General features: G+C 47.9%; 1 protein-coding gene and 2 long non-coding RNA genes across 6 annotated transcripts; 1 reads left to right on the forward strand and 2 right to left on the reverse strand.

Moving 5' to 3' along the window:
• Positions 1-6,001: 6,001 nt before the first annotated feature.
• On the reverse strand, positions 6,002-7,305 carry LOC122221428. The gene is made up of 3 exons (XR_006203214.1): positions 6,943-7,305; positions 6,386-6,524; positions 6,002-6,094 (listed from the first exon to the last, which is right to left on the reverse strand). It is a non-coding gene; the product is annotated as an uncharacterized LOC122221428 (long non-coding RNA).
• A 33,416-nt stretch (positions 7,306-40,721) lies between these two features.
• On the reverse strand, positions 40,722-111,102 carry DICER1 (dicer 1, ribonuclease III). Of its 4 annotated transcripts, XM_042944205.1 has the most exons (29): positions 110,791-111,100; positions 89,644-89,707; positions 88,627-88,727; positions 85,063-85,249; positions 84,277-84,439; positions 82,963-83,093; positions 81,848-81,982; positions 81,242-81,402; positions 78,596-78,764; positions 76,688-77,160; positions 69,294-69,426; positions 67,814-68,056; positions 67,081-67,235; positions 64,110-64,242; positions 63,054-63,129; positions 62,093-62,232; positions 59,938-60,117; positions 59,520-59,733; positions 59,164-59,317; positions 57,569-57,751; positions 57,175-57,280; positions 56,585-56,760; positions 54,846-55,629; positions 51,266-51,421; positions 47,306-48,194; positions 45,239-45,507; positions 42,697-42,859; positions 42,529-42,604; positions 40,722-42,160 (listed from the first exon to the last, which is right to left on the reverse strand). In XM_042944205.1, the coding sequence occupies exons 4-29, from the start codon at positions 85,207-85,209 to the stop codon at positions 41,995-41,997; spliced, it is 5,775 nt and encodes a 1,924-aa protein (XP_042800139.1). In that variant the 5' UTR covers positions 85,210-85,249; positions 88,627-88,727; positions 89,644-89,707; positions 110,791-111,100; the 3' UTR covers positions 40,722-41,994. The 4 variants fall into 4 exon arrangements, with proteins under 4 accessions (XP_042800139.1, XP_042800140.1, XP_042800142.1 ...); XM_042944206.1 differs by lacking the exon at positions 51,266-51,421; XM_042944208.1 differs by lacking the exons at positions 45,239-45,507; positions 47,306-48,194; positions 51,266-51,421 and having other exon boundaries at positions 110,791-111,102.
• A 2,237-nt stretch (positions 111,103-113,339) lies between these two features.
• LOC122223094 lies at positions 113,340-114,557 on the forward strand. Its single transcript, XR_006204037.1, has 3 exons — positions 113,340-113,858; positions 113,962-114,032; positions 114,268-114,557. It is a non-coding gene; the product is annotated as an uncharacterized LOC122223094 (long non-coding RNA).
• The last annotated feature ends 29,622 nt before the right edge of the window (positions 114,558-144,179 follow it).

The following is a 144,179-nucleotide window of genomic DNA, read 5'->3' on the forward strand; positions in this document are numbered from 1 at the left end:
TCGTCAAAGTTTCCTGACTTATGAGGTCATCATCGGAGCTATACCTTTGTCTACACCAGGGTTTTTCACCCACTGTTCTATGAACACTTGGAGCCAGAGAATTCTTTGTTGTGGGGGCCGGAGTGAGCTTGTAGGCCAGGTAGGAGCACCCCTGGCCTCTACCCCACTACAAGCCAGCAGCAATGCCCCCCACCAACCCCACGCACGCAGTGTAACCACCCCAAATGCCTCCGGACATCGCCTAATGCCCCCTGGCGGGGGTGGGGGGTAAGATCGCCCCCATGGAAAACCACTGCCCTGGACTCCCAACACTCAAATCAAGGAGGAGCAGGGAGTCCGGACCCTCACCTGACGGAGGGGGTCCTGGCACACCTTCTCCATCAGACTGTCTCCCACCTCTGAGCTCTGGAGCGTGGTCCTTCCCTCCAGGACTGCGCTCCTCATTCAAAAGTTCTCTTTGGATTGAGCCGCGGGATCTGTCGCTGTTTGGAACCACCCAGAACCCGGCTGGGCTTTCCCCTGTGGCATTTGAAAAGAACCATAATTTCCCTTCTCTCCTCCAGGTTCACACCCTCGGAGGCCAGCTACCTGCACATGGGAGGACAGAAAGGGCGGGGGGGGTGACCCCCATCAGGCTCTGAGAAGGGGTGCTCCCTTCCCGGTCCACAGCGGACCCCGTCCCTTCTCCCTCTCTCTGAGCACTCACCGTCACCTGGCCCCGGAGCAGACATGACACGCGTGTGATGGTCGGGCTTCCCTTCATTGTCGGCTCTGTTCACGGCTGTCTGCCCGGGGACTCGACAGGGTCACACCAGACGGATGCACAACGGCTGATGGAAGACAGCCCCGCTGATAACGGAGGACGCTGCCTGAGGCTTCAAGACCCCAGTGAGCCAGAGCTGGCGAGGGCTGGGCAAGGAGATCAAACGTGTAGAAACCTCGAAGCTCAGGGCTTGGGACACGAGGGCAGGAGAAACGAGTAAATGCTCGAGTTGGTGGCAGACCTATCGGAGGCGACACGAGCCACCCTACGTGGGCGTGGTAATCTATTTGTCAACTGCTATGCTAATAGAAATGAATATACTCATCAATATGTAAACACGACTTTGAGAAATATTTGATTTATCCCAACGTGCACGTGTGTATACAAACCACAGGGTATCACTTATCGTGGAAGCTGCTCGACCATCCATTCTAACAATTCCCCAGCAGGCGGTTGGCTTTTAGCACCTGCTGGGCTGGCCTTTGACGGGGCCGTTCCTAACTAAATGGCGTCCTTGTCTGAGCCGTGACTTGACAGGTGAACCCCCTGTCTTAGTCCGCTCGGGCTGCTAGAACGGGACGCCGCAGACCGGGGGCTCAAACAACAGATGTTAATTTCTCACAGTGCTGGAGGCTGGAAGTCCAAGATCAAGGTGCCAGCAGATGTGGTTCCCGGTGAAATCTCTTCCTGGCTTGTAAGTGGGCACTTTCTCACTGTGTGCTCACATGACCTCTCTGCATGTGAGTGGAGAGAGCCATACCCTCTCTCCCTCTTCTTATGAGGGCACTAATCCCATCCTGGGATCCCCCCCGATGACCTCATCTAAACCCGTGACCCCTCAGATGAAGGCCCCCTCTCCTAACACATCGTGTTGGGAGTTAGGGCTTCAACTTCTGGATTTGTTCTGGGGGAGACACGAACACTGAGTCCATGACACCCCCGAAAGGTCTCCAGCAGCCTGCCCGTCGAGAGTCCTTAGGACGCTGGTGCCCAGCCCTGTGTCGCCCCCAGCAGGCGGATGTGACCTGGCTACACAGCCAACCGGACACCTGACCCCGTCTGACCTCGCCACGTCCCCGACCTCGGCCCCAGCGCTGTCATAGAGATTCCGTGGAAAACTCCTTTGGGTTTTGACTCAGTTTCATGTGTCAGTTAAAACTTCCTTGGCCACCCTGCCTAAAACTCCCGGCTACCCATATGCCTCCTCTGCCCTGTTTTCTCCTGGCACTTGTCCCTAGCTGGCAGTCCACACGTCGTCGTCAGTCAGTAAGGAGCCAAGGCTGGGACTCCCCTCTGGGGAGGTTAACTGGGCTCCATAAGGTGGCCTATGGCCCCCGCGAGGAGACTGCTCACCGGGAACCCTCAGCTCCACTGTCACAAAAATATAGGATTAAAAAAAATTTTTTTTATTTATTTTAAGTTTGTTTATTTATTTTTGAGAGAGGGACAACAGAGAGTGAGCGGGGGAGGGGCAGAGAGAGAGGGAGACAGAGAATCCCAAGCAGGCTCCACGCTGCGAACACGGAGCCCGATGTGGGCCTCGAACCCACACGCCGTGAGATCGTGACCTGAGCCGAAACCAAGAGTCAGACGCTTAACCGTCTGGGCCGCCCGGGTGCCCCCAAAATATCACAGGATTTTTTCAAGGCAAGGGGTGGGGGCGGAGGAAAGGGACTTTCTTGAGTGCCCGGCGCCTTCCGTCCATTGTCTCATTTGTCCCCCACGAGGACCTGTGAGGCAGGCGCTCTCAGTCCCGTGTTCCAGACGGTTTCAATCCAGGTCATGGAATCTTTAAGCGCAGAGTGGGGACCGGCCCCAGGTCTGTCCTGCTCCAAAGCTCGTGTCCCCTCTCTGCACAGCCTCCGGTTCTAGGGAGCAACGAAGACACAGACACCAAGCCCCCCGGGGGGGTGAACTTGACCCTCCCCCGCGTCCAGCCCAGCGATCCCAACGGCCTGAACGTCGGAGCCTTCGGAGGGAGGCCGGCGGCGAGGACCCGACCGTCTGGAGCCGCGGCCCTTGTTCCACCGAAAGGAACCGAGGACGCATGCCCGGCCCGGCGTTCCTGCCCGTCAGAGCTGTCTGCTCCCATCAGGACAGGGCCTCTGACGTACAAAACCCAGGCCCTGCCTCGGGCTGGTCTCAGGTTTCCACGGCACAGTAAAGCGGCGTGTTTTTATTTCTCCATCTGTAAACATCTCTCCCTCTAACACGGTAACTGCTGTTTATACAGAGCTATAAAAACAGAGGTCAGAGCACAATAAGATTATAGTCTTACTTCAATACATCCAATCCATAATAAAATAAAATCTTACAAACGATCCAGAGGACCCGTTTAGGGGTTCTCGAAGAATTAATGTCCGTCGTATGTAAGGATTCTATTTGGGCATAATATTTTCCACAGCTGTCAGGGTCGATTTAAAAGGCAATATCCTTTCACTGCATTTGATTTAAACTCTGTTTATACCACGTGGGGGATTGTTAATTCTGCAACATCTGACTCAGGGGTGTTTGATTACGCCGAGGCCACCGCCAAGGGGACGACACGTGATGTCGTGGGAGCCCGGGGAGCAGGGAGAGAACCCAGCGGCGGGAAACGAGGTGCTCTGCTCCCCAGGCAGAGCCGGTGGGCTGGTGGCGGGAGCTTCGGTCTGAGATGGCTTGCCCGTGGCCACGCAGCGAGAACGCGCAGAGGTGGACTGTATCGGGCGACCTGGCCCCTGTCCGCCACCCCTGTTGCCCTACTCCGCTCCTTCCTGCTCTAGAACCCACCTCACCCCTCACAGCTCGTCGGCTTGAACCCCTGGCTGGGCTACGCCGGGTGCCCGGAAGTTTCCACGGGAGTTAATTTCCGATTGCCCAGTTCTACCGATGTCCGCTCCTGAGGAAGCGTATTTGGCCAAGGTTGTCCGTTGAAACAGAACAATAAAGAGATTCATTAGAAGGGATGGGCTCACGCAGTTATGGAGACGGGCAGGTCCAGGCTCTGTAGGGCGAGCGGGCTGGCAGGCCGGAGACCAGGGACGAGGCGATGTTTCCGTTCAAGTCCGTCGGCTGGTGGAATTTCCTCTCGCTCAGGGGAGGTCAGTCTTCTGTTCTCTCCAGGCCGTCTACTGCTTGGAAGAGGCCCATCCACTTAATGGAGGGTAATTTGCTTTACTCAAAGTCTACCAATGTAAATGTTCATCTCATGCCAAAGACGGTGGTCACAGAAACACCCAGAATAACGTTTGACCGCGTGGCTGGACATCGTAGCCCAGCCAGGCTGAGACGTAAATTAACCATCCACAGAAGTCAGGACGTCCACATACCATGCCGCTCCTTGGAGCCTCAGACAGCACAGCGGCTCGAGCCCAGGGGCTGCCGTCAGTTCCGCCTTTCGCCAGCTGGGGACCTTGGACGAGTCACTTCCTGTGTCTTGGGTCATGGCCTCTGCTGACCAGGGGAGTCAGAGTCCTGCCCCTTGCGGCTGGGGCGAGGGCCCAATGGGCCGGCGTCTGTACGAGCTCGGCAGCGCGGCCGGCCCGCGGGGAGGTCTGGGAAACGCTGTTCCGGGGCGGCGGCGACGGCACGGCCCCACTGGCCGGCCCCCACCTCCCCGCACCCCTGCCCTCTGCAGCTGTCACTCGCCTGCCCCCTCTTCGGAAGCAGTCCTATGCTCTCCACGCCTTTCCATCTGCTCTGACCACTGGCTTCTGACTCAGCCAGGCCCTCTGGACCCTCCTTAGCCTCCATCCCTGGAGCCCACAGGGCTGATCTCTGTCCCCTTCCCCCCCCCCCCCCCCACGTATGTGTGCACATAGACACAGGTGCACACTCACACGTGTCCAACACACGCACACACACCCCTCACGTATACACACATGCACACTCCAGGATTGGGCAGCTGTGCTGGTTTGGCAAAAGCAAGCGGTATATAAAATCCCCTTTGTCTCCGCGTTCAGACAGGGTTTACAGAGACGCCCGCCGTGTCCGGCACTGTGCCTCCCTCTGGCCGCACGGAGACAACAGCGAGAGCGTGTGCTGTGTTCTTCTGGCCGCCGTGACCTTACGTGCCCGCTGAGGGGCGGATGGACGCCTGACACGGAAACGCGGCTGACAGCCGAGCACTTTCCTTCATCCCACAGTTACTGGGCCCCCACCGGTGTGCCGGGGGCTCGACCAGACCGCTCCAGAAGCTTCCATCTGAGGCTGTCCTTGTCCCAGCCGTGACAGACCCCACGGACTGTCATCCCCTGCTCCCCCGGTCGCGGGGGGCTCCGGCCCCGCGCGAGGCTTGTGAGCCCTAGAATACTCGTCCACAGAGCCAGAGGCAGGGCAGCGGGACCCGAGCTCCACGCCATCCGTCACCAAGCACCCATGAGCGACAAATCCGTGCCAGGCCCAGTCCTCGAGGAGGAGGTCGGTAAACCCACACGGTGGATCTCACCCCGCCGGGGTCAGCGGCCGCCACGGCGCCGATGGCGAGAGTCACAAGAGCCCTCGTCCCTCCCACCGCCCCGGGGTGCCCCCGCCAGCCCGGGAGCGACGGCTGCCTCCGAGCGCGCCCAGCCCGGCCCTTTCCCTTCCTGCACCCGGCGCCTCACGCTTCCCCACCCGAGCACCAGGCCACGGGGTTGGCGGGTGTCTAGAGCTGCATTTGAGGAAAAAGATGCCCCTGTGAGTTCCTGGGAGCTGGGGCTGAGGCAGGGCGGGAGGCAGGCCTCGCTCGGCCGCAGGCGGCCTCCGTGGGCCTGGGGGGGAAGGAGGGAGGAATCACCTGAATCGTTTAGATTGGTTTTCACTCCCGTTTTTCCCACCGGCTGCGTATAGTTGAAAATGATGGTCCTGGGACTCCACGGTGTGTCCTCAGATCACGGCTCACAGGGATATGTTCTGTGACAGGGGCTGTGGCTCTGTGAGGGTCTGTGACACGTTCTGGCGTGTCTTTGTGTATCAGTGTGTGCGTCAAGGACTTCAGCTGTGCAGCCAAGCTGTGTGGGTGACATCTGTGTACAAGGTCCAGCCTCACGGAGGCGGGTAACAAGGACGGCCATGCAGGTCGGGAGGCCGGGGGGCCTGGAAGCAGGGGGGTTGGGAGGCCGGGGGGTGGGCTGGGAGGCTGGGGGCCTGGAAGCAGGGGGGTTGGGGGACCAGGGGGCCTCAGCCCAGCCTCGTGGCCCACGGTGTCGGGGCAGCCGTGTCACTCACCTGCTCTGTGCTGGCACAGGACCAGATTCCCAGCCTCTCTGGCTCTGATGGTCCTACGTGCGTGGAATGTTCTCGGCTTTCTCTAGATTGGCAACAAGCTGTAGTTGTGCGACTTTCCATAGATAACTTCACCCTAGAAAACTGCGGGAAACCAGAGCGATAAAGAAGGTTGAGGGAGAGCCCAGGGGGTGCTCCAGACCTGAACGAGGGCCTCGGAGGTGCACCGCAGTGGGGCAAAAACCCGGACTCTGAAGTCAGACAGACCCGGATCCCTGGCTCTGCCCCTTGCAGGCTGTGTGACCTTAGAGAAGTCACTCAACCTCTCTGGACTTCATCTCCTTCATCTGCAAAAAGGAACTGGCCACAACGGCAATGACAATCACACGGGCCACACGGGGAGACGCGAGGGTGAAAACATCACCGCGAACTTACTGGCAAACCGCCACGTGGTAGGTGCTTCCGGCACGTTTGTTGCTATGATTGCTGGAATGCGTACCCGAGGTGCACATCGGCGGCCCCTTCCCTGGTGGCCGCTGGTCGCAGGGCTGAGCAGCACACGGCAGCGCTTTGCCTGTGAAAACATTTTGGTGCAATTTTCCGACCCGCAAAAATATTTTTACAATGAAAACGCACGTCTGGTGTGGAGCTGCTCAGTCTCACTGGCTTATTTAGCTTTTCAGGAAAATAAACAAAAGCGAATTTGCGGACACTGGGGGATGGCCTCCAATCAAACAATCGTGCCCTCCCCCCCCACCCCACCGCCCTGCCCAGCAGACAGACCGGGTCAGCCAGTTTGTCACTTGTCTGGGAGGCCAATGAGCCCAGGGCCTTGCAGTCTCCAGGTGCAGCCGGGTCCCCTGGGCGCCTGCCCGGTCCTCGTCGCTCAGAGGAGGGGACAGCCCACAGCAGGAAGGGGACCCGCCCACGATCTCGCCGCAAGATGGTGTTTGCTCACTTGTCAGCTTGTTTAGATATCTGATATGACGTACCGAACACACAGCAATTCCTTAAGGAAGCCAGTCCGTCCCCGTTTTTTTCACAGGAGGAAGATGAGGTTTGCAGAGGTTGCTTGATGTGCCCAAGATCATCAGGCACCAGGGCTCAAGATTCCTGAACTCCCAGAACGTCTCCGGCCACGGTAGATGCACCTGCAGCCGGCTCACCCCGGGGGCCTCAGGAAGCCGCCCTGGCCGGTTCCTAGCCACCCGAGACGTGCGGCGAGGTCCGCTCGGGCTAGAGGCACCGGCAGACACCAGTGTCCTCACGTTTTCCCAAAGGCCACTCTCCCGTGCCCGCAGCGGTTGAAGGCTTCACGCAGGCACAGCGGGCCCCTGGCCTCCGGCAAGTGCACCCAGAGCTGCACCTGCAATCACTCGCTGGGACGAGTGTGGAGAAGGAGAGGCAGGGACACGTGGGCACAGATGTCGGGGGGGGGGGGGCCCAGCCTTATGTGGGGGGCAAGGAGGCCTCCCGGACGACGCACCATCGCCAGGGTGAGGTAGCCAATGAGCAGGAAAAAACACCCCCACAAGGGGAGGGGCGGGGAGGGGCACAAACCGGGCGTTGATGAGCCGGAGGTGGCAAGAGCAGCAGGTGGGGGCAGAGCCACACGAGATGGGGCAGGGCTGACTCAGGCCACGCCTCCGGGCCTCGGAAGGGATTCGGGGCCTTCTGTGGACACGGGGCCAGTGGCTCGAGGGCTCCGAGGGTTAAGCAGGAGCCTGACTTGATGGGAATTAAGCATATTTACCGTCATTCTGGCCACCAGGTGAAGAGCGGCTTAGAAAAGGCAGGTCTGGGGGCGCCTGGGTGGCTCAGTCGGTTAAGCGGCCGACTTCAGCTCGGGTCATGATCTCGCGGTCCGTGAGTTCGAGCCCCGCGTCGGGCTCTGTGCGGACAGCTCAGAGCCTGGAGCCTGTTTCAGATTCTGTGTCTCCCTCTCTCTCTGACCCTCCCCGTTCATGCTCTGTCTCTGTCTCAAAAATAAATAAACGTTAAAAAAAAAAAAATTTAAAAAAAAGGCAGGTCTGGGGGGCCGCCTGGATGGTTCAGTGGGTCAAGTGACCGACTTCGGCTCTGGTCATGATCTCACGGGTCATGAGTTCGAGCCCTGCGCTGACAACTCAGATCCTGGAGCCCGCTTCAGATTCTATGTCTCCCACTCTCTGTTCCTCCCCCCACCCCCCCCCAGAGTTGTCCGGGAAGAAGCAGAAGAGACCGGCCATGGGGACGGAGTGACACCAGGCCTCCTGCCTTCCTGGGCTTGGTGACCAGGCAAGGGCAGAGGGTCACGAGAGGGAAGGGTTCCACATCACCCCGGGTTTCTGCCTGGAGCACCTGGCTGGAAGCAGAGGAAGAAGACAAGTCTGGGGGCCCCTAAAGTCTGGAATGTCCTCTTTTGTTCTCGACACAAGACGGGCCCCCGCAGGTCTTAAGCGCTGTCCAGCTCCTGTGGAAAACCCAGCTGAGCCCAGAGGCACGGGAAAAACAAGTTCAGCCACATTCCCATCCACAGCCCAGCACCTGGCCTCTGTGATGCAACTTGCCCCAGGCACCTTGGTCAAATGCAGGTTCTCAGTACGCAGGTCTGGGGAGGGTCCCAGGGTCTGCAGTCTCACGGGCCGCTGCTGTTGGCCCCCATACAACCAAGTAGCAAGGGGTTACGGAGACCCTGCCTGGACTTCCAGTCGGAGACTCGATGGCCCCGCGCCTGGGGGAGGTCCTCTGGCTCGTCCCACCCTCAAAGGCAGGATATCTGCCCCTCTCTCTTGCCATCCTCGGCCCTCCCGAGGAATCCTGTGGTCGCTTACGTGCTCTTGGCCCACGGGTGGTATCTGCCACTTTCCTGCTCACCTGCTCCAGGACCCAGGAGCTTTGAGCACGGAGGCCGCCGATGCCTGCCTGGGCACCAGAAGGACACAGCCAGGCCCTGCTGCAGGGAAGCCCGGCTGGAGGGGCGCAAGGAGCGTCCGGGTGGGCACCGCCAAGCAGCACTTGTATATGTGGGTCTGGAGCCCAGAGCACCGTGGGTGGGAGTGGGCAGTGAATGGGTCCCGGCAGAGGACCTGGAGGAGGGGGGCTCGTTAGCTTCCTAGGGAGGCAGCTTCACACAACAGGAACGTATTCTGTCACAGTGCCGAGGGCCAGAAGTCCACAGTCAGGGAATCGGCGGGGCCGGGCTCTGATGGTTCCGGAAGGAACCCTTCCTTACCTCTTCCAGCTACCAGTGGCTCCCGGGATCATGGCAGTCCTTGGCTTGTGACGGCACGACCCCAACTCTGTCTCCATGGCCACAGGGGCTTCTCTCTGTGTGTGTCTGTGTCTTCATAGGGCCTTCTTTTTATATATATATATATATATATATATATATATATATATATATATTTTTTTTTTTTTTGGTATGTATATTTTAATTATTTTAATTATATATTTTATATATATTAAAATTTATTTTTATATATTATGTATATATTAATATATATTAATATATATTAATATATATTTATATATATATTTATATTTATATATATAGTATATATAGTGTCTCTATAGTATATATAGTATATAAATATATATTAATATATATTTATTTATATATATTATTTCTATATTTTTTTATTTTAATTATATATATATTTTAATTATTTAATCTTTATTTATTTTTGAAAGAGAGAGTGCGAGCAGGGGAGAAACAGAGAGGGAGACACAGAATCCAAAGCAGGCTCCAGGCTCTGAGCTGTCAGCACAGAGCCCGATGCGGGGCTCGAGCTCTCGAACCGCGAGATCATGACCTGAGCCGAAGTCAGACGCTTAACTGACTGAGCCACCCAGGCGGCCCTCTTCATAGGGCCTTCTCATGGGGACACCAGTCATTACAGATCAGGTCCCATCCTGATGACCACATGTTAACGTGATTACATCTGCAAAGACCCTATCTTCACATAAGGTCACGTTCCCAGGTATCGGGTTTAGGGCTTCAGCATCTTTTGAGGGGACACAATTCAGTACACAGCAGGGGGGCGGGGAGACCCGAGGGAGCCAGGAGCCTGCCAGTGCTGCCGGTGAGGCGTTCCCATCAGCCAGCACACCCCCCACCAGCCCCTAACAGAGGAGTGACTAGCTGTGTGCCCTCTGCGCGGCCCCTCAGGGCCGCCCGGCAGTGAGGTCCTTGCCTGTAAACTGTGCTCCATTGGCTGTAAACTGTTTGTAAGGTTTTAAATAAACACCCACAGTCCTTCTGAAGTCTGGTGGCTTTTACCACTCAGCCTGGGCTTTGGCAGTTGTCAGCAAAACTCCACGGCCCCGGACTCTGGAAACTAACCAATGGGCAGAGCCACCCACAGAGGCCAGCGAGGAGGCTGCCGCCGCCCTGCGGGGACCCAACAGCCCAGGAGGCCGGGGAGGGGTGGGCTCTTCTCCGGCTCAGACGCTGCCTGGAGGGTAGGAACTTGGCACACTATTTCCCCCGTCGGCCTCGGTTTCCCCGGTTGTACAGGGAGGTCCGGACTCAGCCTCAAGCAGGGACACTTCGGCGGAAGGTCTTTACCCGCCGAGGCCGGCTGGGCCCGGGGAACAGGCCCCTTCCTTTACCATAATGGAAGCCGGGGGGACCCCGGCTCCCCTGCGGGAGAGGCAGATGGCCCATTTACCCCCGTAGCTTCTGGCCCGTATCACTTCGCAGCCCGGGGCCACTAGCTGGTAGCCAGCGGGCAAAATCCAGCCCCCACATGGGGCTAACCGGGCAACCAGAGGGTGGATTTTAAACGTTTTTAAGTAGCGACCCATATTTTAAGGTGGGGAAATGTCCTGTAGAGATCTGGATCTGGAGCTTTCCTTGAAAAGCCCCACCGGGCAGCACGGAGCCAACGCTGCCTTCTGGAAGGAGGCCCGCAAGCGTTCACTCAGCAAGCTGGGAGGACGGCAAGGTAGCTGTGGCGCCCAGTAGAGTTAGCCGGTGGGAAAACGAGAGAGCGATTCAAGAGGCAGAGCGTTTCGAAAAGAGCGGTGAGGGAGGCATGCGGGACGGCCCAGGGGTTTGCTGGGCCTACGGGGCCCCTCGGCAGCGGCCCGGCCGGCCCAGACCTCCTGGATTCCAGTCAACCAGAGCTTTCCCCAGCGTCGAACTTCCGGACGGTTCCACCAAAGGGCACCCACACGACCGTGTGCCTAGAGGTGGGAGCGCGGGCTCCAGACGCTTCCGGAGCTGGAGTCCCCGCGCTGTGCTCGTGAGCCGTGAGGCCGGGGCGAGCCCAGTAACCCCCCTGCGGCTCAGCACCCTCACCTGGAAATGTGCCCCCTGCGAAGGAAACGGAACATTCAGGGAGGATGATGCGTGAAAAACGATGAACCTGCTAATTGGAATCTATTTCTGTCGTCGTTATGGTTGCTTCTCCTGCTGCTGCTGTGGTGGGGGTCTCGTGGCTTAGTTTCTCCCCCCCAGAGACAGACTCTGAGGCCAGGCGGGGGTGCAGGGGCAAGGGTTTGTTTGGGGGACAGGAAGGAGCCCAGGACACGGCGGCAGGGAGCGGGAAAATGAGACAAGGAAGGGAAGGTGGCCGGAAGAGGCTAGGTGGGCAAGCCTGTGACCGTGGTGGGCAACTGCCCCCCGGGTGCTGCTGGGGACTCTGGAGCTAGTGCAGCCCATACGCCTCAGAGCTTACGCACCTCAGGGTTTACACACCTCAGGGTTTACACACCTCACAGCTTATGCACCTCAGGGTTTACACACCTCAGGGTTTACACACCTCACAGCTTATGCACCTCAGGGTTTACACACCTCAGAGCTTACGCACCTCAGGGTTTACACACCTCAGGGTTTACACACCTCACAGCTTATGCACCTCAGGGTTTACACACCTCAGAGCTTACGCACCTCAGGGTTTACACACCTCAGGGTTTACACACCTCAGAGCTTACACACCTCGGTTTACACACCTCAGAGCTTACGCACCTCAGGGTTTACACGCCTCAGAGCTTACGCACCTCAGGGTTTACACACCTCAGGGTTTACACACCTCACAGCTTATGCACCTCAGGGTTTACACACCTCAGAGCTTACGCACCTCAGGGTTTACACACCTCAGGGTTTACACACCTCAGAGCTTACACACCTCAGGGTTTACACACCTCAGAGCTTACGCACCTCAGGGTTTACACACCTCAGAGCTTACGCACCTCAGGGTTTACACACCTCAGGGTTTTTACACCTCAGGGTTTACACACCTCACAGCTTACGCACCTCAGGGTTTACACACCTCAGAGCTTACACACCTCAGGGTTTACACACCTCAGAGCTTACGCACCTCAGAGCTTACGCACCTCAGGGTTTACACACCTCAGGGTTTACACACCTCAGGGTTTACACACCTCACAGCTTATGCACCTCAGAGCTTACACACCTCAGGGTCTACACACCTCAGAGCTTACGCACCTCAGGGTCTACACACCTCAGAGCTTACGCACCTCAGGGTCTACACACCTCAGAGCTTACGCACCTCAGGGTCTACACACCTCAGAGCTTACCCACCTCAGGGTCTACACACCTCAGAGCTTACGCACCTCAGGATCTACACACCTCACAGCTTACGCACCTCAGGGTTTACACACCTCAGAGCTTACGCACCTCAGGGTTTACACACCTCAGGGTTTTTACACCTCAGGGTTTACACACCTCACAGCTTACGCACCTCAGGGTTTACACACCTCAGAGCTTACACACCTCAGGGTTTACACACCTCAGAGCTTACGCACCTCAGGGTTTACACACCTCAGGGTTTACACACCTCAGGGTTTACACACCTCACAGCTTATGCCCCTCAGAGCTTACACACCTCAGAGCTTACACACCTCAGGGTTTACACACCTCAGAGCTTACGCACCTCAGGGTCTACACACCTCAGAGCTTACGCACCTCAGGGTCTACACACCTCAGAGCTTACGCACCTCAGGGTCTACACACCTCAGAGCTTACCCACCTCAGGGTCTACACACCTCAGAGCTTACGCACCTCAGGATTTACACACCTCAGAGCTTACGCACCTCAGGGTTTACACACCTCAGAGCTTACACACCTCACAGCTTATGCACCTCAGGGTTTACACACCTCAGAGCTTATACACCTCAGGGTTTACACACCTCAGAGCTTATGCACCTCAGAGCTTACACACCTCAGAGCTTACACACCTCAGGGATTACACACCTCACAGCTTATGCACCTCAGAGTTTACACACCTCAGAGCTTACACACCTCAGGGTTTACACACCTCAGAGCTTACGCACCTCAGGGTCTACACACCTCAGAGCTTACGCACCTCAGGGTTTTTACACCTCAGAGTTTACACACCTCAGAGCTTACACACCTCACAGCTTACGCACCTCTGGGTTTACACACCTCAGGGTTTACACTCCTCAGGGTTTACACACCTCAGAGCTTACACACCTCACGGCTTACGCACCTCTGGGTTTACACACCTCAGAGCTTACACCTCAGGGTTTACACACCTCAGAGCTTACGCACCTCAGGGTTTACACACCTCAGAGCTTACGCACCTCAGGGTTTACACACCTCAGAGCTTACGCACCTCAGGGTTTACACACCTCAGAGCTTACGCACCTCAGGGTTTACACACCTCAGAGCTTACACACCTCAGGGTTTACATACCTCAGAGCTTACCCACCTCAGGGTTTTTACACCTCAGGGTTTACACTCCTCAGGGTTTACACACCTCAGAGCTTACACACCTCACGGCTTACGCACCTCAGGGTTTACACACCTCAGAGCTTATACACCTCAGGGTTTACACACCTCAGAGCTTATACACCTTAGGGCTTACGTACCTCAGGGTTTACACACCTCAGAGCTTACACATCTCAGAGCTTACACACCTCAGGGTTTACACACCTCAGAGCTTACGCACCTCAGGGTTTACACACCTCAGAGCTTACGCACCTCAGGGTTTACATACCTCAGAGCTTACGCACCTCAGGGTTTACACACCTTAGAGCTTATGTACCTCAGGGTTTACACACCTCAGCTTACGCACCCCAGGGTTTACACACCTCAGGGTTTTTACACCTCAGAACTTACTCACCTCAGACCTTACACACCTCAGGGTTTACACACCGCAGAGCTTACGCACCTCAGGGTTTACACACCTCAGAGCTTACGCACCTCAGGGTTTACACACCTCACAGCTTATGCACCTCAGAGCTTAAACACCTCAGGGTTTACACACTTCAGAGCTTACACATCTCAGAGCTTACGCACCTCAGGGTTTACACACCTCAGAGCTTACACACATCAGGGATTACACACCTCAGAGCTTACAGCCCTCAGGGTTTACACACCTCAGAGCTTACACACCTCAGGGTTTACACACCTCACAGCTTATGCACCTCAGAAATTAAACACCTCAGGGTTTACACACTTCAGAGCTTACACATCTCAGAGCTTATGCACCTCAGGGTTTACACACCTCAGAGCTTACACACCTCAGGGTTTACACACCTCAGAGCTTACCCACCTCAGGGTTTTTACACCTCAGGGTTTACACTCCTCAGGGTTTACACACCTCAGAGCTTACACACCTCACGGCTTACGCACCTCAGGGTTTACACACCTCAGAGCTTATACACCTCAGGGTTTACACACCTCAGAGCTTATACACCTTAGGGCTTACGTACCTCAGGGTTTACACACCTCAGAGCTTACACATCTCAGAGCTTACACACCTCAGGGTTTACACACCTCAGAGCTTACGCACCTCAGGGTTTACACACCTCAGAGCTTACGCACCTCAGGGTTTACACACCTCAGAGCTTACGCACCTCAGGGTTTACACACCTTAGAGCTTATGTACCTCAGGGTTTACACACCTCAGCTTACGCACCCCAGGGTTTACACACCTCAGGGTTTTTACACCTCAGAACTTACTCACCTCAGACCTTACACACCTCAGGGTTTACACACCGCAGAGCTTACGCACCTCAGGGTTTACACACCTCAGAGCTTACGCACCTCAGGGTTTACACACCTCACAGCTTATGCACCTCAGAGCTTAAACACCTCAGGGTTTACACACTTCAGAGCTTACACATCTCAGAGCTTACGCACCTCAGGGTTTACACACCTCAGAGCTTACACACATCAGGGATTACACACCTCAGAGCTTACAGCCCTCAGGGTTTACACACCTCAGAGCTTACGCACCTCAGGGTTTACACACCTCACAGCTTATGCACCTCAGAAATTAAACACCTCAGGGTTTACACACTTCAGAGCTTACACATCTCAGAGCTTATGCACCTCAGGGTTTACACACCTCAGAGCTTACACACCTCAGGGTTACACACCTCAGAGCTTACGCACCACAGGGTTTACACACCTCAGAGCTTACGCACCTCAGGCTTTACACACCTCAGAGCTTACGCACCTCAGGGTTTACACACCTCAGAGCTTACGCACCTCAGGGTTTATACACCTCAGGATTTTTACACCTCAGAGCTTACTCACCTCAGAGCTTACACACCTTAGGGTTTACACACCTCAGAGCTTACATACCTCAAGGTTTACACACCTCAGAGCTTACACACCTCAGTGTTTACACACTTCAGAGCTTATACACCTCAGGGTTTACACACCTCAGGGCTTACACACCTCAGGGTTTACACACCTCAGAGCTTACACACCTCAGGGTTTACACACCTCAGAGCTTATACACCTCAGAGCTTATACACCTCAGGGTTTACACACCTCAGAGCTTACACACCTCAGGGTTTACACACCTCAGAGCTTATACACCTCAGAGCTTACACCTCAAGGTTTACACACCTCAGGGATTATACACCTCAGAGCTTACACACCTTAGGGTTTACACACCTCAGAGCTTACACACCTCAGGGTTTATACACCTCAGGCTTTATACACCTCAGAGCTTACACACCTCAGGGTTTATACACCTCAGAGCTTACGCACCTCAGGGTTTACACACCTCAGAGCTTACGCACCCCAGGTTTTACACACCTCAGGGTTTTTACACCTCAGAACTTATTTACCTCAGACCTTACACACCTCAGCGTTTACACACCGCAAAGCTCAGGCACCTCAGGGTTTACACACCTCAGAGCTTACGCACCTCAGGGTTTACACACCTCACAGCTTATGCACCTCAGAGCTTAAACACCTCAGGTTTTACACACTTCAGAGCTTACACATCTCAGAGCTTATGCACCTCAGGGTTTACATACCTCAGAGCTTACACACCTCAGGGTTTACACACCTCAGAGCTTACGCACCACAGGGTTTACACACCTCAGAGCTTACGCATCTCAGGCTTTACACACCTCAGAGCTTACACACCTCAGGGTTTACACACCTCAGAGCTTACGCACCTCAGGGTTTACACACCTCAGGATTTTTACACCTCAGAGCTTACTAACCTCAGAGCTTACACACCTCAGGGTTTACACACCTCAGAGCTTACATACCTCAAGGTTTACACACCTCAGGGTTTACACACCTCAGGGTTTACACACTTCAGAGCTTATACACCTCAGGGTTTACATACCTCAGGGCTTACACACCTCAGGGTTTACACACCTCAGAGCTTACACACCTCAGGGTGTACACACCTCAGAGCTTATATACCTCAGAGCTTATACACCTCAGGGTTTACACACCTCAGAGCTTACACACCTCAGGGTTTACACACCTCAGAGCTTATACACCTCAGAGCTTACACCTCAAGGTTTACACACCTCAGGGATTATACACCTCAGAGCTTACACACCTCAGGGTTTACACACCTCAGAGCTTACACACCTCAGGGTTTACACACCTCAGAGCTTATACACCTCAGAGCTTACACCTCAAGGTTTACACACCTCAGGGATTATACACCTCAGAGCTTACACACCTCAGGGTTTACACACCTCAGAGCTTACACACCTCAGGGTTTATACACCTCAGAGCTTACACACCTCAGAGCTTACACACCTCAGGGTTTACACACTTCAGAGCTTATACACCTCAGAGCTTACTCACCTCAGAGCTTACACACCTCAGGGTTTACACACCTTAGAGTTTACACACCTCAGTGTTTACACACCTCAGAGCTTACACACCTCAGGGTTTACACACCTCAGAGCTTACGCACCTCAGAGCTTACACACCTCAGGGTTTACACACCTCAGAGCTTACTCACCTCAGAGCTTACACACCTCAGGGTTTACACACTTCAGAGCTTACACACCTCAGGGTTTACACACCTCAGAGCTTACTCAACTCAGGGTTTACACACCTCAGAGCTTACTCACCTCAGAGCTTACTCACCTCAGAGCTTACACACCTCAGGGTTTACACACTTCATGTTTTTTACACCTCAGGGTTTATACACCTCAGGGTTTACACACCTCACAGTTCATGCACTTCAGGGTTTACACTCCTCAGAGCTTATGCAACTCAGGGTTTACACACCTCAGGGTTTTTACACCTCAGAGTTTACTCACCTCAGAGCTTACACACCTCAGGGTTTACACACCTCAGGGTTTTTACACCTCAGGGTTTATACACCTCAGAGCTTACGCACCTCAGGGTTTACACACCTCAGAGCTTATGCACCTCAGGGTTTACACACCTCAGGGTTTTTACACCTCAGAGCTTACTCACCTCAGAGCTTACACACCTCAGGGTTTACACACCTCAGGGTCTACACACCTCAGAGCCTACGCACCTCAGGGTTTACACACCTCAGAGCTTACACACCTCAGGGTTACACACCTCAGAGCTTACACACCTCAGGGTTTACACACCTCAGAGCTTATGCACCTCAGAGCTAAACACCTCAGGGTTTACACACCTCAGAGCTTATGCACCTCAGAGCTTACACACCTCAGGGTTTACACACCTCAGAGCTTACACACCTCAGGGTTTACACACCTCAGAGCTTACGCACCTCAGAGCTTACACACCTCAGGGTTTACACACCTCAGAGCTTACTCACCTCAGAGCTTACACATCTCAGGGTTGACACACCTCAGGGTTTTTACACCTCAGAGCTTACTCACCTCAGATCTTACACACCTCAGGGTTTACACACTTCAGAGCTTATACACCTCAGGGTTTACACACCTTAGGGTTTTTACACCTCAGAGCTTACTCACCTCAGAGCTTACACACCTCAGGGTTTACACACTTCAGAGCTTATACACCTCAGAGTTTACACACCTCAGAGCTTACACACCTCAGCACTTATACACCTCAAGGTTTACACACCTCAGGGATTATACACCTCAGAGCTTACACACCTCAGGGTTTACACACCTCAGAGCTTATGCACCTCAGGGTTTACACACCTCAGAGCTTACACACCTCAGAGCTTATGCACCTCAGGGTTTACACACCTCAGAGCTTACGCACCTCAGAGCTTACACACTTCAGGGTTTACACACCTCAGAGCTTACTCACCTCAGAGCTTACACACCTCAGGGTTTACACACCTCAGGGTTTTTACACCTCAGAGCTTACTCACCTCAGATCTTACACACCTCAGGGTTTACACACTTCAGAGCTTATCCACCGCAGGGTTTACACACCTCAGGGTTTTTACACCTCAGAGCTTACACACCTCAGGGTTTACACACTTCAGAGCTTATACACCTCAGAGCTTACACACCTCAGAGCTTAATCACCTCAAGGTTTACACACCTCAGGGATTATACACCTCAGAGCTTACACACCTCAGGGTTTACACACCTCAGAGCTTACTCACCTCAGAGCTTACACACCTCAGGGTTTACATACCTCAGGGTTTTTACACCTCAGAGCTTACACACCTCAGGGTTTACACACTTCAGGGTTTACACATCTCAGAGGTTACACACCTCGAGGTTTACACACCTCAGGGAATATACACCTCAGTGTTTACACACCTCAGGGTTTACACACTTCAGAGCTTACACACATCAGAGCTTACACACATCAGAGCTTACACACCTCAGTGTTTATACACCTCAGAGCTTACACACCTCAGAGCCCACACCTCAGAGAAAACCCACCTCAGAGCTTACACACCTCAGAGCCCACGCATTCTCAGAGCTTATACACCTCTGAGACTACACACCCCAGAGCTTTCACACCTCAGAGCTTACACACTTCAGAGCCCATGAATTCTCAAGCTCACACACCCCCGAGCTATCCATCCGCCCTACTTCCTACCCCTGTGAACTCGGGAGCTGCAGCCTTGATACACCAACACCACCTTTAGCCACTCATTGGCTGAGGGCTGCCACCAGGGGGTGTTCGTCTCCCAGCCCTCTGACCTGCACGGGGGAGGAGAAGTGAGCTTCCACAGCATTTGGGAGACAAGCAGTAAGACCTGAAGTTCTCTAGGTCAGGAGATGTGGGCAGGCCACCATCGTGTCTGCCAGAGCTCATGTTTCTCTCTTCCATGGATGCAAAATGTGCATTCGATTCCATGATATGCTCATGTTTGTTTTAATATAAATACATATTGGTGGGGTGCCCGGGTGGTGGCTCAGTCGGTTAAGCGTCCGACTTCGGCTCAGGTCATGATCTCGCCATTCGTGGGTTCGAGCCCCACGTCGGGCTCTGTGCTGACGGCTCGGAGCCTGCTTTGGATTCTGTGTCTCCCACTCTCTGCCCCTCCCCTGCTCGTGCTCTGTCTCTGTCCTTGTCTCTCTCTCAAAATAAACAAATATTAAAAAAAGATAGATAGATGGATAGACACTGGGCCTCAAGAATTGAGTAAAAGCGAAATTATAAGAAAGTGCCTCATACTTACCCTGCAATTCTTTGTACTCCCTAGCACACTGCTACACACACACACACACACATCCATGACCCTGTTTGTGAAACTGAACCCGCCTTACTTCCTTCAAACCTCACAACGATCTTGTGCATTAAGCACGTGTTATCTATTGCCCTTTCACAGATGGGGATATTAAGGCCTACGGTGCCGAGTGGCCTGTTTAGACCTAGGGTGGTAAGCAGGTGAAAAACACTGGAAGGCGGCCCTTCAGCAGCGAGACCCCAGGAGCTATGGAGGCTATGGAGGGGCTCCCCTATTACCCTATGCAGGGCAATAGTTGCTAGGACCAGAGGTCTCCCGGAAGTGAGGCGGTGGTAGAATCAGCCTGGCATCTCAGAAACGTCATTGCGGTGACCGCGCAGAGAAGGGGTCAGAAAAGGCTGGAGTGGGGGCCGGAGAGCAGTGGGGAGGCTGCCAAGATGTGTCCTGCCTGGCCTGAGAAGGACAACCCAAACCAGGAGCTCTAACAGAAGAAGACTTGGCAGGAAGAGGGCTCACCGGGAGGCAGATGGGGAGATGGCAAAGGCAGGGGACCAACGTGATTCCCACGTTTCTGATTTGGGCAACTGGGTGGAAGCTAAAGGAAGCCCTTTACTAAGATAGGAATCACCGGGGGAGCAGCGGCTTCGGAGAGGCTGGGAAGGGGATCGGTTCTCAAGGAGCTGATGTGAAGGGCCATCCAAGGGGAAGTCAGGGGATGGACAGATATACGAGACCAGAAGGGAGCATGACTGGTCTCGACTGAAGATGACGTTCCGGGGAGCCGTCCTCACAGCGGGTAATCAAGGCCATGGGCGTAGAAGAGCTCATGAGGAGAGGGAAGAAGGGAGAGCAGCACCGAGGGAAGAGCTCAAGGAACACCCACATCCAAGGTCAGGCAGAGAAAGAGCCAGTGCCGGAGACTAAGCTGTGGTCACAGAGGTCAAGGGAGAACCCGGAGAAAGGAAGACGTGGCGGCCAAGGGCAGAATGTTAGGATCCAGCAGCCTCTCTGGGGCTGGCACACAGCAGTTGCTCTAAGAAGGCTTTGTTGAGGGAAGGAGTGTATGAATGAATTGCATTTCCTTAGTGCTTTGTAGCTTGCAAACTTCGACCACGGCTACGGACCCATGTGACCCTTATAAGAGGTGAGCAAGACTGACCCCACGCTACAGGGCGAAAGCCTGAGCTTTCAAAAACTTCCGCAGTTGGTGGAGAACCTGTAGGTTCTTCACAGGGTAATTTCTCTTCCCTGGCTCCCCGCAGCTCTGTCTGGCCCTGAGGGCAACTAATTGGTGCCCTGGGGTTAAGCGCTTTCCCAGAGCCCCCGCCATGCCCCTCCCGCTGCCTCTCACACCCCTAAACACCAGGCGGGTTGCCTACACCAAGCAGGGATATTTGGTGTGTGAGAGTTGATTGGTTTTTGACAAAAACAGCTTGGCCTCTTTTTAGCACCTACTCATCCCCCAGGGGTTGGAAACCTGATATTTTAATGATTTGCTCCAGACCCTTTGCGGGCGGGGTGGAGATTTTGTGGGGCCAAAATCGGTGGAGGCAGGCCTGGTAGATGTAATTAGCAGGTGAGGCTCGCTGGCTGGGAAATCAGGTACGGTCAGCCCTCTGTGCTGGTCACTCACTTCCATTCCAGCCGGAGAGATTCTTGGTTCCCCAGAGGTGGAGGAGCGGGCTTCCCAGGCTAAGGATGAGAGAGACTTCGGGAGAGGTTGCTCTCTCGTCTCGTGGCCGCACAAACAATTTCCCTCCGCTCCTGTTTGTTTGGTCCCAATTGGTGCGTTTTCCTCCGGTCCCTTTTCTTTCTCTCCTAAAAGATTTTCCTACATCCTTCTGATCCTCTCTTTGGATTACAGAACCTCACAGGAGGAAGGAGGCTGACGTTCCACCTCTTCATGTTATAAATGGAGAAACTGAGATGCGGTGAAGATAAACGTCTTACCCAAAGTTACCCAGTGAGTTATTGCCATCATTATCATCTTCACCATTGTCATTGCAATCACCACCACCACCATCACCACTGCCATCATCACCACCATCACCATCATCACCATCACCATCATCATCACCATCATCTTCATCATCACCATCACCATTATCATCACCATCATCATCACCATCACCATCATCACCACTACCATCATCACCGCCACCATCACCATCATCACCATCATCATCACCATCACCACCACCATCATCACCATCATCTTCATCATCATCATCACCATCATCACCATCACCATCATCATCATCATCACCATCATCATCACCATCATCACCATCATCACCATCACCATCATCACCATCACCATCACCACCATCATCACCACCACCACCATCATCATCATCATCACCATCATCATCACCATCTTCATCATCATCACATCACCATCATCACCACCATCACCATCATTACCATCACCATCATCATCACCATCATCATCACCATCATCACCACCACCATCATCATCACCACCACCATCACCATCATCACCATCATCATCACCATCATCACCACCACCATCATCACCATCACCACCATCATCATCACCACCACCACCATCATCACCATCATCACCACCATCACCATCATCACCATCACTGTCATCATCACCACCATCACCATCATCATCATCACCATCATCACCATAATCTTCATCATCACCACCATCACCATTATCATCACCATCATCATCACCATCACCATCATCACCATCATCATCACCACCACCATCACCATCATCACCATCATCATCACCATCATCACCACCACCATCATCATCACCATCATCACCACCATCATCATCATCACCACCACCACCATCACCATCATCATCACTACCATTACCATCATCGCCACCATCATCATCACCGTCATCATCACTACAATCACCGGCATCATTATCATCACTATCACCACCACCACCACCACCGCCATCAACATAATCACCATCATTACCACTACCACCACGATGACCACAACCACCATCATTCCCATCATTTATTTGTTTGTCACCCCAAAAAGAATTCAAGGCACCTTAGCCACCACAAGATCATGAGTCTTCAGACTCCTTCCTGAGGGATACTCCTAACCCCCATCGTGTCCTCTGTCTCTTGCTAAGGTTTCCTACTTTCACACCATGTCTTCCTTCCCGTCATCCCTTCACCAGACTGGGAGCCGGCTCTTGTCACCTGTGATTTCTCACAGACACACTCCTGTTCAAAATCCTATCCGTCTCTATTGTCCCTGCTGCTTCGGGAAGGACTGAAACAGAAGGACCCTGGAGAAGAAACATCTACCACCCAGAAGATGTGAGGGTGGGGGAACAGATGAAGAAAGTAGCAGATGCTCTCAAGTGAAAGGGGTCCCGGGCTGACCGCTGCCTCGGCTCCACAGCCGGGGAGGTGAGAACACAGATGAGCCACATCTACTCTCTGCACCTCTCTGTCTCCTGGTTTAGAAAATGGTCTGAGGGAGGGAAGGATTCTGCTGGGAGATCCGAACGCCCCAGACGGCCGTCACACTGCTCGGTTCTAACAGCATGAGGCCCGGGGAGGAGGGCGGAAGGTCTGGTCTGGGCATTCCCTGCAGAAGGCAGAGGAGGCAGTCGACACAGCCCCCAGCCCCTAAAATCTGACCGGCTCCAGAGGCTGGGCTGCATCTCCGCACCCCACCAGGGGATTAGGGTTTTAGCTGCCAAATCTCCTGACGGGCCACTCCTCCCTCACCGAAGCCCCTTAGGTGGGGGCCGGCAGGTTCACACGTGGGAGGTGCCAGGGGCCTAATCTCTGCAGGGACAGCCACCAGGGCAACACCACCCTCCAGGCTGTGCCCTCCCGGGTGAGCTCCCGGGCACGTCATTCCCCAGCCTCCCCTCTCCCAGCCCTCCGCCGCCTCCGCCAAGTCTTCTTTCCCCCCCTCCGTCCCCCTACCTTGCCTTTTGCAGCCTGACACTTTGAAATGCGGGTCCCACTTCGGCCGGGTTTGGCCAGGAACAGCCATCTGTCACGGCCGCGCTTTTGGAAGGAGTATGAAATTCACAAACCTCCTCCGAGAGCCTCCCAGCAGGGAGGAAGTTCGGCTCCACTGTCCTCTCCAGAGTGACAAGCGAAGGGACAAAGATGACTTCAACCGTCCGGGAGCCCCCACAGGGGCTCGGTCAAGGCCCGAGTGACGCCTGGCGGAGCGAGTCTGACAACACGGCCAGGATGCCTTCCCCTGGCAGCCTAATGAGGTCCTTCTGGAGAACGACTGCCAGGAGGCGAGGCCACGGCAATGGTGACATCCAGGGGACCGGCTCAGTCGTGGAACAACTGACCTCGCCATGGCGCGGGCCAGCAATCGATCCCCAGCCTGGCCTGGCGATTCCCGACTACGCGGGTGTTCGTGGCTCCAAGGTCTGAATTACCTTTCAGAAAAAGGAATGCAATATAGTCCCCAAATAAATGGGGGTGCAGCCAAGAGCAGCACCTTTTCCCCTCACCTGGGGCTGGGGGCCAGCTGGCAGGGGATGAATAATCATCTTCAAGACACGGATGTGACTTAGGCGATAACAGGCCTGTTTATTTCACACGTGCTGTGGGTCTGGCCCCGTGCTAAGAAACAGAAGAATCCTGAAGTGATGCAGCCGTGGTCACTTCTACGCAAGAAGGTCAAACACCTGCTAAGGGGCACGATCCAGGTGCAAACCCAGCCCTGCCGGACTCCAAAGCCATGCTTCTTTCTGTCGTGTCACGTCGTCTCCACCTCGCACCATCCAACCAGATCGCTCATCTTAACCACACAAGAACCAAGGGTCGTGCCTAAGTAGCCGGCCCAAGGTCACCCAGCAAATGGATGGAGCCCGGTCCTGTGCGGCCCGAGCGCGGGTGGGGAGTGGAAGAGGAGGGCTGGAGTCAGGTGACGGCTGTGGTGGGCCAGCTGAGGAGCCACACGAGGAGGGTGGGAGGCAGGGAGTGGAGAAAAGGGGAGGACAAAGCCATCTGAGGGCAGGGCATGGTCTGCGCTATTTTTGCCCGAAAAGTCTGACAACTGCACGGACACAGATGCAGGACAGGGAGGCTGAAGATCGAGCTGCCGCTTAGGGGTCATGAGGAAAGTCCAGGCAGGCCAGTAGGAGAGGCAGAAGCGGAGGATAGTCTTGGAGAGAGGGCGAGAGGAGGCAATGCTAAGGGAGAGGTGAGCAGGAGGGAGGAGGAAGAGGAAGAAGGCATTTCCAGAGACGGAGGATAACAGGTGCATCGACCGAGGAAAGTAAAGCAGAGGAAGCAATGAGTCTCCCGTGCCCATTGGAAAAGGCTGGGTAGGCACTGGGACAGCCGGGCCGGGCTTGAAGTCCAAGCTGGAGTGTCAACTCAGGATGCAATCTGCACATTCAACATTATTCACTGAGTAAATACGTACTGGAAACCTCTGGTTTCAAGCTCTGCACTAGACACTCGGGTAGGAAAGATGCTTTGTGATGGTCCTTGCACTGCAGGAGCTCAGACTGCCCCCATCCTGGGCACCAGGGATGATGACAAAGAGACTCCCCACCTTCTCCTTCCTCTAAGAGCCAGGATGCCCCCATCTCTATCCACCACATCCCCCTACCCCCATCTCCATCGCCCCCATCTCCATCACCCTCATCTCCATCACCCCCATCTCTATCACCCTCATCTCCATAACCCCCATCTCCCTACACCATCTCCATCACCCCCCATCTCCCTCCACCCATCTCCATCACCCCATCTCCATCACCCCCATCTCCATCGCCCTCATCTCCCTCCACCCATCTCCATCACCCCCCATCCCCCTCCACCCATCTCCATCACCCCCATCTCCATCACCCCGCATCTCCCTACACCATCCATCACCCCCCATCTCCCTACACCCATATCTATCACCCCCCATCTCCCTACATCCATCTCCATCACCCCCCATCTCCATCACCCCCATCTCCCTACACCCATCTCCATCACCCCCCATCTCCCTACACCCATCTCCATCACCCCCATCTCCATCACCTCCATCTCCCTACACCCATCTCCATCACCCCCCATCTCCATCACCTCCATCTCCCTACACCCATCTCCATCACACCCCATCTCCATCACCCCCCATCTCCCTACACCCATCTCCATCACCCCATCTCCATCACCCCCCATCTCCATCACCCCCCATCTCCATCACCCCCCATCTCCATCACCCCATCTCCATCATCCCCTATCTCCATCACCCCCATATCCCTACACCCATCTCCATCACCCCCTATCTCCATTACCCCCATCTCCCTACATCCATCTCCATCACCCCATCTCCATCACCCCATCTCCATCACCCCCATTTTCACCACCCCCCATATCCCTACACCCATTTCCATCAACCCATCTCCATCACTCCCATCTCCCTACACCCATCTCCATCATCTCCCATCTCCATCACCCCCCATATCTCCCTACATCCATCTCCATCACCCCCCATCTCCATCACCCCCATATCCCTACACCCATCTCCATCACCTCCCATCTCCATCACCCCCCATATCTCCCTACATCCATCTCCATCACCCCCCATCTCCCTCACCCCCATATCCCTACACCCATCTCCATCACCCCCATCTCCCTACACCCATCTCCATCACCCCCATCTCCATCACCTCCATCTCCCTACACCCATCTCCATCACACCCCATCTCCATCACCCCCCATCTCCCTACACCCATCTCCATCACCCCATCTCCATCACCCCCCATCTCCCTACACCCATTTCCATCAACCCATCTCCATCACCCCCATCTCCCAACATCCATCTCCATCACCCCTCCGTCTCCATCCCCCACCTCCAACCACCTCTTTCTCTTCGGTCCAGGTGTGAGTTTCTTTTCACTACGTTGTTCTGTTTGCCTCTGTGCACCATTTCCCCACCTGGACTGGTACCACCTCCATGGCAGGAGCCACCAACCTCCACAAAATCTGTTGCGTAGTAGATGTTCAGCAGCCAAATAAGATACCCTTGATCACTATGCTTATCAGTTACTTAATAAAGGTACTCATTGCCAAATAAGTATTCAACAGTTCCAAGTCCTAATTAAAAACAAAAATCAAGCAACCTAACTTCCGAAACTTGTGGATGACGCTTTGGGATCTGTTCCTCCGTTTTGCTTTCTCATTCAACAGACTGGGGCTGCCCTGGGCCATACAGAGATGATCCTGAGACTCAGCCCCCAGTGGCTCAAGGTAGGGCTCCAGGAACGCAGAGTAAGACTGGTGACATGTGACTCGGGAAATAGTTCTACCAAGATGAGGAATCCAGGAAGGCTTCTCAGAGGAGGGGCTGCCTTGAGAGCTGGGCAGGGCAGCCCAGGTGGAGACGGACGATTGTTCAACAGAGCAGGGGCAGGGAGACTGGGGCCATGACAGTGGAAGTGTGTGGGGGAGGCTGGAGTGTCTGGGTTTTCCCGTTTGGGGGCTACGGGGCAACCACCAACCTGTTCAGAACTCACGGACCAAGGTAGGCTGTAGGCCGATGGGATCCTGGAGTTTCCTCATCACATTATTTCAAATCAGGAATCCTTCTGGGCCAGCATTCCTAGCCCTTCAACCATCCAGCACTGGCCCCCAACAGACGTCCCGGGTCCGAGCTCTGTGGGGACAACCTTGCCACCACGGCCCTGGAGTCCTGCCCAGCCTCAGAGTCCATTTCCCTTTTAAGGTAACCTCCCCCCCCCCCCACCGATTCCACCTCTACCCACCTTCCCCAGAACCCAGCACTGCCTTCGCTCCTTGTGACACCCCTTCCTTGGGGTGCAAACTGGGTTCTGGCCGGTCGGTCGGATGTTCAGGTGCTTCCCCGTCCCCTGCAGCGGAGTGGGTGGGCGTGCAGGCTCTGGAGGCAGAACGCCAGGGCAGAGGCACTGGAAGATCTCCTGGAGGAGGGGGCCGGAGTCTTTGAAGGGTAAATAGGAGCCTGTGAGATGAGGGAGGGATGAGAGAGGGGCCTCCAGGCGGAGAGAGTAGCACAGGCCGAAGCTGGAGGCATGAAAACACTTGGCATTTTGGGATCGTGGTAGAAAGTCGGGTGAGGAGGAGTGTTAAGTGCATGGGGGGGGGGGGTCTGCAGTGGGGGGTGAAGAGGACGTGGAGGTCCGAGGGCCGGCAGGACAGGCTGCCGATACAGTGTCCAAGAAGGTAAGCGCAGCCCCTCTCGGGCCCGAGCACGTGGCTCATGCCAGCGGCCGGCAGCAGGTGCTGGCCGCACACCCACCTGGACGACACACACCTCTAGGTGAGTCAACCCTGCAAAACACCAAGGCATCGCCTCCAGGGTTTTCTAACGGACCCTCCCGTTTAGAGCTTTCCTGCTGGACCCCGCTTAGCCCTCCCTCCCCCTCCTTTCCGGGGGCTCCAGGGCTGCGATCGTATCGGCCATCATTTTTTTTTCATTCATTCATTCATTCATTCGCTCACCGATCATTATCCTCCGCCCTTCCGACGCTTCAGACAGGCCGTCCGTTTAATTTTGTTAAAACTAAACAGCGTGCTCCGTTCTTTCAGGACGCGTGATGTGTTCTGGGCAATGTTTTTCAGAGCAGTGAAACATTTCATTTTTTCCCCCCAGCATCGAGATGTGTCAAACATCATTTATGCCTGGACATAATTCATCCCTCAAGATAAATATTGAAACCCAAGAGAGGAGAGACGGCGGCAGAATTTCCAGGGGCCGGGGGAGGCGGGGGGGTGGGGGGGGGGGTGGGGGTGGGGGAGAGGCTAGGAAAGGGGGTCTCCCTTCCTGATCCCACCACCGGAGGGGTGAAAAAAGCATAAACGAAGCGAAAGTAAAGTAGCTAACTCCGGGTCTGCTCCCAGTCTCCCAGAAACGGCTGCAGACTTTTTTTTTTTTTTTTTTTTTTTACAGGCCTCTTTTGTGTCTGTTGAACTGTTGCTCTGTCTTGCATAAAATCTCTTGCAATAGAAGCCCTCAATTAAAGTCACCTGCTGGTCTTTGTCAGCTGAGGTTGACGTTGTCAAATCGTGCAGAGCTCCTTAAGCCAATACAAGTCATTAAGGAGGAGGTGAATCAGAGATCCGACATGGCGGACAGGAGCCATCCATAATCAATTGATATCTTCCTCTGCTGGAGGCGGGGTCTCGGGGAGCCCTTTCCCGCCACCCCCTCCCCCCCCCCCCCCCCGCACCCACCCTCAACTCACCTCATCCACAGGGGCCGCTACCCCTGGATCTAATTAGGCTGAGTCTCAGCAGGTCCGAGGCTGCGCTGAAAGGCCATCAGTAGGCGAGCCCATTAATAACTCGCCGGTGCCCTGCGTATTGTAATTGTCAGGCTGCAATTTACAGTAATCCTCCAATGCAAGAGCCCGAACTATTGCAGCTGATTGGAAATGCATACGCCCATTTGAAAGAGAAAAAAACACAAGATGCACGGGTTAAAAGGTCAGAGCATGCAAGTGTGTGTGCTGAGTGACAGGCATTTTAGTACTAGCCTGGGACCATATTTTAAAAGGTCACTGAAAACTCTTGGCTTGGGCCCTCTGACAAACAATGAACGTTCCATATATTTATTTGCCATCTCTTTGTTTTTACAGCAAGCAGAATAAATGAGTTAAATGACGTTGTGCGGGCCTGCATATTGTCAGCACAGGTTATAAGTCATTATTAAACTCCATCAAATCAAACCGAACCCGGTCAAGGCAATGAGACTAAAAGTTATTTGCATTCCTTCTGTCATAAAAAATCATATCCCCTTACTCAAGACTTTCGTTTCTTTATTAAATGCAGCCACAAGAGTATTTCAGGTCTGGCAATATAAGCTCAGGAAAACCTTCTCGGTATAACTCAGTGTAACAGCTTAGACCCGATTCCACTAAAAAGTCCCAGCTGAGCGTATCTGGGCACTCAATCAAGACATACATATTACTTTTAAATAAGATTAGCCTTTATATTTTGCTGCTTAAGTTAAAACTTTTCATGTCAGTCTCTACTTTTATGTAAACTCCAACATAATTCTGTTTTAGCAAAACACTTCAAACAAATTAAAAACCTCAAGTCCAACGTGTCCTTAACGAAAACTTTCTTAATGGCATCGCAATGTGTTTGCTGACACTAAAACACTTTTAAATGAGATGGATTTTCCCTCCACTTCCCTGCCTTTGTAATTACGGCTGCTGCGGGGAGTGCGCCTTCGGTTACAATGGCAAAAGCAGTTATCTGTGCTCCAAATAGTATTTGACCGATAGCTTGCCGGCGACCCACGGCAACTGCGTAAAAAACGTGTCTTCCCCTATCTGCCTCCGGCCGGGGTCACGTTGGTTGAGAAATGGAAGGTGACCGACGGGGACCGTTTGGGGGAGGGGTGCCGGGAAGCCAGGGGGTAGGCAGGGAGGAGGGGAGAACCCGTCCCACCGAATGGCCCTTCTATGGTAAGTCACAGAGTTGTTGAGGTGTCGTCAGCCGAAGCAGAACCGTGGCATTAGTGGCACCCCCCACACCTGGCCCCTCCTGCCTGCCCGTGGCACCTGGCACACGGCACCTGAGGCTCCCCAGCTTACTCCACGTTCTCTCACGGAGGCCACCGAGATCCTTCCAAGACACGTAGGAATCACCACCCTCGTTTGACAGCCCTCAAAGGGGAAGCGCCAAGAGGTACAGAAACTTGCGGAAGGTCACATCTGTGGTATGGCGGGCAGAATTCTCAGATGGCCCCTAAGACTCCCATCCCCTGGTGTGTAAGCTGTAAATAACACCCTCCCCTTGAGTGTGGGCAATATGATGGGATGTCACTGTCATAGGTTATGGTATACGATCAAGGAGAAATTATTTTGCAGATGTAATTAAGGACCCTAATCAGTTGACCTTAAATTAATCAAAGTGGGCATCATCCTTGGTGGGCCTGACCTAATCGGGTGAACTCAAAAAAAAAAAAAAAAAAAAAAAAAAGGATCCAAGCCTTCCCTGAAAAGAGACTGAGGGGGGAGGGCAGCTCTCCTACCAGCCTTGAAGAAGAAAGCTTCTGGAAGTTCTGCACCTGCAAGACATGAATCCTGCCAAAAACCATGCGAACTTGGAAGGATCCCAGGCCAGATGAGACCACGGCCCAGGCAACACCTCGATCGTCACGACCTTGTGAAGCCCTAAGCAGGGAACCCAGCTAAGCTGTGCCTAGACTCCTGACCCACAGAAGCCTGGGGGGGTAACAAATGTGTACTGTTTTGACCCATCGAATTTATGTGAATCTGTTGCCCAGCAATAGAAAACAAGTCCACATGGCTTACGATGTACTCAAGGCCTCGTGGCCATCAACCCAGTAGGCTCGCCCCAACATCCACACTGCGGCCATATTTCAACCCCACATGTATACTCCTTTCTAGTGTTTGCGGTCTAAACATCAAATGTATGCTTATTTTTAAGTGGTTTGTGTCTTATCGTTTTCTAATCCTAAAGTATAGTCTTAAATACACTAATATCTACTTCTTGATTTGGCTATTACCGCCAAATGTTCGGAGAGCTTTCCTAGAATACAAAAAGCAAGAGCCCGCGGTGCCTTTTCCTTTTTCATTTCCAAGTCCCACAAACGGCAGCATGGGTGACACCAGTATGAAATTTTCTTGCTGAGCCCATAAAAATTAGTACCTTATGAGAAAAGCCGTACCTTTAAAAACACCTGACTAAATATTTCATAAACGCAACGTACAGCAAATTCCTACAGTAGATTCACTGGATTTACAACCATCAAACTATATTAAACTTACAATATCAAGATTTATCACCTATTAAATGGAGTCTCGTTTTAGTAATATCTAGCATTTGCTCCCAAAGGATCTCAAATACCTTCGACCCTTCACCAGGGCACTCCACCGTAATTCATAACGAGGTAATAGAAACCCTCGCTGTAAGGCCGCTGCTGCCGCGTTTGGGGATTAGCTCACCTATCAGCGAAAAGGTAGCCAGAGCTGGGCTGGACGGCGGCCGCTTTACAGAGTGCGGAAACGGTACCGAGATCCAGACCGTGGGGGGAGAACCCCACAGAGAACCACAGACGGCCAGTCGCAGGGTCCTAGCAGGCTTGTGTCCCAGTGGTTCTCCAACATCAGTTTTTGGCAGTGGAGCCCTTTCTTCCCACGCGATGTTGTAAGAAAGCTCAATAAATAAAACAGATAAAACGGGAACAGCTCTGGCTGAGCTGGGAAGGGGGCCCCCGGCCCCCCCGGGCCTTCCGCAGCACACACGGCGGGGGACAGTTTCCACTCCCGCGGTTCCTTGCCTGGGCCTCTCAGCTCCCCGAGATGCTGATTTTGTTGCGATTCTAACTCACATTTGCTGGTGCGGCTGAACCCCCACCTTATGTTTGAGGAACCCGAGACTCAGAGCGGGAGAGACGAGCTTACGGAAGTCAAGGCTTAAAAGCACAGCCCGGAAAAATACAGCCTGCCCTCAGAACGTGTCCAGGGATGTCATCATCCGTGTTGAAATCATAAACTAGGGGTAAAATGTGAGTTAATTTGGAAGATTTAGAATTCCTTACCTTAAAGAACTCAAAATCAGGGCTTTATGATATAGGCAGGTGTCATAACAAAGGAATAACAAAGAATGACGTGCTCTACTGAAAAGACTGCAATGTCTACGGCACCACAGACCAACGACCACTATAGTGAGACGTTCTGTAAGAACTTCTATTCATCCCTCAAAACCCCAGCTCAAGTACTACCCTGTCAGTAAACCAGCCCTAAGCGTCCAGGCTTTCTTCTACTGTGCCCTAGTCAGTCCTTTATCAGAGGGAACACCGGATTGAAACTGATTACACACAGCCATTGCCACCGGAACTTGAACCCTGAATATAGCCTCTGTGTGTTGTTGGCTCTCAGGGATGTCTTCAGAGTCCCGGCTTCTCTTTACTCGTCTGAAAATGAGAGCAGCGGTCATACCTACTCTGACCTGAAACACAGGGAAAGTGCTTAGGACAGTAAGCACTCGATAAATGTTGTCATTACTATTTAAACTCGGTCACGTTCCCCCCAGCCTTTCACACGATCACACTACCCTGTTTTATTGTCTTCCCGGCGAGAATCATTCTCCAGAATGATCAGATTTCTTCTATTAAGATCTGTCTCCCCTCCCCACTCCCGCACCCCCACGGAGCGTAAGCTTCTGCGCAGGTGACGGACTCGTCTGACTGACGAATGTCACTCACTCCACGGTGGCCCCACAGGGGCCCCGGCCACAGGGGGTGCCGGACCAATGTTCACGGACGCACGCATAAATGTGTTGAGCGAAACGAGCAAGGACACGAGCTCGGCTTCTAGGAATTCGTGGTCTTAGCCAGGATTCAAATCTCTATTACTTCTGCGTTTGCAAATTCAACGTTCGTGGCTTTGCGTGTCGACTGTTAGTAGATCCCGTGGGCCAACTCCCTCACCGTAGAGGACGAGGCAGAGGCTACGGCAGGCTAATGACTTGACCAGACGGAGGCTGGCCGGGGGCTGTGCTGTGGTGCCGGCTCCTGGACACACCGGCTGCCTGGCTCCTTTCAGCATCCTTGGTGCAGGAGGGTTAAAGCTGGATCGCCCTGGGGGCGTGTCTGGGACTCAGGAATCCCAGATGCCTCGAGATGCTCAGACCGCTGGCTGACAGTACGTCCCCTTTGTCAACAAAACTGGCTTCGGGGAGCCTCACTTCTGGAAAGCCTCGGTTTTCTATTTATACACATAACCGCAAGTTGGAATCCTGGCTTGTTAAGAGGACTGATTCAGCCCTTTATTCCCAAATAGGTAAATATAAGTAAAAATAACTAACCGCCAAATAAAACCCAAAGTGGCCTTACGGCTCTTAAAAGAACTTGAAGCTCAAACGCGCTTTCCCATAAAAGCAACTCTGTCCCGCTGTGTCTGCCCACACCGGAGCCTGGCCTCTGGGTGGGAGGAAACGACGAGGGCGCTGCCTCCCCCCCCACCCCCCCCCCCCGGCCCCCTTGTCACGGGGAGAGCCACGGGTGGCTGTCTTGTCATCACCAGTGTGTGAAGTGTGGCTCTACCCACCCATCACGCTGGCCCCCCGGCCGAAGCAGCAAAAGCCAGCGCCAAGTTCAAAGTTGTGACTAGAGCACTCTTTGCCTCCTCAAGGAGCCCCTTCCTCACGTAGGTCAGCCTCAGGTCAGACACTTAGTAGGCTGCTTACGAAATATATTCTGGACCAAGGAGTACCAACATGTTTGTCCTAGCCCTTCCCATTCCCCGAAGGGTCTGTGGCAACAGTGCGACAGTGACAGTCCCCATGCCGCTACAGGACAGGGTGGAGACGCGAGGCGGGCGTCTGTGATTACAGACGCGTGCGCTAATGGGCGCACGGGGAACTGCTCCCCGGAAACAACTATCGTCGATTTGGCCACGACCTGTCTTCCCCACCAGGATGCACCACAACATAATGGCCTAAAACGAGGGCAAAAACTTCCCGTTATTCATTGCTCTGCCCCCAGCACCCCCCGGGGGAGGGCCTGCACCCAGAAGGTGCTGCATAAACACCGGAGTCAGTAGAGGGAACTGGAGGTCTACCGGAAATCTGGCTCTGAGTTGCCTAGTAGTCTGAGCAAAAAGGGAAAAGATCCGCTATGAGATTCGGGGTCCATTTAAACCGAATCTTCAGGAAGATCACAGGTTCTTCCGGGCATTTCTCTACTGGGTCTTTAGCTCGACGTGTCCCAAATGTGTCAGAATGACCAGGGGACCTAGCCTTCACCCAAGACTATGACAATATTTAGGAACGCCAGGTCCTAGTCTCTTTGGAGAAAATATTGTAAAAAGCAGGGATGTTCCCCACTCTGTGCCCACGCCCACCTCCCTCCTGACCCGCACGGCACGTCTCCCGAGGGATCACGGACGTCTACGGACAGCAGATGGAGAACACCGCGGCACTGAGCTGACACCGGCATCTAGCGAGGTTCTACTGTGGTCCAGAAGCATTTGGGACTTGGGACGCGTAGTGGTGGTGAGGATACAGTCCTTTGCATGCCTGTAGCTCATAGACACGGGGGGCAGTGGCAGGGACCAAAGCACAGGCACAGGCTGACGGTGGTGGGAAGGAGGCGCCCGGCTAGGTCTGCCAGGCAGGAGGGCAGCAGTGCTGGAGGAGTAGAGGCGGCAGGGAGGAGGGCCAGGACCGTTTCAGGCTGAGTCAATGACACAGGACAAGGCCTCTCTCAAAGCTGCAGACTTGGGATTACAGGGAAGACAATGGCCGTCCACCCGAGACGGGCAGGGTGCACCCCTCTGAGGAAGGCGAACTTCACCTCTCTGTGCCTCACTGTCCCCGTCTGCAAAAGGGGGACTGCGGCAGTAACAATGAGCATTGGTTGTGGGCTCATGACGTGTGGGGCACCGCGCCCAGCAATGTACACAACCTGCCACTGAATCCAAACGATGCCGTTCCTCATGGTAGAGGCAAGGGCGTGAGGCCAGGAGGGCTAAACCACTTAGCCAAAGTCACGCGGTGCTGGGAACCAGGCGGGCTGAGTCCGGATCTCAGTTAGAATCTCTGTGCTTTCCTGCCCTCCAGTAGCAGTCACGTCCATACTTGTGGTGCGCAGTAAGTGGCATAAAACGAATGAAACGTAGCACAGATCAGGCGTTTAGTATATGTTCAGTAAACCTTCGCTGTCATGGGCCCACAGGCCCTAGAAGGAAGCCTTGAGGCCAATGTGTTTTGCGATTCAGAACGTTTCGAGAGAGCCAAAGGCAACCCACAAGAGGGGAGGATAGATTTGCAAATAACAAATCTGGTAAGGGCTTAATATCCCAGAATACATAAAGAACTCTTACAACTCACCACCACCACGAAAACCGATTCAAAAATGGACCAAGAACCTGAACAGACATTTCTCCAAAGAAGTTAAAACAAATGGCCCGCAAGCACATGCACAGATGCTCAGCAGCACTAATAATCAGGGAACCGCAAATCAATACTATGAGACGCCACCTCCTATCCGTTAGCACAGGTGTGATAAAACCACCAACCACCCAAAGAGACAAAAAGCCCTGAAAGCAAGTGCTGGTGAAGATGTGGAGAAACCGGAACCCTGATGCAGTGCCGAGGAGAATGTACAACGGGGCAGCTGCTGTGGAAAACGGTAAGGCAGTCTCTCACAAAATTAAACACGGAATTACTGTTAGGAGCGAGCAATCCCACGTCCGGGTGTACCCGCCGAAGAACCGGAAAGCAGGAATGCAGGGTGTGTGGACACCAGTACCAAAGCAGCGTTATTCACAAGAGCTGAATGGCGGAGGCAACCCAGACGTCCATCGGCAGATGAGTGGGTAAGCAAAACTCCATGTGAATATACAGAATGGAATACTATGCAGCCTTAAAAAGGAAGTTCCGAACCTGCTCCAACACGGATGGACCTTAAGGACCTTATGCTGAATGGAATGAAGTCAGATGCCAAAGGGCAAATGCTGTCCGACTCTACTCACAGGAGAAGAGTCAAATCCAGAGACTGGAAGTAGAGTGGTGGATGCCGGGGGCTGGGGGAAGGAGGGGAAGGGAAGTTAGTGTTTCACGGATACAAAGTTCCAGTGTGGGATGAAGAAAAAGTTCTGGAGACGGATGGTGGTGACGGCTGTACGACAGCGGGTTGTACACCGAACGATGGCAAAAACGGGAAAGTTTTATGCGTGATTTGCCACAAAAAGAAGAAAGAAAAAGATCGAAGGGTCGTTCCCGCACTGCCTTGCAGGCAGCTTAGAAAGCGAGCTCTCGGCCCGCACCTCTACTGTGAGTGCACCTCCCTTGCTCCTGGCGTCTTTGCAAGGACAAGTCTGTTTACAACCCAGCCGGCTGTGAAGCGGCACGCGCCAGCCCATCTAAAGCACGCGTCATGTTATGCCGATGGATCCGTAGAAAGAAAAAATTTCACTTCCATCTGGATTTTCACGCACATCACGACCTGCAAACCGATATGCTCGGCCCGGCTGTGTTCTCTGTTGCAAGCCAGGGGAGGGCAGGGTCACAGTGGCAGGAAGGGGCGGTGGGACCGGACCGATGCTCGGCCTGAACTGGCCAGTGATTTCTGGGCCGTGACACCGGCACAAACACGCACGTGGCCCTTAACCAAACTCCTCAGAATGAAAATACACAGGCTTTTTCTCCTTTCGTTTAGAGAAGGTGGAAGGAAGGGAAAAGTTAGGGATTGAACTTTTCACAAAGGAAAACTAAGATTTTTTTTTTTCTCCTTCTGAGAAACTTATACTTACCGTCTTGTTCCTATGGCCAAATCATTTCTAGTAGTCCTTAGTTTACCGAGTTACAGAAAGATCGGGTCAAATCTTGGAATCACAGAATTCTTGCACAGCCAACAATATCAGGAGTACGTTCTAAAGACAGAGAAGCTGAACCACTTGGTTTCAGAATAATCAAATTCACTTAAGGAACGTGGCAAATGTATCACATGATAACCCAGGACTCGGAACACATTCAATGTGGCAGAATTTCAGAAAAACACACTGGTTAGGATTTAAATCTCGAAAAGAAAAAGACAATTGTTGCTATGCCACCCCACAAGTCAGCGTGAAGCAGAGCTCGGGAGACAGACCTTTCATTTTATGAAAATGTGCATTTTCATAGGACCATGGAACTAACACACTTCACGGGTCCTTTTTGCTACAACTATTTTAAGTGTTATCACCCGCTTGACCTGAATCCAAACGAATCAAAACGAGAAAAGAAAAAGAAAGGAGGACACAAAATGAACAGACCATAACTTTATTGGAGATTGACTCTGCTACAATTATTACAAAAGGAAACAACTAAAGGGAACTGGGACCCATAAGGTGCACTGCGTATTTCTGCAGCATGGTGACCGTATGAATGAATTACATCATGTTCCTTAAAAACAGCTGCAGCATGTGATGGTGAATATGTTATTGTCAATCAAATCATGTTAGTTTTTCTCGATTTTAGTCATTTTCCTTCACTCTATTTACAGCAGAAAAAGCCAGAGATTCTACTTGGGGTTCACCTTTGCATTTCCGCTATGTAACCCTGCTGATGCAGTGAATTCTGAGTGCCTCTGTAGGATTTAAAGTGTCTGTGGTTGATGTCCGAATGAAAATGGACTAGGGGGAAAAAAAAAAAAAGACCAATCAATCAATGACTAAAATATATTTACAAGTTAGTTCTGAAAGACCATTTTCACTGCGAGTGGAGAATACAACAGTCTCGATGTAAATTCCCGTGATATTGCTAACCAGGGTCTCCAACAACTGTTAAAAGATCACTTCAATATTCTTGGTCTTAAACATATCTTAGAAACTTCTCATGTACAATATAAAATAAAGAAATTTATTTGGAAAGAACTGAATTCCCGAAAAGTAATCAGTGGCTGAAAAAATAGACCTATTCAAATGCAATCAAAACGACCGTACAGGTTGATGGACGCGACACGAGTCTCTCTTGCGCAGAGAGCACGGGCTGGGTTGAGGGCTCCGACATTAATTTCAGATGCAGTTTAAATAAAGGTATCCAGGGTCTCAGTTTGGTGGCTTAACTTTTGTGTGAAAGGATTCGGTACCCTAGCAGAGGAAGGTAGAAGGTTTGAAATCAACCGGGCCTGAAGACGGAACGAACCGTGGTCGGTCTGCGTTTCGACGCTTCTCTGCACCCCGCAGTCCCCGCAGAGCACCCCGGGCGGGGGGAGAAGGATGGCAAAGAGCCCACTGCTGGGTGAGCGGTCGCATCTGGGAACTGAACCCACAGAAGCAAAGCGGCCTCAAGTCTCTTGCTCTTTAGGCAGGGCAGTCTGAATCTCTCTGAGGGCCAGCTATTATTAAGAATGTTAAAATATTAGTATTTTTAAGAGATAATTACAGGAGTGTTAGAGGTCATTCTAGATTTCATCACTTCACATGACGTTAAAGGAAAACCGAAAAAGAAAAAAAAAAGAGTAACACATACGTTTAAAACATACTTAAGAGTTCAGTGAACAGATCTCTGTCATACACAAACAGTAAGAAATGCCACAGACCAAAAAAAAAAAAAAAAAAAATGACCTATTTAAGTTGTGCGAGTATATGACACATTGCAGGCATTATAATCATCTTTTTCAAATCCGGCAAATCAAAACAGCAGCGAGGCCAAACCACATTTTTTTTTTTCTTCCTCTCCGTGAAGCAGATTTTCCTTGAAATGAGGTAAAGCATGGTACCAAGTGCAAGGCTTCTCTGTGCTACACGAACAGAACGGAGGGGGGACAAAGCTATTACAAAACGCAGCATAGTTAGGACCGTGGAAAGGAGATCACGAGAGAAAGGAAAAAATCTGTACAACGAAGGTTCGTCCCCACTAACCTCCACACAATCATCGGAAGGAGCTTCTGCAGCTGCTTCTTCAGGACACCCCCCGACCCCCCGCCCTGCCCCGCACACACGTGCCCGTGGTGCCCCCCCCCACCCCCCCCAGTGCCCTCGGCTCGCGGGGCTTCCGTTACATTCGCTCTCACAGTGCAATCACAGGAACAAAGGGATGACACACGCGGGTGGCAAGTGGGGCGACAGAGAGTGATTTTCCTCCTTAATCAATGGATGCAAAACATTTCAACAAGCTAAACTGGGGGTCGGGGGGGTGGACTTTACAGCATTAAAAATCAGCAGCACGAAAGCGTTCGTAACCCAGCTCATTTGTCTAACTCGAGTTTTTATTTTTTGACTTCGTAAACCAGGGGATCACAGACTCCGTCCGAGTGTGAGTCACAGATCAAAATTAGCTATCTGTCTCCAACAACAGAAAAATGGAATAGCGAAAGGTTGCTGTTGAGAAAACATTTTGAATGGTAGCAGGAAATTTGAACCCCTGAGAATGTATGACCTAATCGTATCCGAGTCTGAACTTTTTAGTTTTAACAAAAAATACTCTTCTTAAGGTTACAAAATATATTGAGGCATTTTTCTCCCAACGGGAATTGTAACTGTGAAACAATCTGGTTTTGGTGCCAGGAGGCGAGAGAATCCCTTAACGCTGGGATTAGTGCATTAGACGCAATGCAAAGCCCTGGGCTCCCGGCATCAGGTAGTTTATAAATTAAGAAGAGACTTGTGATAGAACGTTATCACAAAATCACCCTCACAAGTACAATTCACATCCAGCCTTACTTGTCAATTATACACGTTTACAGTTAATATAATTCAAGAGTTGCTTGGTGTTCACTTGCTAGGAGATCTGACACTGAGGTTTTCTTTTAAAAAACCGAATAGAAAGCGAAGGTTCCAAATCGGAAAGAAGTATTTTCAAAAGGAGTCTACCCAAATCAATTTGCTCAAAGACACACTGAATAATTTAGATCGCAATTGAAATTTAAGACCGGAGACAACGAATAACATTGGAGAAGCTTAACATCCCCCTCCAACTCAGGTCTCCTTAGAAAGTGGAGCTGACCGTTTTCCCTGCGCACGCGTGCAGAGAGAGGTGTTTCTCTGGGGGGTGGGTGGGTGGGTGGGTGGTGCAGGTAAAGCAAGAAATACAGTATCTGAGTGTATTTGAAAACAAAAACGCAGCATTACATGAAGCATCAAGTTCAGGATGGAAAACATTAGACACCTCTGCTCGGCTCTCTTAAACTTCAAGCATAATTAACAGAGCAAATTGCAGCAAACCTCTACTGGTGTGTCGGTGGGAGTGCAGGACTGACCCGCAGCTTTTCAAAAGGTAAATTAAGAGGTATTATAGTTACAGTGCAAAAAAAAAAAAAAAAAAAATTAAAATTTCAAGCATAATACATAAACATAGCACCAAACACGGGAAAAATGCATGCAAAAGAAAAGAAAAACTGAGGTATTTAAGTGAAGAGTGCCTACAGGTCTAATTAAAGAAACTTCGGCAAATGCCTAAAAATGTTTTTTTTTTTCCTTTTTTTTTTCCTTTTTCCAAAGATGGAAAGAATGAGTTTATCTAAATGAATGACCTAAATCACAGATGTATCAAAATTACGGCAGTTTATCACAAACGTTACACTTCCATGGCATTAACAGCACGGCTTTGGTAGGTGAGATCTGCATGCAACACTGTGAAAAGTACAGTAAGACATTGACGTGAAAAGAGACTAACGGTAAAGGTGCTTTGTTTTGCTTCTTTAAATAAGTAACCAATCACTTATAAAATCTGCAGCATATTTTAGGTGTGATATGTCTAAAGGTTATCTTGTTAGAGCAACAGCCTACAGGGCAAAACCGTTTGCCACAATTTCCATCAGTGGAGCTACCTAGCAGGAGGTTTTTAGTAAAACTGGGTATTTAGCCAAAGATCCTTTTTATTATGGTGCTTAGAAAAAATCCAGAGACTACATATCTATTCTGGTTTTCAAGATGCCTTCAGGACACATACGACAGAAACGTTAATATAATCCTGTAATAAGTCACAACCACACTAGTGAGTTGCAAGTATCACACGGTCTCGACATCTTAAATGCATAATAAAATGAAGGGAATGTAAAATAGTTTGTTCCAAAAGGATCGGAAATCAAAAGGACATCCATGACGGCTTTACTTTTAAGGCGAGAACCTTTTTCTATGCAAGACTACGTGGCATGAGAAAACGAAAATCTGATTCACCAACGTGCCAGCCAACGTTAATGAAAAATCTGTCCCTTACTATCTATTAAGTGCAACGGCGACCAGGAGACATCGTCTTACACGACAGGGCATGGAAAGAAAGGACGGTGCGGGCACTCTTCTCCTCTGGCAGACCGCACCATTCTCCTGGGTGCATGGGCCACCGGGGGACCCGTGCCGGCGCCCACGCTGAGGAGGGGAGGACGCCCCACGGAATCCAGGGGCGTCTCAGCTGTAAAGCTCCTTGGCCTCCTACCACTAAGCGAAGCTGACAGAAATGAAACTAGGTTAACACAAAAACAAAAACAAAAACAAAAACCCCAAACAAAAAGAGAACTGCCGATAATTATTTTGAACACTTGCCAAATGTCATCATTAAAGCACTCTTGTGATCTGAACAAAGCGGAAGTGAGGAAAGAAGACGAGATTGTGTTTGCGCAAAAAACTAAAACTACAGTTAGCTCCAAAATTTTTATACATATGTTAAATGTTTTATTCTGGAATCTAGCTTGTTATCAAACAACCTTTAAATTCTGCCTTCGATTCATTCCGCTCACTACCGACTTGAAATCACCCTTGTCAATTTCAATGGTTTTCCCCTTAATTCTGCTTTTTTGTGTTTTTCACTTTAAAAAGGGGCTTCAGCTGTTGGGAACCTGAGGTTGATTGGCTTTGAGGCTGCGGAGGGCTCTTCTTGCTGCCGCGGACTTGGCAATCCTGTAGCTTCGGCCGACGCCTTTAAATTTCCCCTTCCCCACCACTTCCACCGTGACTCTGACCTTGCCGTCGTACGTTCTCTCAGCCGGGCTGCGAAGAAACCAAACAGCTTGTATCAGAAGTCAGAACTATTTATTATGATTGTCAATCAGCACTGAGCACGCACTCGGGGGGGGGGGGGGGGTGTGCAAGCCGACAGCACACAAGGAAACGTGCAGCGCACGGGGGCGCGGACCCCGACAGACGGGGCTGCGTCTCGCTTTTAACGCGGCGTTACTCTATGAAAGCAAAAGGGGAAGTCAATCAGACCACAAATATAAAGTGCAGAGCGCATGCCCCAGTGTAAACATTTTTCAGAATCATTAGTTTATGACATCTCTGACAACTCCCACCCCCCCCCCCCCCCGCCACCCTCGTTTTCAAGCAACTTAATTTTTTCCATGCACGTTCTGCCTTACCTAAATTTGGCAGTTTCTGGTTCCATTTCAAGCAATTCTCGCACAGGGGAGCGGGGCACATTTGCCGAAAATTTTTCTGTAATCAAAACGAAAGAACAGCGTGCGTGATATCCTTGTCATTCTTTTTTAAGGATGATTTTGTTTCTTTCCGAGGGGAGCGAACGGTACCTATCAGCGGCCGCATCATAGGATAGTACACCTGCCAGACCATCTCCAGGGACATCCCACTATCCATGTAAATGGCACCAGCGAGTGACTCGAAAATGTCCCCCATGGCCTTTGGAACTTCAATATCCTCTTCTTTCTCTTCGTCCTCCTCAGACCTCCTGAGCTATTTACACAGAGAAAAGTGATGTGTAAGCAAAAAGACCATCTTTAAAGGCGTTCCACAGAAGTGCGTTTCTTTTCTCAGCTAGGACTCTTACTGTACCTTTAACAAGGGTAATACCACCAACCATTTGGGGCAACCGCCTACTACACTGTAACAGGTTCTTCATAAACATTATCTTACCTAAAAAGAAGATTTTTCCAACTTCTCAAAGAAAAAAACAAAAACAAAAACAACTCCCTTCCCCATTCAGTATTATTCTATACTCGGCAAAGGGAAAAAAGAGTACTTCTAAATGAAAACAAAATCAACGTTAACACAAAATTAGAAATAGTTAATGAACGTATGAAAAAAATTTTCAAATCCACTCTTCATCAAAGAACTTCATCTTAAAACATTTCTACCCCCTAGCGGCTTGGCAAGGATTAGGCAGAATACTAATCCGTACAGCACGGGCAAGGGTTGTGTAAGTTACTTTGGGGAGTAGAAGTTACCACTTTTGGCCAGGGAAATTCTACTAGAAGACAGATTTCTCCAAGCTCCCTTTTTATTAAACCCCTTAGTACGCACTGCCTATTAAGAGTACCTGACACGTGTTCAAATTAATGTAATGAAAAATTATGAATATGCTAATGCCTTTTAAAAGTTCAAAATTCTTTGAACAGTAATTCCATCTCTAGGAATTTATCTGAAAAAGGTACTGGATATATTTGCCACACCTATGTTTATTAAAAGCCCTAAGTAAAAACAACTTAAATATCTAGGCACAACGGACTGTTTAAATACATGCCATTAGAGCTATATCGACTACTGTGCAGCTACTGAAAGTTGCAATGCCGCTGGATACACGGAAAGGTGTCCTCAACACATTAAGTGAAAAAAACACATTGTGGTACACTATGCATCATATAATGGCACTTGATAGTTCATGTATGTTTATGTTTACACGCATTGGCAATAAAACATCACAGACCGTTAGCGCTGGTTATTTCTAAGGCAGCATATTCGCGTAACTTTAATCTTCCTTTTGCTTATTTGTATTTTATAAAATAAACACAAATTACTTGTGAGAAACAAAAAAAGAGGTGAGGTTTTTTTTAAATTTCTAGATGGACTGTTTAGCCACACAGAGCTCTATATAAACCACTTGTAATGCTGACTCTTGGGAAAACAAGATACTTACTGTTGGTACATCATGGTTTTGAGGTAGAAAGGAATTTTAAAACTTACTGAGTTTAATTCTCTCCGTTCACAAAAGAAGAAACCGAGGCCCGGAGAGGTGGAGAGACTTTAAGATCCAACAGGAAGTCAGAAAAGCCAGACCACTGACATTTCTAATCACTTTTTATGACTCCTAATACATACGTCTATGTAAACAAAGGTCAGGAAAAGAGGGGACACGACAGAACTGGCGTGGCCCACTGTCATCAAAAACGGCTGAAATCGAAGTTTGGCCGGTGCCTCAAATTCTAAGCTTAGACGCTTCTGAAGAACGAGACCAGAAGTCCTACTGGGAACACAGGAGCTGGTCCAACTCGGACCATTCACCCCGGACGAGTACCCGCCGGGGAACGTGGATTCCCCTTCGGCACACGCTCTGTAGTGTTTACAGGGTCTGACACTTCCCTTGCGGCCACACCTCCAATTTCTTTCACCGCGAGTCAAAGGAAATGCACTGCTCCCCAGCCGAGGCTTGGGGCAATTAAAAGAAGGGAAGGTGCAGATCACCGAAGGAACAATTAAAACGGCCACCAGAATGCCACACACATTTCCTGCCTCCTTACAAGAAATCTACAAAAGTAAGAGAAACAAAGGAATCGGGACGTGGAGAACAGGACCCGAGAGTGCTCTCCTGGGTACACACAGGCATGCGGAAGGATGGCAGCGAAGGATCAGAGGGGAAAGATGGAGGTGAGATCCTTTGCTACAAACTCCAAAACAGCCCGGAACACATTACAATGAGCTCCATGACGGAAGAACCTCGGGCTGAACTCAGGCCAGAAGCCTCTCACATGCCACCGGCTAAAATCTCAGAAGGCTGGTTTTTAAGTGAGTTCTCCTATTTCAAGCAGCAGCAGCAGCAGAACAGACACACGTTTGTGACGCTTACCTGACAAAGCATCAGCGAACCTTTCTGACCCCTTGGAACAAGCAAAGGCAGAATAAACCGCACGAGCCCTAAGGTCCACGCTGGCTTGGGCAGGGGAAGCCGGGGCGGCCCGATCCGACCCGGCCCCAGGCCCCGGCCGCTTCCCTCCCCCGAAGGTCCGCGCTGCGGCCCCGCGGGCGCGGTCAAGGGTAAAGGGCCGACGGGAGCGCGCGCGGCGCGCGGCTGTGACCTCCGTCCGGAGACGGGAGCGCCCGCGGTGGCGCCTCACTCACCTCCGAGTCCATGCCCTGCATCTCGTTCTTCTCCAGCTGGAACTGCACGAAGTCGTCGATGACGTGGAAGAGCTCGGGGGAGACGGCTTTGAAGTACTTGTGGTAGTCGTACTTGACCGCCAGCGACGCGAAGATGGTGTTGTTGACCAGCGCGGACCGCAGGTCGGTCAGGACGCCCGGGGAGTGCTGCCGCGGGTCTTCGTAAAGGTGCTTGGTTATGAGGTAGTCCAAAATCGCATCTCCCAGGAACTCCAGGCGCTGGTAACAATCTGCGGGCGGCCCAGGGCGCAGCCGTCAGCTCGCGCCTTCCCACATGGTAACCCGCAGCGCGCGAGCGGCCCCAGACCCACCGCAGCCGGGCCTGGCGGGCTTCGCGAAGTTCATGCATCCGCTCCAGTGACAAGCCGTGGGACGTGCCACACTTACTAAAGCCTCTGGCAATTCAATCTGGCCAAGAAAGCGTATTTCGTATCTATAAACTGGGGGTCCTAAAAGCCTACGGTGGCCCAAAGAGCGCTGTGCGAGCGGACCCACACTGGCCGGGGGGGGCCCCAGCAGGGCGCCCCCCCCCCCCACCACCCGGGGGGCACAGGGCTGGCCAGGCGGGTGCTGAGCGCCACCGAAGCGGCGGCAGCCTCGGTCCCGCGCCGGCGGTCTGGGGCCAGTCATGCCCTGCCCCACGCACCCCTCTGCCCCGCCTGCTCCCCCCCCCCCCCCCCCCCCCCCCCCCCCGCGCACTTCGTGCTCCCGGCGCTGATCCCCGCGCACCCCGTGTTCCCCACGCTCTGAGCCCGTGCAACCCCGAACCCTGCGCTCTGCCCCCGTGTAACTCTCACACAGTGTGCTCTTTGCCTGCGCACCCCGCGCTCTGGCCCCACTCCGGAGTGTGTACTCGGCCGCCCTGCCTCTCCACTCCTGGGTCACAACAGCCACCCGGGAGGCCAGCCAGTATACTAGAAAACCCCCTTCTCTGCCTGCGCAAGAACTGCGGAGTTTGACCCGAACAAGGGGCCGGAGAAAGGAGAGGTGAGGCCGTGCGCAAAGACCCGAGGCACCACGGGTCGGCTGCCCACACCGGAGAAGGCCCCCAGCCTGGGGCCGGCACCCCTATCTCCTCACCATGCCCAGCAGGACCCGCGCAAGCCAGGAGGCTGGGGCAGGGACAGATGGGGCAGCGCGTCCCGGACACCTGGAGCTCCGAGGCAGGGCCCCTCACTCCGCAGAGGGCAGGAGGGACCATCGGCTTCTGCACAAAGAGAAACAGCCCTCCGTGCTGTCGGTCCTTCCAGTTCAGGGCCAGATCGGTTTTTACTTTTTGGCTTTGCACTTTTCTGATCATCTTAACCTTTATTGTTTTCCTTAATACAGACCCTCTACTCTGCTCTGGGATTCCAGATTCAAGCACTTACTACTCGAATACAGAAAAAAGTACACAGGCTTTTCACAAGCTGAAGCTGACAACAGTTCCAGGCACCTAATCTCCCTTCTAATCTGATGGCCCGGGCGCCTACTAAATAGAAGAGGAAAACCTGGGGCGCAGTGCCGAGTGGGAGACGGCAGCAAGAGCAAGAGCAAGGGCAATGAGGCCCTCCCCGAAGAAGTTCCTTTTCATCGGCTCATCTTTAGATCCAAAGGGACCTGAAGAAAGGGAGGGGCCTTTCCGTTCAGGAAGAACCATAAAAAGATGTGACAGTTCATCCAGAATGTATGGATGAATCACGAACCAAAACCAGCACTGAACAGGCAGCAGAGAGCCACCGGGGGAAGATTCAAATGGGAAAAACACAACAGAATACGAAGGCTCAAACTCCCCTGTGCGGCACGTCTACGCGAGCGCGTAAGGAGGGCCAGGCCGCCAGCTGCCAAGGATAAGGCGCAGGGCTCCCGGAAAGCAGAGGAAAATAAAGCCGCCTTCGTTTTTCTCTTGCTCCCTCCCTCCCTCCACCGTGCACGTTAAGCACCAAGCCTGTACATGCGTAGGATGCTTTTCTCTAACGGGGCCCAAATAACGCAGTTAACGCAAGGCGGCCGTTTCAGGGAAACGGAGTGCGGGCTGGGGCTTCTTACCAGTGATAGTATTGTAGTGGTAGGAGGCGTGCGTAAAAGCTTGCAGAAGGTAAGCCTTGTTCTTGAACCTGTAGTTGATTTTCTTCTCAAAATTCTCAAAACCCGATATCAGGTGGTTCAGTGTTTTATCTGCGTCCGGATGATCAAACATGCATCGCGGTGGAATCTTCAAACAACCGTACTCCAAGTCTTTCAGGACGGAGGAGCGCGGGCCGGCCACCGAGGCGGCGGCCCGGCTCCCTGAAAGGGCCTTTTGTTGGCCGTTGAAATTCTCCCTGGCGGGGCACATGGCCTTTTCCCGATCAGTCCTTTTAATTACCGGGAGCACCTTGAGCCCCAAGGAGCAGAGGAACAGCTGGGCAGCCCTCTCCCCGCAGCTGGTCAAATAGCAGCCCAGCAGGGCCTCCACACAGTCGGCTATGCTTTTGTCCGCGATGCACTGCTCGGTGTGCAAGTCGTAAGAGATGGACTGTTTCCCTGTGTCGACGCCACAGTTCTCTTCCGACGGATTCCAGAACCCCACCACAAAGTCATCCTCTTCGACGGCTTTGCTGGGATCCAGGTAGCACATGGCATCCCAAGAGCTATAGTCGAAGTCCTCGAAATCGGAGGAGAATGGCATGCTGCCCAAGGAGGCTTTTTTGGGCATTTTCCATTCGTATGCAGAATCAGTGGCTGAGAGAGGAGAAAGAGAAATTTTCTTTACGAAAGCTCCCGATCCCATTAGCATGTTATCTATGAATTTGATATGTTCCTGATCATACTCCAGGAAATCGTCTTCGTCGTCGGCGTCCTCCTTTGGAACCTTCCACGTCAGATCCTCCCCCTCCTCGTCGTCCTCCTCAAAGTCCTGGTCCAGTTTGCCATTAGCCAACATGCAGTCTTTTGTCTGAAACGACGGGGAATGGGGAAGGAGGGGAGACATAGCTGCTGTTTTTAAAAGGGTCTGAAACTCAATAAAAGCAAGGGTTGTGGATAATTTCAAATGACAACCACAAATACTAAAAGGCAACTTTAAAATCACGGCCATTTGTTTTCAATTAACATAAAATAAGTTATTTAATCATATAAACAAAGTGAAACATGTTCTTTGAATGTTCATTTTCTAAGTTATAAAATGACCTTTAGCCAGTATGAAGCTTTAAGTTAAGGATTTCTGTACGTGGATATAAAGTTAAAATTAATGTCCGCGAGGCACGACTGCAGCTAAGGAGGCTTACTCCAGCAGACACACAATAAAAGCACTCACGTGCCGATCACAGAGGTCTTCGATTTTGCTGACAAAGTTTTAAAATGTTTCGAAAAGATTTTCAAATGAATAAAATTAAAGTCCAGATGCAGAGAAAGCATTATCTGTGCAATGAAGAGTATAAATATACGAAAGAAGATCGACTGCTTTAAAAATCTGTAGAATATTAAAAATGGGCAACAGGGATTCATGGGAAAGTCTGTCCCCGCTTTCCACTGCAAATCAAAGTGCATTTGCTATAATGTAAAACTAGATTGCTCTGCTTGAAAACTAGAAGTGATCACTGAACTAAGCTACGAATTTGGGAAATTATGCTTTTCCCCTCCACCGTGCTACAGTAATCAGAGGAACAGATTATAGCATAACTGACAAAAACAGAAGAAAAGTTAGACTAACATGAAACACAACAATCCAATTTCTGTCAGAAGATCTTTGCTAATTCCGATTTCTTTGGCAAAAGCTTATTTGTGAATGACAACCTTAATAATGGGCTAGGATTCAGTAATGATGTAACTTTTTTGCAATGCTAAGAGATGCCAAATTTCTGTTGCGCAAGAAATAAAAAAAAATAAAATAAAAAGACTTTCCTTTCCTTCGGGGCGAAAGGCAGGAGAGTTTGCTTCAATTTTGATAGCAACAACTTTCCAGAGATTTCCTGACAAAAGTTTTCAAACCTCGTCAAGTATTTTTTAAATACTGCAAATATTTCATTTTAAATCGGACTCAAAAGGGACAGTGTAGTTGTTTGAAAATAAAGACGAGTAGTGAGCCAATGTAGATATGTATGTGTCTACAACAACATACCTGAATGTTTTTTGTTTTTTTTTTTTTAATAAAAAATGTTTATAAAACGTTTTCAAGGTTACGGAAGAATATGAGAAGAAACTATAGTGGCAGACCTCTAGGAACTACTTCCTGCAAAAAGCCCTGTACTCTTCCGAGGTAACATGAGCTGTTTTGACTACTGTTTGGTCCTTGCACTAAAAAAAGGCAAACTGCCATTAAAACAAAAAATCAGAGTGAAAAACCGTTTCATTAAATAGAATCTTCGTATATCTTCAGTAAGATGCTCCCATAGTCTGAAATTGGCAATATACACACACCAACCCCAAAGACTGGGTTTTATCACAAAGCAAAGTTCTTTAATGCCTCTGGGTTTCAGTTTCTCTATCTGCGAAATAGCAGGGTCCGACCTCCCTAAATAAGAACACTTCAGGCTCTTCAGAAAAATGCCAGCATAAAACTCTTTTCGCTTCCAGTTCAAGTCAACCTTCTACCTGAGTTATTACCTTCTGCACTCGCATGCAAAGGTTTCTCTTAAACCTACGTGGGGAGGAGCGAGGCGGGTGAAGCAGGAATGCACACGCTCTCCTGTGTCTGTTTCAGTAAGCGTAAATTACTAAGTGAAAATACGAACAGGATCTTTAATATATTCCAAAAGTCACGGTGCCAGGTCATCTGAAATGTTAAGGAAAATAAGAAATGTCTGTTCTAACTTAAAACAAAATTTTTTTTAATCAAAAGGACTTGTCAATGTCACCTTGATGCTAATTTTTTTTAAAGAGCTGATTATATTATGAAACTACTTACAAGGCAGAATAATTATCACTGGAATGTTTTTCATAGAGATGCAATATTTTCTCTAACGTTCTCAAAATCTACATATTTTCCTCTAAGGTTCCACCCATTTCTAAATCAGGAACGAATATAATTTTTCTAACCCAACTTGCATTAAAATATTCTGATGCTTTTCCAGAGGAGGTCAATTTCTGTAAGACACTGAAATCATCTCAAATACTGCACAAGTTAAAAATATGCTCAATGAAGAGATAAAAATCAAAACAGGGTCGCAGAGCATCAGGCCTGGAAATATTTGAGCCCAGGAACCGGGACGTGCGTGTCAGAAAGAAGACGTGCAGAGCACATATTTAGGAGGCATAATCTGTGAAAGAAACGGTATTCTCAGCGTTGGCCTGGAGGAAAAATGAAGTAACAACGATCTAGTTTCTCATTAATGCAAAATAAATGTCCAAGAAAGCAAAGTGCCAGAGAGATCGCCTTTGATTTTGGAAGAGGTGCTCTCGTTCCCCAGCCGCCCACCACGGGGAGGGACCGACCGCTCTGCCGGCTCACGAGCCCTCTGAGGTGCCCTCTGGTGGCCTTCAAGACGAGACAAAATGAAGCCGCTGCAGCTAATACTTGGTCGTCTCAAGTCCCTGGCAAAATTTAAACTGTTTCCAAAAAACTACAACCTTTAGGATCTTTTTTTTTTTTTTTTTAGTTCACTAGAGAAGGCCTAGTCCTCACTGAGAAATCCCTGAACTACAAAGCAAGACTTTACTGAAATTAATGACTTCATAGATAGGAGATCACAGACCACTGGAGAGTTATTTTATTGAACAGAGCTAAGGGTCTGTCCTCACTTGTAATACAGGGTAACATAGTGAAATATTATGGAGTTTTGTTTTCTTCTTTTTCAGAGTCGCAACATCATATACCTCTGGAAAAGGAAGATGATAGAATTGTCCCCCCGCCTCAAAAATATCTAACACTGTTTCTGAATTCAATGAAGAGACAGTCTCCTTAGAGAAATTAACACATCAAATTCCTACTCTATTACAAATATGCCACGGAAAAGAAACAAAAAATTAAGAGAACAAAATTCTCCCCGTTCACCAAAGTAGAAGTCCTTCCAGTTACCAAAAACTTACCATTTCATCTTTTTCCCATTTATCTGTATTACTTTTGTCTTGGTTTACTACATAACCAGGAGGAAGCCAATTCACAGGGGGATCAAATATGGACACCACCATGCGGCTGGGCAGTCCCTTCTTTTTTCCAAGCCGATACAGATTACAGTTGCTGACCTTTAGCAGAAAAAACGTGTAAGACACTTATCCATAAATGCCCACTGCTGGAGTTCACACCAGGCAAATAAACACATTTTTAGTTAAATGTTGTTCGTATCACCACAACTGGTCATCAATTATAGAGAACGTACAGGTTTTCTGCCTATTCACGGTAAGAAATTTTACGTGCCCGTGTATTCTACAACCTTTAGTGTCGTTAGATGAATACTTCTGGATATAAAAACGCAGATCAGAAAAAACTAATACGCAAATTCCCTATAAAGTCAGAACAAACAATTCACACAATTTCAAACTTTAAAAAAAAAAAACACAACCTGATGATATCAAATGCAAACTGCCAACTGGGACTATCAGAATAGAAAAGAATCCCTGTAAAGCATCTAAGGTGTCACAATATTCGTAATGAAATAAATGGGGGGAAATGCCACAGACTCTAGCTATGTAAGTGGAAACTGGCACTGAGTAAATGGAGCTAAAATCATTTTATACTCCTAAGCCACAAATGACATTTTTGTTCAATCATTTTAAAACACAGCAAAGGGTAATAACTCCATGTTTATTCACATCAATAAAACAGCTTCATTGTTTGCCCTGTGCTGTGTTTTTCCTACAGACCCCATGTCCTCCCTAACTCACTCACTCGTTAACATTTCTACCTAGAAACGTCTAGTAAAAACTTGGAAACAAGGATCTAGAACGGTCCACACCATATGCATTTTCTATAAACCAGGTTCCTTTCTACGTAAGTACTTCACGAGCCCTTTCTCTGGGGAACTCGGGACCACTGAACGGGTACCCACATCCCTGAGAGAACAGTCAGAAAACTGAGGGACTGCTAATCCCTGCAGGCGACACAGCTGGGGGCGGGGGGGGGGGGGGGGGACCGGTGTCTGCAGGTGACACTCACTACGCGAGGCACACTGTCAGAAACGTAAGGGCTCTGATAAACGCTAGCATCCTTTTCCAGAGTCGGAGAATCACAGCATCACAGCCGGCAACAGGAGGACGAAGACGGCGATCCCATCCACTCAGACGGCACGGGTGGCGGGACGGAACAGGAAGAAAGAACTAGAGGCCATTCGACAAGCGGGGGGAGGGCCGTGAGAGAGGAACGACAGCGGGGGTGCGTGCGTGGAGTCCGCGCGAAGACCGGCGAGGGGCTCAGGCCCGGTCAGGACACCAGACCGGGCTGAGGGAATAACGATGATCTCTCCTGGAAGCAAGGAGCCAAGGCTGTCCGGGCAGACGCAGAGATGCTATTTCGGAAACGTACGCTGATTTCTTCCTTACCTAACAGAGTACATGTGCTAACGCTTTATACCGATTCTCAGCCTCTGATGTTTTGTTCCTACAACCACCTTCTTGGTGACCCCATTTGTTCTGACAGCCTCGATTATCACTCTCGTGAAGACTATTCGCCCACGCCGTAGTTCAGTCCTAAATTCTCAACGATCCCAACGTTTCACTTCATTTTCCACGAGGTCCGAAAACCCTAATCCTCACCCCGATTCCTCCATTTGTGCTCCTCCCACCAAGAGCGCCGCCACGGCCCCAGCCTACACGAGGGCACCCCGGCATCACGGCTCTCTCTGCCCCCCAATCACACGGAGGGGCAGTGAGAAGGGCGGCGGAAGGAACGGGTTCTCGCTTCCGACGCCCTCCCGACTGGCAAGTTAAGTAACCCTACGCCAACCAAAAGCAACCTCTCCAGGCAGGAGTCTCCCCACCTGCAAGATGGAGGCGTGTTATCCAGCCCCCAGGGGCTCAGTGAGAAGAGTAAACGAGGTCTGTAAAATGCTCAGTGTAGTGTCCGGTGTTACAGAGTGACATCGGAGGTAGGGGAGTGTGACGGTGAAGAGCACGGTCTCTGAAGCCGCACTGTCTGGGCTCCGCCACGTACTTGCCACGTGACCCTGGGGCAAGCTAACACCTCCTGCCTCAGGATCCTCGTCTACAGAAGAGGGATAATAAAAGTGTATACAATTATACATAAAATCTAAAAAATGTAATAAAAGTGGGGCGCCTGGGTGGCTCTGTCGGTCGAGCGTCCGACTTCGGCTCAGGTCATGATCTCGCGGTTCGTGGGTTTGAGTCCCGCGTCGGGCTCTGTGCTGACAGCTCGGAGCCCGGAGCCTGCTTCGGATTCTGTGTCTCCCCTTCTGTCTGCCCCTCCCCTGCTCGTGCTCTATCTCTGTTTCTCAATAATAAATAAACATTAAACATTTTTTTTAAATGTAATAAAAGTATGCAGAATTTAATTAGGCGACTGATATAACACATAAGGCTGCAAAAGTAGCGTCTGGCTGGAGGAAACGCTTAGGAAGCGTGAGCTTCAACTCTCATTCCCCCCGAACTACTACTCGCCTCGGTCCTGTCCTCACTGCTGGAACTCGAGAACCATCCCCTACTCTGCTTGCTTACACTCTGCAAAAGCCCAGCCGATCGCCCCGCTCGGTCTGGCTTTGCGCTTGGACTCAGGCCGCACTCTGCCACCAGAGCGATCACGTTACAAGCAGCGCTTCCAGAACGGGAAGAGTCCCTGACGCGAAAAGTGCCCCCGACATCCAAACACGCGCAAACTCCTGGGCCCAGCCTTGAACATCTTCCACGACAGAGCTTCCCACACCTGCCCTTTTACCCCTTCCTCTGCCTGCTGCCACAGTTGGGTCACTGAGTGCTGCCGACGCGCCCTGCCGTCTGTTCACTGTTTACACACTAGGTGCCAGTGCACCTCCTCCATGAATGCCTTCTCCTCCCAGCGACGGTCCTTCTCTCTGAGCGTCCGGGGCAACGAGCAGCTTTGTAAGTTACACGTCAAGCACGGACGTGTTGCCCTGTGACACCTCTTTTATCATCGTTTAAACATTTTACCTTCGCCGCTTCCCTTCCTGAAATCTTGATTCCCGCTGGCGTGGGGTCACACCCTTCCTCTGGGCTCTCGGTCCCCTGCGTGCTCGGAGCTCAGGCGTCACCCCCTTTATGCCGGGGAGTCACCGAGCTCCCCTCCCTTCCTCACCCTCCAAAAACCCTGAAGACGAGCTCCTCCGCACAAGACCTGTGTTTTCTCCAGGTCCGGATGCCTTGTGTGCCAAGACGGCATTCTCCCAGATAAACTTTTCTCTCCACTGAAATTCAAGCGCGAGCACCCTCCCCCCCAAACAACCACGCCTCGTACCTCTTCACACCCCCTGGGGACCCAGCGAGCACACGTATTCTCGCAAACGGTCCCATCAGAGCTGAATTTCCATCCCTCCACAAGGCACACACAGATCAGCTGACGCCCCAAACCTTGGGGGCTTCATCAGGGAAAGGCAGCCTCCCGTCTGAGCGACCCCTCGTCCTCTGAAACCAGCCTGCGCGTGACCCCACGTCCTAGGCACGCCGAACGCTTACTCTGAGTGAGAAACACGGTACTTCTTACCTTTTTGCTTCTCATATAGGAAAGGCGGCCCTCGTGCGCGTCGGGGTAAGTGCAAAACAGGTACGTGGTGATGGCATGCTTTAGAAAGGAGTCACCAAGCATTTCAAGCCGCTCCAGGTTAAACCCATCGCTAGCATTTGAAAGGGTCAAAGCCTGCAGAATGAGTCCAGGGTTCGGGCCAAGAGTCCTCGAGGAGTAGCCGGGACAAGGGCTCTGCGCAGAAGCCCTCCCGTCCCGGGGCGCGGGAACAGCTTCGTTAGTACCGGGCGTCGTGGCCGCTGCGGGACTTCCATCTGAGGTAGATGTGTTAGCATTTCCATCAAGGTATTTGTTACTCAGGAGAGTACATTCATCGCTGGGCTTGGGCTGGTTCTCGTGACTGTATAAATTCTGAATGGGATATGAGGTAGTTGGTTGTACAGGTATTTCCTGCTTGTAGTAACTCAGCTGATTTCCTTGGCAAAAGTCTCTGTTAGCTAAATCGCAACCGCCATTGGCAAGGTTTTTATTGTACGAAAGACCGTTGGTCGCCGTGAGATCTGTCGAAGCTTCGATCTGGAGCTTACCGGGTGACTCACCGAAGAGCGTTCTGCAGTTCACAGACATTTGGTCGTGATTTTCTAGAGAGGAGGTTCTAATAGCACCTTGACGTGCAGCATTTTCAGGGACTACAATTGTGCTGTGCTTACAGTAATTATCGTTTTCAGCCCAAGAGGAGCTAGCAATTGAGATGAAGGATTTGCTGTCAATAGATTTCTTCCACCCGAAGTCTAGGTTGGGGTATCTGCAGAGACATTTTTACGACTTCGTCAGACCCTTCAAAAGGGCGAGGTTCAGAGCAAGAACAACGTCAACGACATAAATAAGCAAAATAACGATCCCTCCAAACGAGCTCCCACTTTGGAGGAGAAACAAGTCTCCGAGGCAGAAATCACCATATCGGAATTCTGCCCCGAGTACGTCAGGCAGCGGGACGTGGCTCCCTGCACCGCTTTAATCCGCCGCCCGACAGCAAGCGCGGGGTGGGGGCGACGTGCGGGGTTGGCAACGGGACCCGGAGCCACCGTCTGGGCTGGGATCCCAGGCCCTCCGGCTAACGAGCTCGTGATTTACGGAACCTCTCTGCGCCCCGGCTTCCCACACTCGGAAGAGGGCTGACCACTCCTACCCCACAGGGCTGTCCTAGTGATTAAATGACCCAAGACAGGCCACGGCATCCGAACCAGTGTTTGACGCCGAGGTAAGTACTCAGCAAATGCAGCTGTGACTACTACTATCCTGTTTTAAGATTCCTTAATCCCTGGAACCACTGTGGTCTCCACAATTGGGTAACCGAAATTAATCTGAGTGGTTAAGCCAATAATTTCCTTAGAACGCGGAAACTTTCCTAGCGGGAAGAGAAAAAGACAAGGAACATCTTGAGGCAATTGCCATTTAATAGAGACTTGATTTTACAGAAGAGGAAGTGGTCTTCCAATGTCAGCAGGGCAACAAAGAACTGTTTCCGTTTTCGCTCTGACCGCCATCACTGAAGGAGGAACGACCCCCTTCTCCCTGTGCAACTTCACAAGAATGTAGGAATCAAAGGATGCATTTATTTCATGTATGAGACATCCGTGCTTTCTTTTTAAGCTTTTAAGAACTGTTTTATATAAAATTAAAATCGGAAATTAATGCAGTTCTTCTGCAAACAGGCTTCCATAACCCTGCGCTCCTTCTGGCTGACAGCACAGGCATACCTAAAATCCACGGGAAGTGATCGGACTCCCACGCCAGCATCGCTGGCCGTTTGGGCTCTTAGCTCCTCTGCGGTCAGAAGGCAGTGAAGGCGGTACAGTATGCTAGGGAGACAGACTGCTTTTCTCCACAGTGATGCAGGAATCGGATGTATAGCACAGAGCTCTGGAACCAGGATCTTTGAAGAAGCAAAAATGTGGACAAATATAAAGCAAACACACAAAAGAATAAAAAATTAAAGACCAGTTTCACTAATGGATAAAGATGAAAATCATGAATATTAATAAAGTCTTACTTCTAAAAACAATCCCTTTTAAGGCTTAAGGCTTAAGGCTGAATGGGATTTAATCTAGGATTTATAAGGATGACTCGAATTTTGCCAATAGACCAAGTATCAAAGGAAACCCATCATATTTCCAAAAAGCCATTCAAATACAGGTTCACACACGGTATTAGCTAAAACATGACAAAGCCTAAGTGTTGGGGATCTTCCAGAAACTTCCTAAGTCACTCAGTTCAACCTGCTGATAAAGAAGTCAAACTTAACGTTTCAAAATAGTAAATGATGCTAGAGTAATAGTGAACACATTACCTGTTTATTCTGCAGACTTTCCCACTTGGCTTTTCTCTTCTCAGCACTGCTTAGAGGAAGGGCTTTCCCCTTCTGATTCAAATGGCGAGGTGTCAAAAGATTCAGTCTATAAGAATTTCAAAATATTTTTATCAAACAAAAAGAAGTATCCCCCCCCACCCCACCCCGACCCTTCACAGGGGTTCTCTAGCTCAGTGTGCCTACAAATCACCTGAAGAGCTCATTTAAACTGAGGACTCCTGGACCCCACCCTGGGCAGTTCTCTGTGCAAAGAATCTCCCGGTTTCAGAGTTGACAGGCAGGCAGTGGGACAGTGACCCCCCTATGGTTGTCTGCCGACCTCTGCAAATAGTGCCTCAGGTGACAGTCAAATGCCATCTCTGAAACCCCTTACCTCGAAGATGTGTGGTCCACATCCAGCAGTGGCTGGTTGAGATTGGTCAGATCAAGGTTATACTTTGTTTTATAATATTCTGCAAAGGTTTCATACTCAGGGGAAGGAAATTTACTCAGTGGGGTAAGATCAGTGTATACATCAGCTACATAAAATCGATGAGGCTGATCAAAATTACGGTATCTAAAAAAGAAAAACAATACACTTGAGGCAACTATTCTCAACGCATGTTTTTAATATGAAAATGCAAATTATGATTTTAAAGTTCAAAGGTTGAAAACAAATAGCGCTGATGAACACTTCAATTCCAAATAATATATTTTAAGTGGGTGTCAGATGAAAATTATGTTTATATTAAGTAAAAATCGCTTCTCCATTCCGCCCTACGTTACGGTTAACCTCATTCTAAAGATCTCTGATCACTCTGATTAACACATAAAAGCTACATGGCACCTTTAACTCTCTCTTAGTTTCACTAATATATACGGGGCAGAACACTTTCAACATCCTACCAACTGAGTGAGCAAGCACTCTGCATTACAAACATGCTGAACGTGAAAGGTGCCTGCCACATAAATGCATGAAGGCACCACTCATGGTAGTAACAGTCTGATGGCAGCTACCATTTAAAACAGGACTTTAAGGGGTGCCTGGGTGGCTCAGCCGGTTAAGCGTCGGACTTCGGCTCAGGTCATGAGCTCACAGTTCGTGGGTTCGAGCCCCGCGTCGGGCTCTGTGCTGACAGCTCGGAGCCTGGAGCCTGCTTCGGATTCTGTGTCTCCCTCTCTCTCTGCCCATCCCCTGCTAGCTAGCACTCTCTGTCTCTCAAAAATGAATAATAACAAAGTCAAAAAAGTTTTTAAATATGATTTTAAGTTGCAAAGAAGAAAAAACAGAAATCAGGAAAGACCGAATTACAGCCAGTACTCTAATTTTATGAAAGGTTCCTATATTTAAATTTATTGCTCAGAAACTATCCCCTAAATTCTTACAAAATAAGAAAAAAAGCATCCTGATTTACTACTTCATTGCATTTAATACCATTATTCCCTATAAGAAGTTTAAGAAGCTATTGTTTACAATCAAATTCTTTAAGACTTTGGGGATTAAAACAAGGAAGATTTTGGGGTGCCCGGGTGGCTCAGTCAGTAAGCATCCGACTTCAGCTCAGGTCATGATCTCACGGTTCGCGGGTCTGAGCTCTGGGTTGGACTCCACGTTGACAGCTCAGAGCCTGCTTGGGATTCTCCCTCCCTTCCTCCCTCTCTCCCTCTCTCCCTCCCCTCGTTCTCTCCTTCCCCTCATTCTCTAAGAAATAAATAAACTGGAAAAATAAGACGAAGATTTTAAGAAAGCCTTTCAACAGCATGTAGATGATCTGAACTTCACAAAATCAAACCCCTCCACCCACAGCGTTCGAGGTGTGGTTTCTCACAAGAGGAAGTCAGCTAGGGAGAACAGGCCCCACCAGGAAGAGACACCTACGCTTCCCAGGAGATGCATCAACGCCACGGCCCCCCTGGGTTTCCACGCGAGGGAGCGACTCTCCCAAAACAAAGTGCCACCCCCGCGCGGCGCTCCGCTTAGACACTCACCTCGGAATGATGACTGCGTCCTGGTAATCTTCTAATTTAAAAACAAAGGGTGTTTCTTTTGAATACTTTGTGCTGGGAATGCCTATGCGAGCTTCAGATTTCTCAATATCTTCCATGAATTTAAAGTCAATGTCCAAAGTGCTGGAGTCATTCACTTAGGGAAGGAAAAGACTCTTTAGCTCATTAAAACAGAATACGGGTGGGATTCTTACTTAAGCTACGTATCCGAGTAGGTGTCTAATTTGGAGTGGTCTCTAGTAAGAGATTTCTCTAGCGGCCACCATAAACTAACGTTACGCAAGCCTCCCTTTTCCAGCTAGTATCGGCCAACACGTCAGAGTCCGGGCCCTTCTTACCAACGTTAAGAGGTAGAACACAGTATGCTGAATCAGCGTCTGTGGGTTTAAATTCTAGTGCAGGTTTTTCAAGCCGAAGAATATGAGAGAATATATACTGGTGAAGTCTTGTGATCAACTCAAGCATTTGGAGAGACAACGTGAAACCAGACTTCTTCAACTCAATGGATATGGTAACCTCTCCGGAGCGCGTGTACACAGGAAAGTGCGGGATCTTAGCAAAAAGAAAAATCAAGCATCCCCAGAGTTAACAGGTATTTTATTCCATCACAAATATTTCATTTCAGAGGGGGAACGACGCTGTCAATCCGGGGAACAGAAGGGACACCTTGATTTTTAAGTAGCAAACATTCTGAGGTAACGAGAGATAGCTTTAGCCGTTCCCTCTTATCGATAGCAGTCCTAAAGAGCTGTCTACCTGAGGTATGGGTTTGGCCGTCAGTATTCCAAAGCATCTCGTGGTGTCCTCAGGGGGATAGAGCTTCCGCCTTCTGAAGTTGAGTTCATCAGGTAAGGGTGTCGTCAGAACCATTCCTATCACATACAGGTAACAGGGCTGATCGGGTTTGGGATAGCTATCCCTCAAACATTCCGGAATCTAAAATTAGAAAGAAAACTTAAGCAAGGGTGACAGCCTCTTGTCCAGACACTGGCAAACAAACAAACAAACAAATTTACTTGCAGCTTTCCTAAAAGCTGATGAGAAAAAGGGAAGCAAACACCCAGGGCAGGAGGCCTCATTCCTTAACTCTGGGGGACAGCCAGCGCTGCTCAGGCCTGGGCTCTGGTGGCCCATGGTCACCTCCCTCATAATGCACTGCTGACTCTAACACCAAAACTTTATAAAAACGACCAAACCCTGTAGGGCATTTTCTTAGAAACGCTCTTCATTTCAGCTCTTTCTTTTGATCAGAGAACTCTTCCTTGCGGCTTTTAGTCTTTACTCACTGCAGAATATCAGAAAACATGCAAAATTTTACAAGTCCCATGTAACTGTATTGCTCAGATATCACCTCTACTATTAACTTTTTGACAGACTGCATCATCTTCCAGATGTTTTCCTGTGTGCACACGTGGATCAACATACACACACACGTGTGCTTCATCACCCACGGAATGACACAACAAAGACTGTCGTCACCTTATTTCTTTTATCTCCAATTCCTACAATGAGAACATCTTTCTTGGTCAATACAGATCTGTATCATTTTTAATGGCTATGTAGTTATAGGAGTAAAATGCAGTTTAACGAGCCTGAGACTGTTTCCAAGCTCTCAGTAGTCACACAACCCTACGCAACAGAGTCGTGAAGTTTCTGAGGCTCAGGGGCATAAATTGCATCTGTAGTTAAAAGGCACAGAAATACTGGTGAGGAGACAGGGTTATCAGAATGCCAGATAATCCAGAATGTATCTTCTGATTAAAACTTATTACGACTGACGACCTTTGTCACAGGAAACAAGCCCAGTGGTCTCCGGGGTAAATGTCGAGTAGGAAGACAGAGAAGCAAACCCTTGAGGAAAACTGAGGGAAACAAGCATTTCAGGGAACGGGTTAATATTCATAATTTTTAAACAACTGACATGATTTTGAATCTTGAAAATGCTCAGCTGAGTGAAAACCTTCTAAAAAGTAAAATGCTCAACAGCACTGCAAAAATAAAACAGAAGAACCATACTTCTAGGCTAGGATGAAAAATACACAGCAAAATTTTGCTTTTGTTTGCAATTCTTTTTTTTTTTTTTTTTTATGTTTATTTTTGAGAGTGAAAGAGACAGAGTGTGAGCGGGGGAGGGCAGACAGAGAGGGAGACAACAGAATCCAAAGCAGGCCCCAGGCTCCGAGCTGTCAGCACAGAGCCCGACATGGGGCTTGAACCCACGAACCGTGAGATCATGACCTGAGCCCAAGTCGGACGCTCAACTGACTGAGCCACCCAGGCGCCCCTGTTTGTAATTCTTATGGGGGAAAAATCTTAACAAGTATTTTTTCAATAAGACCTTCAGTCCAGTACGGCTCTGCCCGGAAGTCAGACTCAGGGACGTCTTAGCACATGAATCCTGCCAGGATGCCACAGAGTTAGCCAGACACGGCACGCTGGCGGAACTGGCTTTGACCGCAGGCGGGCCACATCCTGGCTCCCGACAAATCCTTGAGCGCCCGCACCTTGAGCGGGCACCCTTCCACCTGACTATCTTATCGTGCAAATCCTCTCTTGTCTTAGTCCTGAATGCAAATGAGGCCAACGTCTTCCTGCTAAAGGGAATGAAACAAAAAACACCTCTCTAAAGGGAATGAACTCATTCTGGATAGAATTTGACAAATGAGGCCAAACTCCTTTTGAGGAGAAATACAAAAGCAATGTCCTAAGTGGGAAAGAGCACAGAGCGCACACGGGAACGAGGAGGGGCTGGCTGATCTGGCAGAAGCTGTGATGGGAGGAAGCGAGCTGAGATCCCAAGCGGGCCAAATTACGAGGCCTGGGAAGCCAAGCAGGGGAATGCAGATTTGAGGTAGCAGGAAATAAAAAGTCAGAAAGGCTAGATTCATATGCAGTTCTAACCGATACTAACTGCCTTTGGGTAGCACTGTCTTCGCTTTGTGGAACCTGGTCTTCCTGGAACGCTGGTCTCTTCTTCGTCATGTAAATCGAGCTCTTCTTCATATTTAACCGTCTCTTTCCCAACTGGCATCAAATGGTCATCCAGTTCACCTAGGAAATGTACCGAGAATTAACATAAACAATCCGGATTTTGCCTCTAATAAGTAAATAATCCAGAGCGGCACGATATTAGAAAGCAACGGGAAGGGGGGTGAAAACTAAAGCAGCTTTGCTTTAATAGCACAGCGTAATCGGACGTGATGCTTCAGGGAGGCTATTTTGGCGCTCATAAAAGTCAACATGAGCAGGATTACCAACTCTGCTCCAAGATGCAGAAATAACGTCTAAACGAGGCACAGCACAGGGAGTATAGTGCAAGGTGCTGGAATAGCATTGTATGGTGACAGATGGCAGCTACACTTGCGGGGGGCACAGCATAACGTCCAGACTTGGGGAACCACCATGTCGTACGCCAGAAACTGATGTAACATCATGTGTTAACTACACTTCAATTAAAAAAAAAAAGTGTTTTTAAATGATGTCTGAACAGAGAAACAGCACTCTGTTTTACAAAGTCTATGGACAACAAGACTTCCCTTTTTTTTTAAGTGGATTAATTTGTAAACTAAACCGATCTGAGAAAACAACCCATTAAAACACAAACGCTCATGACTCAACAGTGACAAGAAGACCTTTATGTGTTGAAAAGGGGTCAGTAAAGGGAGCAAATACATTACAGGTATTCGCAGGGAAGCTGGGGCCTCAAAGTGGTACATGTCACGGGACCCTCACGTTACACCGTATTTACGTACGTACGTCCGCCTTCACCAGAGCACAAGGAGAACAGCGAGTTCAGAGGTCCTTGATGTGTTTTTGTTTTACAAGGGTTTCAACCTGAGTTTTATCTGCATGTGCTTTTCAATCACTCTTACCAATTTTGTGCAGTTTTTCACAGCAAATGAGAGCTACAACTCTTTCGGCCAATCGTATACAGCTCATTGGCGGACCCTGAAAGTAACAAAAAACATTTCCACTGTACATGAGCGTAGCTATCGATCATTAGCACATACGACTTCTAGGAAGCCTCTGCCCCAGCATCTTTAAAGCTGAACTTTACCAGAGTAAAGTTCTTCATTTTGAAAAATGCCAACAAGTTTGTTAAAACCCTGATTTCCACAGTTGAAATGGCCATTTTTAAAAGTCCTGCCCAGTAAAACCTAGATCAGCTATGATGGAGATCTGACAATTTTAATGAATACAGATTTCAGTAAGATTTTAACGTATCTTAGTCCGACTAATCTATGAAGAGGAAACAAACTAAAGATCTATCAAAATGTGACTGTAACATACACATTAACAGCACAAATTTTCGTATGTAAGAGAAATTAGTCATCCTGGAATATCTGGAAATCAGTACTGGGACCAAGCACAGCAGTTACACAGAGGCAGATTTTCGGGTGAACAACCAAACAACTACAAAAGCCCAAACATATTTAATAAATTCTGCTCCTGGAAGTATCGTAAGCCACAGCTGAGGGATTCGGTCAGAAACGCTGATACTAGTAAGATCTCAGAGGAAACTTTAGGGGTCATCTAGCTATACAGTCTGTTGAGGATCTGAATGTGCAGTTGACCACAAAAGAGACTTATAAACCTTCCCTGGAGAACAGATTTAAAGTGGGGCACCTGGGTGGCTCAGCCAGGGAGCATCAGACTTTGGCTTGGGTCACGATCTCATGGTTTGTGGATTCGAGCCCCGTGTCAGGCTCTCTGCTGTCAGTGCAGAGCCCACGTCAGGTCCCATCTCCCTCTCTCTGCCCCCATCCCCCGCACACTCTCTAAAATAAATGAACATTAAATAAAATTAAGAAAAAAAAAGATCTAAACCTAAGTTACCTATAACTTGCATTGGCGTAGAGAAGCTGAAAAAAAAAAAATCCATTAGTGACATATTTTCAAGGCACAATCATTTCTTTTTCTAAACTTACAACAATGGAGGCTCGAAGAGGTGAGTTAATTGGCAGATAAAGAGTTGAATAAAATGTACCATCAGGCAACTCTCGAGTTCTACATTTAGGAGCTAGATGAGTAAACGGATCACTTGGTAATCTAGCACAGTATCTGTGAAGAAAAAGAAATTCTGATGCTAAATCCACAACTGAGAAATAGGGGAAAAAAATCCGTTTTGGTAGTCATATCCTAAAGTTTAAGTTTTTATGTCCCTCTTCCCCTCTACTGGATTGGTACTGACACGGGAAGTGTGAGTTCCACTGCTTCCAACTTTCAGTAAGATGGAACAGTGCCGTCCAAAAGAATCGTCTGCCGTGACAGTCGGTGTCAACACTGTCCAACAGAGCAGCCACGGAGCACTTGGAATGCGGTGAGGACAGCTAGGAAACTCACTTCGAATTTTATTTAATTTTGATTAAAGTTAAAACTCGAATTTAAAAAGGCACGTCCAGGGCTACCATACCGCACAGAAAAATATTGTGCGGAATCCGTAAGGAGAACACACAGCCAGGGTTTGGTCCTTACTGTCTTATGTGCCCTGGCAAACTACCAGGCCCCGCCCAAGGAAGGCGTCAGAAGAGGCCGGAAGGACAGCCCGGTACTGACATATCACAAAGCATCAGAACAAGAAGACCGCCCCTGCCCTCCCACCACACCCCACGGCAGTACAAGGAGAGGGATACGGAGCAGGAAGCTAGCTTCAAGGGCACTGAGACTGAGCGAGGAGGGCGCTGGCTGGGACAGGAAGGTAATCCGGTGGGGGCAGGACTCACAAAAGGAGGGCAGCAGAATGAGCAGCTGCCCTGCAAGGTCATGACCCGTGCATTCGGGACACCCAAACACGGCGGCAGCCCTGCGAAGTAGGAGACTGCCTACCTTCAGGGATACTAAACATAATGTAACTATTTTGAGGACAATGGGAGTCCTATCTCTCACTATGGAAGAAGCCAGAAACAAAGATGGAAAAGAGGAAAGCTAGAATGAACCCTGTGGTGTCATGGTGAAAGTGGACGTAACAACATAAAGGTAGTCAGGTATGCAAATAAATACAGCTATAAATGTGCATGTGAATACACACACACACACACACACACACACACACACACACACACGTAGTTTCTAGCTCTGTCGACTAAGGAGCCTGAGAGTAGCAATACTCCAGAGGCAATGAACACACTTAGTACTCAGACTTTGGTTTCTAAACACCACTCATCTGCCACTAAAAAAAACCAGAAGCTTTTGGAGAAACAGCCAATATCTAGGCTGGGGCAAGGAAAATAGGAGTTAAATCTAGAACATCTTAGTGTGCCATAAAATAAGGAAGTGACCAAAGAACAATGGTGATGTAAAAAAGACTAGCTTGAAGGGGCTTCCACGGCCAAATCTGAGAGAACTGTAACATCAAAACAAATAATAAATGATAGTGAACAGAATATAACCCACTCAATAAAACAGAAGTCCCTCAGTTTGTATTAGATAAAAACATTAATAAATAAAAAGAATAAATGAGTGGAGAAAAGAGAAAGCTCTTCGTCACGGCAGAATGCCAGCAAACAGAACAGTGGAATCAGAAAATCACCATTCTGCAGATGCCGCAGCAATGATCAATTCAGGCCAGAAATATCAATGGATACTTAAACTAATGGGTGAAACCAGGAAGAGGAATAAATTTTACATGGTCTTAAACCACCTCCCCATGAACTACACACACTATGGAGGGAGAAAAGGCAACTTTACGACAGAGGAAGCTGGCAGACCTTCTGGAAGTGATCAGGAGCCACCACCACCAGTAAGAGCACAAATCGACACTGAGCGCGCCCGGCGGGACGGGATGGGAACAGAGCATCCCTTCTGTGATGTGCCGGCTCCAGTGCACAACCTGGGGCTCAACGTCGGAAAGAGCAGATAAAGCCACGCTGAGAGACGGCCTACAAAATGGCTGGCCTGTAAGCTTCAAACGTTTCAAGGTCATTAAAGTCAAGGAAACTGAAGAGTAATTCCAGGCTGAAGGAGACTGGAGAGATGAGAAAAACACACACAACTCCTGATCCTGGATTGGATCCTCTCCCTACCCAAAACATTCTCGCGAAACCTGAATGGGTCTCTCTGGGTGGGGGGCGTATGAGAGTTCTCTGCAGTATCCCTGCAACATTTTAAAGTGTGAAATGGTTTCAAATTAAAGAGTTAAAAAAAAAAAATCTTATGTCGGTTGCTGCTTTATTTTGCCTCTGCACAGAAACTTATCCTGATACATAATCTAGGCATGTAGCTGCTTTTCTTAGTTCTTGGAAAGGTTATTACCAATTCTGGACAAAGTAAATTAGCCCATGATCAGAAATACAAGTTAATGTATCGTCATCTTGTAATATCGCAGCTAATGGAAAATTCAACATCCCTCAACGTTCATGGCACGAGATTTTTCAGGATTAAAAAAAAAAATTCAGTGAGCAAGGTAAAATTAAATTAAATCTAATTAAAAGAAGCATCCCTTGGGGCACCTGGGTGGCTCAGGCAGTTGAGCGTCCTACGTGAGCTCAGGTCGTGATCTCATAGTTCGTGAGTTAGAGCCCTGCGTCAGGCCCCACGCTGACAGTTCGGGGCCTGCTTGGGATTCTCTCTCTCTCATCTCTCTCTGCCCCCCTCCAACTTGTGCCTTCTCTCGCTCTCAAGATAAATAAATAAACTTAAAAAAAATCATGCCTTCATTAAGTCAGCCTTCCAACAAAACCTAAACATTTATCACCGTGCAATACAGTTTTTACCTTTTGACCAAAAAGGAGCATGAGTGGAAAAAAGCAACTTCTTTTCTTTCTCTCACCAAAATATTACAAGCCACAAATGCAAAGACTGGTGATTGTCTGCAACAGGTAAACACTACAATACTCGCAGGTTTAGACCTAAGCCTTGTAACACTCCTAGGTTTTCCACGCAAGTGACTTCATATCATACCTGTTGATGTGTCCAATGGCCGTGTTGATCGTGACTCGCGGACCACCATCATCGGGCCTCAACACATATGGCGGGAACACATCGTCATCATCCACAACAGGTTCAACGTCAGTCTCACCCGCATCAACGGACTTGGAACACTTGTTTCTCAAGATCTGGACGTTGTAAAAACAGACTTTACGAGGAGAACAAATGCCGTGTTGCCCTATGTCAGTTGTCTGCCTCTGCACCTACGGAAAAAGCTCTCTTGACGTGCAACAGCGCTCTCTCCTAAACCTGCTTCAGAATTCCAAAGTCACCTGATGCAGAAACTCCCTCCCGGAGCACTCCCCCCGCCCCAGCTCCAACCGTGGAGACACTCACCGCACGTGCACAAGGTTTGCACGGTACCGTATCTACACACACACGCGCACACACACACGGGCTGTGTCATCACCCTGTGACGGCTCCACAACTCAGCCCCTCAACTGGGACTGCAGCGCCCACACCAACAGGACACACTTTCCAGGCATTTTTCCCCCACAATCCACAGGACCATTTTCACCGTGGGCTTTCAAACAGTTCGTAAAATACTGCTGGCTCTGTGGTTACTTGACTTTTCTTACAACGTACACACTGCACACCCTTGCTGAGACTACGCTCTGTAGGTAAAACTGCTTTTACCCATTTCTTTGCACATAAAAAAAAAAAAAACCAAAAACTTAAAGACACCCTACTGACTCTCGGAACTTACCTTTTCAATAGCTTTGTATGTTTTAAGGTCTTCTTCAAAACTTTTTATTTTGTCTGTATCTGCTAACATTATGTAATTAGAGATCGGTGCCCTTGCTCGTCCCTTAGATTGAACATAGGATCGATACTCTGTGGGTAAATCAAAACGAACCACCAAGTTGCATTTTGGTATGTCAACACCCTCTTCCACAATGCTTGTCGCAATAAGCAGGTTGGTCTCATGTGCTCGAAATTTCCTAAGTACCTGAAAAAAGTCCACCAAGAGAAGCAATTCTAAGAAATTTCCAAAGGAACGGTGCAGTACCAGTAAGTGAAAACTGCCGTTTCTGACACATGTGCAGAGAGACTCTGGTTTATTTTCAGCTGAGCACGACTCGAAAAATCAAAGTGCCCTTCTGCTGTACACAAGTATGCACGAGCCACAGAAAGCCTTCCGGGCGGAGAGGCTGGCTTCTTCAATGGCCAACACAGAATGCAGCCAACAGTGACCAAACGAATCCGCTTCTGGAGTCCTGCTGATACTCTGACCTCACATAGGGTATCTTCCGGCCGTGACACTGTGCCAACAGCCTCCCAAAGATGGCAAGACTCTTTCACTAGAATCCCTAAAACACTTGTAATTCAAAATGACAAGTAAGGCATTACTTACTTTCTGGCATCTCGGGACATTTTCGATTTAAGGAATCAGAACTACTCATTAAAAAAGGTAAGTGAACAATTTTTTATGTTAGATTTAAAATAACACCATTTCCCAATCTAGGAGAAGTTAAATTATAAAGGAAGCTGCCTTTTAAACAGATCTAGCATACCGGCTGTTAGACTCTCCAAACTTGGAATATTATCAAATAGCTACGGCATAGAAAACGAACGCCAACGTGAATTAGTCTACCTTGAAGTCAAATAACAAACTTCAAATAAAAACTTTTTGTTTGCCAGCCAGAGCACTATATTAGGTTTCCCATCTTTACAATGCTGTCTCCTATATTAAAATCTTAGAATGTATGAAAAACTTTAAGCCCAAATCTTTAAAACATAGCGTTATTTTTGAAGTATTCAAGGCAGAACTTTAAACGGAAAACAAAACACTTTATAGGAGAACAAATTCATTTTGTAGCTCAGTCATACACAGTCAACAGGAGTTACGGTTACACATGCTTTGTTTTTCTAGGAAATGCCATCAGTCCAATAAAGGAAAATGAAATGGTTGATGGTAATTAAGACCAAATTGATTTCCTAGACGGCTATTCTAATTCTGAACATATGAATCACCAAACAGCTACCTCATAGGAGACGGCTAGTCCATCTATGAGCAAGTATTCTATGCAACCGAAAATGCCGCCAAGCAACTATGAAGAAAGGGAGCTCCTATGAGCAGAGTTCGTGTGTGTGTGTGTGTGTACACATATATACATATGTATGCATATATGTCTACATACATATTGTGAAAATTGTTACTGTACAATTATTTCAACTTAAGTTACCTCTTCCTGTTTTCTGAATTCTGCTTCCATCTGTTTGTTACGAGGCTGATTCTTTCCAATGCCATGTCCAGTTATAAAATTGCTGCTGATGTAAGCCAGCTCTGGATCTTGTTTGCCAGCTTCCTTTATCAATCTGAGAAAATTACATACATTTGGAAGTTAAGCATTGCTGAGGGAGAAAAAAAAAACGTAAACTTTTTTGTTTGTGAGGTCTCCCTTCAAATGGAAATTACGTGTATTTTTTGCCAACATACCTAACAAAACGGGTCTTGGTGGTTTTTGTTTTTTGTTTTGTTTTGTTACATTTTGTTTTCAACTAGCTTAAACAGAAATCACTGCCACTCTTCACCGCGTCGATCTGTGGACCAAACACTTGTAACGCCAAATACAGGGCTGATTTCGCCTGCCGAACAAAATGGCCACAGTACGTCCAACTTTCTAATTTGGCAGTGAGGACTTATTAGGAATGTAGCCCAGTAGGGGACAGAGCTAGGCAGGGAGAAACATGGAATCCTCAAACATCTTGGCCTCAGGCCAGGACCTATCATGAAAAAGCCGCACACACTTCTCCGAAAGCTCAATGTTCTTCTCCACACACACACACACACACACACACACACACGCACACAACTTGCGGCTGCAGTCAAGCCCCTGTCTCTATGGCCAAACTTATGCAGAATGCGTACCAACACCCTGAGGCCAAGAGGGGATTGGGAGGCGGAGGCGAGGGAAACCTCATTCTCCGGCTACACGTACTAAGAGAGCTCCTGCTGTGTGCCAAACAGCATGGTTATTTTAATCTCACCACAACGCCCTGTATCACTGGAAGCAGAGCTCCAGGGCAACGGATGCCTGTCTGCTGAGGCGCGCCTCCAGGCCCAACACTTTCCTGCCCCCAGGCCGCTGACACCCCCCACCGCCCACCCCAGTTCTGCACAACAGAACGCGCCAGACTTCGGCACGGCAGTCGGTGCCAGAGCCCCCATCCCATCCTGTCACGGAAGACAGGCTCCCCAACTCGTCCCTCCTCCTGCCTGTTGCTCTGTATTAATCCAGAACGCCAGTAACCTAAAGCGGGCCTTCTGGTTGAGAGATGGAAGAAAGCTACAGGAGGGGGGTCACGTTACTCGGGGACAGAGGTTAACAGTTAGTGTTGCCATTACAGCTATTTTGGAAATATCCACATTCGAAAACTCAGCACGCGGGATAAATGGTTCCACACCTGACGTAAGTGATTCCAGATGGTTCTTCTGAAGTCATACGCATAGTATAAATTCCTAATAGAAAATTGCATTTTTAAGTCAAACCATTCTTTTTTTTTTTTTTTTTAAATACATGAAACAGACTAATATCAAAGAGCTGGAAGAAACCTTGAGTGGCCATCTAGAATATCTCCCTGCCTCCAGATCAGCCAAACACATGCATGTCTAGGTTAGTTTACACGTCTGTTCTACATTCAAATCAGAAACCTCCTTAATATGTTCCAAGCTTTGTTTAGTTATTGTAATAAGCTTACGATGTCAGTAACAGAAAGAAGCGTTACAGGCCAAGAAATCGCATGCCTGAAATACAAAATTTATTATCTTAGAAATAGGTACTTCCAAAGGATTGTGTATGCAAATAAGCATCAAGAGGTTAAAAAGTGCACTTCATGTCAGGCAGTAGGCAAAATAATTAATCCAGTCAGGCAAAGGATGTGTTTTACTTTGCCAACATGATCACGTTAGCAGATTTCAACGAGCTGAGAAGCAGAAGGCACTAAGAGTAAACGTATTTCTCCTACTGAAACTCACATCAATACTGCAGAGGACAGAAGAGACAATATGCACGTGAACAAACCCAATCTCTTGTAAGCAGTAATTAAACGCTATATACTTATGATGATGGTGTTTAGAGAGGAAACTTTATCAGATAAATGAGGGGATGCCTAATCACACTCCTCAGACAAAGCTATAGGCTTCCAGAGAAACGAGGATGGTCAGGGAGCTCACAAGTGAGTTACGCAAACTGCTGAGAGCCTTCGCCGTACCATGAACAGAGGCCACGAAGTCTTACTTGTTTCTTTTGAGTTTCACACTGAGTTTCTGTCAGCTGTCGCACAAGCAAGCGGTTCATTAAGCCCTGCTGCTCTCTAGTGCACACAGCTTCTCAAACTATCTGCAGCTAAGAACCAGTTATTTATTTTTTTCTAGTATCAAATCCATCAGAGAGCGGTATTTTTTGTCAACTTCCATGAAAATTTACTAAGAAAATGAAACAAATATTCAAGAGCCAATGGTCTTATATGCAGCAGACATCACTGTCAAAACTGAGAGTTTTTAGATGTTTGCTCTAAATCTCTGTACCTAGCTCACTCAGTTGGCACCAGCCCACATAATGCATTGTGTTACACGCATCGCCTCCCAGTTACATCAGAAACAGCATGGGCAGGGGCGCCTGGGTGGCTCAGTGGGCTGGGTGGCTGACTCTGGATTTTGGCTCGGGTCCTGATCTCAGTCTGTGAGATGGAGCCCCGCGTCAGGCTCTGTGCTGACAGTGCAGGGCTTGCTTGGGATATTGTCTCTCACTCTCTCTCTCAAGATAAAATAATAGACGTTAAAAAAAAACCAAACAAACAAAAAACGAAGCAGCATGGTCAGAAATAGGAAATATGTGCACTAGATTCAGAAAACTAGTAGAACTGTGATTTCACTAAGCTTGCAAATTTGTGCAGACAACCGTATGGGGAAAAAAATTCAAAGAAACAAACACATCGTTTGAAATGTCTGCCAAGTACTAAAATATGTGAACAATAGCTTTTAATAGTCTCCTTACGCCTTACATTTTTTTAACATGAACAAATCAAATGTAATTCCTCTGCGATTCCACCAAAAGAACCATCACCGATGGTTCTAGTATACAGACACTACGCGCCCTCAAACGTGTGCGCAGAGCACGTAAGAAAACGGCGCCTACTGTATCAGGTGATAAAACAGCCATTTTTACATACGTTAAGAGACAGAGAAGTAATTTCTATCCTACAAATGAAGATGCTGAGGCTTTAAAGAGTTAAATAACTTTCGGGTTGCTCGGGTGGCTCAGTCAGTTGAGCGTCCAACCCTTGATTTCAGCTCAGGTCATGGCCTCGCAGTTCGTGGGTCCGAGCCCCATGTTAGGCTTCGCACTATCAGTGTGGAATCTGCTTGGGATTCTCTCCCACTCTCTCTCTGCCCCTCTCCCCACGCATGTTTTCTCTCTCTCTCTCTCTCTCAAAATAATAAACACTTTTTGTAAAAGTTAAATAGCTTCCACAAAATACACATCTAAAAAAGTGAGTAGAAATAAAAGGAACTGGGGCTCATTGACGAAATGGCTGATCAACAACAGAAAGGATGAGGGCACGTTGAAGGGACACAGGAGCTGACCTCAAGGAGCCCCAACGGCTCAGAGCAGAACAACGAGAGCAACAAGGTAAATGACCAAACGTCAGGTTAAAGCCTGAAGTGCGAAACACACAAACGTGAGGGGCGCCCGGGCGGCTCAGTCCGTTGAGCGTCCGACTTGGGCTTGGGTCACGATTGCGCGGTTCGTGGGTTCGAGCCCCGTGTTGGGCTGTGCTGACGGCTTGGAGCCTGGAGTCTGCTTCGGATTCCGCTTCTCCCTCTCTCTCTGTCCCTCCCCTGCTCGTGCACTATCTCTCAAAAATGGATAAATGTTAAAAGAAAATATTTTTTATTTAAAAAAATTTTTTTAATGTTTATTTATTTTTGAGACAGAGAGGGACAGAGCATGAATGGGGGAGGGTCAGAGAGAGAGGGAGACACAGAATCTGAAGCAGGCTCCAGGCTCTGAGCCATCAGCAAAGAGCCTGACGTGGGGCTCGAACTCACGGACCGTGAGATCATGACCCGAGCCGAAGTCGGACGCTTAACCGACTGAGCCACCCAGGCGCCCCTAAAAGAAAATATTTAAAAAAATAAACGAGTCCACAGTGAGAAAAGAACCTAGGTCAATGAATATAAATAATAAATAGGATCAAAGAGAGAAGAAGTTTTCCTCACAGAAGAATTCCAATAATAAATGAATTGGCTTAGTGATCTGCTTCCACAGAATAAAGTAAGGAGAAAAAGAACACCTTCCAGGAGAAACCTGGCAAACACTACCATAACCACGTGACGAGGTTTCATGTCACTGGTGATGTCTCACGTCGATGACCATGAGTCCCCCTGATGCGATGTGATGAGAAGGGCACTTCATCTCTACAGTATTCTTCCATATCCTAAATCCCTATTTTAATCCTGAGAAAAACATCAGACAAATTCAAATTGAAAGCTAGTCTACAAACTACCTGGCCAGTACTCCTCAAGACTATCAAGGTCATCAGAAGCACGGAAAAAGAGAAAATACAAGAGACCAGTGGAGATCAGGGACACACAACTAGATGCAACATGCTACCTGGGATTAAGACGATGACACTAATGGGAAAACTGGTAAATGAAACTGAAGTCTGAAGTTTGGTTAACAGTAACGCACCAATGTTAGTTTCCTGGTTGGGCCAAATGTACACGATAATGTCAGATGTTAACAATGGATGGGGGAAGCCAACTAAAGGGGACAAGGGAGTTCTGTAATCTCTACAACTTTTCTGTAAACATTTAAGTTACTAGGGAGACAGAGGGAGAGGGGTAGAGAGAGGATGTAAACCCAGGCGTGTCAGATTCGATTGTCATACAAGACTAATAAATGACACAGTGAAAAGGGCCATATCTGCCTTATTTTGGGAGGATCACAAACGGAGTCTTCACTTCCTCATCTATGATACAGTTAATACATGCACCTTCCTTTCTCATGGAGTGTTGGAAAATTTAAAAATAGATCTAAAAGCGGGTCTCCTGGGTGGCTCAGTCGGTTGAGCGTCCAACCGGCTCAGGTCATGATCTTGCGGTCTGTGAGTTCGAGCCCCACGTCGGGCCCTGTGCTGACAGCTCAGAGCCCGGAGCCTGCTTCGGATTCTGCGTCTCCCTCTCTCTCTGCCCCTCCCCCACTCACACTGTATCTCTCTCTCTCAAAAATAAACGTTAGAAGAAAAAATTTTTAAATATATATCTAAAAGGTAAGTTAGAAACCAAGGTATCTGGGTGGCTCAGTCAGGTAAGCGTCCGACTCTTGGTTTCGGCTCAGGTCACGATCTCGCAGTTCATGGGTTCAAGCTCTGCACTGGGTTCTGTGCTGACAGTGCAGAGCCTGCCTGGGATTCTCTCTCTCCCTCTCTTTCTGCCCCTCCCTTGCTCTCACTCCCTGTCTCAAAAGATAAACTAAAAAAACAAAACAAAATTAAAGGTAAGTTATAAACCATAAAGCCCATACATAAGGCAAAAGGAAAAGTGTAATCCTAAGACTATACACGTGGCTACATTACACACAGAAGTAGCTATGATTCATTTTTTTCAATTAGGAGAGGACAAAACTGCCCATGTATCACAATAGCTTAGACTCCCATGAAACTATTCACTGAGGAAGGGTTTTCCTCCCATTAAACTGATGGAAGGAAAGAATGTGGATTTCAGGAAGTTTTTCTAAGCTTATTAAAAAGCTTACTGGAACAAGACCTCTATTGTATATTTCATTAGCTGCCCATAAAGTTGACTCTCAAACCGCTCTTGATTCATCATCCAACACTAAATTCCAGGCACTTTTCATGAAAGCTGATCACAATTAATCTGATCCTCAAAGCCAATAGGAAATAACTGATTGGTTTTTGATACACGGTTTCAGGCTAGTATTCCTGCAGTGAAAACTGGCACAGCTCTACATTGAAGAATTCACGTAGAGAAGAGGGAGAAGAAGAAAATGTACCCCATTTCTTCCAAGTCCCCTAAAGTGTATTTAACTCTTAAACCATCCTGTCTGGGGGCAGGGCTATAATGAAGCTTGGAGCTGACCCTTGAAATGCCTCTCCCCCATTCTAAGAAACAATCCTGACGGTCATGCGCTCCCTGGTCTGTGTCCCGGATGGTCTGCCCACTATAAAGCACTGGTTTTTAGTGTTCTGTGATGCCCAAGGGCATCATGATTGTAGAAGGATCTGGAAACTAGGAGGGAGGATATCAGGATTCTAGAACTGTCTCTGCCACTGCCTAGCAATTTCACTCGGAGCCAATCACTTTTCCTCCTGAGGCCCTTTCTTTTTTATAAAAATAAGTAGGCTGGATTAGATAGTCAATGAGTCCCTTTCCAACCTTAAACTTCGGATTCCAATGTAATTCACTACCTAACATTATTTTACTTTGTATTCATCATAAGGATCAGGCCCAATGACTATGAAAATTACCAGACTAAAAACCGCCAGATGACTACCCCAGAGTCCAATTTCTCATTACTCAAGTAAGTTTTCAAAGCCCCAAAACAGTGAGAAGCAGTTTGGGGTGGGGGGGGGGGGGGGGGGGGCGGAAATCCCAAATTACCACAGGAACCAAAGCCGAATTTCTCCTCAGAGATCACTACTTCTGGAACTGGCTCTTAGAGATCAGCTCTGGCCAGTTAATGGATCTCAGAGAGAAACAGATCGTCGTCTGATTGTCTGAAGCACAAAATAAGGCCCCTTTCTGGCCCTTTGATACCACAGCATCTGTACACAAACCAGGAAGAACCACACGTTACCAGACCGTCTGACACAGATCTGGAGTACCGCTCCCTGGCTGGGCCGACGTCCAGGAAGAATCAACTTCTGGCAAAGAGGAGGGGGGAGACGGGCATCCACGGCCTAGTCTGGATGCAGGGTCATCCTTTGCCAATATTCTCAGAATGCTTCCCCAACATTTTTATTTTCTTCTGAGTCTATGAACCAAGCCAAAGTGCAAACCCAGTTCTCAACTTTTTCCACCGCGGATCTGCAACCCTGAATCGACATTTGTCAGGAGGAAAAAGCTAACAGCAGCAGCAGCAACAAAATAACCACGATGATTCCCCGGCAAAATTTATCCTCCAACTACGTGAAGGGGAAAGCCTGGTGTGAAATGCTCAACACAAAGCCTGACACACAGTCACGGGTGAACTATCTGAACTGCATCTGACAACTAAACGGGAGACAAAAAGTGTTTCACTGTAACGTCACGGAAGTTTCCCATACTCGCTCTCTGTGTCAAACGGGTCACGACCGATGGACATCCTTCAAGAAAAAAAAAATCTCCGGTCATGTCAGACCCAGCCTTTCGGGAACACGACAGTCACACGCAAGTCCCCCGCCCCCGTCGATGCCGGTACAGCATCGCACACGACCCATGACGGTATTGAGTGAAGGCCACCGACCTGGGCCTTCCGCCAGTCTCAGAGCGATTAGAGAGCATCCCTTCAGCAAGCCAAAAGCTGCCTCGCTCCACTACGGGAAGAGCCGCTAATCTCGGACGTTTATTTACCTGTTTAAGACAACTGCTGTGTATCTTCTTTCCACAAAAATGATCCCGCATAAGATGTTGGTGAACGGAGACGGGAAATTGGTCTCCGGCTTCTCTTTTTCTTCGATCTCTTCGTCCTCGTCATCATCCTCAGAATCACTCCAGGACACGTAATTATCCTGATTCCTGTTATTATACCACTCGACGCTCTCGAACTGCTGCCGCTCATATGGTTTGTACTTGCGCAAGATTTCGAGCAGTTTTATTACTTTAGGAGTTACAAATTTCAGGTCAAGTGAGGCAGGAGAGAAGTGCTCTTCACATAGTGCATGGATTTTCCTTAGGAAGGTGTCTGTAAACAATAGAAATTTCCTGTGCAGCTCCTCTTGCTCGTGTTTGATGTACTTCTGCAGTTCCCGGACCATCATCCCGGCGACCTTATCTGCACACCAGGGGCCCAGGACCACCAATACGGCACGACAGTCTGACAGTATCTACAGGACAACAGAAAGAGCCAAATGCTGAACGGTAACATCACGCAGCGTTTTCACGCACGGTTCAAGTGGGACCTTCAAAATACATTCACCCCACTCATCCAGACACTGAGGCCAGGGCCCCAAGGTTGAGGGGGGCGGCCGGTGGGCTTTTCAGTCTCTACTTTTTCATGTATGTGTATGCCCAGAACCATCCTTTTGTCTTCCCCAGAAAAGGTAATCATTAACAGAATATAAAAGATGCACCCGTATAAGGTTAATAAAATTTAATTTCAGGTCTGTTGTTACAAGTAAAACGGAATCACTGACTTCCAGGTAGATATGCAAGGTGAATTATGTAGCAGAGCAATTTTCTTTGAGGCGTCAGACAAGAGCAAGAGAATTTTCCTTGCACTTTATGCCCAGAGAGCCACATCTTCTGCTCTTAGCTCAGAGTGGAATATAAATCCCTAACGAGGCTGTAACTGAGGGACTGCCGGGTCTGCGGGCCAGTAAAAGGCAAACTGGGTTGAATGCAGACTTAATGAGAAATCAAGGGCTGAGAAGAGTCTAAGCACGGCTGCTCCAGAAAAAAATCAGCAGGAGAGAAATCTGGACTCCGACGTAACAGCGTTATTTCACAAAAGGTTTGTGGGGCGCCTGGGTGGCTCAGGTGGTTGAGCGACCGACTTCGGCTCAGGTCATGATCTCGCAGTCTGTGAGTTCGAGCCCCGCATCGGGCTCTGTGCTGACAGCATGGAGCTAGGAGCCTGCTTCGGATTCTGTGTCTCCCCGTTTCTCTGGCCCTCCCCTGCTCATGTTCTGCGTGTCTCTCTCTCTCTCTCAATAATAAACAAACGTTAAACAAAAAAATTAAAAAAAAAAATGGTTTGCAAAGTCCTAGGATGATGGTTCTCAAACTTCAATGCATCGGGATACCTGGAGAACTTGTCACGTCTCAGCCAGCTGAACCCCTCCCCTGAGCTTCAGCTTCAGCAGGTAAAGGATGGGTCCCTAATCTGTTTTAACAAGTCCTAGGGGGACGCTGACACTGCCGATCTGGAGTCCACACTCTGAGAACCACTGATCAAAAAGGATCTCCTCCCAAAGCTGTACCACTCAGGAGCGATGGGCTCAGACCCAGTTACACACGGGTAACAGCAGAAGAATTCGTTCAGCCCGAGGGTCTGACTAACTCATCTGACCCAACAACGGACCCCAACCCACCTCCTTGTTTTCCTTTTTCCAACCTATTTCCTGAAACCAAGGAGGTTGACGTTTAATAATGTCAGGTGACCATGAACTCAACCCGGTATGATCTGTTCCATGAAAAAAGTCCAGGAATAAGAAGACGAGTCCTTGAACTAAAACATACCAACAGCCTCATGAGAAGCACACTGTCGTTTCGACAGGAAAACTCAACTCGTACTTTCTCTACTTACTTGTACACGCTTACCTGCTTAGAAATTGAAGTCGAATCTCTCTCTTTCGAACGCACAGATATGTTACAGTCGTTGATAAAGTTCAGTGCCTCCTCCAGCTCCAGCAGCAGCCTGCCGTAGAGGCCACTTCGGTCCGTGAACGGCCCACAGTCCACCACAATCTCACACGGTTGAGAAGTGTATCTGTAACGAAACAACGGGTGTCACTGCCACAGTGAACTCACTCCCGCACTACGATCCCCGAATATGTGTCTACACCCTGGGATCACAGGCAGGCTCGCAGTGGTCTTCCTCCCAGGGCGCTCACTTTCAGATGTGCTACGCTTGCTCAGGAGGGCTCTAGGAGTGACTGTCTAGAGCCCACGTTCAAAGAATTCTGTGAGTCTTATCATGACCTTATTACCCCAGGGTTTGTAGGTTTAGACTTTCAGCTTTTGCCTCTTTGGGCATCGAGATACTCAAACAACTCAATAATGATTACTTCTCAGACACAGAAATAGGGACGGGGGCGGATCATAGAGGGAAAATGCTATCATTGAATCTATCCACCTCCACACTACTCGAAACTCTTAGCATCTGCAAATTCAACTTTATTTTAATGTGTTTTTACCATATCCTTGTAAGGAAAACTCACCTAACTTTGAACCGATTATGGTATCATCCTTGGATCTCTTATGCCTTTATGAACTAGGACAACGAGAACAGCACATAATATTCGAAAATACTAACAATGACTGGGGCGCCTGGGTGGCTCAGTCGCTTAAGCGTCCGACTTCGGCCCAGGTCATGATCTCGTGGCTTGTGGGTTCTAGCTCTCCATCAGGCTCTGTGCTGACAGCTCGGAGCCTGGAGCCTGCTTCAGATTCTGGCTCCCTTTCCCTCTGCCCTGCCCCCCCCCCCCCCCCCCCCGCCCATGCTCGCACTCGCTGTCTCTCTCTCTCTAAAATAAACATTGAAAAAAATTTTTAAATGAAAGCACTAACAATCATTAAGGAAATGAAATACACTAAAGACATGTGTAAATACTACAGTTTTCATTATTCTCCATCAGACTTTATACTTAACCAGAGAGTCACGCTTAGAGAACTGGGAAGTACCAGATTCAATAGACCACTTATCAGTTTTACTTAAGTGCCCTAATACCTCTACTTCTGCAGACTTCAAGTACTGCAGGCTTCCCAATCTAATTCGGAACAAAAGTACAGCCTTTCACTGCCACATCAGCTCATTCTGGCTCGAGGAAGTCAAAAACACCACGTCCGAAAGGTGGCGAGATTTGTATTTCATGCGTGTATTTCATGTTTTTTGAATCCTTACATCCCATGGATCCGAAACATTACCTTTTCTTCTCGTTCTACAAAGAGATCTTTCCCCAAGTTCCTATTAAATGGCAGGTACACTGCAAGACGTTTTCCACGTTATCAACGTGACTGATCATCAAGGAATCCCCCGAAACCCCTGTCAACATCATTTTACCGGTTCCAAGACAATAAAGGACTCGCCTGAAGTCATACAACTCCCAGTCAGTGGAAGCCAGGATTTCAAAACCTGTCTGATTTAACTCCCTGAGAAATCGGCTTCTCTAGTCATTATAACTGTTCCAAGAACTATCGCCTATAAGGATGCTTTAATGTGAATTGAATCAATTTAATTATAAACCTAATTGATATAAGCTCCCATCCACCAACTCAAATCAAAAAGTGTGTATGTGGGGCGCCTGGGTGGCGCAGTCGGTTAAGCGTCCGACTTCAGACAGGTCACGATCTCGCGGTCCGTGAGTTCGAGCCCCGCGTCGGGCTCTGGGCTGATGGCTCGGAGCCTGGAGCCTGTTTCCGATTCTGTGTCTCCCTCTCTCTCTGCCCCTCCCCCGTTCATGCTCTGTCTCTCTCTGTCCCAAAAATAAATAAAAAACGTTGAAAAAAAAAAATTTAAAAAAAAAAAAAAAAAAAAGTGTGTATGTGTGCACGTTTTACTGAAACTCAAAGCAGCTATCTTTTCAAAGACACAAACCCAGAAAGCATAAACAACATTATTCTCACACAGTCACACCCATTTGCAAAACACTGGGGTTTTTCCAATCAGTTTAAAACGTGGCGTAGGGGCGCCCGGGTGGCTCAGTCGGTTAAGCGTCCGACGTCAGCTCAGGTCATGAACCCGCAGTTCGTGAGTTCGAGCCCCACGTCGGGCTCTGTGCTGACGGCGCAGAGCCTGCTTCAGATTCTGTCTCCCACTCTCTCTCTGCCCCTCCCCTGCTCGTGCTCTGTCTCTCTTTCCCTCTCAAACATAAACATTAAAAAAAAATTTTTTTTTTAAACATAGCACAAAACACTGAATTCTATCCATAAAGTCGTATTCTTGCAAAGTATCACGCAGACACTTAGGTTGGAACGACCACGCACACACGTGGGCAGAAACAAGCTTCCTGTCCTGGCTCCCGGTCCTCGTCCACATCAGCAAACAGGAGGGGCCCACGCTCATGGCATCTTCTGAGAGACGAAGCCCCTCCATCTGCTGTTCTCTGTGGAGACAAGGGGAGGTCCCTGCCCTAAGGATTCTCAGACTCGCTCGTTCCCTGCCTCAGGCACCCGTCCACTTGTACAGGCGCTGCCCGGGAGGCCCCAGGAAAGGGACGGAAGGGGAAACTCCAGCCGAACGCCTACCTGTCTAAGACCACCAGGTCAGTTGCGGTCTCAGCGTTACTCTTGAGGATTTTCTCCAGCTTCTGAATCTTTTCTTCCAATTCCTCGGGATCGCATTTCCCATTTAAAATGGAAGCAGTCAGTCCCAAGATACGAGGACACGATGGACAGTTTTCACAGAGCTGACACGATAAGAGATGCTGACAGTGAGGCATTCATTCTGCGAGGCCAGGACGACAGAGACACTGCCAGACCGACACAAATCAGGAAGATGGGCAGACACTAAAAGTATCACTTATGGAATGACTGGAGCCTGTTTCAAAGATCCCTGTATCCAAGAGGCGTATGTCAATGTGCTACGACAGATGATATAATGGATGTATCGCGCATTACGTACTTCATTTACTTATGCTTAAAAGTTTATCCCAGGACTAGATTTACTATAGGTTACGCATGACAGTTCATTATTATAGATCTCAGTGAAAATTAATTTCACATTCATTCGTTCGTACAGGGAACGAAGCTCCCAAAACTGGTAACGGATATTACTGCTTTTGATATATAAAAACACCGCTTATTCTCAGGAATTTGACTTGCATTAAGACTGATAAACACCTAAAAACTTACCTTCATAATTTCTCGGTAGGGGTGGTCTAGGATCGCAAGATGACACTCATCAAACACCAAAAGGTTAATGTCCGACAGCGATAAGTAACCATTTTTCAAAACATTCAAGGCGACATAGCAGGTCATAACAAGAACCTAAAAGAAAGCCGACATCAGTGTACGAACGTGCGTTCACCTGCCTACCTGCCTGGATACACTTCTGTTAAATCAGATTACGGAGCCAGCGTTCTGTAGGAGAGAAGTGAGGAACTCATTAGTCAAAATCAAAACAGACGTTCTAAATGTATGCAAGCTAATACTTTGGAACCAAGAAGCAGAGATGGGCAAATACGGAAACAGATGAGGGGAAAAAAATACTTGATAACTGCGACCATGCTTTTATGGTAAGTCTCCTAAAACTACGTCAGGTTTTCAGGTTCCTATTAGCCCCATTTTGACTGATGAGACCTATTACTTTAATCAAACGACAACACAATTCACCCTGTGTTTTCCTCTTTTTTCCCGTTGAACTGACAAGGTTTTCTGGAAGAAGACACCGACCAAATGTTCTTTTCAGGGCACTATCTCTGTGCGGACATCTCACTGTTTCATTGATGAGGACTCAACCCCGTGTGTGAGACACGCTAGTCCGTGTGCAGGGCTCCAGCTGAGCTACGGGGCATCTCCTAACCGCTTCAGACACACCAACACCAAAAAGACCCTCTACACACGCTGGCTCCACACAAACGTGTAGGTCAGAGGAAGTCTCTGGCCAAAGACCCAAAGGTCTCAACCGAGAAGCGTCTCCAGTCTCAAGACACTTAACTCAAGCGTAAATTTTCTGAAAAGCAGGGTATCCGCAAGCGGGAAGTACGTCATCAGAATTTGTGTTTTTCCAGCCAGTAAATCACACTGCAAAGCTGGTTCTCTTCTGTGCAGTAAGAGCAACATTATACGTTCCTATTCATTTGGTTTCAGACCGTGAGAAAGAGTACGGAAGGGCTAGTTCCTAGGCTGACAAGGTACAGGAACGAGTTTTCAAACTAAACAAAGACAACCAAGACTAAAGGTCATCTTACAGACGAAGTCGAGGACTCGTAGGGATTTACAAAGGGAAATTCCTTTCCAAGTCTTACCTGGTGCTTAGTAAACTCTTGGTTCCACTTCTCTTTTGTCCAAGCTGCATTTACTTCCAGGCTTGAGTATTCCCCAACCTTGAGGTCTGAATGAGTTCTGACAGCTGACACTTGTGGAGCAACCTGGTTTGCTGATTACAGATACAAATACTCCTTGTAAATGGGACAAATCTTACGTAGCTGGCTCTCTGGACTACTAATGATTAAGACAGCTAAGGAAATCCTTATTATCATATATCATTACCTAACCCCCAATTTTTTAGATAGCCAATTGAAAACCGTATTTCCAAGGTGAGCCTCCAAAATGCTCTTACTAGACTTAAGACCTGGTCCTCTGTCATTCACTTCAGAGAACCCTATGCCACCCTCCTTCTTCACAGCCGATTTTCCCAACCTAAGAACAGAACTTCTAGGCTGGAATGGGAACTACTCCAGAGCCACCCCCCACTCCTGTTTTCTTCAGTAAAATCAGATCGTTTTGCCAAGAAATAAGACGGTCTCATAGATATTTAAAGTACAGGAGAACATCACATGTTGAGACCATCTGAAAACAAAAAAGGAGACCAGTGCCCCAGCAGCTCAGGTTCACATTTTATACTTTTTGTTTGAATATGTAAAGCCAAACACAAATCCAGGATCACAGACTCTGACTGAATATCTAACTTTTAAGAAGCACCTACCTCCCCTTCTGTAATTGGCATAGTAAAATCACAAATCACAATGCTACCAGTCTCATAAATCAAGCACTTTTTGAGGGACTTTGCAAAGCTAAAACAAATATAACCAGAAAGAACTGTGACGACACAGATTAGCTTATGTTCCGAAAGGCAGCCCATGCAAAAACCGTAGCATCAGAATTAAATACGTTTAAGGAAAAAGCTGAAGTTTAACATCTGTGAAATAAAACGGCTGACGCTTAAAAGAGAAGTACTATAAAGTTAAGAGATAAGACTAACTGCTATTTCTGCTCTCAGAATCTCAACAAGTATATTATTCTTCAAACCCTCTATACGTTCCATCATCTAACTTAATAGCCACAGAGAAAAGGTGCTTACGGGACACCCCTGGGTGGCTCAGTCGGTAAAGCGTCCGACTCTTGGTTTGGTCTTAGGTCATGATCTCACAGTTTGTGAGATCAAGCCCCATGTCGGGCTCTGTGCTCACAGCTCAGGGCCGGCTTGGGATTCCCTCCCTCTCTGCCCCTCCCCCATTCTCTCTCTCTCAAAATAAATAAACTTTTTTTAAAAATGTGCTCAACCGTAAAATCTCATCCAATGTCCTCCACACAGTATGATAAAACAGTTTCTGCATTACCAGAGTTGACCAAGAACACCGTCCTTTTTCCGTTTCTGTGGAAGTCTCCCCTGATCTGATAGGACAGCTCTTTAGTGAGTAGTACGGCAATAAACGTCTTCCCTGAGCCAGTGTTTAAACAGACTATGGTGTTATGATCCAGAGCTGCTTCGAGCAGTTCCACCTAGAAATACAGTGGGGAAGAAGATGCCACACTTCTTATCTGGGTACAACACTGGGAAAACTGGGTTCTGTCTTCATTCAGGAAACTTCACTACTTCCTGAGATCTTCCTCTGCTAAGTCTGCCAAAACACAGACTCTCTGCATCTTTCCAGAAGGAGATCACAGGCGCGAAAATGCCTGTGACGTATGGCCAGCTGTGTTGTAGAAACACGCGTGGGGTAACGTTTACAATCTGTTTGAGAATTATTTTTGCAGGGGGGACAGAAAACTCCCCAAGAATAACACGAAGAACCGAGTTTACAGTAACCGTGGTCCTGCCCGTTGGTGGTGGTTGGAACCCGTCTCCATTCCCTCCCAGCTCTTGAGGACAGACACACCCAAGCGGGTACTGCGAGGGGAGAGGTTTTCGGAGGGGAAACAATAAGGAACTTCACAAACAAAATGATTATGGCAGATGTTAGAAAAGAAAAGGGCCATTAGGAACAAAAGTATCTGGAAGGAGAAAATTACTCAGAAGAGGAGAGCTTGAAAAGGTAAATGGGTTTTACATAAGACATGTCAACTACGTGCTAATTGACTCCATTTCAGTGGAAACGCTCCAGTATTAGTGTTCTCATTAGTACCTGGTATTTTCTTGGCGTATAAATGTTATCATGGATTGCTTCTTGTTGCCATGGCAGTCCAAAGAAAGGGCCCATTGGTGAGGAGGCAGGGGTCACGAGCTGCAGGCCCGCCATGCTGAGGGGCTGCAAAGCAGGGCTTTCATTCATCCAGTGCTTTTCTCACTGCATTTTGCTCTAGCGCAGCTCACTGCAAAGGGAGAAAGAACACCGTCACCCCACCATGCAAGGTTAAGGACGAAAGAAAGACAAGAAACAAGAGAAACATCACAGTGTCACTCCTCCGGACCCTTGCAAACTTCCCCTGTCATTGTTTTAGCTTTTTCTCGATCTAAGAGGATCGTTTTCAAAAGTCAAGCGTTCTGTACTTTCCGACCCGGCAATCCTACACCTAGAAACTTGTCTGAAATAATTAGGCAACTACACGAAGAAACAAGGACACGGATACGTACTGATGCCTTAGTACCTGGGAACAAGCAATAGCTTTCAAACGCACTGATAAGAAGTGAGCACGTAAATGATGGTATAGTTCTATCATACAATACTTTGAACTCACGAAGAAAATCCGGATCTGTATTGACTGATAGAGAACCATGCCCGTCATATACCTTTAAAAGAAAATATGAATATGATGCCTCTTTAAATACATATGTACATGCGAAGCACGTGGGTGCATAAACAAACATTTTCAAGCATTATCAATTCTACTGATGCCACTATCGATAAACTTGCGAGATAACGTTTGGAAGGCACTGAAGTTTCAAATACCTGCCAACACTTTGTCATTGTATCTAAAGACCGTAAACACACAAGGTCTTTTCCTCGACTGACAACCTAGCTCAACTGCACAGCTGACAAACGATTTAAATATTTACCTTTAAAATTACACATATCCTAGATGAATCAAGACAAAGGGCAACCATTCTGAGTTTTTCACGGTAGGTAAGGGCTCTTCTGTGCTTCACGTATTCCTTCCCAAAGAGGAATCGGATTATGTAAAATGACAAACTAAACCCGAGTCTTTTTCAAACTCCTAACCTGCACACAGAGGGTCAGGGTCTCAGACCTCAACGTGGCAGTCCACCATCGGCTTTCTGACTGTCAGCAGCATTTATTTGCCCCCAAAGGAAATTTCTGCCCGCACACTGCTTGGGAGTTTTCACTGTTATCACTCTATGAAACCGGAAAGAAGCCCACTCTTCGTTCCTTGACAAGAACCTTTGAATCTCCTGACGCGTGAAATGGACGACCACGATACAGGACAGCGACTGAAGCTGTTCTATCAAATCCAACGAGAAGTCTCCAGTCTCCCTTGATTTCAGAGGTCAGTTCAGTGGACAACAACTCAACATCTGGCCAGTGCCGGTGTGATCTCCTGTAAGTAGTGGGGGACACAGGGCTGCGGGCGCCGAGGACAGCAGCAACGCAGGTGCGGCCAGGTCAGACAGCACAGACCAGCCAGGATGACCTACGATCGTTCTCGTCATCCCTCTGGGAGGAGGACGGCGAGCAAAGGACTGCGGAGCACGGTCTGAACGCTACCAACTGTGTTCTTCCTAGAAATAATCCGCTCATCGTCTACCGAACCAAAGCCCCACCAACCATTCTTTTTACCCCCCGCGTAGCGTTCACTGTTCTCAACTCCTCAGGCCCGCTGCTTGCACGCCCGTGGGTTAAGCAAACACGGCTGCCAAGAACCCAAAGCTAAAGCCATGGCACCTCATCTCCTGAGGTCCACTGGGCCACTCTGCAGGCCCACGGCCCAGACCACAGGCCCCTCCCACTGACTACCACCCAGTCAAACCATTCTGCATTTTCCTTACCGTGGGCTGCTCACTGTCTGGTACGACTTATGCCGAAAGCCTGACCCCCCTCCCTCGGCCTCCACCCAACTCAAATGCCAATCCAAGACCGATCACAACTATGGCAAAAGGGGTCAGGAAATCAGCATAAATCCTGACCACCGAAGAGAATAAAAAAGGAGGAAGGTGGCAATGCCAGTCCCCAAAGAGTTCTTCCTTCACCTGCCAACACCAAGTGGAGCCAGGAACCCGCGACACCCCTTCCTGCTGCTGTCACCGCTGCCACCATTCTTTCTCACAGAGATAACAGTGGCAGAACTGTAACTAATAAGGCCCGAGAAAGAGTCTAAAAAACTAAATGAGAAGAATGTTCTATTTTTCCAAAGGGAGACTGTATCCTTTAAAAATGTGTAAAATACAAAGAAAAACTCTAAAAACGTTCCAGATGAAAGACTATAAAGAGACATGACAGCTAACTGGAGTGAGTGATCTCAGACTGGATCCTGTACTGCAGAACGATGCCACAGAGGGCATTACAGAGCCCCTGATAGAACTGTCAAAGTCACCGAGGCTGGTCACGGCACTAAGGCTGTTTAAGAAAGCAGCCTTATTCCTAAGAAGCAGACCCCACGGTGTCCAGGGGTAAAGGGCCATGAGATGTACGCAACTTCTCCTCGAATAGTTCAGACAAAGAAACCACATACACGTACAGCAAATGTGTACAACACGTTAAGCAAAGCGCGGATTCTCTGCCCCACTCTTAACCTTGTGACTTCGCTGTACGTTTGAAACTGTTTCCAAAAAAAGACTCTCGAAAAGTAAATATGTACAAGTGGTGAGACTGGGACTCCCTTGCACACTCGGTTCGCCCGCCACACCAAGCCACCCCCAGAACGTGGCAGACAAACAGTGCAGTTTGTAGAATGAAAACCGTGCCCATGTGAGTGACAATAAAAAATTTCAAACGGCTTCTGTGCGCCTTGCAGACATCAGGTCACCTGGCACGCATTTGCACAGGGATGCATGTACACCCTGATTCTTCTACCGGCACACGTGTGTAGGAGCACGCGTGCAGAAGAATCAAGTTCAAGGGAGTATTTGACAAACTCAACAAGAGAGTCACAACTGTCGCACAATAACGTACAGAACAGAATCGTCACAGTTCCAAAGGTATTTGTGTAGGTTTTGGAAACCCACACCCTCTCCTGGGAGGGCGGGTGCGGGAGAGGGTCTGCAAGGAGACAGGGGACCGCGATTTAACCCTCTCAACCTGCTTTTCCGTAAGGTCACAATAGTTAAGTTCATCTTCACCGATTGAATGTACAGTGGCTGGCCCCAGAGATACTTTCTATTTAGGGAAAGCGAATCCAAGATGAAAAACCTCAACAGGTAATCCAATAATGTGAAAACAGAGCAATCTGTAATTTTGCCAATTTTTACTTTCTTTGGTGTGTTTAAGTAGATTTTTTTTTTCCCCTTAAGCTGGTCTTCAGGAAAAGCTCTGAATCCCTGCTGGTAAGTAAACGTTCTGTAGTTTCACAGATGAACTGATTATTGATTAACTGCTTTCGCAGAGCCAACAGACAATGCCTTGTGATGGCTCCTCGATGACAGAGTTTAAGTTTCTGGACAAACAATTACATCCACGAAACTGGTGAGGCCATTGTATAGCTTCTACGTAGTATTTTCTCAGAAATAATTTAGTAAAACACACGAACAAACTCTCTTCCTCTTTCCACGTATGATAGATAAATCACAGATTTACCGTTTTAATGTTTGAGATCTCTGTGTTGCTGTTGTCCGAGCTGCATTTTGACATTGTGATAGCAGTTTATTGGAAAATCACAGCATGCCCAAGCTTCTGCTCTAAAAATAAATGCAAAAATAGCCAAGTTTAAGATTCCTGTACTTAAAACTGAATATAAACACATCTACAAGAAAGCACCATTGATAAGAAGAGTTAAATAAAAGACCATTATTTTGTATTACATTTTAAACAAAAGACATTTGGGTTATTTTAGGGTATGAAGTCTTATTCTAAAACAAAGAACAAGAGAGTGGGGGCTGGCAACAATAGCATGCCTAATTCCCAGAGATCTGGGGAAAAGAAAAAGTTAGAGGAAAGTTCAAGAAAAGGCCGCAAAAGGAATACAAGAAAATCAAACACAGTAAACAAAATCTGAAGATAGCAGCTAGAATAACGGGGGGTAAAAATGGCAATGCCACGTATATGTCATTTCCTAAATTCACGTACACCAAAGAAACGAAGATCACCGAAAGAGGCACTTGGCTGAGAAATCCCAATCACCGCGATACGTGCATGAAATCTGTCAGCAATTTCAATTTCTCAGAATGGAATTAAAAACACAACAGTTCAATCCACACTATAAACTCTCTTACAGAATTCATTCATGAATAAAAGAATTCAGAACACACCCCAACAATACTGTTATAAAGAACCATAAATTCAGTGCGGTTCTGGTAAAAGATCACAGATCAAAAACTAAGGAAGTGTGTTAACACGGGAAGCTTCATTTAAATAACAAATGTTGATTTTGTCGGCTTTGACACCAAATCTTGCTCGTGCTCATTACGCTAATGACTGCAGTGTCTCCACTCCCAGAGGCTCGGGAAAAGAAACCGTGAAACTCATCCGTGTCTGGTCTAGTCGGGCGAAGGCCATTCGAGCACAGGTGACGCTTTCTCATTTCACAGACAAGCTCGTTTTGCTAGTCAGTTAACAAAGCAGGTCTTAGCACTGCTGTAGTATGTACATATTTACCTCAAAATGCTGATTCTAAGTTCTTTCAGTTTCCAAGTCTGTATTAATTCACACCCTAGGTAACCTAAAAGCAATCAGAGAGAATATTTTAGAACATTAAACTCGTTGTTAAATACCAACTTTAAGAAAATTCCTATTCGACAAACTTTGCATATTTATCAGAGTAAGATTCCTGGTGACTTATTTTTCTACTCAGAGTCAAGAAAACAGTACACACCTGAAAGAGCTGCCTTCAAAATTAGCCTTTGTTATGTTCTAGTACAACTGAGAACGTGTGCAGGTTGTTGGCACAATCCAGTTAGATAGAAGGGAGAATTCTTGGCAGTAAATTCCATCCCCCCCCCGCCGGTAAAATCTGACTTTGAAACTGCGGGAACACCATGTGGGTAAAATCTGACTTTGAAACTGCGGGAACACCATGTGGGTCGGTAACCATGCTTCCCAGGTTCCCAGGAGCGGATCTCCCCTCTCCTGGCGCCTGTGTGGGTTTCTAAAGCTACCTCCTACTGTGACGCTTAATTGCATTCTGTCCCACCACCTGGGAAGATACAGACTCAGTCCACCGTCAAGGCCTCATCTGTCACGCTCCACCCCGCTGTCATTCACGTTCGCTCGCACCTTTTCTCAAAACACCATTAACTAAAATAATAAAGCTGACAATGCTTTAAAATTCAACTCCACTCTTACAAAATCACTGTTACCCAAATTATTTCCTTAGGCATTTCGGTACTGACGTCAGAGAGTTAACGCACCAAGTACAATGAAAACTTACTTCGTGTTCATAAATACAGAGCCAACAGGTCAAGTTTTCTCATTTTAATTGATGATCAGAACTTCGACTACAAACATGCAAACTCCTGTTTGAGAAGCCCCTTTTAGACAGCTCCGAAAAAGACCTGCCAGGTATCAGACACTCGGTCAAGGTTCAGTCCGAACCAACAAACTTCACGCACATTAACTAGCATCTAACTCCAGCCATACCCCTTCAGACAAAGGCTTGTGACGACAGACAGCTTAACCATTCTGATCTAAGGTCCAGAAGCATCTAGAGCTTGCCGGTACACATTTTCAAGACCGGTAACACAACTTGCAACTCAGTCATTTCATCGTCACGCGTCACAGGTGCCTACACTCTTAACTCCACAGGTATCGCTGTCCAGATTTCCTTCCTACTCTCACGAAGCCCAGCACGTGCCAACTACTCTAAAGTCCCATAGTGAAGCAAAGAAAACCACGCGTTAACACCGTGACGGTAAAATGCTGTCAGAAGTACTCCTGTAAGCGAAAACAGATAAAACTGAGGACTGTTTGAAGAGCCTTTGGATCCCGGCAACAAACACGATGTCGGAGATCCGGGGCATTTTACCCACCAAGCCTGAAATCACCAAGGGAGTCCGTGCTTATAGACGCAAAGTGATGGGTCTAGACGATTACTGGCATAAAGGCAAGTTACAAGTAAGAGGCTTCCCTCTCCCAGTGGATCATAAAAGGAAGAGATTCTCCCTCCCTCCCTCCCTTTGTTCACAATTTCTTTCTCGACACTTTCCAAACGGAAGTGAATCTCTTTAAAAGCCAAAGAGCCTGTAGCCGGTCTCCCATCTCAGGAACGTTTTCCTAGCACCTGAAAGGTATCCCTGAAACCTAATCCTCAAGAAAGACAAGGCCCGACGTCTCGCAGTCTCCTAGGTAGAGATGGGCCTCATGTGTCACCGAACTCCAAACCGCAAAACCTACCTCTGGTCACGAAGATATGAGGAAATGAGCAATTTTATCTTGAAAACATGGATGTCAAATGTCATAACCACTTGACTGTACAGAAGAGTGACATCTCTTGGTCTTTGGAGCCTGCTTAGCGGACAGCCTGTGAGGCCCGTGGCCCTCCGGTTTAATGCTTACCCAGTAAGAAAACTGTTTTCTTCCCTCTACCTGCGTGGACAGATTTTTCTGGGTGAAAGAGGAGGTTCTGTTTTCAATTATATTTCCTCAACACTCGTCTTTAAGACAAAACAAAACAAACCCATAAAATATATTCTCAAACAATATCCATGCCAAATAACAAACTTCCATTTCTTGGAACTTGAATACTAGAGAAATCTTAGAGTTTGCCATCCAAGTACGTTAGGGGGAGGAGCTTTTAAAATGATGACAGAGCTAAGCGCACCAAAGCTTGGCTCCTTCAAAGAGGATTCTGTGCACGGCAAGGACCCAAGTTGTTTCAAAACCACTCCCACCGACCTTCCTTTTCTAAGTTAGAGTCGGGGCACGAGCAGTCTCAGCCGTTTGACCTTCGGAAGCCGAGGTGATGCCCTCACCCCTTAATACTTTCTCACTTACAGTCACTCCTCTCCGAGGCCCGCCACATGGGAGGGGCATGGGGTAAGGCCACCTGGGGAGCCGGAAAGCAAAGTGTTTTTTTTTAAGTATCTATCATTTAAAAACCATCTGAAAGCCAACAAGGGGTCCAGTCTCAAAGACGACCCCGGTTTATCAGGCTCCCTCTAAGGTGGTTTCCTTGCCTGTAAAATATACTAAGCTATTATTGAGAATCTGGTTAAGATCACGTATATGAAGCTTGGTAGAAAAAACGTTCTTGTGACACAGAAAATGCTCAGTGTATGGCAGGATTTATACAACCACACTCCCATCCCTATCTAGTCCTCCTCTCTCTCTGCTCCTCCCCCGCAGGCTCGCTCGCTCTCTCTCTCTCAAAAATGAACATTTAAAAAATGATGACAGTTTGGGGGCACCAGGGTGGTTCAGTTGGTTGAGCGTCCGACTTCGGCTCGGGTCATGATCTTGCAGTCCATGAGTTCGAGCCCCGAGTCAGGCTCTGTGCTGACAGCTCGGGGCATGGAGCCTGCTTTAGATTCTGTGTCTCCCTCTCCGCCCCTCCCCACTCACACTCTGTCTCTCAAAAATAAATAAATGTTAACAAAAAATTTTAATTACAAATTTAAAATTTGTAATGAACAAAACTGCTTACAGTATGGAATACAATGGAAAACAGCAAAGCACTTTTATTTAGAGGAAGATCATGACAAAGTCAAATTACAAACTAAACAAAAGAAGAAAAGGTGGAAGGAAAGAATGGAGAGAGAAAATTCATCCAAAAATTGAGGATGGGATTATGACCATAAGCCATCTTTTTCCTTAAAACTTTTCTGCATTCTAAAATTTCCTGCAATTCGAAAAATTTATTGCTTTTAGAACTGGAAAACAAGCTTTCACGTGGAGGATGATTTGCAGTAAGACCACGGTTTAGAGAGAAATGATTCCGGGGGCACCTGCCTGGCTCAGTCGGTAGCACATGTGACTCTTGATCTCGGATCGTGGGTTCAAGTCCCATGTTGGGTGTAGAGGTTACTTAAATAAATAAATCTAGAGAGAAATAATTTAGACTTTAGATTAAAACCAACAAAAACAAAGTAAACAAAAAGTTTTTTTTTTTTTAACTTCTCCCTTCTGAAGCCATTAAATGTGGTAAAACTTACCCTAGCTTCTATGACTTAAACCACAAATTCACTAGCTTTCTTCTCTCGCACTACTCTATGAACCAAATTTCTGGGTTTCTGTAAATCTGTAACAAACATATTATGTTTACATCTCAATGTCATGAAGCCTAAAATTAGATCTGTCCAAAACCGAAACTGAATACAGGTCAAACACCATTTTAACAAATATCATCCATCAAAATGTCCACATAAAAAGTATCTCTAGGCTGCCGGCCAGTGGCCCACGTACTTGGAATATTTCTTAAAAAGACAACATTCCTACACACCAAAATGGCACTTGGAACTGTCCCTCCCCTTCAGGTTACCTACAAGGACATTTACCCTTCAGTTTGTTTCAAGAGGTAAATACCTAATACACCGCTAACTTTCAAGGTGAATTCTAAGGCTACTGTTTGATTTCAAGAGTCTGTCCTTTATTCAATAAAAACACTGTTCAACAAGTGCTAGAATTTACTCAATTCGTGACCCTCTTCTTGTCTATCTTTTACGTATCACATAAGAACATCCATGAGAGAAAAAAAAGGCCACCATTTTCTATGTTAAGCTGTTTTAACACAATACAACACATGAACATTTTAATACTAAAGAAAGGTTAGTCCTGGGGCGCCCGGGTGGCTCAGTCGGTTAAGCGTCCGGCTTCGGTTCAGGTCATGATCTTGCAGTTCGTGGGTTCAAGCCCCGCGTCGGGCTCTGTGCTGACAGCTCGGGGCCTGGAGCCTGCTTCGGATTCTCTGCTTCGGATTCTGTGTCTCCCACTCTCTCTGCCCCTCCCCGCTCACACTCTGTCTCTGTCTGTCTCTCAAAAACGAATAAACATTAAAAAGAAAAACAAATTTAAAGAGAGGTTAGTCCTGAGACAAAACGAGTCTGAGAGACCGCGGACTATGATGGCCGTTCAGCTTAGTCAACTTGAGTCAGGAAAGCAAACATATTAAAAGCTCCGGGCAAGGGGGGGAAGCACCAAGCACTGGAGCGCAAGATGGGCACCCACTCATGTTCTCCGCTTTCCCCAGAAGCCCAGGACTCGTGTATCCCAGCCTTCACATGAGCTTCCGCTTCCGGGCCCCCACCTGCCGCTCACCCCAAAGAACCTGAAACCTATCACTGGACTCCCCTCTCACGCAGCACACAGGGGCCCACCCTACCACCCAAATCATGGCTTAATTTGTATCTTCTGCTCCACATTAGATACTATTGCTATAGCGATTTCCCCCCAAAACTGTAAGATTTTTCAAAGGAAAGATCGTCTCATACTTGACTTGCACAGAATTAAAGCAAAGCTGGAAATATCAATAAATTTGGTTTTCATTAACTAATTCCAGGTAGAGAAAAAAGCCTTACTGATCTAACCTTAAATTAATATGTATCTTTTTGCAGGCCAAATAACAAATTCAATTTGGATACTTCTTACTTTTAAAAGACTTTAAACCACCCACATTATTTTCACAAGTTTAACACCCCATCCTTGCCCTGTCCCCCAACAAAGAAAAGTTCAGGGCTGATCAGAAGCCATCAAAGGTACAGAGGCACCCATCTGCACAATGATAATCCTGCCAGCATCCAGCTATCCTATCCCGCCAGCCTCGTCCTCCCAGAGCTCCGAACCTCGGCAAAATCGTCTTGCACATTAACGCAACCTGATTGGATAGAAACCTTGAAAATGTTTCAGCAATAATGTACAGTTCTAAAGTTACAACATAACTAACTGGGAAAACCCAAAGACTCGCTTTAGAAACGTTGTTTTATTAGGTGTGAAATCTAGATAAAGTTCTATTTAATGTCAACTAATAAACGGAGAGGAAAGACAGAAAAAAAAAATCACCATTTTTAACCATCACGTTACTAATTGAGGCAAGAGTCATTAACGGATGCTAAAGATGCTGGCTGAAGTTTACAAAAGAATATTTATGTCATCTTAAGGTATCTCTGCACAGATTACCTACGAACCCTAATGAGAACTGGTAACGCTGCCCCTGGAACACCCAAGAGATGACACCCTTAACCACAGTGACATCTGGGACAAACTGGGACAAACTGGGACTGGGACAAACGGACACGTAACTTCTAAATGTGATGAACTGAGAAAGAAACGTCATTTATGTAGATTTTCCTGCCCAAAGTTGCAAAGCCTGAATCTAATCATGAGGAAACATGGAAACGAAATTTGCGGTTCATTTCACAAAACAACTGGCTCCTGCTCTTCAAAGATGTCAGCATCACAGAAGATACAATCTGAGAAAAGATTCCAGAGTCCAAGTGGAAACAAACGTGTCGACTACATGCAACACACACGGTGCAGTTCCTGGACTGAATCCCGTACAACAGAAGGACAACGGCCATAAAGGACATTACTGGGCTGAAGCAGCACAGGCCACCCGAAAACAGGCCACTTTGGCGTAAAGAGTATTCTGGGCTGAAGGCAACGGAGAAATAGCAGCTGCGGGAGGAATTCTCTGCCCTTTCCCTCTCTGCCTCAACGCAGGACATAAACGTCGCTTTGTGAAAGTGTCCCTCCTCCCTACTCCAGTACCAGGAAGAGACGTTAATTATCCCAAAGACCCGGAGGATGTGAATCTGCATAAACAAACCTTACTACCATAGCCCCTGTTACTCTCCCTCATCTATTTCCCTTCCCACGACTGACCATCCCCAGAAGCCCCAACTCTCATTCCTTTGTCTTGTCACGCATCCAAAATACATCGCCCTTTATTAAAATGGTACATATGCTCTCAAGTCTAACTGCTTCCTTGGGTTTTCACTCCTCCCGGGTGAATCTCCAGTGTGCATATGCCAAACAAATCTTCTGTCTGGTTCATCTGGCCTTTGTCAATTTAATTCACGGGGTCCATCCACGAAGAGCCCAGAGGAAAAGGTTTTTTCCTCCCCCCACAGAGACACTGGTGAAATGTAACTGTCATCATCAATGCTAAAGTCTCCGAATTCGGTGACTACACTGTGATTATGTAAGAGAATCTGCTCTTGTTCTTAGAAAATCTACCTCGAGTATTCAGTCGTGAAGAGTGTAAGGCCTGCCACTTGATCTAAAAAGGTTCAGAAAAGTAACAACGGAATGCAGAAAGAGAAGGCAAATGTGGCAAAATGTTACCTATTGGTACATGTAGGTAATGGTGTGGGAATTCTTTAGACTATTCCTATAGCTCAGGAGTTTGACAATATTTTTCAAACAAAGTGAAAAACAAAACCCTAGTAAACACTGATACAGATGTTTGACTATCAAAACACACGGGGAAAAAAAGGGGGGGCGCTTAAGGTGATTTTCCCCACTTAAAAGACCTTTGTTTTGCCTCCTGCCCCTTGAATTATTCATTCATTCAATATTTACTGAGCGAGACATCCGTACCGCCGGCTTGTATTCTGGAGAAGGTGAGCGCCGGGCGGGAGCTCAGTCCTGGAGGGACTCAGTCCGGGAGGGGACAGTAACAGGGCCTCATGCGGGGGAGGAGCCAGCATGTGAAGAAAAGAAACCAGGCAAGTCACGCTGAGGACATCATAAGCCCTGTGCCGTGGCACCTGCCCCACACAAGTGTCCAAACAGCAGGATAGGTTGGGATAAGCAGGAGCCACAGCCTAAAGGGCTTCCCGCGCAGCCCCACCAGGGCCGAGAACCCGCGGGCTCCAACAAGATCTGGGCCTCTGCTCTTCTAGTCTCGGCACACGCCAAGGGCTCCCACCTAGTTCATCTCAGCCAAGGGCTCTGTGTATGAGGCCCTCCAAGGCCCAGAGGCAGGAGCGGTGACGGACAAAACAAGGAACTTCTGAAGTTTACTCTTTCCTTTAGAAAGGACCTTCCTTTTCCTCATTGTAATCACTGCCTCTACTCATACAGGAACTTTCTCTATTTGCACACTGCAAGTCCCCTGTCCCGGGCACTAGGCACCCACTTATCCCAACCGTGGAGGAGGCAGGATGGCTGGTCACTCTCTCTCTCGGGATGATTCTCTATCCTTGGCTACCTCATCTCTACTTGGAGATCCACACTTGGCGATCAAGAGAACTTCAGGCTGTTCCAAAACCTGATCTAATAAGAAAGATGGAGATTCATTACCGCTAAATACAATTTAAAAAAATATATGTCCATTACGGAAATTCGAGAGATGCTTCAAAAAAGAGAAGAGAAGCAGCATCAGAACAAATGCAGCCTCCTGAGGTCACCACCCTTATTTCACTCAGTTACAATTAAACCCAGAACACACACATTACAGAAAGAATCCAGATGAGAGGGGAAAAGAAGTGGGCTCCAAAGTCAGAGTGGTGACGGGATCCATTTGTAAGCTATGAGATCTTGGGCACATGACCTCATCTGCCTGTCAGCCTCTGCCTTATTTTTTTTTTTTTTTTAATGTTTATTTATTTTTGAGAGACAGAGAGAGAGACAGAGCACGAGCTGGGGAGGGGCAGAGAGAGAGAGGGAGAAACACAGAATCTGAAGCAGGCTCCAGGCTCCAAGCTGTCAGCAAAGAGCCCGCCAGGGGGCTCGAACCCACGAATGGCAAGATCATGGTGTGAGCCGAAGTCAGACACTTAACCAACTGAGCCACCCGGGAGCCCCTCGGGTCTACAACGGGAACTGTCTGTGGAGCTGTCAGCCTCTGGCTCCTCTCTCTCTCCTACATCATCCCACAACACCTACATTTAATTCAGTGGCTACATCACATAGGCAAATCACTAAAAAAATAGATACAGTGTTAGGCGTGAAAAAGAGAACTTGGGTACTGGGGGGAGGAGGTGAAACACTGCAAGAGCCTCACTAAAGAACACGCTGCGTGAGGCACAATTAAGAGCATGTGACATTATTGACATATTTGGGGACTACAAAGGATGGGAAAGAAGCAGGAACCAAAACTACACGTGCAGGCTCACATCTTTCAGAATATTTACAACCCTCTTAAAAGAAAGAAAGAAAAAAAAAACATAGAAAAGAATCCACACTAGACCAAAGGCAAAAAACCGGCAGCTACCAAACCCTGCAAAGGCAATGTGTTGTTAACCTCCTATACTACCAGAACCCAGCAAAGCCACTAGGACACCCCAAATGTGTTTTAGAATTTTCTACATCTGCTTCCGCCTTATTGTATGGATAAAGCCTGAGGTCTGTAAGGGACCGAGGCAGTAAGTGAACTGTCTGAATGCACTCAACACCAAAAGCATGAGTAAATGTTTGCTATTTGCCAGACCCAACCTCCTGCCAAGGACTACCAAAAACCATCAGTCCTAGGTAGGGGGAAGAAAAGAAAGCGATTAAAAACAAGAGAAGAATATTAATGGAGCTCAAAGCACCATGTAACTAGGTATAGGGAAAACATGAGTCAAACCAGTATAGCAAGATGGCTCAAAAGTTCAATGCATTCCCTCTGCACTTAGAGGATACAATCCAAAATCCTTACTGCACACGGCCCTGCATCCATCTCTAACTGGGACTTGTGTAATTCTACCTCCTCCCTGCAAACACATCCACCAAGGGCCTTTCTACCCTAGAGCCTTTGCATATACCACCACCCCCACCCCTCAGCCTCAACTGTAGGTCTCGAGTGCCACTTTTTCAGAAAGTCAACAGTTTCAGTTAAAGACAGTAAATCTATATATCCAGAACCAACTGGGGTGCCAGGCACAAGCAGGATCTTTTTGAATGAATAAATGCTGACAATTCTTACCACTAAGAACCAATCCTAGAGGTTATTTCAATATGGACTGCCCCACTCCCAAAATGTTTTTAAGGTGCTATTACTTCCTACTTTAACGACTTATTTTTATTTTTACTATCACTTAGAAACAATCCTGCAAAGAACCAAGAACATGTTAAATTATAAGTCACTAGTCAAATTAATCCAAAATGCAATGTGGTCAAAGATTAAAAATTTAGCTCCGAATCTAATTACAGATTCCACATAACAATAGCTTTTGAATATAATTTGTTTTCAGGGAACTAACTTTGTCCACATAAATCACACTTGTGCCCGAACTGGAAGAGTATTTAAAAAACTTAATTTGAGTGGCATTAACCACTGCTTATTCTTCCATGAACCACAATGAAGAGTATTCTTCATGTTAAATCACTTAACAATCTCTTTAAAAAGTTGCAATTTTTCCAAGTGGAGCAAAGTTTTATCTGGTTATTTCTATTTTTAGTATCAGTTACATCTTAGTAGCCACTAAAGAAAGTACTTCAGAAGGGGGCAAATTCCCTGAAAAACAAAACCGACCAAAATTAACATCTAAAGCAACAAAAAATTTGAAGAGGCCTATAGCTTTAAAAAAAAAAAAAAATGATTATTAAAAACTCCCAAGCCCAGATGGCTTCACTAGAGTGAATTCTTCTAAACATTTAAAGAAACAACTACAATCTTAACAACAAACCCTTCGGGAGGACGGAAATGAAAAGGGATCCTTTCCAACTCTTTCCGTGAGACCTGCATAAACTCGACAACAAAATCCAACAAGGAGATCATGGTAAAAGTAAAATTACAGACCTATCTCTCAAACCAAAAGTGTAAAAATACTAATCAAAATGTTAGCAAACTGAATCCAGGAATGTATAAAAAGGATCATGCATCACAACCAGTTAGTTTATCACAGGAATGCAAGGATGGCTTAACACTCAAGAGTCAACTGATTTAGGGGCGCCCGGGTGGCTCAGTCGGTTGAGCATCTGACCCTTGATTTTGGCTCAGGTCACAATCCCAGGGTAGTGGGATCAAGACGCACATCAGACACTGCACTGAGCATGGCGCTTGCTTAAGATTCTCTCTCTCTCTCTCTCTGTCTCTCTCTCTCCCCGCCCCTCCCCCGCTCACACATGAGCATAAGTGCACGTGCACTCTCTCTAAAAAAAAAAAGGTCAACTGATTTATTAATATTTAATATAAAGCTACAATACATAAGACAGTGTGGGTAATGGCACAAAACAATGCAACAGAACAGGCCATGGAATCAGACCCAAACATACGAGTTATTTAATTAATGGCAAAAACAACACCGTAGTATAGTACAAAAAGGATGGTCTTTTCAAATAACAACTGGGTTAATTGTGTATCCAGATGGAAAAGTGAGTCTTGACTCCTTCCTCAAGTCATACACAAAAATCAGTGCCAGCTGGATTGTAGTTCTAAACGTGCAACGTAAAACAATAAAGTCTTCAGAAAACAACTTAAGAGAATACCTTCATGTCGTTGGAGTAAGCAACAATTTCTTAGACGAGACGCTGAAAGTACTAATCACACAGGGAAAAAATGGACAGAGTGGACTGCGTCGAAATTAAAAATGTCTGTTTATGATATGATCCGATTAAGAGTGAAAAGGCAAGCTAGGGTAGGAGATACGGAAACAATCTCTACAGATCAGTAAGGAACAGGCAGAGAAGCAAACGGAGTGTAGGCAAAGGACTTCCCAGCACAGGGTATCAAACGGCCAATAACCTTCAGAAGCAATTAGAAGGATGCAAATTAAGCCACAATGAGCTACTACCACACCCATCAGAACGGCCAAAATGAAGACACATGGTATCCAGTGTGGGAAAGGATGTGACGCTTAGAGAACTTTCATACAAGGCTAGTAGAACTGCAAATTGGAAGTATCTGCCCTGAATATACGCATATCCCATAACCCAAATAATTCCGTTCTAAGTGAACGCCGACTGAAATAGACACATATTCACCAAAAAACATGCAAAAGAACTGCACTACTCCTAACAGCCAAAACTGAAAGCAAGACAAGTGTCCAATAACAATACAACAGACAAGTAAACATGGACATATTCATACAACAGAATACTGTGAATCTCACACACTTCAGATGTTAAGTGAAGCGACCCAACACAACACAAAATTCCAACACAAAATCATACCATATAACTTCTACTACCATAAAGTTAGAAATAAGGAAAAGTACGGCGTTTGCTTTTTTTTTTTTTTTTGGGCAGGGGACCGGGGTGGGCGAGGGTGTAATTGCCTGGGAGGGGCACTGAGAGGAGCTTGTAAAATACTGGTCATATCTGCTCTTGATCTGGGCGTGTTCACTTTGTACATCCTTGTGATTTAGGTACTTTCCTGTTTATCAGCTAAAACTGATTTCACTTAAAGTTTATTTTAAAAGAGAAGTAAAAATCCTTAATACAATATGCAAAAATTGTTCATTTACCATGGTACCTATGAAATACCGGAAGTTCCCACAGGAAGAGGGAAGGGAGAAGATTTACCTTAATGGAGCATTAAATTATCTATTATCTAATTGAATCCTCCAAACAGCCCTGAAGCAAGTGTCATTTCCATTGTACAGGGATTTGAAATAACCTACCCAAGGCCAACTGACCAATAAATGGGAGAGGTGGAATTCTACCTGAATTCTGACTCCCAACTTATTTCCACAATACACAATACTCAAATCTCAAAGGAGGGGTCGATTAACACGGATTTGCTAGTCAAAATAAGGTGCTCCTGGATATGGTCCCTTTGATCTCCCCAGGGGATTGAAAAAGAGTAAAACGCAATTTAAAAATAACAGAAGCAAACTGAATGTTTCATTTTCAGCTGAATCTGCATAAACACATTTAAGTAAAAATACTGCTTTAATTTTAAAGCCGCTGGCAGCTGAAATCAGCCCTGGCCACTGACATTCCTCTCGGCCTTTCTAGTCTAGGAACTCAGGTGCTCGATAAACACACAATAACTGACCACATATCCCGCCATTTCTTCTAGTATCTTTATTCCATTCGACTGATGACTAAACACAATTGACTACCTGATACAAACACTACAAAACGAACTTCTCTAGTAAAATGAAAAGTACTACCTGAAACGAGACTGCTATCATGAAGGGGGTTCAGACATGGTGAAATAAACTAGAGAAATTAATATTCCCGAAACTACCATGCACTGGGTGATTTTGGTCTTCACTCGATACAGAAAACACAAGTAAGCACTTTAACCGAGCATCTGCTGCAGAGACCTAGATAATACAGGCTTCATACACGTATACGTGTATTCTGTGTGTATATGTACGCGTGCACAGCGTGTGCAAATTTGTGCACGTGCTTTAAAGAAAGGCTTTAAAACAATTACTTCTTTCCCTATTCTTGGCGAAAGTACAGACCCAGCTCACAAGTAAAACAAACTTCCCAGAATTCTCTTTTCCTAATGTTCACCAACACAAAAGCTAGGTGTTTACAAAGACTGAGTGTCAAAACAACATTCTCCTTCAGAACGGCATCGTATGTCGATGGGAATTTTTTATATCCCCAAAGGGAAGCACTATTTGGCAGTGACTATTTCCCATATTTTAGCGAAGAAGGGCTGAACACTAAAGGCATGTATCAGATAAGCAAAAAAAGAATCATTCCTTTGAAGGCGCTAACTGCATTTATACAAGAAATTACAGCTTTTGCCTTACCTCCGGCTCAATTTACCTACTGCACTCCAATGCCTTAGGTGATTTTTGTTTGGTTTGGTTTGTTTAATCATTTGTTTACATATTCTTAGCAACAAAATTCTGCCTTTTCCTTAAAACACCCCAAATTACTGGGGCGCCTGGGTAGCTCAGTCGGTTGAGCATCCGACTTCGGCTCAGGTCATGGTCTTGAAATTTGTGAGTTCAAGCCCCGCGTCGGGCTCTGTGCTGACAGCCCGGAGCCTGGAGCCTGCTTCGGGTTCTGTGTCTCCTTCTCCCTCTGCCCCTCCCCTGCTCACGCTCTGTCTCTATCAAAAACAAAAAAATAAAAGAATAAACACACCCCAAATTATGTTTGGCCTAAGATCAATAAATCACTTGGGTTTAGTATATGCAGCAGGTACGTCTAAAGATTGAGAAGTTTGGGAGTTTCCCTTTTTAATGTTTAGCTATACAAGACTGGGAAAAAAGCTAGGTGCTCTCAGTACAGTGTTCAACACAAAATAAAAGCTCTTAAAATTAAAGTACCAGGGTTCCCAGTAGACACTCTTCTCATTAATAGTACCCAGGGCCTCCTGATGGGTTACTGGCTCCTCACCATACTGGTCGGGTAGAAGGCTTCAAACCGCTTCTGTGAAATTTTCTCCTCATTCACCAACATTTACTGAGCTGTACTGGAAGCAGAGACAGACGACGAAAAGTCTCAACTGTGTCTGAAAGATTCTGCCATCCGGTCAAGGCAAAATCTGGCTCTCTCTATACTTTTCAAGACAATTTCTCCATGTTTGCATTTTACATTCCCTGCTCAGACCCGCCCACAATTCCGTGGTCTCCTTTCCCGTGGTCCCTGTATACAAACCTTAATACTCAAGAAAAATGCAGCCTCTCTTTTCCATGCCTCATGTTCAGTCGAAACCCTCCACTTGAAATGGAGAGGTCCCGGAGTTCTAGGGGTGCCTTAAAGACTACTGACTAGAAGATATTTAGAGGCTTGCAAATGTTCTCATTTTACCAGTGAGAAAGTTAAAATCTAGAAAGGCCAAGGTGACTTGCGCTTACCACACGGCTAGTCATTTAGAAGTCAAGCCAACTAGAACAGAGGTTTCTCGACCACACGTTATTCTGCACTGTTCGTTCGATTCCATCCATCGTGTGGAACTTGTGCGTCAACCATCCAGAATTTCGTCACTGCTCCTTAGTTAACCTATTAGTTGTCTTTGTGTAGACACGGCCTAAGCAAGCACGTGCAGATAGGATTCAGGAGGGATCCCTGCACCTCGTATAATTTTATGTGAAATTATGAATATGTACGTTTTTCTGGAAATAAGATTCACATCTTTCATCAAATCCGTAGTCTCTGTCTACAGAGTAAGAACCAGTGGCCTACACCAAGGATGTGTGACAGATATATAAACAGTTCATGATGGTGTGAAATACAGATTCAAGGATGATGTTTTATTCATGCATAATAGGAGGATAATGGTTACTTAGGGAGAGTTAGCAATATAAAGGCATTATTACACTTGGTATCTCTATTACAGACACCCAAGTCAGATAGATGGCTGCACTATTTGATACAGTGCAAACATCCCTATGATGCTATAGTAAAACATTAATCTTTAATTCTCCAAGGTGGAAAAAGCTTAAAATACCACTGATCAGAGGCCTTCAAATCTTTGGGTTTGACAGGTTAATTGCCCTCCTAGGCCGTAACCAACAGAAAGACACAAGTCCTGGAATCTCAAAGTATTAGATAAGTCTGCTGCTGCCTTTCTTTTCCCCTTCCAATCGTCTTGCTGATCTAACTCCTTGGTCAAAGAACCTTTCTACATCATTTCAAAGATCGAGTTTTACATTGAGATCCTCCTCTCATTATTTGAGTTCAATACATCGTTTTTGAAATTCTGAATGGGTTTGTAGACACCTAATTCCCAGAGGAATTTTCCAAACGTGTTTTTTTAAATCGCTACCTCATTGCGTACATCGGGCTGTCGGCAAAAGCAGAAGCAACGTCACAACAACCACAGTCAGGCTGCCTCAACAATGAGAATGCTTTCGATACCGGTACAACTCCCGATTTTTATAGCAATTTTCTTCTGTGAGTTTCTTAACACTTCTCTTGGTCCACAATGTTTCTACGCACTTAATCATATGTACGTCACAAATGGAGGAGAATCAAGAATCAGATTCTTGGACAGAATTCCAATCAGATTCAAGGACAGATGGCATGATCTGTCCAAAAGAAGAAGAACGATGATCTTTCTAAAAGCCTTAATATACAAGCAATATCGTGCTCTGTAAATCTATCTTGGCTTCTAAGGACGACTCCAAAAAAAAGTAAATATAAATTAATCAATTCATTAGGCAAATCTGAGCACCTTCTATGCCAGGCACTATTCCACCCTTACTATCTTATCAACCTTAACGCAGCCAACACTTACTATTACCATGAGCCTCAAAGATGAAAACGCTAGGGCCAAAGCTTAATTGTTTTGTCTTCTTTCCAGTAACAGGCTTAGGGACCTCCTCTGACAATGTTTTCTTGTGGCATCTTCTTAGTCACTTATTTAAAATGTAAAGCAACTTTGTGTATGAAAAAGAATCCTAACAATTCATTGACAATTTCAGATGAACGAGAAAGCCACTCTGTACTCGGGGATCTGTTTTAACAAAGGCCTTTTTATATGACTGAAGATTTCAATTTCATCAGCTTGACTTGACCTCAAAAATAATGCAATGCTCTCTGTATTCATTCACTGAGTATACACCACCATGTAAGAAAGGCAACTGACACGCGTTCCTAAAGACTGGCAGAGAGAATCTGGAAGATCCTGGCTGCCTACGCTATCCAGAAAAGGGTTCATTTGTGACTGGATCGTGATTCAGCATCGGTCAAAAGCCTGAATGAGACCATTGATATTGCGGGGACATCACCTGAAAGATAAATTAACTAAACTCTGAAGAATCAAATTACCAGTACGAGGCACACCTGCACTACTGAAGCCTGAGGCTTTTCTCCGCTTTCTCTAAAATGGCAGGTGCAAAATGTTTCCCTATCTGCAAAATACAACACATTTTCTCCATCTATTGTTAATGTCATTTTATGCAAGAATCCAAAGGATTCTTCTTCATACGAGAGAGAAGTCGGCTTCTCCTGGCTTACTTCCTCTCATTAGTCAATGCCGACTATATAATTAGTTCTGTTTCCTCTTTTGCTTTGACTAATAAAAATTAAAAGCAAAACAAAACAACAACCAAAAAAAACCTCTTCGGTTACATGCAGATGCTGAGGCTGTCCTTGCCCTCAGCCTCTCACCGATAATTCCTTCCAGCAACGTCCACACTCCACCCCTCCACTTAGGCCACTGTTTTCGGTCTTCTCAAATCAGTCCATCAGTGTAAGACAATCTCAAATCCTTTCTCAAAGTAGACAAATAATAAAGTAGTAAATGGCTATGTCTACACAGACTGTACTACCACGAGAATCGCCTTAGCGGAAATTAGTTGTAACTAAAAAAATAAAATCAGCCTGGGGGCGTCTGGGTGGCTTGGTTGGTTAAGCGTCCGACTTCGGCTCAGGTCATGATCTCACGGTCTGTGAGTTCGAGCCCCGCGTCGGGCTCTGTGCTGATAGCTCAGAGCCTGGAGCCTGTTTCAGATTCTGTGTCTCCCTCTCTCTCTGCTCCTCCCCTGTTCATGCTCTGTCTCTCTCTGTCTCAAAAATAAATAAACGTTAAAAAAAAAAAAAAATTTAAAAAAATAAAATAAAATAAAATAAAATCAGCCTGTAGCATGCAAAGGATTTGATGAACATCAAAGAATCAAAAAATAAAGAACAAAAGATCCACCTCACAGGCTCAGGAGGTAGACTGCAAAAGACAGGGTGCTGCTTCGTAAGATCATCACCTACTTCGGCAAGTTGTAAGTGCGTAACGATAGGAAAAAATATTCCAAAGAAACTTGTGAATAAGACCCAGTATAACACACATACATCCACTGGGGTTTCTGAACGAAGTAAACTCTTGAATGTCCAAAAGGGAGAGCACAAGGTAAACAAGATAAATCACTTGGCTTCAACTTACTGTTTACACAAGTTGAACACAGACCTTCCCAGTTTCGTCCTCTGGCAACATCAGAGCACTCCAAGCCCCACGATGAATCAACTGAATGAATTCACTTCCTTGCACATCTACTCGCCAAGCAGTGATAGGAAGCAAGATCATAAAAATGAGTACATCCTGGGACTCAGGGAGACTAAACTCATCTCTGAACAGAGGGGAATTATTTGTAGGATAGTGTAACCGCCTAGAGCAACCCTCAGAAAACTCATACTACAGTAACTTCTGACTCTAGCGTTTTGATGATCAAGAAACAGCCTGACCACTTCTGAGTATATAGAAGAAGTGAAGGCAGGGACTCAAACAGACACTTGTACATCTATGCTCCCAGCAGCGTTAGTCACAAGGCTAGAAGGCAGAAGCAACCCACGCGTCCATCCATGAAAAACCAGATAAAAAAAATGTGGCGTGTATACACATATACAAGGAATATTATTCAGCCTTAAAAATGGAGAGTCAGACAGGCACCTGGGTAGCTCAGTCAGTTAAGCAAGCGTTCGACTTCGGCTCAGGTCATGATCTCACGGTTTGTGAGTTCGAGCCCTGCGTCGGGCTCTGTGCTGACAGCTGGGAGCCTAGAGCCTGCTTCGGATCCTGTGTCTCCCTCTCTCTCTGCCCCTCCCCACTTGCGCTCGCTCTATCTCTCTCTCTCTCAAAAATAAATAAACATTTAAAAAAAAAAAAAAAAAGGAGAGTCTGACCCATGCTACAACATGAATGAGCCCTGAAGACTATGCCAGCTGAAACAAGCCAGTCACAAAAGGACAAATATTGTATGATTCCACATATACTAGGTTTCTGGAGCAGTCAGATTCACAGAGATGGAAGAATGGGGGTGCCTAGGTGTGGGAGGAGGGGGGAATGGGGAGGTAATGTTCAATGGGGACAGAGTTCCAGGTGAAGATGATGAAAAAGTTTTGAAGATGGATGATGGTGATGACTGCAAAACAACAGACGTATAGTTAACGCCACCAAACTGCTCATTTAAAATTGGTTAAAAAGGTAAATTCTGTTATGCCGATTTTACCACGAAAAAAGAAAAAAATATGAATGATTCCGATAATCAGGGGTCACCAGAATATTTAAGGTTAGAAAAAGTTCCATTCATTCAGCAATTAAAACAAATTTTTTTTTTTAACATTTATTCATTTTTGAGAGACAGCAAGAGACAGAGCACAAGCAGGGTAGGGGCGGAGAGAGGGAGACACAGAATCTGAAGCAGGCTCCAGGCTCTGAGCTGTCGGCACAGAGCCCGACGCGGGGCTCAAACTCATTGACCTTGAGATCATGACCTGAGCCAGTCAGATGCTTAACCGACTGAGCCATTCTGGCGCCCCGTCAACAAATATTAACTAAGGACTTACCTGTCTTTTTTTTTTCTTTTTTTTTAGTGTTTTTACTTTTATTTTTGAGATAGAGACAGACAGAGCTTGAGCAGCGGCGGGGCAGAGAGAGACAGAGATACAGAATCCTAAGCAGGCTCCAGGCTCTAAGCTGTCAGCACAGAGCCCAACGTGGGGCTCGAACTCACGAGCCATGAGATCATGACCTGAGCTGCAGAAGTCTGATGCTTAGCCAACTGAGCAACCCAGGCGCCCCAGGACTCACCCGCGTCTTACACAGGTTTTCTCCTAAAATCCACTCGCAGTAACGGAGTGCACTGCAAAGAGCCCACACGCAAGGACTCTGAAATTGAACCACGACTGACTCCTGACTGCTACTTCTAGATTGACAACTCAGGTCAATAACCGGACTCTTCATATCCTTGCACGTAAAAGAAGGACGATACTGCGTTTGTCTCAGGGAGGTCTGAAGGAGCAGGTATATAAAAGCAACCGAAACATCCTAGCACAGAAGAAGGAGACACTTTTTATCAATAAACGTTTCCTTTCTTTCCTTTGCCACAAGTAATGACCACAGGATGTTAACCGGGTCACAAGTGAGGGAACCTCTACGAAATACCCACTTTCTCAAATGAAACAAGCATCTCGCACGTGGGATGGTGGCAGGGGAGAGTCCCAGGGTCATAAGCGTCATTCCTAGAAGGCAGCACTACGGCGAAAGAGCTGCCACCTATGTACCACCCCCCAAATCACTACCAGGTAAGAATCAGGAGCCACATCAAAATAAAACGTCTTCTAACCAAGACAAGAAAACTTGGCAATGGCAAAAACCCTGCTGTACCAACTCATACAGAAGAGTCGCAAGCATAATACAGTCGACAGAACTTAACCTCTGATGGTGAGCTGATCGCGTTAAACTAACTGCAGGAAAAGAAGATCTTTTCTCCCCGAATTAAATTGATGAATACATCTTTTCTTAAAACAGCATGCGTATACCATGGATAAATCCATTAACCCATGTTGCTATTTAAGTGTTTATAGTGACCATCATATTACAAGCAATGTTTATAGTAGTTCTAACCTATAAAGAGAGTAAGTTTTATGTGACCTAAAATGAAGTTCTGAAATAATTATATGCACGTGTCCATATATGTCTGTGTGTAGACCACATATTCCATGTAATGTACACACGCCACAGGTAGCTAACTGGCTCCAAAGACAACACTGCGAAATAAACTGATGATTCCAGAGCCTAGATATTAATGACACTCCCCCAAATACTAACAGTCCTAAAATCACTACTCCCTCGCGGTCTCATTCAGAATCCTGCACCATCATCCATCGTCCAATAAATTGTTGGAGCTCTCGGGGCGCCTGGGTGGCTCAGTCTGTTGAGCGTCCGACTTCGGCTCAGGTCACGATCTCGCGGTATTTGAGTTCGAGCCCCGCGTCGGGCTCTGTGCTGACTGCTCAGAGCCTGGAGCCTGTTTCAGATTCTGTGTCTCCCTCTCTCTCTGACCCTTCCCCGTTCATGCTCGGTCTCTCTCTGTCTCAAAAATAAATAAACGTTAAAAAAAAAAAAAAAAAATTTGTTGGAGCTCTCGATTCAGATGGGTTCTTACTGAGAAAACGACATGTTTACATCAATACATTTTCAATTTAGTGAACCTCTTACGACAGCACATTAAAAAATATGTACTTTCCAAGTAATTTAACTCCTAACGCCCGTCCTTTTCCATTCACTGAGTGTGCTGCACTTGAAAGACAAGCAACAGAAGACAACTGAAAATCGGGATGGTAAAGATTCAAAAAATTCAAAGCCAGAAGCACCTCCCAGCGGCACAGGCTTCAAAGTTAATTACTCTTTAATAAGATGAATGCTTATCTCGTGATAATCCTAAGAATGCTCAGACTTTTCTTGTGGATCAGCAGCGGGTCCCCGGAAGAATGACTTTTCTTCACAAACGCACAGACTGAACCCTGAAGAGCAAAGGACTCCTCACTCATCCTTGTTTTTACAAATCTCCGGGCAATTAAAGACACATTACGGGGTGTGTTAGCTCTGCTGCGGGCAAAGCCTTCGGGGCAGCTCGGTTTTTCTAGACCATCCCCGTGAATCTGATGCGCTCACCTAAAACATACACCGACTTCCCGGGGATGAAAAACCCTCCAGAAAGGCTCCTCTGCAGGGTTCAGGCGTTCTGGCAACAAAAACATCGGAGGGGAGGGGCGAAAAGATGGCCCCGGCCACCCGCCCCGGGGGACCCACATCTGGTCACCTGCCAATAAACGCGAACAATCCTCGCCGGGCGGGACCCCAAGGCTCGCGCTTCCCCGCCAGCAACGACAGCCGGCCTCCCTGCCCTCCGAGCAGGCCCGGCGCGGTCCCGAGGATGCTCCCCGGACGCCGCCGCGGGGTCCCGCACCGCTCCCGCGTGCGTAACCGGACCTGTCAAAGCCTGCTCTCCGCGGGCCCGGCGGGCGGCAGCGCGGGCTCCGCGGCCCCGGCCGCCGCCAGCGCGACCGCACCGCGGCCCTCCGCGGCGCCGACTCCGGAGGGGCGCCAGGGGCCGGGCGGCGCGGAGCCCGGCCCGGTGGACGCCCGGCTCGCAGGCCGCGCCGCCCGGGACCGGGCGAGGCCGCGCGCCATCTGCCCGCGCCGGCTGCCCTCCTCGGCGGGTCCGGGCCCGGGCGCCCACGCGGGCCTCCGCGCCGAGGCGGGCGCAGCCGCTCCCCGCCCCGCACACAAAGCGGCTCCGCGGGAGCCCGCCTCACCTGCAGCACGGGGCGCCGCGGGCCTTCGAGAACCATCGGACCCCGCTCCGGCGCGCGCGTCACAGCCCAGGCCTCCCGGTGCCGCCTGGCGCCGCCGCCGCCGCCGCCATTTCCTCCCGCTCGCCGTCGCCTCGTCCCCGCTGTCAGGTTACTCCATTCACCTGGGCCTGGAGCAGCCTGCGCCGCGCCGCGCCTCCGCCTCGACCCCTCCCGCCCGCGCCTGCGGAGACTGCGCAGAGCCCGGCTCGCCCGCAGCCCGCGCACGGCCCGCGGCAACGGCGCACAGCCGCTTGAAGAATCCCACCGGCGCCCGCGCCGCCCCCTCCGCGCCCCCACGCTCCGCTCGGCCCCGCTCGCCCCGCGCCGGCATGAGAGCGAGCCTGTGATTGGACAGAGCGCGGCGGTGAAAGGTTAATCCCGGCCCCGCAGCCATTCAGGAGCCGGGAGACAGCGGACGCGGGAGGCGGAAGCCAGGCGGCGTTTGCGGCCCAGCGCCGGGAGTGGACCGGGGCGACCCACCGCCTGCGGCCCGGCGCCTTCGCCGCGCTCCTGGGCCCGCGCGCCGGGGCCGCGAGCGCTCGCCGGGCTCGGCAGAACCTCCCGGCTCTCGGAACTCGTCCGCCTCCATCGTTGCCCCTCTGACACCCACCGCCCCCTAAACGTGGCCCTTCCCCACGGCCGTAATTGTTCTCCGGAGGCTCAGCGCTCCTCTTACCACCGCCTCCCCTTTTTAAAGGGCCTTCCCACTCGCCTGCTTCTCCCCCGCGGTGGTGGTGCCGGGCCCTCCGCTTTTGGGGAGACAACAGACCCCACCCCCGCCCCGGAATAGGAATAACCGGATAATGGGACGGAGACGGGGGGGGGGGGGGGGGGCGCTTATGTAAATTGTCCCTTTGCATAGGTTGCAACCCTCTGCCACACCTCGTGTGTGAATTAAAGAGTGGATGGAGGTCCAGTAAATCGTGGGCTTAAAGAGAATCCTATTAATTTACCCCCAAATGTAGGCATCTCTTCCAGAGGACTCCTGGGGTAGGCTGGTGCACTGCAGGCAGGGGATGCTTCCAATCTTAAGCTTTAGCACTCAGCACCTACTCCGTGCTAGATAGCCGGTGTTCTACAGCCGCCACCAGCCTCGTGTGGCTCTTGAGCACTTAAAAATTGGCCAGTCCCAAGTGGGATGTGCTGGTTGGAACTCATAGATGTATATGTGCTTTACCAAAAAAAAGACTGTAAGACATCGCACTAATCTTACCGATGACATGAAGTGATCATGTATTTTACACAGCGGGATAAACAGTATTTTCACTTGTTTTTCTTTTTTCTTTTTTTTTGCTGTGCTAGAAGAATTGTGATGTCTTACGTGGGCCACATTTTGTTGCCATTGGACTGGCTGCCCTAAGGCGCACATGCTCGTGATATAAATTGGAGATGGGCATTGTAACTGGCCCCATTTTAACAGATGGAGAAACTGACTAGCCTCCAACAGCTAATAAATGAACTGAGATTAGAGCCCCAGGTAGTCTGGCTTCCGGACTGGCGTGCTGTCAATCACTACTGTGCTCAAATTTTGATCATACATCTACCATAGTTTGGCTTGGAGTTTCGCCTTAACATAGAATGTTCATGGGCAAAATTAGGAAATAGAATGCTTTGGGCAGACCTCCATAAAAACGTTTCTTACCCGTACCGCACTGCGGGCAACAGACCTCCCCGATAACACACATAAAGGCTTTCGGGAGATAATCCTTTGTGAAAAGGATGGCTTCTCAGGGTGAAAATAGGCACTAGCAGTGGGAATTTGGGGGCAGGTAAAACTTTTAGCCCCTCCTGCTGTCCGTTCAATCTGTCAGGACTAGCTGGTCTTCTCCATCAGCGGGTTTGTCTAATTTTCACCAGTTTTTTTTTTTAATTAAAAAAAAAAAAAAGAGTGGTACACACATATGGTTCATCCCTCAGCATAACAATGTATATAGTAGAAAGAACCTCTCTCTCACACCTGTCCCCAAGCAGATATTTCTTCTTCATTCATCAGAAGAATTTTTTCATGTGCATACAAGCCAAGACTTCCTCATTTACAAAAATGGTAGCATGCTCTACACACTTACTTTACCTTGCCTTCTTTACATAATATATCATGAAGGTATTTTGCAGCAATATATACAGAGGTCCGTGCTATTTTTTTTTAATTTTTTAATGTTTACTTATTTTTGAGAGAGAGACAGAGTGGGGGGGGGGGCGGTGCAGAGAGAAAGGGAGACACAGAATGCAAAGCAGGCTCCAGGCTCTGAGCTGTCAGCACAGAGACCTACGCGGGGCTCAAACTCACAAGCCGTGCGATCATGACCTGAGCTGAAGTCTGATGCTTAACGGACTGAGCCACCCAGGCATCCCCTTGCTATTTTTTTTCAATCCCCATAACACTTTATTGCTGGGATGTGCCTTGATTTATTTAACTAATTCTCTATTGGTGGGCACTTAGACCTCCAGTCTTTTGCAATTAAACATCCATGCATTTGGCAGCGACTGAGTATATGGGATGAGTGATGGATCCAAATTCTTTTTCTTCCAGATGGCTACACGGTTTGCCACTTATTGGCCATTTGTTGAAGGGTTCACTTGTAGACTCTGCATTTTCTTCCAATGATCTATCTATTCATGCTCCAGTTGCTGGCTTGTTTTTAAATCCAGAGACATAAACTCTTGTCAGGGATAGTGTTTCACACTTTGTTTGGATCACTAGAAATCTTGGAGCTAATATTTCAGCCCATGTTAAGCAACGGTATAGTACCATGTGGTATGCATTTTCGGTGGGCAAATTTTTTTATTTTCCCTCTGCCCTGATTATTTCCGTAATTTGTTTTCTTTTTTGTAGGACAAGTCAGGATATAAATATACCTTTGCTTAAGACTCTTTGTTTGCAAGTAACAGAAACCAACCTGAAGTAGCTTAACCAAAAGGGAAGAACTGTATCATAAGGTTGCAGACGCTTCTCACAGAAGCCGGGAGCAGGAATACAGCTGCAGCAAAGGAGTAGACCCAGGAGTTGGAAAGCTTTCAGGAACTCAAAGGTACTCTCTATATCCTTCTGTGATTTTTTTTTTCCCCTCTGTGTCTACTTATCTGTGTATCTTTCTCTACTGACTCGTTCTCTCTGCTTTTCCATCTACCCAGGAGAATACAGTCGTCCCGCTATTCAGCTAGGAAGTCAGCCCAGCGTGGAGATCAGAGCCAAAACAAGGAAGGTGGGTGCAGTCCTGCAAAGTCAGGCAGCCAATTGTATATACAAGGGGACTCTGCAAATGAAAAACTATATTGAGCACCACAGAAGCCACATTCCTCACTGTTGGAGAATGGGGTTACAAATATTGAAAGGAGAAAAGAAGAAGGCTTGAGTGGTCAGGTTGGAATTGGAGATACTGATGTGAACCTAAGGCTTTCAGTATACATAAAAGTATATCTATGTATATATACTTCTAGCTCTGTCCGCTGAAAGAACCCTGGAGCAGCAGTCCTATATCCAGGAGAACACCTAACATCCAGATTGAAACACCATCTTCTGCTAAAAGGAACCGGGAATCCTTGAAGAAATACCTGATTTCACGGTTGGGACAGAGAAAGCGTAAGTGAGCCTAGACCTTCTTGTCGTGCCAGAAAACACGAAAATGCTCGAAGAGTGAAGGAGACATTTCAAAACAACAACGTAGTCCATTTGAAGGGACTCCCGCTGGCCAAATCTGGGAAATTGGAACATCAAAATAAATGATGATAGTAGGAGATTATGTCCCATGGAGTAAAATAGGATCCATGAGTCCACGCTGATGTATGTGTGTGTGTGTGTGTGTGTGTGTGTGTGTGTGTGTGTGTGTGTTTAATGAATGAATAAGTGAGGAGAAAAGGGACAGGTCTTCCTTAGGATAGAATGCAACTAGAAATTTGGAAGGAATAGGGGCTCCTGGGTAGCTCAGTGAATTGAGCATCAACTCTTGATTTCAGCTCAGGCCAGGATCCCAGGGCTGTGGGATCGGGACCCACGTCAGGGTCTCTCTGACCCCGTGCTGGGTGCGGGACCTACTTAAGACTCTCTCCCTCTCTCTCCTTCTCTCTCTCTCTCTCTCCCCCTCTATTCCTCCTCCCTGCCCGCCCCCCCCCCCCGAGTGTGCATGCTCTATCACTCTCTTAAAAAAAAAAAACTTAGAAGGAATGATGGAATTCGAAAATCACCATTTGGCAATCATCAGACAAGAAATATCAGTGTTTGCTAAATCTCCTGGGTGAAAGTTGGACAAAGAATGGGATAGCTACATAGGTTCAAAGCATCTCCCCTATAACTCTTAGTTAAAAAACAAGAACTTTACAAAAGAGAATCTAGCAGACGTCACCTTACTCAAGTATTCAATGTTAACTTTCAGGCAACAGGTCACAGGTACGCCCCAAGCGTGCTACACGGCGCAGCTATAATATGGGCTTTATTGGGGGAAACTTAACCGCAGAGAAGCAGCAGCATGTCCTCACGCTATCCCGCGAACTGCCGTTGTGACACAGCCCAGGCCAAGCACAGCTATTGTGTGTGGACCGTGTCAAGGGTCCCTACCGGACAAGGTCTGCTTCGGCCAGCAGCCAGGGACACGACAGCTGGAGCTGTAGTCCAAGACAGAAAGTGGGCCCCACCCCACACTGCATTACACGCATTAAAAAAAATTTTTTTAGTGTTACTTTTTGAGAGAGAGAGTGTGCCAGGGAGGGGCAGAGAGAGGGAGACACAGAATCCGAAGCAGGCTCCAGGCTCTGAGCCATCAGCCCAGAGCCCGACGTGGGGCTCGAACCCACGGACCACGAGATCGTGACCTGAGCCGAAGTCGGACGCTTAACCGACTGAGCCACCCAGGCGCCCCTATTTGGTATTTCTAATAATGCGACGCTTCACCGACGGAGCCACCCAGGCGCCCCTGAGCATCTTGAATCTTATGAGGAAACACCAGACAAACCCAAGTTGAGGGATAGCCCACAAAACGACTGGCCTGTAATACTGGAAGATTTTAAGATTATGAAGATCGAAGAAGGACTAAAAAACACTTCCAGAACAAAGGAAACTGAAGGTATATGATGAGTAAGTGTGATGTGTAATCCTTGCTTGGTTTGGATCTTTTGGCCCTAAAAGATATCATCGGTGTAATTGGTGACAAGTGAATGGAGTTTCAGGGTAAAGGAAATATGGGAGTTCTTCACACTTCTGTATTAGTCAGGATTCTACAGAGAAACAGAACCAATAGGATGTAGAGAGAGAGAAATAGAAGAGGAGATTTTTCATAGGAATTGGCTGACCCCGTCATAGAGGCCAAAAAGTCCCACAGTCTGCCATCTGCAAGTTGGAGAACCAGGAGAGCTGGGGTTGTAATTCAGTCCGAGTCCAAAGGCCTGACCAGGGGGCCATCGGTGAAACTCCCAGGGTCCAAAGGCCCGAGAACCAGGAGCAATGGCACCAGAATGCAAAGGAACTTGTGTGTCATGTTAAGGATTTACTGTTTCATTTCACAGATGGAGAAGCCATAGAAAGGTTTTTCAGCCAACGGTGATGACATCAGATATACATTAAAAAAATTTTTTAATGTTTATTTTATTTTTTTTAATGTTTTTTATTTATTTTTGAGACAGAGAGAGACAGAGCATGAACAGGGGAGGGGCAGAGAGAGAGGGAGACACAGAATCGGAAGCAGGCTCCAGGCTCCGAGCCGTCAGCCCAGAGCCCGACGCGGGGCTCGAACTCACGGACCGCGAGATCGTGACCTGAGCTGAAGCCGGACGCCCAACCGACTGAGCCACCCAGGCGCCCCTAATGTTTATTTTTGAGAGACAGAGAGGCAGAGCTTGAGAGGGGGAGGGGCAGAGAGAGAGGGCGACACAGAATCCGAAGCAGGCGCCAGGCTCCGAGCTGTTGGCATAGAGCCCGATGTGGGGCTCGAACTTGGGAACGGCGAGATCATGACCTGAGCGGAAGTCGCATGCTTGACTGACGGACCCGCCCAGGCGCCCCCAGATACACATTTTTTTTTATGTTAACTCCAGCCAGTGTAGACAACGGAGAAGCGCAAAATCGAAGGATTCATTTGCGAAAGTGTAAGGAAGTGATGGCTTTGACCCGGACGGTCCTAATGGGAGAGACATGGAGCTGACTTAGGCACATTTGGAGGGTAAAAATGTGTGTGCTTTACTCTCCCCTCGAATAGCGGTGGGTTCAAGTTCACCCGGAGTCTGTCTTCCGGGAAGCAGAAGGTGTAAGTCCGACGGAGCCCTGCTGGGCATCAGAGCTCTGCCATGTGACCAAAGGGCCTTGTGAACCGTGGTCGAGATGAGCAGCCCCGGGGCACCTGAGCGGCTCAGTCCGCTCAGTGTCTCACTTGATTTCAGCTCAGGTCCTGATCTCACGGTTGGTGAGTTCGAGCCCCACGTCGGCCTCCGTGCTGACGGCACAGAGCCTGCTCGGGCTTCTCCCTCTACCCCTCTCTCTACTCCTTCCCCCACTCAAGCTCACATGCTCTATCTCTCAAAATAAATAAACTTAAAAAAATTATTTAAAAAAAAGATTGTCGGTCTTTACCACATGGTTAAACTTTTGTTGTTATGTTGCTTTTTTTTTTTAAGTTTTTAAGTTTAAGTTTTTAAGTCTATTTATTTATTTTGAGAGTGGGTGTGCGATGCATGAGCAGGGGAGGGTCAGAGAGAGAGGAAAAGAGAGGTTATTTTGCTTTGTTTTTAACAAAATAAAGAAAACAGCTAAACGTGAACCTTAATCTACTCAAGTAACATTTTCAGTCGGAATAAAATGTAGAGAAAAATACACCAGTCAGACACATTCAATACGTTTTTCACTGTCCCAGATCATAATTATATTACGCCTCTCTTTATTTTTTTCATCTTTTATTAACAAAATTTTTTTTTAATGTTTATTTACTTTCGAGACAGAGAGACAGAAGCGTGAGCAGGGGAGGGCAGAGAAAGGGAGATACAGAATCCAAAGCAGGCTCCAGGCTCTGAGCTGTCAGCACAGAGCCCGGTGCGGGGCTCGAACTCACAGATTGAGAGATCGTGACCTGAGCTGAGTTTGGACGCTTAACCGACTGAGCCACCCAGGCGCCCCACGCCTCTCTTTAAACTTGAGTAAAAATTAAGTCATCTCCTGGCATCTTGGCGTCTCTTGGTCTTGGGGGATGACTTTTGATTCAATTCTGTCTTTTGCACTCACATCAGCACTGAATCCCTGAGGCTTGTTTAATTTAGAAGGAAAGAAGCCTGACCTTCAGACAATTCAGTATTTTACCAGGGAAAGTTACCCCAAAGTACTTGCCACTTTTCCCAGCGCCCTGAATAGCTCCCCTATAGAGTTTCAGTATCTTTTCACTCTGACAGGGGAAAATAAAACAACAGAAAGATTATAGCCCTGTGGTAACCTTATCAGTGTCACGGTATTTGATTGACTTTCCCTTCCCCTCCCTCACATCGGACTATAGCAATTTTCCCATATCTTGGCATTAGCTTTTTTTAATTGGGGGAAAAAAGACATGGTATACTCTTAATTTGTATTGAATTGTTACTTGGTAAACAACATTCACAGGGCATTAATACTCGCACGGGGGCCACTTTTCAAGGAGCTTAGAATTATAAAATCAGGTTTCCCCAGATTTTCTTTTAATGCAGTTAAACAGAACTATCGACTTTAATATTGAGTTTAGGTAGATTTATCATTCCTTTCGTCTTTATACTACCATTCACCTCCCTGTTTTTCTAGACCAACAAAACTTATCAGTCTTTCCTTTGAGTTCTCACACTCCAGAGCTCCTTCCATGCAGTTCTCTGACACCTTCCCCATGTGATGCGAGCCAAGCCAATCGGAACAAGGCCACTGCAGATGTAGCTGTGTGCTGTGTCCTGCCGATGCGTGTCCCCCAAATTCAGATGTGGAAACCCTAACCCCCAAGATGACGGTGGAGGAGGTGGGGCCTGTGGGAGGTGATTAGGTCATGAGGTGGAGCCCCCATGATTTACGAGGGCCTGGGATTCGTGCCCTCGTAAAAGGGCCCCCAGAAAACTTGCTTTCACGCTCATATCCCTGGTGTCGTTTGGGGCAGCCCCGTTTCCCCTTCTTCCGAGGCCAGACTGGACCAGGGCGCACCCATCTGACCTCTTTTTACCTTAACCACCAATGTAAAGACCCTGTCTCCACCTATAGTCACATTCTCAGGGTGGTGATGAGGGCTTGAACGTATGAATTTTGTGGGGCCGCAACACAGCCCATAGCACCCCACAACGCTGCTGCCGTCCCTGGGGTCTCAGGATGGGTGCAAGTGACCCCTGGAGTGGCAATCCCAAGCTGGATACCGGTGGGAGCCACTGTAATGACCAGTAATGACCTTCTCTCTTACCTGATAAATCAGAGGAAAAAGAGAGGCTATTGGGTGTGAATCCCTTCGCTTGGATCTTTCCAGGGCTCCAAACCTTCCATGACTTCTTAGCTGGGACTCAAGTCCCCCAGGAACCCAGCATCTACCGGGGTTTCTGGCCTCAGGTCATGCTCCCCCGATCGGCTTGCTCCGTATGCTCTGGGGACACCGACCTCCTGGTGCCACCATGAAAACACTCTCCTTTCCAGAGGCAGGGTGTTTGGGTCCCTACGTTTTGACTTGCCTTTGTAACAGTTGTTCTACAGCTACTGGCCGGAAAGCCTCCCCTGCTCCGTGCCTGCAAATGCCCCTTGTCCTTCACACTTTAGTCAAATGCCACCTCCTCAGGTGGCCACCCCTGACCCCGGGCCCCCCAACTGGAGTTAACGCCCACCCTTGTTTTTTTCACAGCAACGCCCCCTCTGAGTCTGGCCCCGCCCACGTGGTGTTCTCTCTTCTCCCTGCCCCGACGCCCAGGCCAGGGCCCCACCAGGCGGAGCTTCTCGGGGACACAACTGGTGCTGTCTGTGTCATCCGTGCGTATTTCTATGTCTCCACGGTGTACACAGAGCAAAAGGAAAAAGGAAAAAGGAGAGAGGAGGAGCAGGGAGGGAGAGAGGGAGAGAACAAAACCCAAGACTGCGTGATTCCCTATGCAGCCCACATTGACTTATCACACCACTGGTATGAAGGTCCCCTCCTCTGTTTAAAGTTGAGCGAAACGTACCTTCTTCCGCAGTTTCAATGCAAGTTACACCTACAGTAGCTACCTAGGAGGCAACGGCCCATGTCTTATGCAGCAATGCACACACATTGCTTTGTCTGTCCTGGTGCAGCCCATGTTTTCTTAAGTAGAAATTCTGTTTCCCACGATCCCACCTCTGACCGCATCATTCCACGGACTGCCAGGCACAGACCCCACCCCCAATCTCAAAGCTGGCCATGTGAAGGCTGGAACAATTCACTTTTCTCCTGGCCGCATGACCCCCTCCCGGCCAATCAAAACCTTCCCTAAGATTTTTGTGCCTGGAATTGGTGAAGAGGAATCCCGGTGCCTCACTGGTCAGTGGGCATAAGCGTGTGGTCCTGGCAGCCGTGTTCCCCTCGTGCGGAGAAGGCCCATTTCAGGGGAAGCCAAGGACACCAAAAAATAGAAAAGACTGAGATGAGAGATGGAGACAGGGTGTGGAGGAGGAAGGAGAGACAGACAGAAAGACAGAGATAGAGACATTGTAAGATAGCCTTAAAGTCAGCTTCATTTTTTTTTAGTTTGTTTTTGGTGTTTATTTATTTTTGAGAGAGAGAGACAGAGTGTGAGAGGAAAGGGACAGAGAGAGAGAGAGAGGGAGACACAGAATCCGAAGCAGGCTCCAGGCTCCGAGCTGTCAGCCCAGAGCCCGACGTGGGGCTCGAACTCACAAACTGAGAGATCATGACCTGAGCCGAAGTCGGACGCTCGACCGACTGAGCCCCGCCAGGCACCCGGCCCCCAATATTTTTAAAACCATTTGAATTGCGTCTCCATCCTTGCAAGTCAAGTGATTATGAAAAATAGAAAGCTTGAAGTTTCATCGATCCTTAGCAAATTTTCCATAAAATGTGGTCACAGGACCATGTACGGCAGGAGAGAGGTTGGCCTCCGTCTCCAGACAGTCGAGACTGGAATCCAGCCCTGTCTCTTACAAGACCACCTTACAGAGCGTCATTCCTGTCCTTCATAAAGTGTAAATAATATGAGTACCCGCGGCTTGAGGTTGAGAGAATTCAGTGAATAATGTATTAGCACCTAATCGGCGTTCCATGAGTTGCGGTCATCGTGACTATTAGAGACACATATAGCGAGAATCGCCGAAATCAACTCAATAAAAGTAGCAGCACGTATTTGAGTACGCCTTGAGTATGAGGGTTCTCTACCCTCATACTCCTGTGCTGGGCACCCTGAGAAATGAGAGAATCGCATATGCTCTGTGCCCTCCAGACGCCGACAATCCCGTTGGCAGGATTCTGAGATGCTTCATATGAAAGCAGAGCCTTTCCCTGTGTCTCCCACTTCAGCGATCAGCCCGCACCAGGAGCAGAAAAGATGTCAGATCCTCTTTGGATCACATGTCCTTCGTACCGTCCCAGGCACAAAGCAGTAGTTCAATAAAAGCCTGCTGGATGAATGAAGCCTTAGGGAAAAGACAGCTGTTCTTTGGAAGTCGCTGTCACCGAACTGGCTCTTGAATGGTCAGCAGAGGATATACAGTAGGCTAGTGACAAGCAAACTCACTCCCGTGCTTCTGTGCGCTCTTCCGGGGTGGCGTCTCGTGAGGCCCCGGGTTTGGCTGCAGTGTTCTCTCTGAAAGTGAACAACACACTTCGCAGAGCTTCGCCACATGCCTGAGTAAACGTGAGTTCTTTTAGATTGAACTATGCATCTCTTGTATTCTCCCCGGCAGTTTGGCGACCGGGCGGTGGGAACATTTCTTCAGTTCCTCCCCCACCCCCACCCCTCTCTTAGGGAAAATCCAGTCGTGTGTCAAGAACGCGCAGATCTACTCAGAATGACATTTCCTGGGGCGCCTGGGTGGCTTGGTCGGTTGAGCATCCGACTTCAGCTCAGGTCACGATCTCAGGGTTCGTGAGATCGAGCCCTGCTTCGGGCTCTGTGTTGACAGCTCAGAGCCTGCTTCGGATCCTCTCTCTCTCTCCCTCCCTCGCTCATGCTCTCTCTCGAAAAAATAAATAAGCCTTAAAAAAAAAAAAAAAAAAAAAAGAATGACATTTCCTTAAGGTTCCCCGTCAAAATGAGCTGCCTCACCTTTGACTGTGCCGGGCCAGGGAGAAAGAACCGTTTTCTCAGCAGCCCTGGTGTTTCGTCTGCTCCCTGTTCAACTGTGTTGTGGAGCTTCTCAGGGACTGTAACTGCTTTAAAGCCACAGAAGCCTGACTTGGGGCTGCCAGCCAGGCCGTAGTCCGGCGGCTTGTTGCAGACAAGCGGTTTTCTCCGATGATTGTTCATTACAGCTTGTCTGTATTGATCGGTTTCTTGGGGTGACCGTCAACCGACGTTTAAGGCTAGCTACCTTAACTGACAAAGGGAGTTTGTTGAAAGGATACCCTTAAATCCCACAGTAGATCCCTGTTATATCTGAGGGAGAGCTGACTAATCTAAGGGGCAGGCAGGAAGCATGACTGGTGTGAGAAACCCAGCAGCAGAAGGTCATGAACCATGGCTCTGGCATTCTGCCATGGATGTGTTTCAACACCCACACGCCTAGGTCAAAATTCCAAATGCCTGGGAGGAAGAATCTAATTGTCCCCGCTTAGGTCACGTGTCCACTCTTAGACCAAGGGAAAGTAACAAGGCTGTTGAAATAAGTCATGGGGATGTAACGTACAGCATGGTGACTATAGTTAATAATAACGCTATTCCATTTTTGACAGTTGCTGAGAGAATAGATCTTATTACGAGTTCTCATTACGAGAAAAAGGCTTCTGTACCTATGGACGGTGATGGAAGGGGACAATCTATTGTGGTGATCATTTTGCAATATACGAGTATCAAATCATCATGTTGTATCCTTGAAACTAATGTAACGCTATGTGTCAATTACACCTCAATTAAAAAAAAGAAAGAAATATGACTATGGAGAGGCTCCCCCTATGGGTGGGTGTCTTAGTTTCCTGTTGTTTCTGTAATAAATTACCACAAACTCAGTGGTTTCAAACAACAGAAATGTATTCTGTTATGGGGCACCTGGGTGGCTCAGTGGGTTAAGAATCTGACTTCTGCTCATGTCATGATCTTGAGGTTTGTGGGTTCAAACCCCGCGTGGGGCTCTGCGCTGACAGCTCAGAGCCTGGAGCCTGCTTCCGATTCTGCCTTCCTCTCCTCCTCTCTTCCGATTCTGTCTTCCCTCCCCAGCTCACACTCTGTCTCTCTTTCTGTCTAAATAAGTAAACAAACAAACATAAAAAAATTTTTTTAATGTATTCTGTTACAATTCTGGAGTTCAGAAGTCTAAACTCTATCCCATTGGGCTTGAAGCCAAGGTACTGGCAGGCTGGTTCCTTCTGGAGGCTGGGAGGGGAGAATCCATTTCCTCACCTTTTTCCGCTTCTGGTGGCTGCCTGTGTTGTTTGGCTTGAGGTCTCTTCCTCTATCTTCAAAGCACGACCTTCGGCTTCCAACATTAAATCACCTTTCTACGCTTCTGTAGTCAGATCTCTCTCTACCTCCCTCTCATGAGGACTCTTGTAAGTACCCTTAGCATCCACCTAGATGATCCAGGATAATTCTTCCATCTCAGGATCCTTACCTTAATCTCACCTGCAAAGTCCCTTTTGCCACCCAAGGTAACATGCAGAGGTTCCAAGGATCAGGATACGGATCTCTTCGGGGGCCGTTTTTATTCAGCCCACTACAGCGGGGTAGGAAGTTTTCAGAGAAGGACGGGTGGACAAACATTCCACTACTGATATCGACTGATGAAACTGAGTGATTGCTACGCCCCAGGCATTATGCTGAATACCTTACCCACATTGATTCATTTCATCTTTACTGCTGCTTCAAGAGTGGGTGTTACTATCATCTCAATTTGACAAAGAAAGGAATTAAGACTCAAAGAGACAAGGGACACAGATTATCAGTAGAAGACTGAGTAGAGAAGGGACCCGGTCACATACCAGTTAGGAGTGAATTTGGGATTTTTTAAATATTTATTTATTTATTTTTAATGTGTATTTATTTATTTTTTTAAACACTTTGAAGAACAACTTCTTTTATTTTTTTAAAAAATGTTTATTTATTTTTGAGACAGAGAGAGACAGAGCATGAATGGGGAAGGGTCAGAGAGAGAGGGAGACACAGAATCCGAAGCAGGCTCCAGGCTCCGAGCTGTCAGCACAGAGCCCGACGCAGGGCTCGAACTCACGGACCGTGAGATCATGACCTGGGCCGAAGTCGGACGCTCAACCGACTGAGCCACCCAGGCGCCCCAGTGTGTATTTATTTTTGAGAGAGAGAGAGAGCGAGCATGAGCAGGGGAGGGGCAGAGAGAGAGGGAGACACAGAATCCAAAGTCGCTTCCGGGCTCTGAGCTGTCCGGCACAGAGCCCGATGCAGGGTTCGAACTCAAGGACCACTAGGTCATGACCTGAGCCGAAGTCAGACACCCAACCAACTGAGCCACCCAGGCGCCCCGGATTTGAGATTTAAATTCAAGACTGACTGACTTCAAGCCTGTGTCACTAGGCTTTTATGGCTGGGCTACGTTCCTCAAAAGCCAACGTGTACCATTCCCAGGTGCATTGACAGATGGGAACCCAATTCACACTGGGAGGTTGGTTACGGCAAATTCTAAAGTCAGCAAAGCTTGTCTGCAGCAGTCTCTATGGCATTTTCTCTTCTCTGACAACTTCTCCTCAACATGCCGTACTGCTTCCCAGCAAATTCAATCTGTCCTCCAGATTTCCCTTCCCCAAATGAAATGACACGGTCCAGACCCATCCAACTTAGTTAAGTGACTGATTTATCGTCTACACCTAGGCAATAGGGAAATGGGACGCGATTAAAAATCATCCTGGGACAACACATGGAAACTGGAACTGTCCTTGGCAAGCTGGATGTGTAGTCGATCCACGCTGACATGTGTTGTGACTTACCTCCTCGGGGCCCCATTTGCAGACAGCTTATTAAAAGCAAGGAGTAAATAAGACATCATAAAGCGTTTGTAGGTAATAATGGCTTATTATCTCTCTCAGGGGTCTGTATGAGTAGCTGAAAGAGATTTCAGTAAATCATGATGATTTTAACTCCAAAAGGAAAAAGAACCCCACAAATGGTACTGTTTCCAGTACTGAGAGAGTCTGGAGGTAAGATATGTATGTGGGGCGGGGAGAATGAGGGAGCAGGGAATAGAAGAAGGAAAGAAGAATATTTTAGGTGGAGGAGTTTCTAGAACTTTCCACAAAAAATGTCACATCAGTAGGAACCACTTCTGTGTGCCCCTAAGGCTAGTCTTGGGTCTTTCCCCTTTTGCTGTTGACTGTCCAAGGGCCTTGACCCCAAGTCATCATGGATTTCAGCGGTGGGTCAGCAGGAAAGGGCAGACACTAGGAACCGGATGGGGGTTTGGAAGAGGAGTGTCTGGAAACTGGAATCAACAAGGTTCCCAGGATCCAAAAGGTGTTGGTAGGTCTGGGCTTGGTCCAAGAAGACTCAGTCTGTTGGGTAGGGCGCTGTAACAAACGTGGGTTCAGAACCCATCGGGACTTCACATAAGTTTCCAGTGTGTGATAAGATTCCACCTGGTAAGCGAAGATACTTGGATAATAATTTGTGGTTCCAAGGAACGAACTAGAAAAAGCTGAGCAAAGTATCCAAGTTCTAGACCAGCTGGTGAGATTCAAGTCCATTCCTGAAGCTTTGCTTAGAGAGAACTAGGAGATAACCAAGAACTTGGGCAGAAGCCCAGGAGCATCGATTGGGAAGACAAGGCTGGAGTAAAGAGGGAAATTGCAAATTGGTGGTCAAACAACAGCGATTGACCAGCCGTCAGGTTTAGAGCATCACCAGTTACAGCAGTGCAGGCAGATCCCCCAGCACCTGGCTCCCACCATGCCAATGGCTTCCCCACTGCCCAGTCCTGCAATGTAGCTTCCCCAGAGCCTGACTTCTGCAGTATACAGTCAGCAGCACCCAGCACCCAGCACCTAGCACCCAGCAACCGCCACAGGTTGTTTCATAGTGTCTGCAGCGAGATCCCTCTCCACGAATGGCTTTCCGCAGCATGGATGGATTTCCAGAAGGTTCCACAGCAACTGCTCTGCCATCCAATAAGCCATGCCATGCCCTCTAACAATTCCTGGATGTCAGTCCCGAGCCCTCTTTACATCTGCAATTCCAACATTCTTTAGAATTCCCTCTACTTCCTACCAGTCAATTCCTTGTGACGCCAATCATTATTATAGTTAATAATTATGTTAAACTTCCCCCTTTCAAATGTCCCTGTGGTTGCTGTCTCCTCACCGAACTCTGACTCCCACAGAGAGCATTGACCACAGAGCCCGGGCGTGGATGGAAATGAGTCTCCCTTCATCTTATGCTATTAGTGGGGGGCTCATGATGTAGGTTCGCAGACCCCCAGAAGCCTTTGAATAGAATTCAGGGTGTTCATGAACCAGGATAAGGAAAAAAAATACACCTCTGTTTTGACTAACCTCTAACTGAAGTTTAGTATTTCCTTCAATGACGAATGTAATGGAGGCAGCAGCCACGGTAGTTACGACACTTATTAGACCGGCTGCCATATTTGTTGTTAACGCGGTAAGAAGCACAGATGTAAATATTTCACAATCACCTGTAATGTAAATATTTTTGAAGTTTTTATTTTCTTAAAAGCTTCGAGAATTCTGAGAAGCAGTTTCCACACATTGCCAAGGGGATCCACGGCCTAAGAAAGGTTAAGGACCTCGTTCTGTAAGCAATGGGAGTTTCTGGCAGGTGCACGGTGAGCCAGCTGAATGCTTAATTTCCCAGCATCCCTTGGAGCTAGTGTGACCGCGTGGCCAACTTTGGCTAACAAGACGTGAACCGAAGTAATGCAGGCAACTTCTGTGTCATTCCATTAAAGTTAAAATGTCTTCCTCCCTTCTTTTGTTTCCTTCCTGGGGCTGGAATAAGGACACATTGGTGGGGCGCTGGATCTGTCTTGTCAGATGAGGTAACAGAAGCTGCATATTGAGGAGGTAGGAGCTACAAGATAGAAAGAAACTGGCATCCCAACATCTTAGAGCCACCATCAGAGACTCAACTCTTTTTTTTTCAAGTTTATTTATTTGTTTTAAGAGAGAGGGAGAAGGCAGAGAGAGAGGGAGAGAGAGAGAGAGAGAGAGAGAGAATCCCAAGCAAGCTCTGCACTGTCAGCACAGAGCACGATTGATGCAGGGCTCGAACCCACACACCGTGAGACCTGAGCTGAGATCAAGAGTCCTACGCTTACTGACTGAGACACCCAGGTGCCCCAACAGCCTAAACTCTTAGGTGAGGAACATGACGTTGTTTACATCACTGGTATTTGGGGTTTTGTACCTGAATCAGTATCCTTATACAAAAAGTCCGTGAGGTGTGCAGAAAATCTGAGCAGTGTTAGAAACCGAATCCAAATTGTTTGGGCTAAAACCTCTTTGACACATCGATTTAGCGAGGAAACTACTAGGGAGAGGGAGGATGTGGGTAGCGGGACTTCGGCTGCCTCTGGACGGGAAGCTAATTGGCTCCTATTCGCTGTGGATTCCAGCGTGTCTCAGTGTGTCTGTCAGGCGTTCATTCTACTCGTCCCTTGCCTGGGTCATTTGGGCAATTTCCAAGTATGATGCACATTATATTTAGTCCAAAAGAAGGATTTCATTCTTTTGTTGCCTCATCCATCCATTCGTTTATTTATTGCTTCGTTCTTCAACAAAGGGTTTTGGAACACTGGCCGTGACCTTGTTCTCAGAGTCCCCTAAAGACTGGGGACATGATGGCAAAGAAGTCGGTGTCTGATTTGCGGAAGCTCTCAGCCCAGTGCAAAGGCAGGAGACAGAGGTAAAAACTAGGCGTGGTAATACCTTAATGCTTTGCACCTGCTTTATGGGCACTATTGAATAGACTAAGTTACCAAGGTTCTGACTTAAGGGTTCAAGATCTTAAATGCGGGGCACCTGAATGGCTCAGTCGGTTAAGCGTCCTACTTCGGCTCAGGTCATGATCTCACGGTTCGTGAGTTTGAGCCCCGCGTCCAGCTCTCGGCTGACAGCTCGGAGCCTGGAGCCCGCTTCGGATTCTGTGTCTCCCTCCGCTGCTTGCACTCTGTCTCTCACAGGGTCTCAAAAATAAATAAACATTAAAAAAAAGGATCTTAAATGCAATAAAGGTCTTTCTAGGAATTTCTGATATTTTGCTTGATCCAAAGAAATTCAATTATGTAAGTTTTCTAAAAATTATCCATGAAAATGAGCATCTGAAAAAAAAAGCCAGCAAATGATGACTCGGTTGTTAAGATGCGTAATAGTAATAATAATAGATAATAGGTATGGAATGCTTTTTGTGTGCCATTTAGTGCATCGACGGCTGCATATTAATGAAATGCCTGATCACTCCTTCTCTCAATGTCCCGTCTTGCTTAGAAATGCCACCCAAGTCCAGTTAGTGGCCCAGTACTGTCCGTCCCACAGGTGAATTTGAACTTCCCCTTGTGATTCTGTTCCCTCCCCTTCATACTGCCACTGCCCTGCTTCTGATCTCTTTCATTTCTCCTCTGAATTCATTGCAATAGCTTCCTACCCAGCCTCTCCAGCTCTTCACTCACTACAGTCCACCCTCTGCTTCGCTTCCAGACGATTGTTCTCTCGTCTCTGCCCTGCTTCAGGGCTCTCAGTGCTCCCCAGTGTCTGCAGACCTCCCACCCTGAAGTTCGAGGTCCTGCAGAAGCTGCTTATGTAACTTCTCGCCCTGCCACCTTACTAAGCTGCAGCTGCGCCAGGCTCCCTGTTTCCCAAACACATGATGACATTTCACGCCTCTGTGCAGCTGTTCATGCTGTTCCCCTTGCCCGAAATACCCTTCCTGTCTTTCTGTGCCCTCAGATATCCTACTGTTCAGGGTTTATCTCACCAGTCTCCTCCTTTGTGAGGTCACCCGTCTGAGACCTGATGCCCCGCTGCTCCCGCCCCTGACCTCCCTGCAGCAAAGTGAGTGTCTTCCTTCTCTCTACTTTCAAGGCACATAGCACACACGGGCTTTTATTTCAGCACTTACCACAGGGTATGGTTTTTACTTGAGAACCTTTTTCATCGACTGGACAGCAGTCGCTTGCAGTTTCTTCCAGTTCAAAACATGCCGTCTGGCCTGTGCAACGCATTCCTGCTACGAACGGATGACCTGGTCCGTCACAGAACCGTCACCTCTGACCGCGTCCTTTCATTGTCTTGAAATGCTGGTCACCTGGGAGTGAGAACACCATTGGCAACCTCCTTGCCCTGGCCCCTCTCCCTCCACTTCCCTACTCACCTCTCCAACCCTTTCCAGAAGTCCTTTGCCCTCTCGTCATTTAACCTCACCCCCTTTCAGTGATTGGAGCTTTAGGTAGAGCAGAGTAAACTCCTCTTAGACCCTAAAACCTCCGTCCTTCCAAGGCAGTACAGGGTCAGCAGGTCACCGGCTCTCAAGCCTGGGCTAGGGGCTGCCTTAAAACTGTTCAGCGAGCAGATCCGAGGGCAGGATACTCATGTTAATTATAGTTATGTCCCTTAAGAGTCTAGCAAAATGCTATGAGCCCGACATCACTTACAAAACTCTTAATTAAATTCATGATGAAAACAAACGAAGGTGCATAAAGTACAAATCCAGAGATATCCAATTCAAAGGATTTACAGTAGATGGAGCTATGTATTTCCCTGTGGCCTATTCTGTATTTCATGTATCATGTGAAATTATTAACATTTTGGCATCTATTAATCAGCTGAAACTCTTTGCTTAAATATATTAAAACGCCATGGGACCCACCTGCCCCCGACATCCTTGTTAGCAAGATATTGTCAGAAAATGTTATTAACGAGGTTCCCAAAAAATTGTACTGTGATTGAAAGCAATTGGTACAAGTAATCGATATTATCCAAAGCCAGAGATACACCCCAACGTGAACTGTGAACTTTGGGTGATTATGATGTGTCACTGTGGGGACAGCAGTTGTAACAAATGTCCCCCTCTGGTGGGGGACATTGATAATGGGGGAGGCTAACTGTGGGAGGGGGGAGGGGGCGTATGGGAAATCTCTGTACTTTCCTTTCAATTTTGCTGTGAACCTAAAACTGTTCCCCAAAAAGTTAAGCCTGAAAAATAAAAGCCAGGGATACAATGACATCTTGAAGGCCCCGATAGATATCCTGTGCAAGGACATTCATATTTCATATAAGGGCAGTCAACTTCAAATAAAGAGGTCAACCCCACTTGTAATCTTAAAAACTCAAGAAAAGGTATTCTTTTATAAATAAATTTCTAAAATATATTTTCTAAGTTAACCAAAATGTACGTGAAAATGCTCAAATGTGGTGATGTTCTGTTCAAACTGCCGTATTCTTAGTAATCATAATTGGCTCAATTCTTCCGGAAATCAGCTTGGCAGGGAACACAAAAATAATTACTCCTTGAATTAGCGTTTATACTCCTGGGAACTTTTGCTAAGAAATACTCCGAAAGGAAAAAGTTAAATTCATGAAGTTGTGTATTATAGCATTTTTTTATGATGGTGAAATATTCAAAACAACCTAAAAACAAACCTTTAGATAGTAACTAAGTAAAATATGCTATTAGAATGATAGAATATTCTGCAACCATTAAGATACGTAGGCAGTCCATATGAAAAATGTGTGAATGAAGGGAGGGTGGAACCAAATGTTTCAGAATATAATCTCTTTTTTTTTTAAATGTTTATTTATTTTTGAGAGAGAGAGAGAGAGAGAGAGCAAGTAGGCCTCTCAGCCCAGAGACCGACGCGGGGCTCGAACCCACGGACCGCGAGATCATGACCTGAACCGAAATTGACGCTTAACCGACTGAGCCACCCAGGCGCCCCCAGAGTATAATCTTATATATATGCTCTTGTTAAGCTTTATAAAAATTGTACATAAATATAAACAAGGACTGCAGTAAATGGAAAAATTCAAATGGTATATGTATTGATTGCTAGTGGAATTGTCTCTTTTAAAATATTTTTTGTTGTTATAATGTTTTTGCAGTTAAAAAAAAAAACAAAAAAACCTCTGAATAGCAGCTCTATTCTTTTATTGCTAGATCGAAGCCAGCAGAGATTTGTTTAGAGTCAGGATTTTATATCTAATCAGAAATAATAGCACTGTGCGTGGTCTTGGAAAGATCTGTTTTCCAACCACAGCACACATAATTCTGTCTACAGTCTTGTATAAATTAAATCACCAGACGACACGATCTTTAAAAGAGGGAGAAATAGTGCCTTGTTAATCTGTTTTCTTCAGACCTGGCCTGCTGCTTGAAACATAATAGACGGGGCATACAAATTTTTCATCATCTGTATTAACTGAGCAGATGGCTAAGAAAATTCCTAAACAAGCTGACACGACAAGTTCCCAGCTCGTGGCTGTGAAGTTCATGGGTTCCCTTCTGATTCACTGCACCTAAACTAAGCCAGAGAGAGCGTGCATGGGGTGTTCCAGGAGTGACTTTCGAGTGAAGGCCCGCTTGATGTAGTCATAGAAATTGGTCCTGAAAGAGATCCAGGGAGACAGAGTATGTTTCAGTCTTATCTTTATGTAATAAAGAATGAATTTCTTAGATTAGGGGGCAAAAAAAAGGTTGGGATTCCTTCGTTCCTTTCCCAATATTTCTGACCCTGTCCCCTAGGATCCGTGTGGGGAAATGGCAAAGACCAGGGAAACCCACATACAGGGAGTTATTTTAAGGGCAAGAACCATCAGTAGCACTTGTCAGGGGTCACTTCCTCTTAACTCTTATTGGTCAGAACGTGTCACATGGCCACACCTAGCCACAAGGAAGGCTGGGAAATGGAGTCTTTACCAGGCAGCTGGGTGCCCAGCCTAACGTCTAGAAAAAGTAGTAAGGTTGGTTTGTAGTAAGGGGATGGTTTAAAGCATTTTATTGTGGAAAATTTTAAGCACATAAAACATGTATAATAAATTGCAACGTGCTCATAATAAATCTTCAGGCACCGTCAACATTTACCAATCTTATTTCATTTCCCACACCCTTCTTCCTCACCACTACATATTTTTTTATGGATGTCAAAAAATTGGTAAAATATACATAGCATAAATTTGGATTATTTTTAGCATGACAATTTATCTATAAATACTTCAAATTGCCTCTCTAATATGACTTTTTAAAACATAATCATCTGCCACTTTTTGCATAACAAAATTAACAATAATTTGTCAATATCACCTCATTTCCGGTCCCTATTAAAATTTCCCCATATGCCAAAAAAAACACTTTTTTTTTTTAACATTTATTTATTTTTGACAGACAGAGAGAGACAGAGCGTGAACAGGGGAGGGGCAGAGACAGGGAGACACAGAATCTGAAGCAGGCTCCGGGCTCTGAGCTGTCAGTACAGAGCCCGACACGGGTCTCAAACTCACGGACCATGAGATCATGAGCTGAAGCCGGACGCTTCACCGACTGAGCCACCCAGGCACCCCCCCCCCAAAAAAAAAATCTTTTTATGGTTCATTCAAATCAGAGTCCAGACGAAGTTCATCTGTTGCATTTGGTTGTTATCTTTTCGGAGCCTCCTTTATCCTGTAACATCTCCCACTTTTTAAGATGTCATCAATGTATTGGAGACACCAGGGCATTCTTCCTGAACAATAATATTCCACAATTGGTTTTTAACTTCTGTAGAATTCGGTTCTCAGGAAAACTTCCTTAGAATAAATTTCTAGACTTTTCTGGTCAAAAGGCAGGAGCATCTTGCTCCCCACACCAACAAGGGAAGTGTTTACCCGGGTAGACTCCCACCAGTCGGGAATTATCCTAACACAATGCCTCACAGCTCCCGTGAACAGCAGGTGGCATCTGAAATTATACATCATTTTCGCATGTGTAAAACAGCGCCGCAATGTACATTTTGTTCATTTAAAACGGGGAGGGGCGCCGGGGTGGCTCAGTCGGTTAAGCGTCCGACTTCGGCTCAGGTCACGATCTCACGGTCCGTGAGTTCGAGCCCCGCGTCGGGCTCTGTGCTGACCGCTCAGAGCCTGGAGCCTGTTTCAGATTCTGTGTCTCCCTCTCTCTCTGAACCTCCCCCGTTCATGCTCTGTCTCTCTCTCTCTGTCTCAAAAATAAATAAACGTTAAAAAAAAAATTTAAAAAATAAAAATAAAAAAAAATAAAACGGGGAAAGGGGTACTTGCAGCTTACATTTCTTTAGTTACCATTTGCACCCATGGGTTCATGTAAGATGTGTCCTTTGTCTTCTGTGACTGGACTATTCAGATCCTCTCCCTGGGCAAAAAGAGTACCTTGTAACCCCTCTGGGTAATTATTCGGTAGTAACTTCCTATTATAATCATGGCTGTCGCTTACCTCTTTTTTTTTTTTTTTCATGAAACTTTAAAAAAATTTAATAGACGTCCTTTTGTTGAGCAGTTTTAGGGTTAAGGAAAAATGGAGCAGGAAGGACCCTACTTCCCGATTCTACAGTCTCCCTCCTTAACATCTTGCATTACCGTGGTACATTTGTTACAATCGATGAACCTGCACGGACACCTCATCATCACCCAAGGTCCACGATGCGGGCAACAAAGGCGAAAGGAAAAAATTCAATCTCCTTACTACTTATGGCCCATTGACAAGTTCATGAGACAGGCAGAGTGACCTTCCTCTAGGAACTCAGCTGCCTCGAGGTTAATACTTGGCTAAGGGCAAGGGGCAAGCTTGGCTTAACATTATCCTGACCTCCTGGAAGTGTCCTTTAACATATGACCGTCCTTTTGTAAACTTCCTTTATCTCTACCCCCTAAGACACGTTAGCAATCATACTCCAAGCATACGGCCCACTGACTGAGGTCTTCTTAGACGGTAACAAATGACATTTTCCTAATAACAGCTAGCCCCCCAGGGTCCTGGAACCCCTGCTTCCAAATTCCTTAGAGACTTAGTCTACCCCTAATCCCCTCCCAACTTGAAAGTATATAATCAGTCACCCCTCACAACCCCAACGCATGTCTCTCTGCTCACGGGTCCCGTCCTGTCCCGGTCCTTTCATAAAACCATCTTTTTGGACCGGCGACGTCTCAAGAATTTTTTCCTGACTGTGCGCTCCCAAGCCGCAACCTTTCCAGCTTAGTCCACACTTTATGTAAGGGCTCACTCTTTGTGTTGGGTAGTTCTGTGGGTTTTGACAAGTGCATATTGACAGGTACCCACGATGACTGTATCATACAGAATAGTTTCACTGCCTAAAAATCCCCTGCTCTGACAATTCATCCCTCCCACTCTCCCCTGTGACCCTAGGCAGTCAACTGATCTTTTTACCATCTCCATAGCTTGGTGTTTTTCAGAATGTCATGTATTGTGGTTGGAATCGCAAGGTGTATATAGCCTTTTAACAGTGGCTTCCTTCACTTAGCAATTTGCATTTAAGGTCCCTCCGTGTATTTTCATGACTTGATAGCTCATTTCTTTGTGTTGTTGAATAATGGCTCGTTGTCTACATGGGTCACAGTTTGTTTATCCGTTCACCTGTTGAAGGACATCTTAGTTGCTTGCAAGTTTTGGCAATTATGACGAAAGCAGCTATCAACATCTGCGTATGGGTTTCTGTGGGCACCCAAGTCTCAACTCATGTGGTTAAATACCAAGGAGCGTGACTGCCAGATCAGATGGGAAGACAGTTGTTAAAAAAGAAAAACACAAGCCCAGTGTGGAGTCCTTTGCCCCCGACGACAGCAAACGAAGATTTAACTACAGTTTCAACCTCTTCTGAGAATGTGATCTTTTAAGAGTCCACCTGCCATTTCCAGATCAAGCACGAGTGAGGGTCGCCTGCGTGATACAAACGCTTCCGCTCACCCCCAAAAGACGACGTTCTGGCGGAAACAATCCTTTTTTCTCTTTTGCTGATGACTTCTCGCGTCACCCCCCTTCCCGTGTAAATCTGCCATTTATGTAACTCCTCTGAGCATCTCTCTACTTGCTGGCCGGGCTGCCGCCCGATTCTTGAGTCGCTTAATAAAACCAACGAGACCTCCAAATACACTCAGTTGATTGTTTTTGCCGCCGTCGTCGTTTTTTGTTTGTGTGTTTGTTTTTCGAAACACTCTGTTTAGCTTTGTGGGAAACTGCTGAACTGTCTTCCAAAGTGGCTATAACCTTTTTTGCATTCCCGACAGCGACAAATGAGTTTCTGTTGCTCTGTATCGTACTGGCATGTGATGTTGGCTGTGTTCTGGATGTTGGCCATTCCAGTAGATGTGAGGCGGTACCTCCTTGACTCAATTTGCAATTCCCTAATGACCTATGATGTTGAGCATCCTATTAAACACGTTCTTGCCATCTGTAGATTTTTGTTGGTGGGGTGTCTGTTCAGATTGCTTTCTTACTTTTTTAATTGGGTTGTTTTCCTACCGAGTTTTAAGTTTGGGTTTTTTTTGTTTTTTTTTTTTGGTATATTTTGGATACAAGTCCTTTATCAGAGTCGGACGCTTACCCAACTGAGCCACCCAGGTGCCCCATGCCTGTCCCTCATCTTCTAAATAGTCTTCTACACGTAGAGAAATTTCCTGCCTGTGGAGTCCTGCCTCCCAATATGAGATGGGGTGGTGGCGGGCACCTGGCTTTGGGGGAGGCAGCATTAGTGGAAGTTTGCAAAGTTGAGCCTCCTGGTGGTGAAAGGGCATCAGAGGGGTACCCCTGGTGCCTTTCCTCGGGGCTTCAAGGGGCAGGACAGGTGCAGGGAATTTCTCTTCTGACTCGGGGACTGTTCTCCAAGCTTTACCCCAAATTTGGTTCTCTGCCTCTGCCAACAATTCTTTTATTGCCCATATCCTTTTATTTACTTGTCTCGTTGAAGAGAAAATCAGAGCCTTTGATTACACAAACAATAAACAAAACCCCTCCAGCATTATTAACTCCCCATCCCTTTCATTTACTTCTTTCTGCTTCATCATCCAGAGTTGATTTCTTTTGCTTGGAACCAGGCGTGTTGACCGATCAGTTTCCTTAAGACTCAGGCTCCCTTGGACCCTGAGAAACAGAGGTGAACTTTCAAGCACTTGTGTTTACAGGAGGTTGGCTACAAAAATATTTGCGGGGACCAAAATAGCACAGATGGCCATCTGAGACTGAATACCAGATTGTTTATATCAGTGAGTTACCCCATGGGACAGGCAGCAGAGGAATAGCCGGGAAATGAACGATGCTGAATTTAGAAGAATAATCTGCAGTGTGGCAATCTCTCAGCACCAGCCCTTCTTCTGAGGCAATGATCAAGATATATATTGGGCTATAGCGGAAAGTTAGACTTTAAGGAGACCTCAGAGTCGAAGCATGGATCTTCTCATCAGTTGCCTGGGTGATGCCTTGGACGGGACCCTTGACATTTCTTTCTTTTTTTTAATCTTTTTTTTTTAAGTTTATTTATTTATTGAGAGAGAGAGAGAGAGAGAGAGAGAGAAAGAGAGAAACCCAAGCAGGCTCTGTGCTGTCGGTGCCGAGCCTGATGCGAGGCTCGAACTCACGAACCGTGAGATCGTGACCTGAGCCGAAATCAAGAGTCGGACTCTTAGCCGACTGAGCCACCCCGGTGCCCCATGACATTTCTCAGTCTCCATTTCTTCATCTATAAAATGGGGCTGATAATAATCTGCCTTCAGGATTACTGCAAAGATTGAAAGAGAACATCGAGGCTCAGGCAAACTTCCTAGTTCATGACAGATATTTAATAAGTGGTCATTATGGTTCGGTGTCCCAGTGGAAAAGAATGAGGTAACCCCACTCCCCAAAATGGGCAAGAGGAGTCTGGAGCGCACACAACCAGCTGCCTCCACTGTGCTCATTCTCTCCTTCTTCGTCAACAGACAGGTTCTTCTGTCTTACGGGCAGCTACTACGTTTCCCAACCTCCCTTGCTGCCCAGGGCTGGTCGTGTCTCACAGTGTCAGCCAATGGGACATACACGGACATCTAACAGGACTGTTTTATTTCCCCCCTGGGGCTTCCTTCTACTGTCCTGACACAGAGATGCGAGGCTGGGGCTGTAGAGAACATCGTTTGACCGGAAGAGACCATGAGGGTGAAAGTCACACACTAAGTCAAAAAACTTAAAATATGAGAGATAAATCTGCGGGGGAGGAAGGGCAGCCTAGACTTTTATCCCACTTATGGAATGGACGGTAAAAGTGAAAAAGCTATTATTTTCTGATAGATTTAAAAAGGCTGAACGTTTGCCGTAGCACCTACGCGGTGGGGTGTCTCCCTCTGGTTGGAGGTCGCGTTGGTCCCCGGAGTGCAGTGCTGGCCACCGTGTCACACGCTGTACGTGGGAGGACGTTTAGAGATTCACCCCCCGCCCCCCATCAGTTGGTATCTAGGGCTTGAGTGTTTGAAAGAAGGGGAGAACGATGATTTGGCTCAGTCCCGTCTGGTGTTTTGACGATGCAGGTGTACTAAAGCCAGGTACTTATCTGTGTCCACACAATGACGACTGGGCAGGACGTCCCGTGTCCTTGGCAGCCACAAGCCCTAGACCGTGTCTCGTCGTGGCCGGATGATTCTTCTAGCGGGAGACAGGCGTACTTGCCAGGGCTGTGGTCAGTGAAGGAGGTTCGAAGCTCAACTGGTCAAGGCCATTTGGGAGAAAGCTCCTATGATCCTGTAGGGGAGGGGACATTTCCCGCTACCCTTCAGGATTCTTACGTGAAACGTATTAAAAGGAGGAAAGAAACCATCTAAGTGTAATGACTTGTACACAGAGGCCTGATAGTGGAATCGAGACCTAAAGAAATGACCAAGGTGGGTGGTTTTTGTACTATTTATTTATTTTTAAATGTTTATTTATTTTCGAGAGAGAGAGAGAGAGAGAGAGTGAGTGGGCAAGGGGTAGCGAGGGAGACACAGAATCTGAAGCAGGCTCCAGGCTGCGAGCTGTCGGCACAGAGCCCCACATGGGGCTCGAACTCATGAACTGCGAGATCATGACCTGAGCCAAAGTGGGACGCGTAACCGACTGAGCCACCCAGGCGCCCCATATGCTTTTGAGGCAAAGACAAGACATCTGTGAGGAATTGACAGGACAAAGAAAACTTAACTTTGGCAAGTTCGGTTGGTAAGGAATTCCAAACAGCATTTGGGCTGGGGTAGTAAATTAGTAAAGAGTAACAAGGGTTGTCTCTACAGTCTTCCAAGCTCTAAATTCTCCATCTCTGGTGATAACGATGTCTCTTTACCTCCTGGTGCAGGGAGGGGATCTTTCGTATGGGAGATTTATTTCCTGCTTTCAAGATGACGGAGGGAGATCTGAGTGTCCTTCCTCCCCTGGCTGTCTCTTTAAGTGATTAAAAAAAAATTTTTTTTAACGTTTATTTATTTTTGAGAGACAGAAGACAGAGCATTAGTGAGGGAGGGGCAGAGAGAGAGGGAGACGCAGATCCGAAGCAGGCTCCAGGCTCCGAGCTGTCAGCACAGAGCCCGACGCGGGGCCCGAACTCACAAGCCTAGAGATCATGACCTGAGCCGAAGTCGGATGCTCATCCGACGGAGCCACCCAGGCCCCCGGGGCGGGCGGTGGGGGCGCCCCAAGTTCTTATTCTAACTCTGCCAGGCAGCGTGTGAACGAATCTCTTGTACCCAACATCAGCCTTCTCATGGGCAGGATGCCCACTTCCCGGGATGGTGTGAGTTTTATGATGGTGTGAGGGGTGTCTGTAGCCCTGGGACAATGCTCACGAAAGGGTAGCTAATGGCAGCCACAGACACCGCTTTCTTCTCCAGCTACTCACTGACCTTACGCCTGCCCTTATCACCAACACACGTGCCGTTTGGGGGGACGGACACCACTTTGGAGCAGGGGACAAGGATGACAGTCTAGGGACGATGCAGCTAGAAGAACGCTGGGAGCCAGTGCTTTGGTGGGTTTTCTGCCAGAGGCGACTGACATTGGTCCTAAATGGCACATCCTCACATCTGACCTTCTCACGGCATAGTCACCGTGCCCGAAACGAGAAGGGGCCACCAAGGCGAAACAAGATCGCGCGCAGCTGGTTCCAGGCTTTGGCGACCCAAACGCAGGACGGATCTTCCTCTCGTGTCCCCCACCCCCGGATAGTTTGATGCGTTTTCACCCCGTGTTTTCTCCTCGTGTCCGTTCGAGCAGGGAGCAGGTTTGCGGAGGGCTTCCTGGTGTCGGTGTTCAGAAGATTAGAAACGCAGAGACAGCCAGGTGAGAGGAGAGAATGCTCACCGCGGGGGGCAGGGGGGCGCAGAGGCGGAGGTGGGGGCCCCGTAGGATGCCATCGGGGATGGCTGCATGGTGCCCTGGGGACCCGGCACCTGGAAGGCGCCAGAGGTTCCCAAGCCCCAGAGTAGTACAGCAGCAGAGCAGCGAAGGGATCACGGGGGCTGGATGGACAGGTGACCGGTCACCCCGCGGCATTCCCCGCACCGTGGGCGGAAGACCCTTGGCCAAGGAGAGATGAAGGAGACATCCAACAGGCATCCCAGCTTCCCCTGCCCAAATTCAGACTCCAGACCCGCCCCTCCCACATCCCCGCCCCTTGCCCGGCGCCCAGCACTGGCATCGTTCCCACCAAACCTGGAGCCTTTCTTGACCCCCACACCCGCGCCCAACCCATTAGCAACTCCCGAGGGTCAGCATCCCAAACGCATCCACATTCAGTCACTGCTCGCCACCTTGGTCTTTAGCGGTGTCCTCTCTCCCCACACAGCCGCAATGGCCTCCTAGCTCTGCCCTTGTCCCCCAGTCTAGCCTCCTCGGGACAGCCACAGCCAGCCTGCTGACAGGTGAGTCAGCACATGCTCCAACCCCCCAGTGGATCCCAGCTCTCTTAGAGGAAAAGTCAAAGCCCTTACGACATCCTACGGGGCCAGCCCTCCCTGACCTAGTCCAGTGAATTCCTACCTCTCCGCCCCGCCCCCAACCACTACTTTAGCCACACGGGACCCTTCGTGTCCCTTAAAAACACCAGCCGTGGTCCCGTCTCAGTGCCTTCGCACCTGCTGCTTCCTCTGTTTGGAAAGCTCCTCTCCCACACATTCCAGGGACTTGTCCCTGCATCTCCGTTGGGTCTTTAGTCAAACGTCTGTCCCTCAAAGAGGCCTTCTTGACTGTTAATATCTCACTTCCCCTCTGCTCCCAACCTGATTCCCCTTCCTGGCCTTTCTGCTGGCACTCACCTATACGTATGTGACATGCTATATATCTTGCCTATTTGGGGGTTCATGTCTATCTCCCCCGACTTAGAACGTAAGCTCCAAGGAGCTTACCAACAAGGGCTTTGGTTCCATTTACTGTTGATACTCAGCGGCCAGAGTGGTGCCTGATCCCCAGCAGATGGGCCATGAATATGCCGTCTTGCCTTTGGTTTGCTTTCTTCTCTCCTTCCTTGTCTCACTTTTGCTTCCCTAGGATTGCACTGATCCCCCCGATGGTGCATGAGCACATAAGCTTTACTGGGGCTCTGTTTTCCGGGGCGCCCAGACTCCTAGAATCCCTCACGGTAGGCCACGTGGCTGGTGGGAGACAGATCCGGGTTCAAACCCAGGGCGGGCAGTCAGCTGCTTCACCACTGTTCTTTTTCTACTATTTCTTCTTGGAGCCTCACGCGCACAGGCTCGAGGCCAGTTAATCGTCAGAAAAGGCACCTTCCCAACAGTCTCTACAGCTTGAAAGCCCCCGGCTTCACTTTTACCCTGGCCACGGCAGTCTTGGTGGGGACACGGGAACGATAGTGCAATTTCTGACTCGCACAGACACAGACACACATGGAAATAAGAGTTATCAATGAGACGGACAGTTCGTGAAGTTTACACTTAAAAATTTTCTTAAGAATACACGTGATTTTCCGAGACCATTCGTCATAGCACCGGGCCTATGCTGTTCCTTAATAGAAAACGGTCAAATAGCAAATACTCCAGTGAATTTCCCACAGGTATAAATTATGCAAATAGTCATTTATAGCTTCATTTACAATAATCAATAAATAAGAGTGCACATTCATACTATTTCTTTTTACAAAGACCCCTTTTTACAAAGCTACGGCTCTATGTATGTACTAAATAGACAAAATAATCCTTGTTCTACAAAATAACATTTCACTTTTTTTCAATAATTCCCTTAGCGCCCTCAGTAAAAAGGTTCAGACATTTGTCCAGGAAGCTCTGCCGTGACATTGAAAGAAATGGTAGCATTGAATCCGTTAAACATATTACAGACCTTGAAATAAACTCCTGTCGCCATCCAATAGAACAGGCTCTGAAGACACCATGGCCAGGCCTAGTAATTTGCCCCAACGATGTACTATGGTAGCGAAAAACTATTTTTTCCAACTTGTCTTTGGCTCCGATGCAGGTGATGCAGGCACTATCTTATGGTGCAATTTCAAGCACAAAATCCCTCCACCCCCACCCCACCCCACAGGTACGGCGCCCACTCAGGGACATTCGACCCGGAGGTGTCCCTCGTTGGCTCCAGGGGTCCCATGTTAGAATGCACACAGCTGGAGCCCACTGAGATTTCTCTACCTGTTTGGAGTCTGCTAGGGAAAGGGGGGGAAGCTGGGAAGTGCAGAAAGAAAGGTCCAGTTTACAGCTCTTTGCTCCCACTGCTGAACTTTCACATTTGGAACAGATTTCCCCGGGAAACCGCCTTCTATGCGGACCTGTGTTAAGGAGACCAGTTCAGGTCCGGGAGCCCTAGGAAGCAGGTCTCCCCCACCCTCCTCCCGACTTTCATCCCCACACCTCTAACAGACTACGCTTTGTTTTACCAAACGCTTCCTGAAGGCACCTTTATCAGATACTAAAGCCGGAAGCAATGTTCTAAGCTTTGGATTTCACTTACAAAATACAGAGATGCATTTATTTTAAGCAAAGAGGTCACTCACTGAGCTTAAAAAACAAAACAAAACAAAACAAAAAACCCCATCGAACTTGCTAACCTTTGGATGCTTAAACCTAGGCGGGACTTTCGAACAGATCTTCCAACTTCTGACCCAGAGAGGTAAATGAATTACTCAAGGTGTCACAGCAGGTGAGCCACAGTCTGGATGTGGGTTCCTGATGCTCAGACCACTGTCGTCCTCCTTTGGAACCATGTCAACTCTCTGGGTTACAGAGAGTTTCCTTTAAGGAAGCGTTTCAATCCTTGCGGGGCATTTAGAAACACAGGCATTTGTGGCTGTTCTCCCTCATAGCACCGTCTTGCGGAGAACATTCTATTGACTTCAGGTGGGGCTAAGGGAAGCGGTCGCTGATGTGCATGGAATAAACCAAAAAGATATTTCCGTTTTTGCAATAATACAAAAATCACAACTTTTAAACTTCAAGGAAAAATAAGTATTTCTAGGTCACGGACCCACGAATTATGACTTCGTCCAAGTTCTCTGACTCCTGCAACCCCGCTTTAATTGTGCTCTGCCCAGCACCGTGAAATGTATTTGTTTTTGGAAGGAGAGAGCCTAATTTCCTGCTCTGAAAAGCATGTGTTGGCAGGTGGAGAGGTGATTAGCTGGGGCAGGATGCAGAGGTAACGGGTCGCTGAAGTTTGTGAGGTTAGACGCTGAGATTTTACTGCTAGAGGTTCTTGAGAGGCCACGAGTTTGGCTGCAAATTTGCCACCCCAGGCTAAAACACGAACTTGGGGCATCTGCAGTCATTTTTATGCAAGCATGAAGGGGACACTTCAGCGGCTCTGATATGGGCTTGGGAGTGAGTGCAGCGACTTGAGAGGGGGAAGAAGGACGCACGGTGGGGAATGACAATGGGGCTAACCCAGTTCCCCACCTTCCCGACTCTGGGAACCTCCACCCACAGTTGCCAACTAGGCCAAAGTCATCGAGAAACAGAACCTCGTCAGGGTAGAACTTTATTTTCTAAGCAGTGAAGCCCGGGGCGAAAATCAGGGTTTGCAAACAAGAGTCCTATGTTCCTGGTTCTGTGACCTTGGTTTTTTTTTGTTTTGTTTTTTTTCCCCTCCCTAGGCGTTAGCTTCATCTCTGAACTGACCTCCCGTGGTTGTGCTGAGGGTCCAGGGAGTAATGGGCATACGGTGGTTGCAACTTCCTCTTTAAAAGGCTCGGGTTAGAGTGGAGACAGAGCAGCAGGCGGGAGCAAGGCGGACGGGAGAGGCTGCAAAGCAGCTCCGGTCAATGGAACCTTAAGGAAAGAGGGCGTCTGCAAAGCTTGGAGAGGAAGGCGATGCACAGCAAGGAGCTACTAGACACTTCCCAGCCTCGCGGCAGATTTGCAGGGAAGCACTCTTCATTCAACCAGTGTGTACGTGGGGGCCACTCCGCGCAGAAGACGCCCAGAGGGCTTAATGGTCATGCCCATACCAGGTGACCGAGCGGGGACTCCAACCTAGATCTGGCTGATTCCCAAACCTGCGCTTTCCCCATCCCACAGTACCTCCCGGAGGAAGAGGACGAACGGAGTGACGATTTAAGGAAAATGGTTTCAGCTGGACAGACCCCTGCGGGATGAAACCTAGGGCGTCGGCAATTTAAAAGGTCAGCCGCGGGATCGGCCGGCCCACGGAGGGTTGAGTTGTGCTCGCATTTAAGAACAGCGTGGTCAAACAGCACAAGATAAATAGCTGTCTTCCTGGCTTGTGGATGGGACGGCCCTCGGCCAGCGAGAACTGCTTGCTTGATGTGTTTTCCTCAAGGTTCTCCGAACACATTGTAAACACAAACAAGTCGGCCTCCAGGCTCTGCGGAGCGGGGCGGGGAGGCGGGGGGAAGGGGGGTGGTCCTGCAGATGCTAGGACAGGCCGGGGTGCACAGGAACCCCCCTGGTCCTCCGCTGGCTCTCGGAGAAGCCGGAGATCCCAAGTACCCGGGAATCGCCCAATTACTCGGCCAAACTCACCCCAAGCCCAAGCCTAAACACGCGGGGTCTACACACGACAGAAATGTTAGATCCGGGGCACAATTCACCCCAAAGCCATGCTTCTCGGGCACCAGGCTCCCTAAACTTCCCTAAACTGTCGTCCTTCCGCAAGGAAATGCCTGATGAGAGGTGGGGTAGAAAGATCTGTGGACCCCCCGTCCGGCAGAGAAGCTACGTCTCCTTTCGTGGCTCCCTCACCCTGGCTAACTGTTCAGGCAAACTCTGTGGCAATTTTCGGCAAAGAAGCACGATCTCATTCATGCTGGCTCTCAGCCTTCAGCGTCTCGCCCCGGGTCCTGGACCGTG

This window comes from Panthera leo, chromosome B3 (genome assembly GCF_018350215.1).
Source record: "Panthera leo isolate Ple1 chromosome B3, P.leo_Ple1_pat1.1, whole genome shotgun sequence".
Classification (NCBI taxonomy): domain Eukaryota; kingdom Metazoa; phylum Chordata; class Mammalia; order Carnivora; family Felidae; genus Panthera; species Panthera leo.

Coding starts and splice junctions, on each gene's coding strand:
- DICER1 (XM_042944205.1), bottom strand. CDS start 85,209: ATGAATGAAAGCCCTGCTTTGCAGCCCCTCAGCATGGCGGGCCTGCAG. Junction 57,752..59,163: donor GACGCAGTCATCATTCCGAG/GTGAGTGTCTAA, acceptor TTTCTTTTTTAG/ATACCGTAATTTTGATCAGC. Junction 45,508..47,305: donor CCACTACAATACTATCACTG/GTAAGAAGCCCC, acceptor GGCCGCCCGCAG/ATTGTTACCAGCGCCTGGAG.